Source organism: Plecotus auritus, assembly GCF_963455305.1.
Source record: "Plecotus auritus genome assembly, chromosome: 8".
In the NCBI taxonomy this organism is placed as follows: Eukaryota; Metazoa; Chordata; class Mammalia; order Chiroptera; family Vespertilionidae; genus Plecotus; species Plecotus auritus.
The window spans coordinates 63,474,562-63,617,158 of record NC_137782.1 but is presented as its reverse complement, the minus strand read 5'-3'; the positions used below and the strand labels follow the sequence as shown (position 1 = coordinate 63,617,158).

Genomic DNA, 142,597 nt, shown 5'->3' with positions numbered 1-142,597 from the left:
TGAGAGCAGAGCAGGGGCTTGCCTAAAGCTAGTTAACAGCAGGACCCACCACTTGCCCTGGGAATCAGTCCAACTCCCACCCAGCCATAGGCAGTGAGGATACTTCCTCACAGGACCCAATCTCCCACAGGATAGTCCTGAATTTCTAGGCTTTCCTCCTAGCCTGGCGTGCTTCCTGCAGCACCTACCCTTCCAGTTTGGCCACACACTCCGTTGGGCGGGCCTTGAGCAGAGGATGTAGGGGGTGGGAAGGAACTTCCAATGGAGGTGAAGAACCCTTGCCTGGACTCCCTGAGGTGGAGACACAGTAGTGTGTGTGTAGGGGTGAAGAGTAGCCGACCAGGAGGGCCCCAAACCTGAGGAAGCCAGAGGATACAGAGACAGGGGCCAAGGAAAAGGATAAGTGGCAATCACACTGTGCAGCAGCACCCCCCACCCGCACCCCCCTGAGGAGCAGAGCAGGGCTGCTCGGCCCTGGGATGCCTCTTTCTGGGCCTGGATTCTCAGTCTGGGTTCCCAGTCTAGAAGATCCACAGGCTCCACTCAGCTCAGGTGCGCTGCACTTTTTCCTCCTCTATCCCCAGTACAGTAGCTTTTCATTTAGCTAGTCTTTCAAGGAGGAGAAAAGAATTAAAAAGAATATCCTGGCCCCCAGGGCATTTACAATGACAGTTCATGAAGAACTGGGCTTTGAGCTGACCAAGTGCCATTCCAGAAAGGGTGAGACCTAGAAAGGAAGGAGGGAGAGAAGAAAGAGACTGCGGCGGGCTCAAGTCTGGGCTCCTGCCTCCCTCTCTCCCCACCCCTCAGGAGGTGACAGGAAACCTTTTAACAACACAATCCTGGTCGTGGTATTGTTGCCTCATTAAGATCCTTTTGGCTTCTCACCCTCCAGGAACAGCACTTGGTGTGGTGAGCAAGGCACTTGGGTTTTACCTCCAGTTTGTATTCATCCAAGTGAAGTATTCACTCATTCATTCAACAATCATTTACTCAGTGCCAAGCTCTGGGCTAAAGAGAGAAAGACAATAAAAGGGGTAACACATAAACATACTATTGCACCTGATGTCAAATGTCATAAAGAACAATGAGGAATGGGAGGGGCGGCCTCTTGGAGGAGATGGCACCTGTGCAGAGACTTGGTGAAGGAGTTAGCCTGGGAGGCCACAGGAAGCCAGAGCAGCAGAGGAAATGATGGAGAGGCTGGCAAGACAAGGCAAAAGGAGAAGCCCTGCTTCCCCTCCTCCACCTGCTGAAACTGTCAAAACATCCATCCAACAACAGTGTCTGCGGGGGGTGCACAACCCTAGAATTCTAGGGCTTCACAGCCTAGTTGGGAGACATGCATAAAGAAGCAAGCACAGTTCAGGCGCTCAGATGCAAGTCCCATCAGGGTACTGTTGGCAGACAAAGGAGGTCATCCATCCAAGGACAGTGTCCAAAACAATGCAAGAGGTGGGCCAGGTGAGGAGTGATGCCAACGACAATAACAGCCACCCTGTCACTGAGTAGTAGGCGCCAAGAACACATACTAGCTTCATGTATACCTCCAACAGCCCCAGAGTTGGCATTGCTCCCATTTCAGACAGAGAAACCGAGGCACAGAGGTGAGCAACTTGCCCACGGGCCCTCAGGCAGTAAGGATAGGTCTGGAAAAAGGAAAAGCCACATGCTGGATCCCAGGTAACATTGACAAGGGCTTCCAGGGACCCAGTGTGTGTAAACTTGCCAACTTGTTCCCTCTTATTTCCATCATCACCAGACACCCTTGCTACTTCTGGCCCCTCTCCGCTAGCAGGGTGGGGCCTCTTCCCAGTGGTGAGGCACAAAGACCAGGATGAGGGGGCAGGCCTGACTCTGCCTGCAGACAATCCTGGGAGAAGACCTTGACCCAGATGCTCCTCAGCAACTAGATATTCTAGGCCCCCCAGAGGCTGCCTCCTCCCCTCTGCTCCCACTGCCTGCAGTCGCCTGCAAATTGCTTCCAAGTGTTGATAATTACAGCAGGCCCAATCTAACCAACACCTGAGAGGGAGGGAACTGGGTGTCCCAGGGCGCTTGGCATCCTTATATATCCCCTGAGCCCTTAGGACAGAGGGGAGGCAGGGCATGGGTCATGGATTCCTTTCTCTGAGTCCTGAACAGGCCACTGGCTTTCCCAAGGTCATGCAGACCCTTCCAGGTAAAGCTGGGGTTAGGGCTCAGCTCCCATTTACTAGCAGCATGTCTCCTTTCCTGAGCTGAGCGAGCCTTGGAGGGCAAGTGGAAGACTCACAGGAAGCTGTCCTGGTAGCCACAGCCGGTCAGGACTCTCAGACAAGCTAGCGTCAGCCCCCTTCAAAGTCTGGGCCTTGGTGAGGTGATCTCAGAAGGAAGATGTTACCACTAGCAGGAATCTCAAAAGCACCTAGTTTAAATCTTTTCTGGTATGGATGGGGTAACAGAAGAGCAGAAAAGGGCACAGTTTGCCCAAGGCCACACAGCAGATTAGACTCAGGCTGCCACCCTGCACTTCACATCTGGCACATGATAAGAGGGGCTCTTCCTCCAAATTCACCTTCTTCACAGGCTCTCCCTTCAGCAGGAAGGGAGTGAAGCCTGGGGGCAGGGTCTGAAGTCTCACTCTCCCACTTAGTTGCTGTGTAACTTTGAGCAAATGAATTCCCTTCTCTGAACCTGTTTCTTCATATGTAAAATGAGAGAAATAGTAACCGATTCTTTAAGTTGTGGTAAGAACTTAATAAAATAACCCTACAGAATGTCAAGTTCTTTCTGGGACCCTGGCAGGAGATGACAAGTCTTGCTAATACCTACTGGGTGGTCAGACATCCATCCCACTGATTCTCTTCCCTCTCGGATGGCAAATACACCCAAGCTCAGAGACACACATCTTCTTCCGAGGCTTTGAGACAGGCTTAAAAATCCTCCCACCCTGGCGACAAGCACTGGGCTTCTCTGGAATGGTTTCTCTGACCTGAGGGAGATGACACAGCCAGTGAGGGAATTCTCTGGGGAGAGAGCTCTCAGGGGCTGGTGAATGGATGGAGAAGGCAGAATCCCTTCTCACCCTGCTGTCCTGATTCCTGAGAGCTCATCCAACCTCAGGAAAAGCCTCCTGGGTACAGAGGCTAGCAGGGCAGAGGAGTTTCTGGGGAGCAGCCTTCACCCCCCTCCCACAGACACACGTCTGCTGAAGGCAATGCCATGTGAGGTGCAGCGGAGCTGAAAGCTGCTGACAGCAGGCCTCTGAGGAGCGTGGTGGGGAGAAGCAGGGAGAAGGAAGAGAAAGAGGAGGAGGAGAGAGGCCAGGTGGGTCCTGCTCCCTCCCCCGCAGCCCACCCCAGACAAGCTAAGAAAAGCTCTAGGCGAGAAAAACCGCCAAGGATGCACAGTTGTCCTCCCCACTGAGCTGGAGGCCCTTCCTTCCCTGAGCCAGCTGCCCCAGGCAGATTAGTATTCGGCTCCGGAAAAGCAGGCCCCACACACCAGCCCACGGTAGGCTGCCAGCTGAGTCAGCCTCTTTACCTGTCAGGAAATCATTCATAAAATATGACAAGTTCCCAACTCCCAGCCTTACCCCAACCACGGTCCCGGCCAGCTACACAGCACATTGCCTCCAGCTCCCTCCCTCCCACCTTTCCCCCAGCCACTTGACACTTTTCTCCTGGGATAAAGAAGAATGAGACCACCCTGAAATAAGGCCAACTTAGCCTCAGTAAATCAGTATTTACTGGCCTGCTCTGGGGAGTCAAGAAGAGCAACGACTTCATTCAATTATGAACAAATGTCAGCAACAGGACTTCCAAAAGGTTTTCACGGTCATGGCCACTCCAGAGGTGGCACTTCTTTATCTTCAGTTTATGTACAGATAGCTAGAGGCTTTCAGGACACCTTGCTAGACACAGGTCTCTGAGCCAATGGAAGTCTGAGGCCCACAGAGGAGAAGTGACCTGTCCCAGGCCACATGTGAGTTCACACTTGAAGCCCACGTCCTTGAAATGTAAATGATACTCCATTTTGTTCTTTTCACTGTCCATCACTCCAACCCTGATGCACTTACCGGGGAGATAAACCACAGGTTGCTCTTGCTGAAGAACTGAATGCCTGGACCTTGCTAACCTCCACCCTCATTACACTTCCCCTACTCACCTTCTCCAGCCAGTCTGCCCTCCTTGTTTCTCAAACACGGGAAGCATGCATCAGGGTCATTGCACATGTCACCCCTGTTTCTCTTTTATTCATTACAGATCAGACTCCTCATCATCCTGCAGGACTAGGTTCCTTGTCACCTCCTCAGAGAGACCTTCCTTGACCACCATAAGAAGCCCCCCTCACACAATCCCTATCCTTGGGAGCATGTTAAAAACGCAGCTCCTCGGCTCACTCCTTGAAAACAGTTCCTATCCTAACCCATAGCCAGTGTACTTCTTTGCCTTCCTACTGTCTGTCTCCACATGTAGAGTAAGCCTGAGGTTGGTTTTGCTCATGTGGTACCCCCAAGGCCTAGCACATGCCTAGTGCCAAGCAGACCCTTGGTAAATATTTGTTATATGAAAACCAACTCCTGACTTGTGTGGCTCAGTTGACTAAGCATCATATCATGCACCAGAAGGTCACGGGTTCAATTCCTGGTCGGGGAACATACCTAGGTTGTGGGTTTGATCCCCGGTTAGGGGGCGCAAGAGGCAACCAACCAATCGATATATCTCTCTCACATGGATGTTTCTCTCTATATATATCTCTATCTCTCTCCCTTCCTCCCTCTCTAAAATCAATTTTAAAAAAACAACACCTGCCGAAACCAGTTTGGCTCAGTGGATAGAGCGTCGGCCTGCAGACTGAAAGGTCCTGGGTTCAATTCCGGTCAAGGGCATGTACCTTGGTTGCGGGCACATCATCAGTGGGAGGTGTGCAGGAGGCAGCTGATGGATGTTTCTCTCTCATCGATGTTTCTAGCTCTCTATCCCTCTCCCTTCCTCTCTGTGAAATATCAATAAAATATATATAAAAAACATTTTTTAAAAAAAACACCTGAAAAACTTCTCATTGTATATGATCAGAACCCCTCAAGATGGCAGTCAAGTTCCTCTATCCTCTCACCATACCACCAAGTCAACCAGTTAAATGATCAAACTCATCCTCTTCATTCATCGTTCTTAGTTGATGTTCATGAGAGGCTCAGAAGAGCACTGGAGGGAGCCCAGATACAGCCCCACCCGCCCAGGTAAGCATCGGACAGTGGATGGTGTGTGAGAGCATTCTGTAAGACACGCCACATAGTGTCAGTGTTTCTATTCTCTGCACCACCAATAGTGGCAGAGTCATCAAACACTTGCTGCTTCATGAGAAGGGTTTCAAGTTGCGTCTGGGTCACCCTTCGGATCCATCTCTAATCAGCATTTACCAAGTACCCACCAGGACTACCTTAGAAGCCAAGGCAAATATTCCCAAACTAGTGGCCTGGTGCACAAAATTCATGCACGGGGGATGGGGGTGTCCCTCAGCCCGGCCTGCAACCTCTCCAGTCTGGGACCCCTCGGACATCCCTCTCACAATCCAGGACTGCTGGCTCCTAACCACTCACCTGCCTGCCATTCTGATCAGCCCTAACTACTCTGCCTGATGGCCTGATCGTCCCCAACTGCCCCTCCCTCCCCCCCCCCCCCCCACCAGCTTGCTCGCCTCCAACTGCCTCTGCTTTGGCCCCGCCACCATAGCTTTGTCTGGAAGGACATTCAGAAGGTCTCCCGGAAGGTCTCCTGGTCTAATTAGCATATTACCCTTTTATTAGTATAGATGATAGAACTAAAGGGTTCTCAATTGTGTATGTACACTAAAATCACCTGGGGAGCATGTTAAAAACACAGCTGCCCTGATCCCTCCCATTTCACTCCATGCTGAGTTCATAGGTCTGAGCTGGGGTAAGGCAAATGCCCAGGAAGACTCTGACACACAGCAAAGGTTGTCAGTGATTCTAAACCTTGGCCATGCATGGAACTACCTGAGGAGCTTCTGAAAACATGGATGCCAGGCCCCTCTGCTACCAGAGATCCTGCAAAGGTGTTCTTCAAACATTCCCCAGGTGATTCTATGGCGCAGCCAGGGTTAAGAACCACTGCCAAAAAAAGGAAAAAGAACCACTCCCCAGATCCTTGCTTTCTAGACTATTCTAGTTGCCCCAAGTCAGAGGACCTGGGTCATCTTGTGGGAGGTGGATGTTTAGGGTCAAGGCCATCCGACTGCCACTGCCAGCACTGTTAGTGAACCCTGCCTGAGCTCTTCTTATGGCTGCGCTGGGCACACCCTGCCCTTAATGCCTTCACTCCCACTGCAGCTGGGAGACAGCTAGGAGAAGGCAAGACCAGAGGGCAGGGCACGGGTGTTCTGTCACTCTCCTGCTTAATGCCTGTCCATGGTTCCTTTTAGGGCCAAGTCCTAAGGCTCGCCTGGCACATTCTGGCCCCTGACTGTCGGCCAGGACTCTTCTCTTGGCATTTTCCTCAACACTCACCCTAGGCAGCCTGTGTCATCTTAATCTATGTCTAGTTCTTTCATAAGCGCCATGCCCCTCCCAACCTCCCTACAAGGCAACACTTTCCCCCATAGCAGCACCATCACCCATCTTGCCTGCTTGCCTCACTCATGCTGGTGCCTTGCCCCAGTCAATCAGACACATTCCTTCTGGGCTCCTAGGTTATGTCCCACACACCTCCTCCAGGGAGCATCTGTCACACTGCCTTGGGGTTGATGTCCACCTCCCTGAGGGCAAGGCTGTGTGTTCCCAGCATCTAAACACAGGCGCATACACAGGCACATAGGAATCTGGGGGAGCAGAGGGTAAGCAAGGGTAAGTTGTGCTTTCAGGTGACTTTGGCCAGGTGCAAAATACTTTAGACCCCTGGCTGGGTAGCTCAGTTTGTTAGAGCATTGTCTCAATACGCCAAAGTTTGGGGTTTGATTCCCAGTCAGGGCACATACAAGAAGCAACCAATCACCCTAACCAGTTTGGCTCAGTGGATAGAGCGTCGGCCTGTGGACTGAAATGTCCCAGGTTCGATTCTGGTCAAGGGCATGTACCTTGGTTGCAGGCACATCCCCAGTAGGAGATGTGCTGGAGGCAGCTGATCAATGTTTCTCTCTCATCGATGTTTCTAACTCTCTATCCCTCTCCCTTCCTCTCTGTAAAAAATCAATAAAATATATATTTAAAAAAATAATAAAAATTAAAAAAGCAACCAATCTATATATATAAAACCCTAATGTGCAAATAATCTGAACAGCAAAACAACCAAACAACCGGTCACTATGACATGCGCTGACCACCCAGGGGGTGCATGCAGAATATAGAGGGCGTCGGCAGCAGGTGGCAGAGTGTGGAACAAGCCGGGCATCTGCCGTGGCCACGCTGGGATGGTGGAACAGGTGAGTGGGGGCGCCAGACCAAGGCAGAGCACTGGTCGCTGTCATTGGGGCAAGCCTCTGGTGGTTACTGAATATTCTTTGCTCCCATGCACTGCAGTCCTGCCAGGCACTTGCACCTGCTCCAGTGCCAGAGCCACTGCTTGCACCCGCTACCAGCACCCGGTGCTGGGCCCGATTGCTCGGTGCCATCAGCAGGTGCCCCTGAGGGTTTCTCCACCTTCCCCTGCTCCTGAGGGGTGATCAAGGCACCAGCCACCGCTCGCACCTGCTGATGGCGCCAACCCCAATAGCTCTGCACCTTCAACGGTGCAAGCCAAGCTGGCCCTGTCAGTGTGTGGGAGCAGTGGCAGCAGGAGCGGGGTTGCCGGCAGACAGGGGATGGGGACCGTGGCGGGAGGGGCTGAGACCTGCCCCTGTACCCACCGCAGTCTCGCGGCCCACAGTTCCTTTCAAGGTGCACGAATTTGTGCACTGGGCCCCTAGTGATTACATAAATAAGTGGAACAACAAATCAATGTTTCTCTCTCTCTCTCTTCCTCTCTCTCTAACATCAATTTTAAGAAAAATTTTTTTAGAGAACAAGAGCCTCAAGCAGGGCAGTCAGAGTTTGGTACCAACCCAAGGACTAGAAAGTTGCCACAAGAATGCAAATCCAGGAATTGACAGGCTAGAACAGGGGTGGGCAAACTTTTTGACTCGAGGGCCACAATGGGTTCTTAAACTGGACCGGAGGGCTGGAACAAAAGCATGGATGGAGTGTTTGTGTGAACTAATATAAATTCAAAGTAAAGGAGCGGAGAGGAGAGCAAGAGAACCCTCCGCTCTTTCGGCTCCGCAGGCCGGATAGAGCAGCCGAACGGGCCGGATCCGGCCTGCGGGCTGTAGTTTGCCCACGGCTGGGCTAGAAATTACCAAGGGATGCCTTATCACTTGGTTAAAATCTAGATTCTACTGTACACCAGATGTGGGCCTTTAGGCAAGCGATTTAACTTATCTGCGCCTCAGTTTCCTCATCTGTGTAATAGAGATAAGTATAGTTTTAACTCAGAGTTGCTAAAGGCAGTAAAGCAAGCTAATGTACATAAAGCACTTAAAACAGTGCCTAGCATAGGGAATCACTCAATAAATGTCGGCAATTATTATTACTCATGAAACATCTGTGCTGAAAAGGCCTTAAGAAACCATTAAATTACTCCTGAATTTTATAGCCAGGGAACCAACACAGAACATAGGCAGGTCTCACTGGCACTTCTGTCCAGGCTTGGAAACCCAGAGCAGGGCCATTGAGAGAGCTGGTGAGGGGCTGCCAGGAGTCAGGTGATGGGCTGGCAGGATTCCAGCCTGGAGTTTCTAATGATGTGGAGTCCCAACATCTCAGCTGTTTCAGGCAAAATCACTGAGCATATTTTAGGATCAGCAAAAACCCACAATGCCTTTGGCTGAGCACTTTCCCTCTTCTTGTGGAAGCCCAGGGGTATTTTCTAGGAAATTGAGCCCATCTGTTTCTGATTCATTTGTACTTAACTCATCACCAGGCTGCTTTGTAAGAGTCCTTTGATGTGAAAGCCGCCTTATTCCATAAGCCTCTCTAAGCCTCTATTTAGTCAACAGTGGGTAAACGGGCCTCTCAGAAGAGGCCAGAGACAGCGTCTTGATCTCCCTCAACACATGGGCCACGTGAAAGGGAAGTGTGGCCCTAAGACACCCCTCTTCGAGCCTGTCAGGGCCTGCAGTGAGGTCTCCCCAACCATTCACTCCCTCTCCTCACCAGGCACTGTAACCCGGAGTCCTCCTCGTCAGCCATTTACAGCCTGTCCACAGGGATTTACGATTTCCTGTGTGTTGCTTGAGTTTCTCGAAGTTGACTTCAAGTTCCTCAAGGATGAGACCAAGTCTCCAAATGCACTGGGCCCCCAAAACCCTGGCACCATGCCTTGCACATAGTTACAGGGACCATTATTTCCAAATCAAAAACCCATGAAAAAGATCTAACCAGTATAAGGGTTCTCAAAGGGACAAGGGCGCAAAATATTTGAAATTGGGCTGCCGTACACTAGTTGTGAGTGGCTCATAGAACTACTGGTTGAATTGATTGTACCAGACGTAAAGGGAAGAATCTCCCCTTCCCTCTGCTACCTGGACAAAGCACCCCATGACGTCTCAAATGCGCCGTTTATTCAGCAAGATGATGAAAAAAGTGAAGAACCCCCAATTCAAAAGAAAAAAGAAAACTCTTGACTAAATTCAAGTGTGACTTGAGTCATAACAAGCTCCTAGGGAAAGCCGGGTGTTTTCAGGGATGTCCCCAACTTCGGGTTGATTTCTAGGCAGCACAACCCACAATCCAGGGGCATCGGTTAGATGTAGAATCTTGGCAGGGTTCCCAGTAGGCTGGTCATATTCTGTATTTATTAAAGACCTATTCAGGGGTCTAAGGCAGGAAATGGAGTGTATAGCTGAGGGGTTCTCAAATTGGAGTATGCATCAGAATCATCCTTTAAGGGCTAGTTAAAAACACGGATCACTGGGTGTCATCCAGAGAGTGTCAACTCAGATCTAGAGTGGGGCCCAAGAATTTGCATTTCTAACAAGTTCCCAGGTAATCTGATGTTGTTGGTCTAGAGCAGTGGTCGGCAAACTCATTAGTCAACATAGCCAAATATCAACAGTATAACGATTGAAATTTCTTTTGAGAGCCAAATTTTTTAAACTTAAACTTCTTCTAATGCCACTTCTTCAAAACAGACTCGCCCAGGCCGTGGTATTTTGTGGAAGAGCCATACTCAAGGGGCCAAAGAGCCGCACGTGGCTCACGAACCGCAGTTTGCTGACCACGGGTCTAGAGCAAGCATGTCAAACTCGCTGCCTACAACGAATATGTTTGCGGCCCAACCAATATAACTGTATGTAAGAAACATTTTAATAAAAATTTCATAACTTAATTTTTACAATATCCTGTTATACATAATTATTAATTAGTTCGCTAATGACTGATTATTATAATCATGTTGCATTCATTTCCCTTATGCGCCTTACACGCAGGCGCACCATTTCTCTCCACTAATATTAGCAGCGAATATTTTAGCAGCTGATTGCCACGTCATTAGTCTTGGACTGACTTGTTTGGTGTACGCAACAGGAAATATTTCGCTTTCGGAGAACAAGAAAAATAGCATCGCTTATTAATTTGTGCAGTTATTCAGTGTCTGGTAAGTTAATGTTCAAGAACAATATTAATTTTTATTAAAATGTTCTATTTCTTTGTTAATGATTATGTATTTCAGCCCTTTGTATTCAGCATCTCTATCGAAATAAACCTACATTTTTATGAAAATTGAAGCTTTTGTTTTTTTGCAGCCCACATAAAACTTAAACCTTGCTAGCCTTTGAGTTTGACATGCTTGGTGTAGAGACTACACTTTGAAAACCACTGGTCTAGCCATTCATTTAGTCCTGAGGTGAAAATTTCATTATGTTTCATTTTACTTTTTCTCCAAATACTGTGGTTTAAAAGTACTGACCCAAAGATAGGTGACAGTGGTGATGGTGCACCACTCTGAAGCAGGCACTGGGCTTGGTGCCTTACAGAGAACACATCATTCAATCCTCACAATTATCCTGTGAGGTGGATACTTTCTGCATTTTATAGATGAACCTCAAAGGTGCAGAGAAGTGAAGCAAACCTCAAGGTACACAGAGCTTAGCTCTGGAGCTGGTACACAGCGGGTGGCCAATACTCTCAATGAATGAGTACATTCGTGAACACAGATGGTAAGAGGTAGATTTGAACTAGAGTCTTACTTTAAAGCTCAACTCATTCTACCTTAGCAGGAAGCTAAGTTCTGGGAAGGAACGAATTAAAGCTCCTTCCTTCCTTCCTTCCTTCCTTCCTTCCTTCCTTCCTTCCTTCCTTCCTCCCTCCCTCCCCCCTCCCCCCTTCCTTCTTCCCTCCCTACTTCCTTCCTTCCTTCTTCCTACCCTCCTTCCCTGGGTCACTCTTCCTTCTTCTTACCCTCCCTCCCTTCCTTTCTTCTTTCCTCCTTCTCTCCCTTTCTTTTTTCCTTTCCTTCCCCTCCCCTTCCTTTCCCTTTCTTCCTTTCTTTTCTTCCTTCCTTCCTTCCTTCCTTCCTTCCTTCCTTCCTTCCTTCCTTCCTTCCTTCCTTCCTTCCTTTCTTTCTTTCTTTCTTTCTTTCTTTCTTTCCTTTCTTTCTCCTCTGCCTCTTTTCCTTACTTCTGGATTTTATGAAAGTAGTGATATGACTAAAGCTTTTCTGTACCTAGTGTTGACTGTCAAGATGGGAGAGACAATGAAAAGAAATGGTAATGAGCTGGTTCCAGAGGGACCTAGAGAAGTGGGACATTGAAGACTCCCAGGTATGGGCCCAGATCAGCCCTAGAAACAAGGCATTCAGGTGGTTGGTATGGAGGCAGTTCAGTTGCTTTGTTTGGAAAAAAAAATTTTTTTACAAAAATAACAGATGTTCTTAGTAATTTGGGGGGCAGGGAAGAAAGTTGTTTTAACTTTTTATCTTTTTTTCAGTTCAGTTTGAATGTTTTATTGTGCACCTTTCAGATATTATCTCTATAAATAGAACACACTGATTTTTGCTTATGTTGAACAAGTTGGAAACTACAGATTAGCAAAAGAAAATATTAAAAACCTGTAATTCCATGGCCCAGAAATAGCTACCGATAATGTTTTCCTTTATATCCACTCTATCCATTTAGTTATTTCTATGTAAACATTTTTTTTTTTTTACAAGAGTAGGTTCACCTTGTTCTTACTGGTTTTTTAGCCTCACATTATGATATGATCCTTTTCCTAATACTGTTTTCTTCAATATTAGTTTCAATGGCTACATGCTATTCCATTATATACCTACACCATAAAATATATAACTAAACCTCCATTGCCTGATATTATGTTTTCAATTGTTTGCTAATATAAATTTTAGTTTATTTTGGAGTAGTGCATTTGATTCATTATAGGGTTACCCATGGTTCAAAAGAGCCCCATTTGAATCAAGAGATGATATTTTAAGATTCCTCCTGCTTTAAGACAGGGTGAGAAATAAAATAAAATATTCTTGGGGATGTTTCAGTGGGGGGTTAATTTTGTAATACTTCTGAATTTATGTAAATTCTGTTAAAACCTTTCCAATTGGAATTTTATGGAATGTGGATTACATCTAAGTAAAAAAACAAACAATATTCTTTCCAATTGGGAGTTAGAAGACCAAAATTCCAATTACTGTCATGTGACCTCACATAAGTGTAACGCCCCGTGTGTCCTTTTTCTCAGACACCAACTCTCAGGGGGTCCTGATCTTCAAACAAGATTATGTATATGGTCCTGGCCAGAGTGGCTAAGTTGGTTGAGCATCGTACCATGCACCAAAATGTTGCAGGTTAGATTTCCGGTCAAGGCACATGCCTGGCTTGTTGGCTCAATCCCTAGTAGGGGGCATGCAGGAGGCAGCCAATCAATGTTACTCACATAGAAGTTTCTTTTTTTCTCTCTCCCTCCCTTCTCCCTCTCTAAAATCAATAAAAACATATTTGGAAAAAAATTATGTATATGATGAAACTGGTTGTTTTTTATTCATAATCACCAAAGCAAGAAACAACCCAGTCCACTGGTCACAGGTAAATAAACAAAAAACCAAAACTGGGATGTAGCCATTCTATGAAATACAAGCCAGGCTTAAAAAGGAAAACAAAAACAAAAACTACTGATATGTCAATAACATAGATGGGCCGAAACCGGTTTGGCTCAGTGGATGGAGCGTCGGCCTGCGGACTGAAAGGTCCCAGGTTCGATTCCGGTCAAGGGCACGTACCTTGGTTGCGGGCACATCCCCAGTAGGAGGTGTGCAGGAGGCAGCTGATCGATGTTTCTCTCTCATCGATGTTTCTAACTCTTTATCCCTCTCCCTTTCTCTCTGTAAAATATCAATAAAATATATTTAAAAAAATAAATAAATAACATAGATGGATCTAAAAAACATTATGCTGCCCTGGCCAGTGTGGCTCAGTTGGTTGGAGTGTTGTCTCGTACACTGAAAGGTCATGGTTTGATTCCTGATTGGGGCAATCGATCAATGTTTCTCTCTCACATTGATGTTTCTCTTTCTCTCTTCCCAGCCCCTACCCTCTCTCTAAAAATCAATAAACATGTCCTCAGGTGAGGATTAAAGCAAAAAAAACCCAAAAAACAATATGCTTTGTGGCAGAAGCTAAGCACACAAGACTACATGATGAATTATTCCATTTATACAACATTCTGAAAAGGCCAACTGTGGGACTATAAGGTCAGTGAGAATTTGTAAGGAGGTTGCTACGACTGGGGACTAGTTCAAGCTGTTGTTACAATAAAAGTCTAAGGAGGTATGCGAACGGGGCTGTTTTGGTTGCTATAGCCAAGCAGTCCCTTACCCCTCTTTCACAGAAACATGTGTCAGAGTAATCCATTCATCCATAGCTCAGGATCTGCACGTCAGTCCTGGTACTTTGTGGATGAGATTAACATTTAAATTGGTAGACTTTTCAATCAGAGTAAAGCAAATTCCCCTCCATAGTGTGGGTGGGCCTCCTATAATCAGTTGAAGGTCTTACTAAAACAAATACTAACTCTCCTCTCTTCCCCAGCAAGAAGGAATTTTGCCAGCTGACTGCTTTGGACTGGATCTGTAACTCCTCTCTGGGTCTTCAGTTGGCCAACCTTCCCTGCAGATTTTGGACTTCTGAAGCCTCCAAAAGCATGTGAACCAATACTTTAAAATAAATAAACCTTGCACTGGCCGGTCAGCTCAGTTGGTTGGAGTGTCATCCTGATGCACCAAGGTTGTGGGTTCCATCCCAGGTGAGGGCACATATAAGAATCAACCAATGAGCCATAGCTAGTTTGGCTCAGTGGATAGAGTGTAGAGCAGGGGTGGGCAAACTTTTTGACTCGAGGGCCACAATGGGTTCTTAAACTGGACCGGAGGGCTGGAACAAAAGCATGGATGGAGTGTTTGTGTGAACTAATATAAATTCAAAGTAAAGGAGCGGAGGGGAGAGCAAGAGAACCCTCCGCTCTTTCGGCTCCGTGGGCCGGATAGAACAGCCGAACGGGCCGGATCCGGCCTGCGGGCCGTAGTTTGCCCACGGCTGGTGTAGAGCATTGGCCTGTAAACTGAAGGGTCCTGGGTTTGATTCCGGCCAAGGGCACAAAGCTTGGTTGCAGGCTCCATCCCCAGCCCTGGTAAGGGGGGGTGCAGGAGACAACCAATCGATGTGTCTCTCTCACATCAATGTTTCTCACTCTGTGTCTTTCCCCCTTCCTTCCACTCTCTCTAAAAATCAATGGAAAAATATCCTTGGGTGAGAATTAACAAGACAAACAAAAAGACTCAACGAATGAATGCATAAATAAGTGGAACCATAGATGGATGGCTCTTTCAACAGATCGATGTTTCTCTCTCCCACTCCTCTCTAAAATCAATCAATAAATTAAAAGATAAATCTCTCTCTCTCTCTCTACACACACACACACACACACACACACCTGTTGGTTCTGTTGAGAGCCCTAATACTGCCACTATTTAGCAAAATTGCAAGTGCTAGTTATGACCCATTCACATATAAGAATATGCTGCAACCACAGAAAAGGGTGCAGACTCTATGTACTGAAGGAAAGATCTCCAAGACATATTAAAAATAGTGTGTATAGCCCGGCTTGTATGGCTCAGTGATTGAACATCGACCCACAAATCAAAAGGACACCAGTCTGATTCCCTGTCAGGGCACATGCTCAGGCTGTGGGCTTGATCCCCAATGGGGGGTGTGCAGGAAGCACCTGATCAATGATTCTCTTCCATCATTGATATTTCCTTTTTTTTTTTTACATATTTTTATTGATTTCAGAGAGAGGAAAGGGAGATGGAAAGAGACAGAAACATCAGTGGTAACAGAGAATCATTGATCAGCTGAGACTCCTGCACGCCCCCACTGGGTATTGAGCCCACAACCCAGGCATGTGCCCTGACTGAAAATTGAACCGTAACCTCCTGGTTCATAGGTCGACACTCAACCACTGAGCCACGCCGGCTGGGCCATCACTGATGTTTCTATCTCTCTCTCCCTCTCCCTTTCTCTCTGAAATTAATAAAAACATTTTTTTAAAAAGTATTTTAAAAATTAGTATGTACAGTATACAATCATCTATGTAAACAGTAACAAAAAAGAGTAAAAACTTAAATTCCTACTGCTTATATGTGGGGGAAAACCCTGTAGAAGGGCACTTGAGAAACTAATAGCAGGGTCACCTGTTGGAGGGCAGTAGGGGAGCCCAGTAAATGGGAAACAAGGGAGGGAGACCTTTTTGCTTTACTCCTTTTATTTTTTTTATTTTTATTTTTTTTATATATTTTATTGATATTTTACAGAGAAGAAGGGAGAGGGATAGAGAACTAGAAACATCGATCAGCTGCCTCCCGCACACCTCCCACTGGGGATGTGCCCGCAACCAAGGCACATGCCCCTGACCGGAATCGAACCTGGGACCCTTCAGTCCGCAGGCCGACGCTCTATCCGCTGAGCCAAACCGGTTTCAGCTGCTTTACTCCTTTTAATACTCTTTGATAAACACATATTTAGCTTAGGCCAATGTATCTCAGTTGGTTGGAGTGTTGTCCTGTACATCGAAAGATGGCAGGTTCAATTCCCAGTAAGGGTACATGTCCAGGTTGTGAGTTCAATCCCTGGTCAGGGCGGGTGAAGGAGGCAACTGATAGATGTTTCTCTCTCACACTGATGTCCCCTCGTCATTCCCCACCCCCCCACCCCACCCCGCTTCCCTTCCTCTCTAAAAAAAAAATAAAAAGGCGCATGTATTCTTTGGCTCAGCAATTCCACATTCACATATTTATCTTATAAATGTACTTCCACACATGCAAATTAACACATATACAAAAATATTCAGTTGCAGCATTGCTTATAAGAGAAAAAGAATAGAAATAACTTAAACACCCATCAGTAGGAAACTGGTTAAATAAACCATTCATTTGAAGAAACATGGTACGTTTGTTATAAGGAATGAGGCTGCTCTCTCTGTTCTGATGTGGAATGATTTCCAAGTTAAGTGGAAAAAAGCAAGGTGTGCGTATAGTACACTATCATTTGTGTGGGGGGAAAAGTCAAACTCTATGCATATTATATTTGCAAATGAATGACATCTACAGAAAAACACAGAATAAACTAATAACAGTAGTTGCCGCTGGGAGGGGAACTAGGTAACTGGGAAATGGGGGTAAGAAGGAATTACTTTACACTATATCTCTTGAGTCATGGGTATATATTATCTATTCAAAAAATTTTGGCCTGTCAGGGTAGCTCAGTTGATTAGAGTGTCATTCTGCTATGCCAAGGCTGTGGGTTCGATACCTGGTTAGGGCACATACAAGAATCAATCAATTAATGCATGAATAAGTAGAACAATAAATTGATGTTTCTTCCTCCCTCTCTCTCTCTCCTAAAATCAATCAATCAATAAAATTACAAAAAAATTTTTTTAATTTTTAAGGAGAGAGGTAGGAGGAAGTCACATGCTAGAGTGGTGGGTAAGGTCATCTCAACACAAAGCAGTGATATGCTTTGCTTTTCATGTTTTTAACCTGAGTTTCCCCTGAACTGCTCTTACAAATTCCAACCTCGAACCACAGCTAATTTCACTGAAGACCCAGGGCCTTCACCAAAACCAGGGAAGTAATTTTTGAAGATAAGATCAGTAACTCTCTGCAAGGCAGAGGACTCTTTACTCCACACACAAAGACAACTGGATGCAGACCTTTTCTTTGGAACCTTTTTTATTAATCATCTAACCAACAAAGGTGGTCAGCTTGAACCAAAACAAGCTGTAACAGCCTCAAAAAAGGCCTGCTTCATTACAACACAATAGGGCAAAACCAGAAATGAAGACAGTCTAGCCTCCGTTCTTTTCAGAGTAGGCCAAACATGTATCTGTACATAGTTGCCCTATTAAAAACTGATTAGATGCCAAAACCGGTTTGGCTTGGTGGATAGAGCGTCAGCCTGCGGACTGAAAAGTCGCAGGTTCGATTCCGGTCAAGGGCATGTACCTTGGTTGCGGGCACATCCCTAGTGGGGGGTGTGCAGGAGGCAGCTGATCGATGTTTCTCTCTCATCGATGTTTCTAACTCTCTATTCCTCTCCCTTCCTCTCTGTAAAAAGTCAATAAAATATATTTAAAAAAAACAAAAAACTGATTAACAGTGCACCATCACCAAAACCACAGAGTGTAGAAATGTTGTTAGGGATTCCTAACGTGTCATTCTCAGAGCCAGCCTCTTCCTCAGCTATAAACAAGCCCTTGCTTTTTTAGGGAGAAAGAATAGAAATACAGGATGATCAGCTTGTATCTTCAGTGATGGCACCATTTGTTTACTCTGGAACTTTAATGGGGAGGGAACTCACTTATTTACTCCCTGAATCTGAGATGCTAGCCTGTTTGAATATCAAACAAGTGTCCTGGGTGATAGATGGTGGAGGTTCCCTTAACAAAGAGTTTACAGAGCAATTGTGTAGGGCTCTTTAAGTACTTAATCCTCTTGTTTTTCAGAAGCCTTTGCACCTGGGCTCCCAAGAAGCAAGGAGGACCAAATCAGTGCCCCACCAGCCTGTGAGTGAGGTGCTTCTCAGAGCAGTCACCCACAGAAGCGGAGGCAGCAGGGGAGGGCAAAGGTGGAGATGCAGGGGGACAGAAATCAGCTGAAACACTCCATGCTGGTTCTGACTCGCTCCATCTCATGCAGGAAGTTGTAGAACTGAGGCAAGGATAACTCTGGGGGAAGAAAAGTCAGCTTCAGGTAAATGTTTCCAACTCTACAGAATCATCCAAGAAAATTAATTTCCACCCAGAGAAATTTTTTTTTTTTTTTTGGCTTAGTACAACCAGGTAGCTTTTGATGGGTAATTGATCATAATAAAAAAACTGAGAGCCTTGAATATAGGAAAGTTCTCACCCCCATAAATAAAAGGAAGGTTTAAAATGGCCCAACTCCAGGGCATAGAGATGAAAGGCATTAGTAGGATGTACAATGACTTCTACTGAAAGAACCTCTTGCTCTTCAATCTTTGCCATTCCTTTCCCCCCTTTTTCAGAAAGGTTCTTCAACTCTGGGGTCTCCAACTTGCCGGCAGCTTAATAAGTATCTCTGTACCATCTTTTATGAGAGGAAAGGCAGTGGTTATAATACAACTTAGTAATAACTTTTTCTACATGAGCCCATTGAGTGAAGAGAACAGAGAAAAAGGGGAAAGGTTCAAATGGGAATTTGGACTCACCTATATATAAATTTTCAGTCTGATTTCCTTTCTTAAGCACCAACTTTAACTGATTAAAAAGAATATAAAATTTTAAATTAAAATGACAACTGGGCAAAGAAATTTTTGAAACCTGAACTTTCACTTAAACATCAAAGCATCCAGTTTCTAACTTGAGGGCTTACAAGAGCAGTCTAGAGTGTCCACTAAAACTTCTAAAAAGTCCCATGATTACAGGAGCAATCAAACTTTTAAAAATAATACCTGGATCCTATTAATCTGAAAGTAAACATGTTGATGACCATGTCTTTAGCTGACCACATTGCTCTGAGGCACTTCAGTGGAACATCCATTTAACTGGATATTTAAAGAAATCCAATGTAGGTTTAATAATTTTTAACCAGGTCAAAAATCTACCCATTTTCAACAATCAAGAGAAGACTTACTTGTAAAAAAATACTTCCCACTTTTTCCAGTTCACTGCTCCCAGAAGTCACTATGATACAAAGAAAAAACTAATAAGCGGCTGGTTGAGGACCCACTCTGAAGACCCCCATCTTGCAGGTTGTGCAGCAGAAGCCACATGGGAGTGAGTATGAGGACAGCAAAATGTGCTTTTCAGGAAGTCAACATATCAACAGCCATGGGTAGAAACAGCTGCTGAATATGGACGGCAATACCGAGAGGCAGGTGCTGGCCCCAACGGTGTGTGAGGATGGAGGGCACCTCTTCCCCATAGAAGCTATCTAAAAGCTTCTGCAACCCAACCCTACATCACCCAAAGGACCCCAGACTGGCTCTAACTAGTTACCTCCAAATTTCCACTCCATATCTATAAGCTGGTTAATCATCAGAGTCTGACCTATGGCCCATCGAGCAAGGGTGGGGGCATTCTGCTTCCACTGAAACAAAAACAAAAAGCCAAAGTCATAACAATGGGAAAAATTCTCCCTCTTCATTCCACGCCCCACAGCAAGGTTTAGTTATTTATACTGACAGTGAGAAGAAAGCAGAACCAAAGGCTGGTCTATATGCACAGATCTGGGGGGTGGGGGAGTGTAGAGGGTGCAGAAGATAATACAATTTTTTTCTTTCATTCCCAGATTTAACCCAGGTTGGAACAACAGTATGACATTAATATTTAGTCAGATCAGTGGGGTGCACTGAAAAATGCACAAAAATTACAAATGTGTTAAATAGTGCAATTTAAAAGCTGGATGTATGTCATTTGCATGAAACCAAATAAAAAACATTAAGCTGGGGGAATGACACATAATGATTGATGACTTTTCCTTAATTAGCATTCTCCATTTGTTTCTTTTCGTGAAATAAAAGCAAGTGATCTTAATTAACCTTGATTAAGAGGAATTATGATACCTTTTCAGAAAAGTAAGTGGCTTTCTCTTCACTAAGACCTATGAGAGAACATAGGGAGACATTAATATACGAAAGAGTTGCAAGGCCTGTCACTCTGAGGAACCTTGGTAATGACCTACCCAGAGTTATGAAATCAGCCCGGACCTGCTCAGCTGTGAGACTCTTCTTCAAGGCACCTGGGAAAAAGGGGAGAAATCAGTTACAAAGGACAAATAAATTAATCAGTTAATAGTATTTATTGGGCACAACTTATACAACACAGATGACACAAAGAATAGGCAAAACTCAGTTGCTCCATGCAGATCTCAATTCAGCTGGGGAAAAAAGTCACATTGAGACAAGTGGAGAACAAGACAGACCATTTTGTTTATTGTACAACACAAACGTTTACCTCCCACCTTCCCCAAAAGTATAACAGACATTAGAGACAGAAGAAAGGGTTTTGTGAACTTAGGGGTAGGGGTACCTGATCTGAGGAAAGAAGAAGGCCACAGATTTCTGGAGCAAAGTGGAAGAAGCTCAATGCTGGGCTGGGCATAGGGGCAACAACCTAGAACTGTACTGTGCCATACATAACCACTAAACACGTGTGGTTATTTAAATTTATTAAAATTAAATAAAATTTTAAATTCTGTTCCTCAACCCCACTAGCTATTTCAAATGCTTAATAGCCATATGGCTCCAGTGGCCACAATACATACTGGAAAGTGCAGATTATAGACCATTTCCATCTATATACAAAGTTCTAGCCTGGCCAGCGTGGCTCAGTAGTTGAGCTTTGACCTATGAACCAGGAGGTCACAGTTTGATTCTGGTCAGGACACATGCCGGGGTTGCGGGTTCAATCCCCAATGTGGGGTGCGCAGGAGGCAGCTGATCAATGATTCTCTCTCATCACTGATGTTTCCATCTCTCTCTCCCTCTCCCTTCCTCTCTGAAATCAATAAAAATATTAAAACACACACAAACAAAACAAAGTTCTATTGGACAGTGATGCCCTAGAAAACCAGCTTTCAGGAATTACACCCAGATGGGCTCAATATTTGGCCTTTAGAATTCACAAATCCTGTCCATGGCGGCACCCGGGCGGCGGTGGCTGGTGCGGCTGCTTGTGGCGGTGCGGGACTTCCCCGCGCGCCGAACCCTGCACGAGTGGGCCCCGCCGCGGGATGTGCTGCTCTTCGAGCACGAGCCGGGCCGCTTTTTCACGGTCCTTGGGCCCTTCTGCGCCGGCCAGGGCGTCTTCTGGGCCTCCCTGGCCGTGGCAGCCTTGGCCCGACCCCCGGTCCCGGCGCGGCCTCCGGATGCGGAGATCCCAGACCCCGGCCGTTTGGACGTGCGCTCCGCGCTCTGGCGCTACGGCCTGGCCGTGGGCTGCGGCGCCATCGGTACCCTGGTCCTTGCCGCCGGGCTTCTCTTCTCCCTCCGCTCCGTGCGGTCAGTGATACTGCAGGCTGGAGGGGAGCGGGTGACCCTCACCACCCACGCCCCCTTTGGCTTGGGTGCTCACCTCACGGTCCCCTTGAACCAAGTATCCTGCATGGCCCACCGGGGCGAAGTCCCTGCCATGTTGCCTCTAAAGGTCAAAGGCTGACGCTTCTACTTCCTCTTGGACAAAGCTGGATATTTTCCTAACACAAAACTCTTCGACAACACTGTGGGTGCCTACGGTAGCTTGTGAAAAACCCTCCAAGAGGGGAATAAAAACTGAACCTTTAGGTTCTGCCCAGTGTGGCTCAGTTGAAGCGTTGTCCCAGTACATGGAAAGATCTTGGGCATGGTGGTGGCTCAGTGGTTAATCATCAACCTATGAACCAGGAGGTCACAGTTCAATTCCCCATCAGGGCATATGTCCGGGTTGCAGGCTCGATCCCAGATCGTGCAGGAGGCAGCCAGTCAATGATTCTCATCATTGATGTTTCTCTCTCTCCCGCCCTCTTCCTCTCTGAAATCAAATCAATAAAGACATTTAAAAAAAAAAAAAAAAAGAATTCACAAATCCCTTTCAAGAGGCATATCAAACCTTCCCCTCAGAAATTCTGGAACACTCCCCAGTGGGGGCTGCTTTGTTCTTTCTGCCCACAAGCTCCAATTCCTGAAAACTAAGTATTGCCAGCAATCTGAATGTCTCAATGTTTAACCTGCAGGCTACAGCCTAGAGCAGCCGTGGGCAAACTACGGCCCGCGGGCCGGATCCGGCTGTTCTATCCGGTTCTCTTGCTCTCCCCTCCGCTCCTTTACTTTGAATTTATATTAGTTCACACAAACACTCCATCCATGCTTTTGTTCCAGCCCTCCGGTCCAGTTTAAGAACCCATTGTGGCCCTCGAGTCAAAAAGTTTGCCCACCCCTGGCCTAGAGTCACAATTTGGCAACAGGTGTAAAAATTTCCACTTCTTAGTCTTCCAGAAGATGAATAAAGAATAAGAAGGGCTCTGAAGTAATTCCCTAACACCAAGTCCCCACCCCACCCTCATCTTACTCCAGAAAAACAATCCTAAAGGCTGTTGTCCCTGAAAAATAAACCATGTAAACAAAGGGAGGAAATCTTTTATCTCCAAAATCAGTCGAGCAAGGAAGCCACAGGGAAATAAAAAAAGGCAAGACCTGAGGAAAATGTGGCCATAAAGGCATTCCAAGAAGGGGGCCACTTCCTCGCCAATCCAATGAACTCAAACTATTACATGTACAACTCCTTCATATTTATCCAGTTAAAACCCAACATTCTGCTTGATTATCCCAAATACTCTGAAGTGGGCATTATTGAAACTTTTATCAGGAACATAAATATCAAGCTTTTGGGGGAGAAAATTTATAAAATGTACATAGTCAACAATTGCACTGCCAAGAATTCACCCAACAGATTCACTCCAAAAGTATCCTGGGGCCCTAGCTGGCTTGGCTCAGTAAATAGAGCATTGGCCTGTGTACTGAAGGGTCCTGAGTTTGATTCTGGTCAAGGGCACATGCCCGGGTTGCAGGCTCAATCCCCAGTAGGAGGCGTGCAGGAGGCAGCTGATCAATGATTCTCTCTCTCACCATTAATGTTTCTATCTTGCTCTCCCTCTCCCTTTCTCTCTGAAATCAATAAAAATATATTAAAAAACAAAAACAAAACAAACAAACAAAAAAAACCCACAAAAGTGCACTGAGAACAAGGGAAGCTCATTAGCAATGTTGGTAGAAGAGATAAAAAGTCAGGAACTGAGAGCTGCCTTTGGTGCATCCACACAGCAGCCTAGATGTCAAGGTGATTTTATTAAAAACTTAATTCAGACCATGTCTTTCCTCTGCTGCTCAAAATTCTCTAATGGCTCTGGTTGCACTTACATTGAAATCCAAAGCATTTACAATGCCCTGTATGAAGTGGCCTCTAGAAATCCTAAGCTCTCTCTCTTGCTTACTATGCTTTTTTTTTATAATATCCCAGGCAGGTTTCTACCTCCAGGCATTTGCCCTTATGGTTTCCTCTGCTGGGAACACTCTTCCTCAAATCAGCACATGGCTAGTTCCCTCACTTCGTTCTGGCCTCACTTGAATCTCACCTCTTAAAGCTCCCTGAACACTCTATTTTAAGTGGCGCTGCCCTTCACTTGCACCTTTATACTGTTGCACTTTTCTGTACAGCACATATAACTACTCAATTTTTTATTGATTTTTAAAGAGGAGGAGGAGAAGGAAAAGGAGCAGGAGGAGGAGCCAGAGACAGAGGAGGAAGAGGAAGAGGGAGAGGAGGAAGAGGGGGAGGAGGGGGATCGGGAGAGAAACATCCATATGTTGTTCCACTTATTTATGCATTCATTGCTTGATTCTGGTATGTGCCCTGACTGGAAATCAAAACCACAACCTTGGTATATTGGTGTGACACTCTAATCAACTGAGCTACCCGGCTAGGCTCTAACAACCCAGTTTTGTTATGTATTTATCAATTTTTCTACTAGAATGTCAGTTCAACAAGAACTTGATCCATTTTGTGCAGTGTTATGTCCCAAGCTCCCAGAAAAATGTCTGGCACTGTTTATTGGTTGGCACTAAAGAAAACATTCTGAATGAAAGAATCCATACAATGGAATACTATGTAGCCTTTAAAAAGGAAATAGCTCTCAGGTGCCAATTTGCAAAATATAATTAAAAGGAAAGAACAGTCTGCACAGTGTGATTCCTTTTGTGTAAATAAAGACAATATAATATCCTTATTTATAGCTTTAATTATATCCTCATCCAAGAGTAAGTAGGCAGATGTAAGGCACATTTTTTTCTGAACATATCCACTTAAGAGTGGATATCTTGCCCTGACTGGTTTGGTTCAGTGGATGGAGTGTCAGCCTGCAGACTGAGGGGTCCCAGGTTTGATTCCCAGGTCAAGGGCATGTGCCTTGGTTGCAGGCACATCCCCAGTAGGGGGTGTGCAGGAGGCAGCTGATCGATGTTTCTCTCTCATTGATGTTTCTAACGCTCTATCCCTCTCCCTTCCTCTCTGTAGAGAGTCAATAAAATATATATTTTTTTAAAAAAAGAGTGGATATCTTTGGGGAAAGGGACTGGGTAGGACTTTTCTTCCTTTCTGACATTAAAATTTTTTCTAGTTGTCTCCGGCTGGTGTGGCTCAATTGGCTGAGCATCATCTGTGCACTGAAAGTTCACTGGTTTGATTCTCAGTCAGGGTACATGCCCACGTTGAGGACTCAGTCCCAGGTAGGGATGCGTGTCGGAAGCAACTGATCGATTTTCTCTCTCACATTGATGTTCCTCTCTCCCTTGCCCTTCCTTTTTCTCTAAAAATCAATAAAACCATATTTAAGAAGATATAAATAGCATTTTCTAGTTGCATGTAGGCTTTTTTTAATATTTCAGTGGTCGGCCTCCAGACTGAAGGGTCCCAGGTTCGATTCCAGTCAAGGGCACATGCCTGCCTGGGTTGCAGACTCAACCCCCTGTAGGGAACCTGCAGAAGGCAGCCAATCAATGATTCTCTCTTATCATTGATGTTTCTATCGTGCTTTCCCTCTCCCTTCCTCTCAAAAATAAATAAAAAGGTCCTAAAGCCAAGAAAAATAATTTGCAAAGAATTTTTTGATTGTTTCATCCATGTTGTAATTTTATTTAATCGTATTATATTTTAAATGTGCCCCAAGAATTAAAAGTATATAGCGAAGTCTACCCAGGTATTTTCTAAACCTGCTTTGGAAACAAAGTTTAGTTGTATACAAAGGGCTTCTCTTGAGTAAGACAAAATGGTTACTGGGAAGAGTTAATTTCCAATGATTTTTTAAAAAAATATATTTTATTGATTTTTTACAGAGAGGAAGGGAGAGAGATAGAGAGCTAGAAACATCGATGAGAGAGAAACATCGATCAGCTGCCTCCTGCACACCTCCTACTGGGGATGTGCCCACAACCAAGGTACATGCCCTCGACCGGAATCGAACCCAGGACCCTTCAGTCGGCAGGCCGATGCTCCATCCACTGAGCCAAACCGGTTTCGGCTCCAATGATTTTTAAAGAACAATTTGCCCTGGCCGGTTTGGGTCAGTGGATAGAACGTCGGCCTGCAGACTGAGGGGTCCCGGGTTTGATCATGCCCGGGTTGTGGGCTCCATCCCTAGCGGGGGAGGGGGGGGCATGCAGGAGGCAGCCAATCAATGATTCTCTCTCATCATTGATGTTTCCATCTCTTCTCCCTCTCTCTTCCTCTAGTTAGCGTTGGAATTTCCAACAGGACCCAAGCAAAGAATTCAAGGAATATTATAATTGCAGCATGGTACAGCCAAGCCTTCTTGCCCGCATCCGCCGCCGGCGGGCGCCGCCGCCCGCCACGCCCGCCCGCGCGCACCGGTCAAGGCTCCCGCCTCGGGCTCCCAGCTCAGGCCGCGCCGGCTCCCCCGGCTCCGGCTCCCTGGCGCCATCGCATTACTGCATCACTCACCCGCACCCTCATGGGCTCCGAGCCTGCGCCTGCGGGCCCACGGCCCAGGTGGAGGCAACTGAGGTCAGAAGCCCCAGCGCCTGCGCCTTCTGACCCAACCAAAAAAATTTTTTTAAAAAGGCAATTAAATGAATTGTCCAGGTCCACAACAGCTGGCAAATGGCAGAGACAATTAGGTTTTGGACTCTTTCCACATCGTCATTCTGAGATGCTGTCCCAGTGAAGCAATGCCTTGACAGTGATCAGGAACGCTCCCAACTGCAGGGACCAAAGGGCTAGTTTTCCATCCTGTATTACCTCTGCCAGGCATACTTAAAGTTTCTCAGTGGGTAGAGTGTCCGCCCTTGTACTGAAGGGTCATGGATTTAATTCCCTGTCAAGGGCATTTTTTTAATTGATTGATTGGGTTGCAATTATTTGACCTTGGACAAACCAGCCTCTTGGAGGCTCGGTTTCTTACCTGAAAAATGAAGTGAAAAATGAGTAAGAGCAGTTTATGGCAGTGGCATTAGGAATAAGTGGGTTAATATGTGTAAAGCACATAATACAGTACTTGCTAAATTTTAGTTTTATTTGTTGATAGTTCAGTTAGTTTTAGCCCCATGCCTCAATATCAGGTTATGCAATAAAATTTTCCTTCACCTAATGGAGAGAACCTGAATTCACTTCTTGTCTATTGATGCTCCAAAGCTTTCAAGCTTTTTAAATTTTAGTACTGAAGTCTCAGGTTTGCTGTACGTCTCAGCTCTCAACAGATTTTTTTACTGTTCTTTTTGTTCCCATGCAATCTGACTTTTGTCTTCCTGCAGAGTTTTTCTACTTGAATTATCCGTTTCTTCTAGAGTGACTCCTAATCATTTGCTGTTGTAGCTTGTAAGTCTCTTGGCCTCTTCCTCAAATCTTGGTCTTGTGTGTCATTTTCTTTCCAGAACTTCCAGAGCACAAGACAGGCAAAGGAAAGGGATCTGCACTAAGATACGGGAAGACACCCAAAAGGAACAAACAAATTTAAGCCCCCAACTTTTAGTGCACCATTTGGCTGAATCCTGGGAAGATCAGCTTATTCATGATTTTTAAACTGTTATAACGCAAACAAGGGATGCTGTTTTATTCCTTTCAGTCTTGTCAACATTTATTGATTCTTTCAGACTGGGCTCAAATGTTGCCTCTTTTTAAATAAAGTTAATTTTAAATTACCAATTTAATTCTAGCAAATTTTTAGACAGTACATAGGCAAAAATAAACAAAACAACCTACAGTCCTACCACCTAGATATAGCCACAGTTAACATTCACTTCCTTCCTTTCATCCTTCCTCCCTTCCTTTACAAAAAATACCACTGTGGTAGAAAGTTTTGTAAACTACTGCTTTAAACAGTATATTGTGAAAGGTTTTCCAAATCATTACATTTTCCGCAAGAGCATCTATTTATTTATTTATTTATTTATTATATTTTATTGATTTTTTACAGAGAGGAATGGAGAAGGAGAGGGAGAGGGATAGAGAGTTAGAAACATCTATGAGAGAGAAACATTGATCAGCTGCCTCCTACACACTCCCTACTTGGGATGTGCCCGCAACCAAGGTACATGCCCTTGACGAGCATCTTTTTAAATTACTACATAATTTGAAAAAAAGAGCAACCTTTTACTGAGGTAATGTGCTAAGTATTTTATTTACACAATCTCAATCTTCAAAGCAAGCCTCCCCCCATATACACCAAAAAAAGCCTTAGCTTGGGGTGGGGGGAATGTTGGTAGGGGTTGGGATTCACACTCAGGTCTATCTAACTCAGAACTGTGAATTCTTGACCACCATAATGTCCCCTGGTAAAAATAGACCTCAACTCCTTACACCAATCTCCAGTTGCCAGTCAATTTAATGGTTTCTAATTTCTCTCTATCATATACAGTGCTACAATGGACATCCCTGCAGCCACACCTTTCTCACCTCCTCCCTTCTGGCTAGAAACTTCCTGACTGGCCTAGGCAAACTCTGCTTCTCAAACTACCTGCACCTTTTTTGTTTTCAATCTACCGCAGATCAATATTTTTGTAAAATACAATGAAAATTAATTCCTAGAAATAGGAAATGAGCCCTTGCCAGTTTGGCTAAGTGATTAGAGCATCAGGCCTTGGATAGTAGGGCCTCAGGTTCTGGGCACATACATGGGCTTTGGTTCAATCCCTGGCCCTGGTCAGGCGAGTTGGGGAGGCAACCAATCGATGTGTCTCTCACATTGGTGTTTCTCTCTCTCTCTCTCTCTCCCTTCCCTCACTCCCCCAACCTTTCCCTCCCCTTCCCACTCTAAGAACCAATGGACATAGAAACCCACACCTTAAACCTATATGATCATGTTGACCAATGTACCCCAATAAATTTAACTTAAAAAAAAAAAAGAATCAATGGAAAAAATATCCTCTGGTAAGGATTAAAGAAAGAAAGAAAACATACAAGCCCCATATGATTAAAATAATAAAGTTTGTTACATATATTTTACCACATAAAAAAAAAAACAACAAGCACCATTTTAAAAAACTGTATTAGATTTAAGAGACTTTATCAAATTGCTTTAAAAGTTTCTAAGTGCTTACTCTCAAAAGTTTCTAAATGTTTACTGTGTAGAGGACTAGATAACATTTTGGGGACTGAAGCCGGGATGCAGACTACACTTTGAACTGCAACTCTATTATACTCTACCAGGGTTATCTATTGACCTGGCTTCCCTCCCTTGTCTGTGATTCCCGCCCATGTCTGGTTTACTACTGAATGCTCTGGCTCAGTGCCCAGAGCACGCCTGCCTACTCTGTGGATTGAAGGAATGTTCAAGTAATGTCTCTGACCTCAGCTGCTGACAGAGGCTACTCACCATTTGGAACCAGAAGGAAGCTTTTCACGATGCTTCTGAGGGGGCCAAGACTGATCTGATTGATGGTGGCAAATTCAGAGAGCTGAGCCAGAAACCTTTCCACCTGCAGAAAGGGAGCGGCACAAATGAGGCTCACTTTCCAAGCATCTCAGGACTGTAGACCCACACCCAGAAACTCTCCTTATCACAAAATACTTTACCTCTTTGGGCTCAGTTAGGAAGTGAAAAAGCACTTCTGTCAGGGCTGAGAACTGCTGTGAAGAGAGTAACACAGATCATCAGTAAAATTCTACCCCTGGTCAGTGTTCCCACATTCCATCCAACCATAGACCATTAAGAGAGAAAGAATAACACGCAGGTTTTGATCATCTTAAGAGTTAAAAAATATTTACAATATCCACCACCAGTGTCAATATATGTGTCTCTATATTGTCTGAAAAACTTGTATATTTTATTGGGATACTTGGAAGATATATATTGAGAGAGTGTGAGTGCACACATACATCTCAAGGGTCCAAATATAAGGAAGAACGAACACTCTTCCCTCCCCACAGCCTAAAAGGAAAGTTCACTGGAACATTAATAGCAGTTACTTCTGTTTGTTTATACTTACACATATTTATTATATAACATAAGCCAATCCAAATATACAAATTCTCCCCCCCCCCCAAAAAAATGATAATATCCCTATAAACTTTTTCTGTACCTTTTCAAAAGCAGTTACTTTTGTGCAGTGAGATTTGGAGTAATTTTTATTTTCTTCTGTTTTGTCTATCCATATTTCTGGGGGCTTCCCCCATAGAAACATCGTGTGTGTGTGTGTGTGTGTAATATATATATTATTTGTAATATATATAATAAAACTGCCTTGCAAAGAAGTTGTACAGATTTACACTCCTGGAAGTGTCTATTGTCTCAACATTTTAATATACCCTGGAAACATGTTAACCAATGTTGATCCAGGCATTGTCTTTCTCCAGTATTTATGATATTGGGTATTAGCCTTGCTTAACTGCTGATCCTATAAAGTAAACACAACAGGATGGGCTTGAGAATGTGTCCTCAAACTATTCATGAGTTTTTATTTCTTTATAATTTCTGCTGCAAATCTGTGGAACTATCAGATCTTTGGCCAACTGTACTTCCTGATACCCAGAGCCTTAAAAATAAACAAAAAATAGGGCAGCTGAGAAGCCCTCCAACTGCTTTTCCATTTCCAGGCCTCAGCCTAGCAGTCAGGCTCAACCCCCTTGTGAGGTCTCATCCCCCTCTTCTCAAGAGGGGCCTCAAGCTAATCTGGTCTGTCAGTTGTTACAGACCCCCATCCCTATCTTCATTTGCCCAAACCCTCTTTGTCCTTCAAAACCTAGGACAAGATACCAGGACACTCCCAACAAGAAAGGGACCTATCCAGATTCTTAATCTCTGAGGTTCCCCCTTGGAACTTTACCTGGGGGCACTTAGAATTTTCAATCCAGATAAGGAATAAGAACAAGTCTTCCCAGAGATTCTTTGTATGGCTTTGTATGGTCACAGCACCTTAACCAGTGTAAGGGCACAGTATTTATAGAATAAATCTTTGAATACTTTCCCCCATTCTTTGCCTTTGTACCTGCATAGCTACCTCTCCCTGGAATGCTCACCTGCCTGTGACTATCCACTAAATCAATATCGTAACTATTCTCACTAGTAAACATATGAAAAGATGCTCAAGATCATTCCAGATTAAAGAAATGCAAATTAGTAAAACAAGGAAATATGATTGTTGTTTTCACTTATGAGATCTTCAAAAATAAAAGTTAAAAATAATAAAAGTTTGATGACATCAGTTCTGGTCGAAGTGCAAGGAAATACACATGTTCACACACTGCTGATGAGAGAATAAGATAGAGCAACATTTCTGGAGGGCAACTTGGCAATCTGCATCTAATTTTTAAAGTTTATTTATTTATATATGAGAAATGGGAGGGAAGAAAAGAGATATCAACTTGTTGTTCCACTTATTTAATTGGTTGATTCTTGCATGTGCCCTGACTGGATCAAACCTACAATCTTGGCATATCAGGACAAATTCTTTTTAAAAAAATATATATTTTATTGATTTTGAGAGAGGAAGGGAGAGGGAGAGAGAGACAGAAGCATCAGTGATGCCCTAGCTGGTTTGGCTCAGTGGACAGAGCGTCGGCCTGCGGACTGAAGGGTCCTGGGTTCGATTCCGGTCAAGGGCACATGCCCGGGGTTGCGGGCTCCATCCCCAGTGGGGGACGTGCAAGAAGCAGCCAATCAATGATTCCCTGACATCATTGATGTTTCTATCTCTCTCTCCCTCTCCCTTCCTCTCTGAAATCAATAAAAATATATTTTAAAAAAAGAGAAACATCAGTGATGAGAATCACTGATTGGCTACCTCCTCCATGCCCTCTACTGGGGATCAAGCCCACAACCCAGGCATGTGCCCTTGGCCGGAATCAAACCCGGGACCCTTCAGTCCGCAGGCTGACGCTCTAACCATTGAGCAAAACCAGCTAGGGCCAGGACAAAATTCTTAACCAATTGAGCTACCTAGCTAGGGCTGCATCTAATTTTTAAATGACCATGCCCCTTGACCTAGTAATTTCATTGCAAGTACACCCTTCAAATATGTTCAAAAAGTAATCCCAGACACATTTACACAAAGCAGTTCTTTGACAGCATTGTTCATGAAAACAATGTAAGTGTCAAATAGGGGACGGGCTAAATAAATTATGGTAGATCCATTTAAAGGAATATCACACAAACCCTTTAATGCCAAAAAAAATTTTTTAAGGATACCTACATGTGATGACAGATGCAGACTTTTTTCCTCCATAAATACACAAGAAACTATTAAAATGACTATTTCTGGGGACAAGAGAAATAGGTGTGTGTTTTTTTATTTCATACCTTCAGATACTGTTTGAATTTCCTAATGTGTGTATATTGCTTTTGTACAGGTAGGTGAAAGGCTTGCAGGCCATATATTTTCTTCTTTATATTTTTCTAAATTTCCTCTCTCATAACCACTTTAAAAATGAATATTTTTTTAAAAAATATATTTTATTGATTTCTTACAGAGAGGAAGGGAGAGAGATAGAGAGTTAGAAACATCGATGAGAGAGAAACATTGATCAGCTGCCTCCTGCACACCTCCTACTGGGGATGTGCCCGCAACCAAGGTACATGCCCTTGAACGGAATCGAACCTGGGACCTTTCAGTCTGCAGGCCGACGCTCTATCCACTGAGCCAAACCGGTTACGGCAAAAATGAATATTTTTTTAATCCCACCTACTTTCAAGGCTCCACATTACCTAGAACTGATTATAGGCATTAGAGAGCACATGCAGATACACTTAGTACTATATTGCATCTCCATTTTTTACCTGTTCTCTCAGATCACAACTGCCCCAGCACAATAGGCTGCATCCACTAAGCCTTTGTAAACCTCACTGGGTTTAGTGGCTAGTTGGTATGTAGTAAGCATTCAGATAAATATCCACTGAATGAACAATAAATGGTGATGCCAATATTAATAAAATGACTCCTTTTCTCCTTTAGTCCTAGGCCAGTGGTCGGCAAACTGCAGCTTGTGAGCTGCGGTTTGCTGCTCTGTTAACTAATGCGTTTGCCGACCACTGACCTAGACTCTCGATTCCAATAATTACAGGCTGTTGTTGTTCCTTGTGATTAAGCCCCCATCCCAGTGGTCGGCAAACTCATTAGTCAACAGAGCGCCGCAGTTTGCCAACCACTGTCCTAGGCCATGGACTACAAAATAAATTCAGATAATAGAGTGGGTACTAGAAAATGTCTGATCACTCAACAAAAGAAGAAAAAATGGCCCAAAGTTGGTAAGTTGCTTATCAGGAAAAAGCTTTCTGTATTAAAAGCAAAGGTAAAGGTATGTTTAAAAGTTAGAGAATGTGCCGAAACCGGTTTGGCTCAGTGGATAGAGCATCGGCCTGCGGACTGAAGGGTCCCGGGTTTGATTCCGGTCAGAGGCACGTACCTTGGTTGCGGGCACATCCCCAGTAGGAGGTGTGCAGGAGGCAGCTGATCGATGTTTCTCTCTCATCGATGTTTCTAACTCTCTATCCCTCTCCCTTCCTCTCTGTAAAATATCAATAAAATATATTTTTTTTAAAAAAAAGTTAGAGAATGTGTCAAGCCCTGGTCTTAAAGGAAATGGTTTGTATTTTCCATAACTGCCAAGTTGGAGGTGACCTTAGGGATCATATAATCCAGTAGCTTAAAGTTTTGTGGGGTTTTTTATTATTATTAAAGTACAGTTGGCATACAGTATTATATTAGCTTCAGGTGGATGCTTAAAGTTTTTTGGATGCAGAATCTATTTTATTCTCCAAATGGAAGTCTTCCAGAAAACGCCTACATATAAAAAAGTAACAACTTAAGTTACCTAGTTTGGGAGTTCATCTACAAAGCTCTGTTCCAGTGTGTTTAATTCCCCAGGATCTTAAAACAGATGTCTGGTCCTGAATTACTGATTCCATCACTTCCGAGCTGCCTGACTTTAAACTGGTCATTTTTGCCCTGCCGGATGTGGCTCAGTTGGTTGAGTGTCTTCCAGTGCACCCCAAGGTCAGGGCACATGCCTAGGTTTTGGGCTCCATCCTCTTTAAGGGTGTGTGCATGTGGGAGGCAATTGATGGATGTTTCTTGCTCTCTCTACTTTCCTCTCTCTCTACAAATCAATAAAAAACAAAAAGAAAAAAAAACATATTACAAAACACACAAATAAAAACTGGTCCCTTTATTTCCCTGAACCATTTTTCTTATCTGTAAAATCGGAATAAAGCTAGTAACTAACTTTTAGGGTTGTTGACACATAAAGCACCTGAAACAGTCCTTGGCTCAGTAAATGACAGGTATTTTAACTGTTCTGTGGCTCTGCTTCCTCATCTGTACAGGTATTTTAACTGTTCTGTGGCTCTGCTTCCTCATCTGTAAAATGGGATTTATAATAGTACCTACCTGAGAGGGTGGTTGCAAGGACTCAATGAGTTAATGTACATAAAAGTACTTAGTGCTATGCTGTGCAGTACAGTAACCACAAGCCACATACAGCTATAAAGTACTTAAAAGGGCTAGTCTAATTTGAGACATCCTATAAATGGAAATACATACCAGAATCAGAAAACTTAATACCAAAAAGTAAAATATCTGATGGATATTTTTATGAGGATTACATGTTGAAATAATATTTTGACATAGTGGATTTAAAAAACATTAATTCCCTGTTTCTTTTTAACTTTTAAATGTGGCTGTTAGAAAATGTAAAATTAGACATGTGGCTTGCAATTTATTTCTTTTTATAAAAATATATATTTTTTATTTCAGAGAGAAGGGAGAGGGAGAAATAGACACATGAGTGATGAGAACCACAGGCCAGAAGCCTCCTGCACAACCCCCACTGGGGATGGAGCCTACCACCGGCATGAGCCCTGACCCCAGAATCGAATTGTGACCTCCTGGTTCATAGGTCAACAGCCAACCACTGGGCCACACCGGCCGGGCCTGCCATTTATTTCTATCAGACACCACCGCCTGAGAACATGCCTGGCATTATAATTGGTCAGCATTACTTTATGAGAAAATAGTAAGTTGGGGGGGGGGGGGGCGGTGCGGAGATGAAAGAGAGGCCAGGTGAGGGAAAGAGCTGTACCTCTGCAGTGGTGGTGAGAGGTGTCACTTTAACCTTTTTATTTAGCTGCCTTGGTGGCATCAAAGGGGCATCCCAACCAGCACAGGAACAGGAAGCCTCCAAGGCGGGCTGGCTGGCACCCGAGGCTGGGAAGGGACAGACGGCTTTGCCAGTTCCACCCACCAAGGCCGGGCCCTGCGCTGCGGAGTGACAGTACATGGTTTCTTCCTTTGGGACCACCAGGTGGTTCCTCAGCTGGGGGTGTGGGCGGTGCACGTCATCACCAGCCTCGGCCCCGACCCGCCCGCAGCCCTCAGGCCCACAGCCCGGGCTGGCCCGGCTACTCCTGACGCTACATCCTGACGCCACGTCCCAGCCCAGACTCCCTGCCCCGCCCCGCTCTCCTCAGGAAGCTAGGACCCCTCAGTTCCCCAGGCCCCTCGCCTCCCTCTAAACGTCTCAGTCCCTCCCCGGCCCCAAACCCCTCCGCTCCCCCAGAGCCCCTCAGCCTCCCAGCGCCCTCGGTCTATTACTTAGTTCCCCAAACTCCCTTCAGCTTCGTCAAGACGCCCCTCAGTCCCTCTTCTGAGGGACCCTCAAACTCTGCTCGTCCCGGAAGTGCCCGACCCCACCTCCACCCCCGAACCCCTCAGCTTGCCCTCAGGCCTCCCGACAACCCTCGACCCTCCAAGCTCGCCTCAGACCCCAATTCCGCTCAGCCCCTCCCTGAGTCGCCACAACGCACACCGGACGCGGCTCGGTCTGGTTCCCCCAAACGCTCCTCGACACCAGGCGGCCCTCAACCCTCCCGGCGCCCCCTCGGGCCGCCCCGCCTGCCGGGCCCACCTGCGCGCCCAGCTGGTTCAGCTGCTGCATGTCGCCGCCCACAGCCTCCGGCACCGGGCCCTGCGTGCAGTACAGGCGGCCCATGGCGTCCTCCCGGCCCGCGGACTCGTAGCTCCCGCCGCCTCCCCCCGCTTCCTCCTCGCCGCCGCCTCGCCCGCTGCCTCCTCGCCGCGCTTCCGCAGCCGCACTTTCGCCACGGCCCCCGCCGCCTCGCTCCTCCCCCGGCGGCCGCCCCCGCGGAGCCGCGGACACGCGCGAACTCCGAGGCGTGGGGCGGGGCGGGGCGCCCCCGCGGACACGCGCAGACCCCGGGGGCGGGGCGCCTTGGTGGCCGCTGCGCCCGTGGATGTCCCTGAGGAACCAGTGGTCAGACAAGGGATTCCCTATCGGCTCTCCCGCTGGGGGACCCCCCGGGCGCAGCTTGGCCTTGCTGAACCCCAGTTTCACTGTCCCTAAAATGACCCCTGAGGTGGCTAGTCCTCCTGAGTTGTTTAGAACATAGCCTGACACACAGGAGGTCCTCGCTGCTATCATTATCGTCGTTATTCAGCAGATTCTTATTGCAAGTGCCTCCCAGGGGCCAGGCCCTGTGATAGGCAAGTGAACAACGCGGCCCAGTGTCCCGGGAGCGCTTTCTCGGAGTAGTGAGAGCAGCGTATCTCAAACTGGAACTTGCATAAGCATCTTCTGGGGGGCTTGCTCCAGGGCAGATTACTGGGTGCCATCCCCAGAGTGTCAGATTAGAAAAGCTTGGGGTGGAGTCTGAGAATTTGCATTTCCAACAAGCTCCCTGGGACCACACTTGGAGAACATCCGGAGTGGAGGAACTGACCTAAAGAAGTGCATGGGCTGCCCTGGCCCTGGTCCGGAGGCCTGTGGGAGGCTACCAATCAACACATCCCTGTTTCTCTTTCTCCCTTACACTCTCTCTAAAAAAACACACACACAATGGAAAATATCAGGTGAGAATTAACAAAACACACAGAAGTGCAAGGGCTGTGCTAGTGCCAGGGAGGGCAGTGATCAGGTGGGTGAGAGGAGGTTATTGGGACAGTTGATAATCACTGCAGCCCTGTTAACCCCCAGGCTCTCTTCCCAAGGACCCCTCGAATTCTCCAGCTCCCCATTGGAAAATGGAGGCATGCTCCATGCAATCTAGGACCTGATCTCCAAGCCCAAGAGCTTTTGCACCTTCTGGGAGGGTATGAACAAGTTGTCTTTCACCCAGCCCTAGTCAGTTTGGCTCAGTGGATAGAGTATTGGCCTGCAGACTGAAGGGTCCCGGGTTTGATTCTGGTCAAGGGCATATGCCTGGGTTGCAGGTTCGATTCTGGTCAAGGGCATATGCCAGGAGGGGGCACAGTAAATCAATGATTCTCTTTCATCATTGATGTTTCTTTCTTTTCCTCTCTGAAATCAATAAAAATATATATTTTTTAAAAATGTCTTCTACCCAGAGGCCAAGCTCCTCACATTTAGTCATTATTTCATTCATGCATTCATTCAACAAATAATATTGAGTGTCTACTGTGAGGCAGATGCCAGGACAGGTGCTGGGACACCTTGTGACAAAACCAGATGCAGAGCCTGGCCTGGGAGAAGTGAGTTTAGTTAGGAAGGCATACCCACACATGTGAAATTCATGTGTGTATGAAATCATTAACTGATGCCAAGAAGTACAAAGTGTTTCCAAGTTCAAGGTAGCTGGAAGAGAGTAAACCAGACAGACAGGGAGTGAACTCAGACTTCCTGACTCACCATCCAGGAATTTTTATTTTAAGATATTTTTAATCTTTTAAAAAAAGATCCCTGTCAGAGCATTATATTTACTTATATCTTTAAGTGTTAAATCAACTTTGTTGAGTTATGACTTATATACAGTTAAATGAACCCATTTTAAGTGTGTTTCTTTAAATTATTTTAGCCTTTTTTTTTTTTAACATCCTTGAGGAAACCACTGGATTTCCTTTATTTCTACTCCTACGGTGCTGAGCCACTTAATAAATACTTGTGGAATTTGATTAGCCTATGTGATAGAAAACAGGGAAAGGGAAAGAAATTCATTTGAAACTGTAGGCCAAACACTGCAATGAGTAACTATTATCTTATAGTCTTTTTCCATATGACAGGTCATTGGGGTTTCAGTGATTTGTCTTGTTTTACATATTCAGGGCTCTCCCACACCCTGAATTCAAAATGTTGTCCTTGGCCCAGCAGTAAGGACATTACCTGGGAATCTGTTAGAAATGCAGGCTCTTAGGCCTACCTTAGACCTGCTGATTCAGGATCTGCGTTTTTTAACTAGATCTCCAGGTGATCACTGGGAACATTTAAGTTTGAGGTACAAATAATAAGCATTTTGTAAATGCCTACCATGTATAGGGCTTTATTTTAAGCACCCAAATATACAGCATGTGTAATGTTAATACTTTGCATTGCCTACCTACTGTTGCCCATATTATTTTAATTTTAATGCTTATCACATTGTGTTATTGCTGTTGTTTACACATTTGTCTCCCCCACTTACTAATTATGTTGTCTTGGGCAAATTACTAACCTTTCTGTGCCTCCATTTCTTTTTACAATTGTAAAAAGATATTTAATAGAACCTACTTGAAAAGATGAAATAAGCCGAAACCGGTTTGGCTTAGTGGATAGAGCGTAGGCCTGCGGACTGAAAGGTCCCGGGTTCGATTCCAGTCAAGGGCATGTACCTTGGTTGCGGACACATCCTCAGTGGGAGGTGTGCAGGAGGCAGCTGATCGATGTTTCTCTCTCATCCATGTTTCTAGCTCTCTATCCCTCTCCCTTCCTCTCTGTGAAATATCAATAAATATTTAAAAACAAAACAAAACAAAAAAAACTTACTTGTCTTTAAAAAAAAGATGAAATAAGATAATATTTGTAAAACAGCACAGCAACTGGCCCATGGTAAGTGCTCAATACATGTTTGTTATTATTATTCCAGATTTCCAATCTTATAAACAGAACAAGTCAAAAAGCATCCCTGTACACAATTCTTTTGCCATATCTGTTTCTTTGGGAGAAACTCCTAGAAGGGTCAAGGGATACTATGTTCCCAGTTTCTGGGTTCAAAACAGCACAAGGATGGACAAACTTCCAAGGTAGGGAGAGGCTACCAGGGGTGGGCAAACTTTTTGACTCGAGGGCCACAATGGGTTCTTAAACTGGACTGGAGGGCCGGAACAAAAGCATGGATGGAGTGTTTGTGTGAACTAATATAAATTCAAAGTAAAGGAGCGGAGGGGAGAGCAAGAGAACCGGATAGAACAGCCGGATCCGGCCCGCGGGCCGTAGTTTGCCCAAGGCTGGGCTAGGCCATAATTGATCTCTCTGAGAACACCCAGAAATTAGCATTTCAGCCTGAACAGGCACCAGGCAGCAGGTTGATCCTGTCCACAACCCACATTCCCTGAGCCCCAAGGAGAAGTTCAAGTGCTCTAAAAGAAGGCAAGAAGGCCTCAGAATCTCAGACAACCCCATTCTTGGCTTCAATTGTAAATAGTACAAAAACATCATAAAATGCCACTGCATACCCACATAGAATTCCCATGGTTGCCGATTTAGGTCTTTATGATTTTTCAGTTTTATTAAGAACGTCTCAACTGACAAAGACAATAGATAAAAATGGTGTTTCCAACATTCTCGGTCACAGTCCACTCTTGGATAGAGGAAGGAGCAGTGATTACTGTTGATGTGACATTGTAGCAGGAAATGCAGACATGGGGCCAGGCCACCCTTCTAAAGAACCCTGCCCCCAACAGTTCCCATTTCATCCTTAAAGAGGGACCTTGCTCCCTTCATTCACTTTAAAATGTCCCCAAAGAAAGCAAAAGAACCCCCCTCCCCCAATCCCTGCAAGTGAAAGAAGTTCATTAGGAAATCCTTTCTCAGGCGTGAGGATTCCTGCTGGGAATTTCACCAAGGGGCCAGATTCTCTCCAGGAGAAGGGTTGTCCCTTCACTCTGAAAGGCCAAAGGACAGTTTATAAAATGAAACTTTTTATTTTGAGATAATTGTGACTCATATACAGTTGTAAGAAATCATACAGAGAGGTCTCTGTACCCAGTCTCACAACCAGGAGATTGACATTGAAACAGGTGAGATACAGAAGGATCCTGCGTGTTGCCCAAGCGTACTGTTTATTTAAAAAAATGTTATTTTTAATGTTGACATAATTGAAGGTGTCCCTCTTTTTCCCCCTTTTGCCCACTCCCATTCACCCCCCAACTCTCCCTCCTTTGGCCTTCACCAAACTATTGTCTGTGTTCAAGCAGTATGCATATATGGTCTTTAGCTAATCCCTGCACCTTCTTTATCCAGTTTCACAATACTGATATCAAACTATACCACAAGGCCATTATAGTCAAAGCAGCCTGATACTGGCATAAGAACAGGCACATAGACCAATGGGACACAATAGAGAGCCCAGAAATCAACCTATGCCTCTATGTTTAATTAATATTTGACAAAGGAGTCAAGAGCATATAATGGAATAAAGATAGTCTCTTCAATAAATGGTGCTGGGAAAATTGGACAGGCACATGCAAAAAAAACCACAAAAATGAAAGAAAGAAAAGGAACTAGACCACCATACACAAGAATAAACTCAAAATGGATAAAAGACTTAAATGTAAGTTGCAAAACCATACAAATCCTAGAAGAAAACATAAGCAATAAAATCTCAGCTATCTCTCACAGCAATATTTCTCTGCTCTATCTCCAAGGGTAAGGAAAACTCAGGAAAAGATAAACAAATAGGACTACATCAAGCTAAAAAGCTTCTGCACAACAAAAGAAACCATTAACAAAAGAGAACCCACAGAACCGGAGAACATATTTGACAGACAATAATACATCTGATAAGGGATTAATTTTCAAAATACATAAAGAACTTATACAACTCAACACTAGGAAGCCCAAGGGTATTTTAATAGAAGAGACAAACTCCAGGTCCTCTTTTACCAAAAACAGAAAACAAAACAAAAATTATGGACATTTCTATGATTCCATTTATCTAATCAGACCTTCCATATTAGGTCCTTTATTATAAAAGCACATATCAAACACACAAAATTACAGTTGGCCTAGATCAATGGTCAGCAAACCACGGCTCGCGAGCCACATGCGGCTCTTTGGCCCCTTGAGTGTGGCTCTTCCACAAAATACCACGGCCTGGGCAAGTCTATTTTGAAGAAATGGCGTTAGAAGAAGTTTAAGTTTAAAAAATTTGGCTTTCAAAAGAAATTTCAATCGTTGTACTGTTGATATTTGGCTCTGTTGACTAATGAGTTTGCCGACCACTGGCCTAGACTTTTCAAAACATTGACATCATGAAAGTCATCAACAAAGGAAGTCTGGGGAATTTTTCCAGATTAAAAGAAACTAAAAAGATAAGTTAACTAAATGCAGTGTATGATCCTGGAGGAGGTACAAAATTGCTATGGAATATATCTTGGTACAACAATGTGAATATACTAAACTGTACACTAAGATGGTAAATTTTACGTTATGTAGGATTTTTTATCACAATTTTTTAAAAGGACATTATTGGGACAATTGATGAAATTTGAACACAACTATAGATTAGACAAGAATATTGTATCAATGTTTAATTCCTGAATTTGATAATTGCATTTGGTTATCTAAGAGAATGTTTTTGTTCTTAAGAAGTACATGCTGATGATCAATGATTCTCATCATTGATGTTTCTACCTCTCTCTCCCTCTCCCTTCCTCTCTGAAATCAATATAAACATATTTTTAAAAAAATAAATACATGCTGGAAGTAACCCCAGCTGCAGAACCATGGCGTTGTTCGGGACTCTCGCCTTCGATGAATATGGGCGCCCTTTCTTCATCATCAAGGATCAGGACCGCAAGACTGGTCTTATGGGACTGGAGGCTCTCAAGTCTCATATAATGGCAGCAAAGGCTGTAGCAAATACAATGAGAACATCACTTGGACCAAATGGACTTGATAAAATGATGGTCGATAAAGATGGTGATGTGACTGTAACTAATGATGGTGCCACCATTTTAAGCATGATGGATGTTGATCACCAGATTGCCAAGTTGATGGTTGAACTGGCCATATCACAGGATGATGAAATTGGAGACGGAACCACAGGAGTGGTTGTCCTGGCTGGTGCCTTGTTGGAAGAAGCAGAGCAGTTGCTGGACCGTGGCATTCACCCTATGAGGATCGCTGATGGCTATGAGCAAGCCGCCCGCATTGCTATCGAGTACCTGGACGAGATCAGTGATAGTGTCCTTGTTGACATGAAGTACACTGAACCCCTGATTCAGACTGCAAAAACCACGCTGGGCTCCAAAGTGGTTAACAGCTGTCACCGACAAATGGCTGAGATTGCTGTGAATGCTATCCTCACTGTGGCTGATATGCAGTGCAGAGATGTTGACTTTGAGCTCATCAAAGTAGAAGGCAAAGTGGGTGGGAGGTTGGAGGACACTAAACTTATTAAGGGCGTGATTGTGGACAAGGATTTCAGTCACCCACAGATGCCAAAACAAGTATAAGATGCTAAGATTGCAATTCTCACATGTCCATTTGAACCACCAAAACCAAAGACGAAGCATAAGCTGGATGTGACCTCTGTGGAAGACTATAAAGCCCTTCAGAAATACGAAAAGGAGAAGTTTAAAGAGATGATTCATCAAATTAAAGAAACTGGCGCTAACCTAGCTATTTGTCAGTGGGGCTTTGATGATGAAGCGAATCATTTACTTCTTCAGAACGACTTGCCTGCAGTTCGTTGGGTAGGAGGACCTGAAATCGAGTTGATTGCCATTGCAACAGGGGGGCGGATTGTCCCCTGCTTCTCAGAGCTCACAGCTGAGAAGCTGGGCTTTGCTGGGATTGTAAAAGAGATCTCATTTGGGACAACTAAAGACAAGATGCTGGTCATCGTGCAGTGTAAGAACTCCAGAGCTGTAACCATTTTCATCAGAGGAGGAAATAAGATGATCATTGAGGAAGCAAAGCGATCCCTTCACGATGCCTTGTGTGTCATCCGGAACCTCATCCATGATAATCGTGTGGTGTATGGTGGAGGTGCTTCTGAAATCGCTTGTGCTTTAGCAGTTAGCCAAGCAGCAGATAAGTGCCCAACCTTGGAGCAGTATGCCATGCGAGCATTCGCCGATGCCCTGGAGGTCATCCCCATGGCCCTTGCTGAGAACAGTGGCATGAATCCCATCCAGACGATGTCGGAGGTCCGAGCTAGACAAGTGAAGGATATGAACCCTGCTCTTGGGATCGACTGTATGCACAAGGGTACAAATGATATGAAGCAACAACATGTCATAGAAACCTCGATTGGCAAAAAGCAACAGATCTCTCTTGCAACACAAATGGTTACAATGATTTTGAAGATAGATGATATCCGTAAGCCTGGAGAATCTGAAGAATAAAAAAATTTAAAATAAAACGTAGTAGTAACAACCACTACTGGATTAAATAAAAGGGTGTCTTATGATAATAAATAAATAAATAAATAAATAAATAAATAAATGCTAAAAGTATTTAAAGTAAAGGAAGATAAAATGTTCCAAAAAAAATGAGGGGGTAGTGCAAATATGGCACATGTTAACAATTGGTGACATTGACTTTGTATTATTCTTGTAACTCTTTTGTAAATTTGAATTCATTTACAAAATAAATTTTAAGATGGGGGTTAAAAAAAGTGAAATGATCTTTGTTCCCATCCTGTCATAAGGGAAATCATTTTCTATTTGAACAAATATCTGTTTGTGTACTCACTCAGGGAGAGGTGCTGGCCATTTACATGCATTTTCTCCCTTAATCCTCTCAGTAACACCACCAGGAGGTGTTAACTCTTATCCTTGTTTTTTGTAGGAGGGGAGATGGGGCTTAGAGAGGTGTTACCCAGTCACTTGTTGGTTAGGGGCACATCAGGATCACTCTGGAATGATTAGCTTTTTCTCCATATTACTATTATTTTTTTGAACCTTGGACTTATACGTGCACTGTTTACACCATTTATAGCATCTTGCCTTTTCACTTTGCGGTATATCTTGGAGCTCTCGCCTTATCAGCACTTTCAGATTTGCTAGTTCTTTTCCAGCTGCATAGTGTTTCATTGTATGGAAAAGTCCTATCTGATTTAAACACTTAGGGTTTGACCAGGTTTTCACTATTTCTGCATATACAGGTATCTGATGAATAGAGTTACTCGGTCTTAGAATGGAATTGCTAGGTCAGTACCTTCCATTTGGGTTGGAGTTGCCAAGTTGCCCAAGAAGATTTGAGTTCAGCCTTGTAGATGCTTTAGTCCATTCATGCAGCATGTCTTTGTTGAACACCTACTATGTACCCCCACATCTTGCTGGGTGCTGGGACAAAACAGTGAGCCAGATTAAAACTCCCTTGTTGGGAGGCTGTTAGGCAGAGCAGATGAGACAGGTAAAAAAGGAGTTTGAAAAAATAAAAACAGTAAATTCGGACCAGGTTGGATGCAAACTCACCATCATATGGAGCTGTGGCAAGATTACTGATTAGTTGTCAAACTGACTATAAAGCTTGCTGGAAGCTGAGGAAGAGGAGACAATTCCATGTTTAGTTTTTTATCTTTATACAGGCAAATTAATACAAACGCTATTCTATTGTTGGATTTCTAAGACAACTCCAATTCTGATTTTTTCATAAGCTGGGGTGATGAATTCACTTCTCTGTTTAAAAATATTCTTCCAAATTTCAAGATTTTCCCTTGAGACAAATTTGAGATACGTAATTCCTGGAGTAAAGTTTAAGTCTTTTCAAGATACTTGGCCTAAACTTCAATGGACATTTAAACCATCCCCTCTAGAAATTTGCTCTTTAAAGGGCCTTTTGGTAATTCCTAGTTTGGAGGGTGGGGGTGATAATGACTCCAACCTTTTGGATATCTCACCCTTTATTTCAAATTCAAGGTAGGACTCCTTTGCCTAAGAAAATGAGGGCTCAGATCTCTATTGTCTGCTTTGTTTTTCTCCTCAGGAATGCCTGGTCTGGCCCAGATTAACACTGCAATGCAAATTGCTGCTGGGTGCTGTGAACACAACCTTGGGGTATAACCTTGGAGGATTTACCTGAAGAACTTGCTCTTCTAGACCATTTTTATTATCTTAAAGATTAAGGAGTCCACTCAGTCATTCATTCAGGCAGCACATATTTATTGAGCACCTACAATGTGCCGGGCCCATTGCTAGGTCCTAGGGACACAGCTGTGAACAACACAGACTACTGCTCCTCACCCATGCAGCTCACAATCTAATGGAGGAGACAGACTGTATTTGAAGACATTAAAAAGGGATAAATGCTAGGAAAGAGAATGGGGATTGTGAGCAGGTTCAAACATAACCCTGGTAGGGGGGAAAGGAAGCCAAGTGTAGGTAGACCTGAAAGATGCATAAAAAAAGTTAAGCAGACTGAATTGTCAGGCCCTGAACAAAATAATATAACAATCAAGGGGGAAGCCCTGGGGTCTTGGGCATGCCACCTTGCCTTCTCTCATTACTCCCCAGCTCAACAGAACTGATTACAGTAGTTCCCACTTAGCTGCAGTTTTGCTTTCCACAGTTTCAGTTATCCATGGTCAGTCATTGTCTAAAAATATTAAATGGAAAATTCTAGAAATAAACAATTCATAAGTTTTAAATTGTGCACCATTCTGAGTAGTCTGACAAAATCTCACGCCATCCTACTCAGGGCATGAATCCCTTTGTCCAGCATCCCCAGGCTGAGTATGGTTACCGCCCCTTAGTCACTTAGTAGCCAACCTTGCAATGCTTCTGTTCATTTTACTTAATGTTGGCCCCAAAGCGCAAGAATAGTGATGCTGGCAATTCAGATATGTCAGAGAAGCCATAAAATGCTTCCTTCCTTCCTTCCTTCCTTTATTTATTTATTTATTTAAGAATATATTTTATTGATTTTTTACAGAGAGGAAAGGAGACGGATAGAGAGTTAGAAACATCGATGAGAGAGAAACATCAATTCAGCTGCCTCCTGCACACCCCCCACCGGGGATGTGCCCGCAACCAAGGTACATGCCCCCTTGACCAGAATCGAACCTGGGACCCTTCAGTCCGCAGGCTGACCCTCTATCCACTGAGCCAAACTGGTTAGGGCCATAAAATGCTTCCTTTAAGTGAAAAGGTGAAAGTTCTTGACTTAATAAAGAAAGAAAAAAAAATTATAAGCTGAGGTTGCTAAGATCTATGGTAAGAATAAATCAATCATTGAAATTGTGAAGAAGGAAAGAAAAATTTGTGTTAGTTTTGCTATCATACCTCAAACTATAAAAGTTATGGCCACAACCCTGGCCAGGTTTTCTCAGTGGTTAGAGCATTGGCCTGAGGACTGAAGGGTCCCTGGTTTGATTCTGATCAAGGGCAAGTACCATGTATGTTGGTTGTAGGCTTGATCCCTGGCCCTCCGGTCGGGGCATGCAGGATGCAACCAGTGGATGTCTCTCTGTCTTGGTCTCTCTTCCTCCCTTCCATTCTCTCTAAAAAAATCAATGGAAAAAATATCCTTGGGTAAGGATTAACAACAACAAAAAAGTTATGGCCACAGTACATAATAAATGCTTAGTTATTGATGAATAGCTTCGGACAGCATTGAACCCCACCGACATTAAGAGGAAATGATTTTAATGACTTTCTCAAAGCTTTGGTCATTGAACAGGTGGTTTTAAAGGCTGTATAGAGTATCTACAATAATGATAACCCTGCACCCAAACATTGTTTTTCATTAATAAACTCTGTAATACTTGTTCTTGGTAGGGCTATTTAAAATCCTGGAGGCAAATCAAGAAAATAAAGAGCATGGTAGTTGAAAAAAAAAAAAGAAAGAAAGAAAAAGTGTTGATATTGAGGGCAATGTGTTGCACTAGAAAGAAAGAAAGGAAGGAAGGAAGGAAGGAAGGAAGGAAGGAAGGAAGGAAGGAAGGAAGGAAGGAAGAGTGTTGATATTGAGGGCAATGTATTGCACCAGAAAGAAAGAAAGAAAGAAAGAAAGAAAGAAAGAAAGAAAGAAAGAAAGAAAGAAAGAAAGAAAGGAAGAAAGAAAGGAAGGAAGGAAGGAAGGAAGGAAGGAAGAAAGGAAGGAAGAAAGGAAGGAAGGAAGAGTGTTGATATTGAGGGCAATGTGTTGCACCAGAAAGCACTGAGCCTGTATGAAGACTTCAGCAAGGGTTCCCCTGAAACAAGTGACACCAAGCAATTTACTGCAAGTAAAGGCTGGTTACACAGACTCAGGAATAGGTATGGCATTTTATCATCTCACATCATCGCAAGAAGAAGGGTGAGTATAGAACAAGGTATTTTGAGAGAGAGAAAGAGACCACATTCACATAACTTTTATTACAGTATATTACTATAATTGTTCTATTTTGTTCTTAGTGTTACTAAGAATCTCTTATTGTGCCTAATTTATTAATTAAACTTTATCATGGGTGTGTCTAGGAAAAAACATAGTACAATGGGGTTCAGTAGTATTAGAGGTTTCAGGCATCTACTAGGGTCTTGAAATGTATCCCCTGGGAGTAAAGGGGGAGCACTGCTGTAATCACTTTCCAAAGCCCAGCCTGTAAGCAGGGTTATCAGCATGCTGTGTATATGCACTTCCTGAAGCTTTGAGCAAGAGGACCTGCCCAGAAGAGATAAGGGCAGGTCTGCACTAGGGGGTCCATCCCCTCTATTTTATCCCACAACAAAAGAGGAGGCAGAGTCCGGATCCACAGCAAACCCAGGAAGTGGAATCCTTCCTTTCCAGTCCCTCAACAACAATGACAGTAGTTAATATCACTGTATATCAGGCATTGTGTTCAGTTTCCACATGGCTTCTTATCTAACCCTCAGTAAACTTCTGAAGCAGATACTAGTCGGGCCAGGGAATTTGAGTGACCTTTCCAAGGTCACACAGATGTCAGAAACCAATGTCCTAACGTATCATAACAACACAATGAGGAAAACTTTGGGAGCTCCCTTTTAAGGAAGAAATCCAAGCCTTAGAGAAGGTAAGTGCTATAGGTAAGTCCCAAACCTGTGTTCTCTCACTCACCAACAAATATTTATGAGCACCTACTATGAGCTAGGCCCTATTTTAGGTCCCAATGAATAACAGATAGCAGTGGTCAAACATATAAATAAGCTGTCCCTCAAATACCTATTCTAGTCAGGTAGACAATAATAAGTAAGTAAATATTGGACGAAGATATATGGAAGGAGGATGGACGAAGATATATGGAAGGAGGATGGACGAAGATATATGGAAGGAGGATGGAAAGAGCATAAATAAGTGGAACAACAAATTGATATGTCTTTCTCTCTCTCCCTCTCGCTCTCTGTCTCTCTCTTATCAATAAATAGGCCCTGGCCCATGTGGCTCAGTTGGTTAAGCATCGTCCTGTGCACCCAAAGGTTGCCGGTTCATTTCAGGTCAGGGCACATGCCCAGGTTGCAGGTTGGGTCCCGGTTGGGGTCTGGGGGAGAGGCAACTGATAAATTTTTCTGTCTCTCTCTCCCTTCATCTCTCTCTAAAATCATTTTTTTTAAAAAATTCAAATCAATAAATAAAAGTTTTTAAAAATAATGAAGCAGAAAGGAATTCCTTCTAATGGTTAACAGGATGTTCCTGTTGAAAATGAAAGGTGAGAAAAAAAGGAAAAGAAAATGAAAGGTGAGGAACCTACTTTGCAAATGAACATGACCTCTAATGACACTGCAATTAAGACTGAGTACTTTACAATGAGGTTCTTTCACATACTTGGGCTCTGTGAATCCCTCAGTCATTCTGGGAAGTAGGCATTAGGATTATTATTATTATTCCAATTAGATGAGGAGATGACTGAGGTCCAAACTCCTTAGCATAGTACACTCAGAGCTACTCAGAGTAGGGGGGTGGGGCTGGAGCTCGGCGTCTAGTCCCAGCTTTGCCACCAGCTAGCTGTGGCTTCCAGGCAAACGGCCTTCCCTTGCGGAGCCTGTTTCATCGACTATAAAATGGGGCTCATGACTAGACACTGCTTGTAGACCTAGAGGTGAGCTGGGCTTGCTTTAGCAGCTGGGAGCCCGAGAGATTGCGAAGGCAGGGAGAGTACCATCTCCAAACCTGCCAAAAGCTGGGACAGCCGGGAGAGCAGAGCAGCATGTATTCATTATTATTAACAATAATGTATGTTTGTAATTTAACAAGCTCTTTTTTGGTATTTTGCACGTGCCAGGAACTGTTCAAAATGCCTTACATGTATTAACTCATACAATTGTCACAAAAATCCTATGGAGTAAGTACTGCTATTACCTCTTTTACAGATGAAGAAATTGAGGCACAGAAAAATGAAGTCACTTGCTCATAAAAATACCTACCATATATGAAGTATCTATAATGCATCAGGCATTGTGTTAAGCACTTTGCATGTGTTATTAAAAACCTGTACCTGCCCTAGTGAATTTGGCTCAATGGATAGAGCATCGGCCTGCTGACTGAAGAGTCATGAGTTCAATTTTGGTCAAAACTGATTGCACGTGCCTTGATTGCAGGCTCGATTTTTGAGTCAGGGTGCATGTGGGAGGCAACCAATCGATGTGTCTCTCTCTCTCATGGATGTTTCTCTCTCTCTGTCTCTCCCCCTCCCTTCCACTCTCTCTAAAAAAAACCAATGGAAAAATATCCTTGGGTGAGGATTGACAACAACAACAAAACAAACAAAAACCTGTAGCTGCTCTAAGCATTGCAAAGATGATGGCATAATTCAACACAAATATAATATTTAACCACAACATAGGTGTAAGTTCAATGTCTTGACTTACTAGCATGAGAGCTGGTAAAAGAATTCACCTACCTCAAGCAGGCAACTGAGAACAAGTGCTGGGCACTCTAGGAGTTCAACAAGGCCTACCGCTGAACGTTGGCAGGCCAGGAGGCATAGCTTGCACATTGGCACTGCCTCCTCCTCTTCCTGCTAAAAGGACTGCCCCCCCCCCCCCCCCCCGCTGCTGCCAGGGCCATCTTCACTCAAGGGAGTGTGGGGACACTTGCTTAAAATACTGCAGTCATTGAGGCACCCTCTTGGTTTCCCTTCTTCTTCTTCTTAAAGAAAAAAAAATACACACACACACACACACACACATATGTATATACATATATATGTATATATATGTGTATATATATATATATATATATACTTTTTATTTAGATCAGAGAGGAATGGAAGAGAGAGATGGAAACATCAATGATGAGAGAGAATCATCAATCAGCTGCCTCCTGCACACCCTCCACTGGAGATCAAGCCCACAACCCGGGCATGTGCCCTAACCTGGAATTGGGAATCAAACTGTGACCTCCTAGTTCATAGATTGATGCTCAACCACTGAGCAATGTCGGCCAGGCCTGGTTTCCCTTTTTTGTTTACATGATTGAATCTCTTCTGGAAAAGGTAGCAGATTTATATAATTCTATGTACAGCTATTTTAAAAAACATTTTTAGGTATGTATTGATTTTAGAGAAAAAAACATCAATTTGTTGTTCCACTTATTAATGCATTCATTGGCTGATTTTTGTATGTGCCCTGACCAGGGATCAAACCAACAACCTTGGTATATCAGGAAGATGTTCTAGCCAACTGAACTACCTGGCCAGGGCAACATCAATTTGGAGGTTGAGGGGCGGGGGGGGGGAGAATGGGCACCTTTTTACTCAATATAATCTCTAATTTATGGAAGTGTTGTAATACTAGTACTAGTACAAGGAACTCTTAAAATGTCTTTTTAATCAGATTCACCATTTATTTACATTTTGCCCATTTGCTTTATATCTCCCTCTCCCATATATATATGCATCTTATTGTTTCTGAACCATTTAAGGGCAAATTGGTGACATTGTGTCCTTTACTCCTAAATACTTTAGTGTTTATTTCCTAACAGCAAGGACATTCTCTTATTTGTGTGTTTTTGGGTGATGAAACAAATGACCTTTAATCACAGAATTTTTGTTGTTTCCTTTATAAACATTGATTTCCATCACGATTACAATGATTGTGATGTTACAATAAGATTTTAAGTAGCCGAAACCGGTTTGGCTCAGTGGAAAGAGCGTCGGCCTGCGGACTGAAGGGTCCCGGGTTCGATTCCGGTCAAGGGCATGTACCTTGGTTGCGGGCACATCTCCAGCAGGAGGTGTGCAGGAGGCAGCTGATGGATGTTTCTCTCTCATCGATGTTTCTAGCTCTCTATCCCTCTCCCTTCCTCTCTGTAAAATATCAATAAAATATATTTAAAAAAAAAAAAAAAAAAGATTTTAAGTAAATGCTGTTTTATCAGTATGCAACCAGAGGAATATATGAAATCAGTCTAGAAACAAAAGTTTTTTCTAACCTTCCATGTTCTCTGCTGCCTTTGTGTGTATATAGTAATACCGATATATTTTTTATTTTTATTTATTTATTTTTTAAAATATATTTTTTTGACTTTTTACAGAGAGAAAGGGAGAGGGAAAGAGAGTTAGAAACATGGATGAGAGAGAAACATCAATCAGCTGCCTCCTGCACACCCCCTACTGGGGATGTGCCCGCAACCAAGGTACATGCCCTTGGCCAGAATCGAACCTGGGACCCTTGAGTCCCCAGGCCAATGCTCTATCCACTGAGCCAAACCGGTTAGGGCCCGATATATTTTTTAAACATTAAGAAGCAAAATCTTGCTGGCGGGGGAGGGGGGACGGTGAAAATAAAAGCAAAATCTTTCCTTTAAAATTTTTTTTCCAATTACAGACAAACAAAATCTTTCATAGAAATATTTCTGCCCTAGCTGGGTGGCTCAATTAGTTGGAGTGTTGTCCCCTATACCAAAAGGTTGTGGGTTTGATTCCTGGTCATGGCACATACCTAGGTTGTGGGTTCAATACCTGGTCGAGGTGTGTATGAGATGTAATCAATTGATGTTTCTTTCTTTTTTTTTCTCTCTCTCTCTGTTAAAATCAATAAAAATGTGTCCTTGGATAAGGATTAAAAATACAAGGTGTCCCAAAAAAATGCATACACACTTAACAGCTGATAGCTCAATTGATGTTTCTTTCTTTTCAGATTTAACCCATTGGAATTATTAATTGTTCAAAGTGTATATATATTTTTTTGAACACCGTGTGTGTGTGTGTGTGTGTGTGTGTGTGTGTGTGTGTGTGTTTCTTTGGGGGACAGAGCTTTGTCCGCCCAACTGGGTAATCCAGCATCAATGTTTTCATTTAAGTGCATTCCATTGTCCCAGTAGCAATTCTGTGAAGGATTCGTTTTCTATGGCTGAGGAAACTGAGGCTCAGAGAAACAAGGTGATTTATCAGAGTCATGTGATCTTGGAGGTGGGATTCAAACCATGGTCTGATAAAAAGCCTCCCCCACCACCCTCCAGGACATAGAGTCAGTCCCTCTAGGAATGCATGCTGGAGGCGAGGGTGTGGTGTGGGAGATATATATGGCATGTCCTACCACCCAGACAGTAAGAGGAACAGTAGAAATGAGAGGCAGGGGACCGGGGCGTTAGCCCAGCACACAGTGGGTTTGACTCCACATTCACATTTACAGTCACATGGCCAAAGCAGATCTACTGAACTCCCCTCCAAATGCACATTCTGGGAGCCTTCCTCATTTAGTTAATGAACCTCCCTTCCCATGGCTGCTCAGGATAAATCATCCACTCTTCCCTTTACCCCTGGAACCATCAGCACCACTTGACTCAATCTCCACAACCTATCCCAAATCCAGTCACTTTTCCACTTCCTTTGGTCCCACCATGGTCCAGGCCACCAGATTCTCAGTCTTCCTGATCAGGTACCAGCCTCCTCTTCATCTACCTCCCTACTTGGGTCTGTTTAATATATGAGTTGGATCATGGTTCAAATGGTGACATCCAAAGTCCAAAGTCACCAAAACTTATTAGACCCTGCAAAATCTTCTCCCATCCCTAGTTATTTCTCCCTTCCTCACGCCCTCTGCTCTGGCCACACTGGCCTCTAGGCTGTCCTTCCCACATGCCAAGCTGAATCCTGACCTGACTCGGGCTGCATCACTTCAGTCTCCATTTTATCTTCTTCCCAGATGTGTCTATATCTGCCATTTTCTTATTTCTTTATGTTTATTGTTTGACACTCCCCAACCAGCGTATAAGCGCTGGGCCTCCTTGCCTGAATTCATGGTCAGGTACATGCCACACAGCAGGTGCTCAGCCAAGGTCAGGCTGCCTGACAGACTTACTTTGTACAAGTCCCTCTCTTCTCTAGACCTCAGTCTCCTCATCTGAAAAGGGGCCCTTAATTCTCCATGCCCTGACTCCTCCTGGAGTGGCTGTGAAGCTCAAATGAGATGGTGACTATGACCAATTTTTTTTTTTTCAAATTATAAAGTTTTGTGCCCTGGGGAGACATCATGCCTTTTTTCTTTCATGGTTCTCCTGGTGTTCACGCTCCTTTCCAAATGACAGGACTGAGACAGCTTGTTCATTTGGACCCTCTATTTTTTATTTCTTGGAGTTAGGTTATCTACTATTCCCAGAAATGTGGGCCATGTCCCAGAAAACTCAACACTCTGGCACCTTAACTAGGCCTCCCAGGCATTTCTGGTGGGGCACAGACATACTTTACCACACGACTGGTCTTAGCTTATGATCAGAAAACAGAGGCCCGGCAGCCTGCCCGGAGGCCCACCAGCTCATATATGTATTCTTTCCTTTAAAGACATACCTCTTCTTCCTGTACCAACTGACTGGAACCCAATTTTGGATGTCTGTGCCAGAGGTCAAGGAGTTCCTGCTGCCCATTCACATGAGGCTCCAATGGTTGCTGAGCGCGTTCACTTTTGTATCTCCTTAGCCTCTCTTCAGGTTCCTAGGTTGAACAAAAGCCAGTAAGTTTAGAAGCATTTGCAGCTTCCAGAGAATTTGCCATTTACTTATTTGCAAATACCTGGTAAGAGGTGAAGGGAGAAAGCTGTGGTTTTACTCAGAGCTTAGAGCCCAGGAGGCAGGAAACCTGTGCTCATTCATTCATCAAACTTGTATTGAACTCCTGTAGACACTGGAAATAAAGCTTGAAACAAGACAGACAGGTGTTTTCTGCCCTCATGAAGTAGAGTTGATTGTGTGTGTGTGTGTGTGTGTGTGTGTGTGTGTGTGTGTGTGTGTGTAACAAGAAAACAAAGATGTAAACAAGGAATTATGCAAAATTATTCAAACAGCTGTAAGTGCTACAAAGAAAATGAAATAGGAGTGATGGAGAGGTAGACTGTTCTGGTGGCATGGTCAGGAAAAGCCTCTCCAGAAGGAGAGAGAGCTGAATGGTGAGAAGCTGACCATGCAGAGATCTGGGCAAAGAATGTCCATGAACATGCTTAATGTGTTTGAGGGACAGCAAAGAGGTGAGAAGATTACAGTGATGTGAGGGAGGGTGAGGGTAGGAGGTGCTTAGAAAGGCAGGCAGGAGCCAGCTATAAGGCTTTAAAGGCCATCATGTCATCATTCATTTGTTCTTTCATTCATTCAACACATTTATTGAGCACCTACTGTGTGCTAAGACACACTGAGACCCTGCCTTCACAGTCTAATGTGTAGAGATACACATAAGCAGGTAAAAAAAAATACAAAAACAAATACAGGGTAGGGCAAAAGTAGGTTTACAGTTGTTTGTATGGAAAATAATACCATAATTAATAAATAATACAGGAATAAACTTTCATTTACTTAAAACTATAAATCTACTTTTGCTCCACCTGTAAGAAGTATAAATACCGCCCTGACCGGTTTGACTCAGTGGATGGAGCGTCAGCCTGCGGACTCAAGGGTCCCAGGTTCGATTCCGGTCAAGGCCATGTACCTGGGTTTCGGGCACATCCTCAGTAGGGGGCGTGCAGGAGGCGGCTGATCGATGTCTCTCATCGATGTTTCTAACTTTCTATCCCTCTCTCTTCCTCTCTGTAAAAAGTCAATAAAATATATTAAAAAAAGAAGTATAAATACCAAATATGATAAATATTAGGAAGTGCGGTTTTCCAGTAGTTTAGTGCCCCTTTAAGGGTAGAGGAAGTTGAGACCTGCGTACAGAATGGGGCTTCTCCTGTTCTTCATGCAAGCAGATCCAAGAACCCAGGCAGCCAGGGACCTGACCGCCTTTCCTCCCCTGCTCTCCCTCCCCTCCCCTCTAAGATGGCTGATAAAGGCTGAGCCCGGAGGAAGGACTGACTAGTCTGAGAGTCCAGAACGGGTGGCTGGCTGGCAGGGGCACCGCAGCGCCCAGGTGACCTTGCAGTTGGAGGTGGGGGTAAATGGCTGCTGGGGAACGCTTCCTTCTCTGGGCCCCCGTATCCAGACCCAGAACTGTTTCTGTGTCCGGGATCGGGGTAGGGGGCAGAGAGGAGACTCAGAAGGAGTCTCGTGTATTGGGGGACCTCTGCGAACTCCCTATTAAGTCTTGGTATCCCTGTGGGTGATTTAACTGGCCCGAGTACAAGAGGCGGCGCCTGTGCAGGAGGGGCGGAGGGGAGGCTCCGGAGTGATTTCAAATTTCCCTCGTCTCCACCCCTCGCTCCCCCCGGCGCCGGAGGCCGGGCTCTAACTGGCTGCTGCGGGGGCGCCCCAGGGCGGGGGCGGGGCGAGCGCCGGGCCAGGGCTACAAGGGGACTCGGCACCGCCCCCAGTCCACCCTGACCCGCAGCCCCGCCCGGCCCGCGCGGCTTCCTCGCAGCTGCTGCCCCGGCCGCAGCCCGCGTGGAGCTCCGCGAGTCCCGGACCGACACCACCGGCCCACTGGCACGCCGACGAGCGAGAGGCCGCGCCCGGCCGGCAGCGCGGGGGTTAAGTGGCCCAAGTAAACGCAGCTCCGCGATCAGCTCCGGAGATTCGCTAGCCGAGTGCCCTGCACGGCCGCCCGCCGGCCTCCCGCCCGCCTGTCGGGACCTGTGGCTTGACCTCGGAGCCGCGTCCCAGTCGGGCTCTCGGCAGGTGAGCGCCCCGTGGTGCGGAGGGGGCTTGCCAGTCCCGAGGCGCCGGGGCTGGTGGGGGAGGGGGACACCCCAGCAGTGCCGGGTCTGCGAGGAGGAACCCTGTCCTGGGTATCTACCGGGACAGCGGCTCCCATCCGGCTGGAGACCAGGCATGCAAGGGGAGGAGAGGTCCCCTGGCCCTACTTGGGGGAAGCGCGCGAGAAGGGTAAAATATGGGTGGGTGGTGGAGGGCGGAGTATTTGTCTCCCAAGGATTCGAGTGGAAGGGCTACGCTTGCTGTACTCCAAGTCCCCGAGGAGAGAAGTTAATTCCAAGGGAGGAAGACCGGGCGGCCTTCCTGGGGTCTAGAGTCAAGTGGAGGAGGTGTCCCTATGGAGAAAAGGGTAGCTCAGTGGGAGGGGGTGTCCCTACCTAGCCTCGGCTCGTGAGGGATCCTCCTTGGAGAGGGGAAAGCGGAATCGAAGAGAGTTCTGCCCAAGGAGGTGGGCATCCGGCGTCCGTTCTTCTGAGTTCAGCTGAGAGAACTTGTTTTATTTCTCCTACGAGGGGTAGAAAAGAAGTGTTGTGTGTGGGTGCCGGCGAGCAGGTGGGCCGGGGTGTGCGCGCGCCTTCGTGGCCTTGCGCCAGAGGGGCGGCCTCCCGGGGTCCTCCCTAGGTGAACCATGGGGGGTGAGGCTCAGCGGGGCTGCAGGGATGCCGGGGTGGGGGGTGGGGGGTGGGGGGAAGGCTGCCCTCTCCCAGTGCACACCTGGCCGGGAGGAGCGGCCCGGGGGCGGCGCCTCCCTGCCTGGCCACTGCCTGCCCTGGGGGCTCACTTTCCATTTTTTTTTTTTTTTTTTATCTCTCTTCTGGAATGAGGCTGGTTCCACTTCCCAAACCTATAACCTGAGGCCTCAAGACTGCTATCTAGCACCACCTCCTAGAAGACAGGCTTCTTTACCAGGGTGACTGTTTGGCGAGGGAAGGTGGATGTTGAGTCCCACTTCACAGGTGAGAAAGTGGAAGACAGAGGGCGGACTTACAAGTTAGCAACAAGGAGCAGCTCTGGGGCCCAGCTTTTCCTGCTGGAGTTACTCACCTGTGGCAGGGAAAAGCAGCAGGAGTTTTGGGCCCAGCCCCAGGCCTGGGCTTCCAGCCTGCCTCCTTCCTTTACCCCTAGGCTGAGAGGTAGGCGGGGTCTTTGTGCTTCCACCTCCCCCCACCTGCTTTCCCATTCCCCCAAGCCCAAAGGTTCATGAATTAAACAGAATTAAAGACAGTATAAACCTTGAACTGCCTCCTGATTTCAGAATGCTGTGGTTTTTTGGCCAACTGGTGGCAATTGTTTTTGGGAAGCAAATCCCTGCTGGGGCTCTCACTTATAGTGCCCAGGAGGCTGACCTGCCCCTGCCCTCTAGGAGGCCTGCTTTGCTTCTTGAGTGGAGGCCATTGGACTCCCCAGGTGGAGACTTGATTATTTTCTGGAGTTGAGATGGTGGTACCATTTTGATAGGAATTGCATACAGTAATCCCTCAATAAAAGCTTGCCACTGTTGGCATCATTATCTAGCACATGGCTAAGCAGGCTGCCCTGTTTGGGGGGGGATGCATGAATCTTTGGCCAGTGTTTAAATCTGCCCCAATAAGTACATTGTTTTCTATGTCCATGTTATTACTTCTGTGAAATGGGAACTTGCAAAATAACCCCAGATTGTGTAAATGAAGCCAGTTTGAGTGATTTAACCTCTAACCCCCAAAGCTCCTGAGATATCTGATGGGTGGAGTAGTCCCTATCACATACCATATTAGGCTCGGGTGGAGACTCAATGAGATAGTGCTTGACAAAGCAGGTGGTGAATATTGACATCTGTATTAATTAACCAGTAGCTCCTCTTTTAAGGGTAACCATTAATAAGACTTGGGGATGAGGGGAGGCACCCCTACTGGCCCCTCCTTTCCTGTCTCCCTCCACCAAGGTATTATTCCTGTTAACTTATGAAAGCTTTTCCAAATCATCATCCTTGATTTGGGAGTTGGCAGGAAGGAGTGCCTTTGTTCCTTTTTGAAAGGAGCCATGGGTTTTTTTTTCTTTTAATGGGTTGGGGACATTTTAAACTGCCCATCTTCCTCCTCCCCCAGCTTGGGGCCTTGGATTCTTAATTTCAAGCTAAGGAAGGTCCTTTACCTTGCCCCTTTGGGGTGGAGAGGGCTGAGACAAAGGGGCCAGGTTGGGGCTGGCTGCATCCTGCTCCTTAAAGCCATAGGCATAATCTCCACCCCTTGCAAATGTTTGAAGGTGGGGGGGAAGCATCTGGGAGCTGCAGGAGTCTAAGGGGAGGAGCTAGGGAGAAGATGTTGGGGGAGGCTGCTTCCCTTTCTTCCCTTCCTCCAGCCACGTGGGGGGCCTATGACCCAGAAGTGCCTGTTGCCCCTTCTTATTGCAACCCCAGAGACCTGCTTCTGATGTTGGGTTTGGGCAAGTTCTTCTGGGAAAACTTACCTTGAGATTGAGTCCTTTATCTCAGACCAGCTCTCATGTCAGTTGCCACGCCTCCAGGCTCAGACCCCCTTTCCAATTTCATCTGAGATGGTCCTAGCTAAATCTGAAACTCCGGGTCCTACCCTCAAGTGTCCCCTCCCCAGAGCCCTTGGTAGGTACAGGACCTCAGTTCAGACATGCCCTTGTGTTGAGCAAGTTTTTTAAAAATCATGCACTTGGTTTTCAGTTTCTTGGTGGACCAGGGCTGGAGGAGTCCAGAATACCTCCTTTTCCTTGCAGACCACCATCTTTGTAAAGTGATGGATGGACTTGCCTCTCTTCTTGCGGGGGGGGGGGTGGGTGAAGGGGGGGTTTGATCCCACTGGACCCCGTTTGCAGCTGATGGGACTGAGGGCCTGGGATATCCAGTCACTTTCAAAATTTTGTGGTTCTTTTCAGAACGCTTTTACATCTGCCACTATCTCAGGACAGAGTTTGGGAGGGAAAATGCCTGGAAAATGGCAAAGGAAGCCTGCACACAGGGCTGCTGCATCCTGCTCTTTAAAACCATAGGCAAAAACCCCCTCCCTTTCTCGATTTTTGTTTCCATCTGTGTAATGGGTACAAGCACACACCTACCCAGTAGAGTGCCTAGGAGGACTAAATGGAATCCAGGGGCCTTTTAGCTTAGCAAGTTGTAGTTGCTCATTCACAATAAGTTGTGTGTGTGGAGGGGGAGGGGGGAGGAGGTTCTAAATATTGTAAAGATTCTGTTATTTGTTGGTTCATGTTATTTGTCCCAGACAATAGACTAAGGGGGTTTGGGGCTTTGAAATTAACTTTTGATTTATAGTCCTGTTTGCTTCATTTATAAACCAGTGACCTGAGCCTCAGTTGTTCCATCTGAAAAAATAGGGGAATTGTTGTCCAATCCCAGGGGATATTGAAGTTTAAATAAATTGAGTTTTTTTTTTTGTTTTTTTTTTTTTTTTTTTAAATATATTTTATTGATATTCTACAGAGAGGAAGGGAGAGGGATAGAGAGCTAGAAACATCGATGAGAGAGAAACATCGATCAGCTGCCTCCTGCACACCCCCCACTGGGGATGTGCCCGCAACCAAGGTACATGCCCTTGACCGGAATCGAACCCGGGACCCTCCAGTCCGCAGGCCGACGCTCTATCCACTGAGCCAAACCGGTTTTGGCTAAATAAATTGAGTTTTAATTGAGATTAAAAAACGCACATACTGAGGGTTCAATAAATGTTGCATGTTGTGTAGTAAAAACTCAAATATTGGTAAGTGATTATGATTCACTTCCTGAAAGAAATGCAGTCTCAGCATTCATGAGTTTTCCAGGTAATAAAGAATTTGGGGACTGTTTTGTGTAGAGAATTTGAATACTTCAAAAAATGATATTAACTGTATTTCATATAAATGAAAATCAAATTCACCTTCTGATGCTAAAAAGAACAGATCATCACCTGTGAGCTCAGTCCCAAGGTACCTCGTGCTTTGCTTTTGTTTTGGGGCCTCCGTTTCTCCTAAGCATGGAGAAAAGTGTAGTCAGGGCCAGGAGCCCTACCTAAGCGAAGGGACAAGAGCCCCAGGAAAGGACAGATGGGGAAGAAGGGTGAAGTCTTAGATTTAGAAGGCACTGCTGTCACCTTGGGCCTGATGGAAGGCAGTTTTGGGTAACAGTGGGAAGAGATTCCTTGGAATCTACAAAGCTTTGACCAGCTTGCCGGACCAAAGTACTTAAGTCACATCACCCACAGAGATTTCCATTCATTCAGTGTGGTCTATGGCCTCTGCCCTTGCAAACCCCTGCCTGTTCCCCACACCCCAACCACTCTGCTTTTTAGTTTTGCGACATAAGAATTAAACTTAAAATTTCCAGAAAATTGTCTTTTACAGCCTTTGAAATTTGTGGGAGAGCAGTAGCCATTGAAAAGATTATGAGCAGGAAATTAGAAATTGCATTTCCAAAAATGCCTGAGTGGATGGGTGGGAGATGAACAGTTGTCAGTGGGGAAAGGTTCTTAACCAGTAAATTTCCTTTTTGGGACAGGTTGATGCTGATCAGATGTGTGAAAGGAGGGGGTGAGGAGGGAGGAGGGAGAAAGGCCTAACATGGCCGGGGACCCTATTTTAAGGTTGAGGGAATAAATTTTCTTGGATCATCATCTTCCTTGTTTTTTTTCCTGCTCTCATTCTGTAATTCTTATTCAGATGTTGCGTCTCCTGGCCTGGTGGAATTTTCGGTGATCATTTGTTGATTTCAGAGAGGGAGAGTAAGAGAGAAATGGAAACAATGATGAGAGAGAATCATCTGTTGGCTGCTTTCTGCACTCCCCCTACTGGATGGAGCCCGCCACCCCCCAGGCATGTGCCCTGACCAGGAATGGAACCTTGACCTCCTGGTTCATAGGTCCATGCTCAACCACTGAGCCATACTGGCTGAGTGACCATTTGCCCTTACTGTTTTATTTTCTGGGTGATATCCTCAGCTACCAACCCTCTGTTTGAACTTTTGTTCTATGTTTTGAAGAGTTCTTGTTCTACAAATTCCATTTGTAATGGTATCTTCATCTTGTTTTTATCTCCCTGAGAAGATTAATTCTAGTGTTTAATGATCCCTTTAATATTTATTTCTGAATATAGTTGTGTGTGTGTGTGTGTGTGTGTGTTTTTTGTTTGTTTTGTTTTTTTTACTGTTCAAACTTTATCGTTGTATTTGAGAGCAACCAAAATTGTCTGGGACTTGAGTCCTGAAGGATTTATTTGTGAGACAATGCCTTGAACTTGTCTTTTGGTTTCCAAGATCTGAAGGAACTTCTTGGCCGTTGGGTCTGTCTTATTTCCCAGAGCAGAGGAATCTTCTGGTGCCCTGCCTAGGAGGCACAGGCCTGGCTGTAGGGGGAGGGTACTGCAGGGGGTTGGGGGGAAGGTCTCAGTCTGCCCTCAGAATCTTCCGCTGTTGCATGCTGGGTGGAGGACTGGTTGCCTCTAGAACAGGCTGGAGAAGGGGACATGGGGGGTACCTATTTCTTTTCCATTCTTCCCTGCAGCCCCATGTTAGGTTAATTGGGCCTCTGCCTAAGTGGCATTTGTTTCCAGTTGCATTTGCTTCCTGTTGCAAGTAAACATGCTTGGGCCACCACTGGGGCTGGTTCCCAGGCATTCACTGGACTCCGGCTCCTGGAGTAGGGATAATGCCTCTTGGCCAGTTTTTCAAGCAGCCAGCTCAGTGCTGGGCCCCTGGCACCTGGCTCCTTGGCTATGATCTGTAACTTGGCTAAAGCAGCAAAAGCAGGCATTGCTCTGAGTGCCATGTAGCTGCAGCAATGGAACCCACAGGAGACATTGAGTGTGTGGAAGGAAACCAGCTCACCTGGGATGCGGTGAGAAATGGAGTGTTAACTAGGCTGGATGCCTGAACAGGCTGGTGCTGTTGACAGATTTTCAGAGTTGTTCTGGGTTTTCTTGGGTTACTTGGGAGGCAGTGTGCAACTGGATAGTAGGATTTTGGAAAATTCTGAGCAAATGTGTAGAATCTTCTTTTGAGCTCTTGGCAAAAGGGTGTCTGTAGTGTAAGAATAGTGAAGATTTTGGGGTGAACCAACCTTGTTATTATCATAACTGTCTCCTAGCTTTCTTTTCCCTCCATCCGTGGGCAAACTACGGCCCGCGGGCCGGATCCGGCCTGTTCGGCTGTTCTATCCGGCCCGCGGAGCCGAAAGAGCGGAGGGTTCTCTTGTTCTCCCCTCCGCTCCTTTACTTTGAATTTATATTAGTTCACACAAATACTCCATCCATGCTTTTGTTCCGGCCCTCCGGTCCAGTTTAAGAACCCATTGTGGCCCTCGAGTCAAAAAGTTTGCCCACCCCTGCCCTACACTCTCTCTGAACCCACTGGCAGCTGCATGAAGACTGGCTATCTTGCCTTCATCTGCCTTTGATTCTCAGTGCTGAGCATGGTTCCTGAAGCTTAGCAGGAACCTCCTATCTGATGAATGGGTAAGAGTGGCCTTTCCCAGTGTCTTGAACTGTCCTAGGATGTTATGTGTTGAGCTATAAGCACAGTTATTTTAAATATTAACATATTATTGCTCTAATATTAAATACTCACCATTACATAAGGCCACACAGCTAGCGAGGAGTGGAATCTTGATTGAAATACTGTTAAATTTCTTTGAGACCCTAGTCTCCACTGGGCTTGGAGCCACAGAACTGGTAGGATGCACAGATGTGTTGGGTTAAGATGCTTTGTCTGCAGGCCTGCTACATTGCACCACTGCTGAGATGGGTAGACCTGAAACCTGTTACCCTATCATCAGGTAACTTTTTGGTTTTTAAAAAAATATTTTAAGCCTTAGTCAGTTTGGCTCAGTGGATAGAGCATCAGCCTGTGGACTAAAGGGTCTTCACTATTCTTACACTACAGATACCATTCCGGTCAAGGGCACATGCCCAGGTTGTCGGCTTGATTCCCAGTAGGGGGTTGTGCAGGAGGCAGCCAACCATTGATCTCTCTCATCATTGATGTTTCTATCTCTCTCCCTCTCCCCTTCCTCTCTGAAATAAATAAAAATATATTTTAAATTTTAAAAATTGATTTTTAGAGAGAGGAAGGGAGAGGGAGAGAAACATCCATGCAAGAGCAAAGCATCAATTGGCTACCTCCAGCACACCCTTTACTCAGGATCCAGCCTGCAACCCCAGCACGTGCCCTAACCAGGAATAGAACAGTGACCTGGTTCCTAGGTCGATGTTCAGCCACCAAGCTAAACTGGCAGGGCCAGTTACCTCATTCTTTTGTGTTTTTTAAAAAAATATATTTTTATTGATTTCTGAGAAAAAGGGAGAGGGAGAGAGAGAAACATCAATGATGAGAATCATCGATCAGCTGCCTCCTGCACGCCTCTTACTGATGATCGAGCCTGCAACCCGGGCATTGTGCCCTTGGTCGGAATCGAACCTGGGACCCTTCAGTCCGCAGGCCAGACACTCTATCCACTGAGCCAAACCGGCTAAGGCGGGATCAATTCTTTTGATAATTCTGATAAATATTCCAAGGCCTGGTGTTTACTGTACAAAGACCTAGAGGCACTGAGCAATTCTCAAATGCCTTCTGAGTCATCAGGGATGAAGGGATACTTTGCTTTGTGTGAGGCATAGCTGGGAAGTCTGGCAAGATGGCATAGAGAATTCGTTATTTCCATGTCTCAGGATTTTGTCACCTACGTTGGGATACTTGGCACCAATTACCTAGGGCAGTGGTCGGCAAACTCATTAGTCTACAGAGCCAAATATCAACAGTACAACGATTGAAATTTCTTTTGAGAGCCAAATTTTTTTAAACTTCAACTTCTAACGCCACTTCAAAATAGACTCACCCAGGCCGTGGTATTTTGTGGAAGAGCCACACTCAAGGGGCCAAAGAGCCGCATGTTGCTCGCGAGCCACAGTTTGCCGATCACGGACCTAGGGAATTAATTAGGCAGGGTCACTTCATTTTACAGATGATAACACTGGGGTTTGAGAAAAACATTGGAGGCTTTTGCTGTCCTGCGAATCTGTTCTCTTCTGGAATTTAGGGGTTGTTTCTTTATCAGGCAAAGGCAATGAACTGGGACCTTGTGCTCTGCTTCCTGGACCCCTTGCCTTGGTACTTAGCCTCCCCCTGCCTGGTGCCTCCCTGTTTTCTACGCACCTGGGTGGTGTTCTTCCCTGGGCTTAACTTTATAACTATATTTGCCACATTGTTTTAAAGATGTTTTCAAGTTCTGTCCCTTGGATTAGGCCTAAATCTCCATTTTGTTGCTATGTGAGCCTGGACAGGGAGTCTGCTGATCTGCTTCCTCTGAGATTCAGTTTACTCATCTGTAAAGTGGGACAATCAGAAGTAGCTTGTTTTTTGGTGAGGTACATAATGAGTGGTCAATCTCAGCTCTTCTTTTGGAATCTTGGACAGTGGGAACAGCTAAAAAAAACCTGAGCCCTTCAAGGGGAGATTCAGAAGGCTAGATTCCCCTCCTGGAGGTTTTAAAATAGGGGAGGTGGGAATATCTTCCAACCTCTCCCTTTTTATTTCAGAGTCTCACTTCCTAGAAATACCCTCCAGCCTCCCTTTCTGCATTGTGAGTTTAATTAATGCAATTAACATTTACAAGGTGCTGCTGCCAGCCTGCAGGAAATGAATGACATCACTTCTCAGCTTTATAGAAAGTGTGCGGGGAGTTCCTGGGCCTCCTCCCAGGGTCTAATTGGGGGTGCCACTCATCCTTATGTCTGCCACATCTCATTTGGACACATCTGACCTGGTTCAGTTTGAACACAAGCACCGTTCACTAATGAGGCAGGGCCTTGCAGGAAGAACCTTGAGGGTGAGCCCACCTCGCACGGCTGCACACCCCTCAATCACATGCTGGACCCCAGCCTCTGGGAAAGGGTCAGAGTTCACCCTGCCTCAGGAGGTTAGATCACCACCTCCTGTCAAGCTAAACACTCAGTTGGTCTATCATGCCCCTCAGCCAAAAAAACTATAGCCCCTGGGATGGAGGATGCATTGTTAGAACTTTGTAATATATTCTCCACGGCCTTGTTTTCTGTACAGCACTTACAGGCACGTGCCCTGGGCTGCCTGGGCATGAGTCTTGGTGCTGCCACTTTGTTGAGTGACTTAATTATCTGAGCCTGTTGAGAGCAGATTGATAACAGGACCTGCCTCAGGATGGGGTACAGGATAAGAGATGTTTGTACTGCCTTTAGCTCAAGTAGGAACTGGGGAACTGTTACTACAACAGTGGAATGACGAGGTGCAGTTCGAAAGCTGGTATGCCAGCCATTCTGGAAAAATCTCATAGGAAGGTGCCACCTCTTTCAAGGAGGTAACCCAGCCAATTTTTCCTCTAGCCCTGGAACGATCACACTAGATAAAACAGTTGGCTTGTGTTGGGGGAACACATTATCCGGAAAAATGCCAATCTTGAATCACCAGAAGCCCAAACTGAGATACATGGGATGAGGTGAGGGAGGTGTGTATCTGTCCTTTCCCACCAGTCCCTGGTGCTAATTTATTCCTGTTGCCAAGGGCATGTATTTTCTTATTTAACTTCCCTGTACTATTGCACTTCAAGGCACATTGATCAAATATGTCTTATGTTACTCAACCTATCTGTCTCAGTTTGTTCATCTATACAATAGGGATAACAGTATTTACCACATTTAAGGATTAAATGAATTAATACAGGTGAAGCACAGAAGAATGCCTGGCATCTAGTAAACACTGAAAAAGTTAGTCTATTATCAGGTGAGAGGGTTTGTATATTTACTTGAGGAGCAAAGGCCTGTGGGAGAAACCTTCCTGGCTTTTGAGATGTAGTTTCTTAAATCTGAGTAATAAGGAGGTGATAGGGAGATGGAAGGACTTCAGCAGCAGTACACACCTGGAGGCTGGCTTTATCTGTCCCTGTAGAAAGTGGACAGGGAAAGAGGAAATGGGCTGGGTGCAGGTTGTGGCAGAAAGGCAGCCCAGGGTAGTTAATGTTATCGCAACCCTCTGATGAAAACTACAGAGAGCGAATATTTTAGGAAATCACATTGAATTATGCAACTGGAAAGAGTATTTTTACCTGCCCAGCTCACTCCGGGGCACCCAAGTAGCTGGTTGGTTTTCTTCCCTGAATCTTCCTCCAGGTCCCATGGATCTGGTTCTAGGGGCAGATGTTTCCTGAATGTTGAGATCTGGCTATGGGAAGGTGCTCTGCTCACAAGTCCCTCAGGCAGGCCTGCAGCACAAATTGGCAGTGCTGAGCCCTGGGGGGAAGCCTGAGGTGGTTAATCATTGCTGGCTCTGGGCAGCAGGCTCACCTGGGCCTGTCTAGTTAACTGACCCCGTTAGGAGCTGTCTGAGGGAACTCTGGGTCCCCCAGATGAGAGGGAAGTCATGCACTTTGATTCAGCATATGATCTGCTACCAGCTCCTGATTAGAAACCATGTCTACCCCTCCACAGGGCTCCTGGTGTCTTAAACTCAATGGCCCAGCCTCCCACCTTTTGCCAGGTTACTTAGTTCACTGGTTTGGCCTGGAGTGAAATGCAGGGAATTATTACTTTGAACCACACTCCAGCAGTTTTCCTGGGATTCTGCCTGTTTGATCTCACTGGAACTGGCCATAGGTCAGGTAGCCTGTTCTAATTCCAGGTCAGGGCTTGGTAGTGAGAAGCAGCCTATTGGCTGGGTCAGGCATTCCTTTTCACTGGGGCTGGTGAGATTCCTTAACATGTGTTGAAGAACTGTGAACCTGCACAGCCTAGAACCAACGGGTGTGTGTGTGTAAATATTACATTGTACTCTATCAGTATATATATTTAACCAGAACAGTATCTTTTTTTTAATCCTCACCTGAGGATTTTTTATATAGCTATTTAGAGAGAGTGGAAGGACATTTTTTTTTCCATTGATTTTTTTTTTTTTTTTTAGAAAGTGGAAGGGAGGGGTGGGGAAGAGACAGAAAGAGACATATAGATTGGTTGCCTCCCGCACGTGCCCCAACCAGGGCTGGGGATTGAGCCTGCAACCTAGGTATGTGCCCTTGACTGGAATCGAACCTGGGACCCTTCAGTCCGTGGGCCCACTCTCTATCCACTTAGCCATACCGGCTATGGCCAGAACCTTGCCCCGTAAACTTGCATATTAATCATCCATGGATCTTGTGAAAATGTCTGTCCTGATTTAGTAGGTCTGGGATGGTGCCCGAGATTCTTCAGTTCTAACTAGCTCCAGGTGATGCGAAGGGCACTGGTCCTTGGGCCATGTGGAGAATAGCAGAGGTCTAGTTGCCCTACACCCATGCCTGGGGAATGGACAGTTGCAGAGGATGGAATCTGGGACCCTCCCCTCCCTGTGACATTGGGAATCCGCCTGGGGGCGCTATAGGCCCCTCAGACTGAGCCCCACAGCGCCCCCTGGTGGGCACGACACCAGCGTCACCACTGCAGCCCTATATACTGGATGCTTCTAGAAGGAACCCCGGGATGCTAGTGTGAGTCATCTGGCATTTCGTGTCATCTGGCTTCCTGTGTAATCTGTCACTACATGGTAAGTCCCTGAGACAGGGCTCAGGGGCTGAGACAGGGCTCCGGGTCCGTAGTGTCTGTAGGCAGCCATTTGTTAGGGAAGCTTTCCCAGGCCTGGTTCCACGTCATGAAGGTGTACCACATCATGAAGGTGTGCTACCAAATACTTCTGGAAATGTTTTGGGGAAACTAAGAAATGGGAGTCTACCTCTGGCCAGATAGCTCAGTTGGTTAGAAGTCCGTCCCAATAAGCCAAGGTTGTGGGTTTGAATCCTGGTCAGGGCACATAGAAGATTCAACCAATGAATGCATAAATAACTGGAACAACAAATGGATGTTTCTATTTCTCTCTCAAAAAAATCAATAAAGTAAAATAAATTAAAAATATTTTAAGCAAAAAAAAAAAAAGAAAAACATATCAGTCTGAGGACCTCGCCCTGTACTTAGGTTCTAATTTTGCATTGGCCCCACTTCTTAGATGGGATTTTTGACTTAACAGTAGTAAGGTCTGTGTGTCAGTTTTCCTCTTCTATAAAATGGGCCCACAATGACATTAGGAGGAATAAAGGAAAGGTACAGGTTCTTGCTGCCAACATATGTTACAGGTGGTGGGCCAGGTCGAAGGTCACATAGCCCTTGAACCCTTTTGTGAAGACCTGGCCTGAGCTGGTCTTAGCTGAGGAAGTGATGGTGCATTTACCAGGAGGAGCAGCAGTAGGAAGACAGGCCCAGAGTGGGGTAAGGCTGGAGCAGATTGGGGGCATGCCTCCTGTTAACTGTTCCAGTCCTTTGCCTGTGCTTCCTCTTATCCCTTCCCTTCTTGGGAACTTGGGACTCAGCCTCAGCTGGTGAGGGTGGAGAGGAGAGAGCGACAGGCAAGCAGACCAATGGGTCCCTGAGGTTGGGGTGGGGCGGGGCTTGTGCTGCCATGGAGAAAAGAGAAGCTGTTCTGTGGGGGAGGAGGGGGGCGGTGGGAAGAGGACCTGGAGATTGAGGGAAAGGGAGAGAGCAAACAAAGGGGTCAGGAGGGAAAATAATGCACTGGCTTCCTGAGGCCCCACAGAAGCTGGGCAGGGAGAAGGGGCCAGGGGCAGAGGGGACCAAGGCCAGCGGCAGTCAAGGCTGAGGCAGGCGGTTACTAAATGGCATTGTTTGAAGTGGCCAGCTAATTGCACAGAGCAGCCTGAGCCTCAGACCAAGGCCCAGCCTCCTGGGTGCTGGCGTCTGAACCTTCGGGCAGCCTGGTCACATGGAACCAAGTCCTGAGCCTCCGAGTTTGGTGAGGGGGGCAGGCTATGGGGGCAGTCTGGGTGGGGTCCTTGGGAAAGGAGTATCACCCTGAGCTATGTCCTAGGGTTTCTCTTGGCCTGAGGGCATAGAACCATAGGTGGGAAGTTTGGGGGTATGCTGCCCCCTCGAGCCCTTGCTTCACTGCTACCCTATCCATTCTGACCCTCTCACAGGAAACAATGAAGGGAGACACCAGGCCACTCAGCAGAGAGGAGGATGCCAGCGGGAGGGAAGACTCCATCATCACCAATGGGGACTGCAGCAACCAGTCTTCTGACTCGAAGGATGCGCTGTCACCCCCGATCTTGGAGGCCATCAGCACCCCGGAGATCAGAGGTGGCCGGGCCTGTGGGGAGGTGGGGTGGCACAGACACTGGACTGCAGCTGGGACATGAGCCTCCCTTTGAGCAGGCTGCAGGCAGATTGTGGGGAGAGGGTCTGGTCCCCGACTACCTCCCAGGGAAGGGAAGAGGAGGATATAGGCAGAGCCAAGTCCGTTTGTCATCCCTGCCACAGCCCTTGGCCTCCTTCCTCTCCTCACCTCAGTGGAGACTTTGAGGAGGTGACGATCCCTGTTTTTTTTCCCAGTCACAGTGGGGGTGGTTGCAGCATAGCCTAGGGTCTTTGGCTCTTCTGGGACCCTGTTCCGTGGCATCTGGGACTGACTGGGAAGAAAATCACTCAGGCTGGAGGGGCTGAGGCTTCTTTCCACCTTTCCCTTGCCTCGGCAGTTGCCCAGGTCAGATGACCTGGGATCCACCTCACTGAGCTTTTCTAACCCAGATGGTTAAAAAAATCCTGTATTGCCTCGTCCTATTATTGACAGCTCCTCACATTGTACTGTCTGATAGAACTTTGCAAGGGTGAAAGTATTCTATTTCTGTATTATTCACTACAATAGCCAGTAGCCACATATAAGCACTTACAATGTGGCTGATGTGGGAGGCACTGGACTGTTCATTTAAGTGTAGTTAGTGCCATTGAATTGGGCAGCACAGTTCTGGAAGGAATTTGATGCCTTCTCTCATGAGAACCTCTAGTTTTGTTTTGGATCTTATAATGTGCCTGGCCCTGTACACTGTTGCTTTATGAATACATTGAGGTGACTACAGGTCCTGAGTGGATAGGAGTTAACCCTTGAGGATGCCAGCAGCTTGAGTGAGATCCCATCAGCCCAAAGAGGAAGCTACAGAAGGCTGCCATTAGCAAAGGAAGGCATGGCTACTGACCAGCCCCGTGCTGCCCCTTCCACAAAACAGACTGCGTTTCTCTTTCCTCCACAGGCCGCAGATCAAGCTCACGATTGTCCAAGAGAGAGGTCTCCAGCCTGCTAAGTTATACTCAGGTATGGGCTCTACTCTGCCTCTTTCAGGATTCAGGGAATTCCCTTTAGCTTTCATTAAGTGGGGTACACAAGGCCCACCCAAATGGGTGCTCCACAAATCTTTGTTGAATGATAAGTCTGAGGACTGCTAGGCACACAGTACTTTGAACAACCTCACACTTAGAATGGCATGTGCTGCCGTTGTATGCCAAGTTTTTTAAAAAAATCATAAACATTTATTTTACTAAATTATGAAGTTTTTTACTAGCTGCTTCCTGCATAATTTTTGAAATCACTTTTTTCTCAACCTGAATAATCAGTTACTTAAATCAATAAATTCCTAATGAAGCAAATTGTCCTTTTATTCCTAGAATGAGCTCAACTTCAACTTGGGCACATTATGTTTTGAATTTGATTTATGTTTTAGCACCTATTCATGAGTTAGATGTATGATTTTATTTCTCATAATATATCTGTGTCTGGTTTTGATGCACATTGGAAATAACTTACCTGGCTTGTTCTAGGGAATTTTTTCGCAGTCATTGCAATATCAGAGCTCCTACTTGATCATTTTTTTCCCCAAGTTAGTTTTCCTGACATTATGTATGCCTTCTGTCTTGTTAATTCCCTTAGAGTTTTGTCAACTTGGTTAACTTTTTTCAAAGAACCAGTGTCGGGCATAAGGGATAACGTCATGATAAAAGTGCATAAATGAAAGCTCGCCCTTTATTACAGCTTCTATTCTGGTGGGCACCCAGCTGCTGGGGACAGTGTGCTGGATGAGAGGCTCAGGGCAGTTGTTTTGGTCGATAGTTACCAGTAATAGTAATGAAGTCTCCTGCCTGGGCAATTTCTCAGTGTTGGCCTTGGGTGAAATGTGCTATAACCCTGTTGTTTTATAAGGGAAGTACTGTTGCTCCAATTTTATTTTATCCTCACCTGAAGGTATGTTTTTACTGGTGAGAGAGAGAGAGAGAGAGAAACATCAATGTATGAAAGAAACATTGATCAGTTGCCTCCCCATACACATCCCCACTGAGGATGTACCCTGACTGGGAATTGAACCAACAACCTTTTACTGTAGGGGACAACGCTCCAACCAACTGAGCCACACCACCCAGGGCTGTTGTGCCAATTTTAAAGATGAGAATGGACATTGAAGGCCACACAGTTGAGACTGGGGTCAGGTCTCCCTGCTAGGGATAGCCAAATTAGTCTAAGGCGTAGACAAAGAAGTCTTCATGATGTATATTGCCGTCACACAATTTCTTTGGCTTTCTGATTCCACTGGGGTTTTATCTTTCATGACTTGAATTCATGATCCTATGGTTTAAGCTATTGTAAAATTTGTTTGGAACCAAATTAGGTAGTTGAAAATATTTTTAGGTCTCTTGGACCAACATTAAGATTGCTTGTTTTTAATATGATTGACTATTCATTTTTAAGCTATTTTGGTTTTATAACCTGTTCATGATATCCTGAAGCACATGTTTCATTTATAAAGGATCTGACGGGTGATGGAGATGGCGATGAGGAAGATGGAGATGGCTCTGACACTCCAATAATGCCGAAACTCTTCCGGGAAACCAGGACTCGGTCTGAAAGCCCAGCTGTAAGTCCCCACCCCTGAGCCAAGGCACCATCTCAAACCACTCATAGGCCTGTAGTAAAAAAAACATGTTTTGGATCTCCTAGGACAGTGGTCGGCAAACTCCGGCTCGCGAGCCACATGTGGCTAGCGAGCCATGGTTTGCCGCTCTGTTGACTAATGAGTTTGCCGACCACTGCCTTAGGGAACACTTAAAAAACATTTTAATAATGTACTAATGTCTTTAACCTGAAGTCAAAACTTCTGGGTAAGGGTAATGCCTTACGCAGTGGTCGGCAAACTCATTAGTCAACAGAGCGGCAAACCGTGGCTCGTGAGCCGCAGTTTGCCGACCACTGTCCTAGGGGGATTTGAAGAGAAGTAAACAGTTTTGAAAGTAGAAAAATGATAGCAAGGCTTATGAAATATCATTGTTTTCTTTCACATGGTAGTTTTTAAACTCTTAAAACCCTCTTGGATGTGCCCAAGGGTGATAGAGTTGGCTCAGTGCCAGTTACCTATGAGAGTCACTTCTGTGGGTGGATTCTGTGAATGGAAGATACTTATTGCTCTCGGGCAACCCAGTATGTTAGAGAGCCAGCTAACCCTTGGTGACCATTGCAGGTGCAGTTTATAATCACACTGTGCTCTAGGATATGATGTGAATCATCCCCCTTTGTACGGACGAGAGAAGATTCTGGTAACTTACCAATGGTTCAACATTAACTCTTCTGTAGGATTCCAAGACAGGTCTGCAACCCCCAAGTTCATGCCACTTCGAGAAAGAAGCCCAAGGCTTTCCATCCATCTTGAGGATCCAGTACCTTCCTGAAGAATGCAATTATTATTCTAATGCTTTTTGGGGAAAAACATGTTTCGTTGATAGTAAACTTGGATTTTATTTTTCAATCCAATTTACAGGTGCCAGTTTCAGCTGTGACAGGCAGTGAGGTCTGCTGTGGATTGTCTGTCAGCCCTGCTGGCTATCCTAACCCCTTATCGCATGAGCTGGGGAGTGTCTGGGTGGGAAGTTGGCAGTCTAGAGTCTTCTCTACCCCCACTTACATACCTCATGCACTTCTGTTGACCTGAAACTGCCTCTTAAGCCCAGTCCTCTGGGCCCCCTGCGCGACACCACATGCCTACAGTCACCAAAGGCCTCGTGCTTATCCTCTCTTGCTTCTAGGTCCGTACCCGAAATAACATCAGTGCCTCTGGCCGGGAGAGGCACAGGCTCTCCCTCCGTTCCACCCGAGGCCGGCAGGGCCGCAATCACATGGACGAGTCCCCAGTGGAGTTCTCAACTACCAGGGTTGGTTCCCGGATGCTCAGACCCCTGTCCCCACCTCTGATTGGAAGATCACCATGAAAGTACCCAGTGTATAACCCTAACTGGCTTCTGTTCTTCACACTCCTCTGCTTTTCAGGGTCTTACCTTTCCTTTCTCTCCTGGGTGCTGGGTAAGCTTCTCTTAAGCCTGATGACCTCTCTGGCCTGATCCTGGATGGAACTGTGGTGGGAATGCAAGAATTACCTGATGACTGGGTTCTTGCCCCTCCTTGGAAACGAGCTAAAAGCCACTGACTTCCAAAACTCTTGTCTCCCTTGTATCTTCACTGACTGTCTTGAGAACACCCGCAGGGGTTACAGCAACTCTCCGCTCCTGTTGCAAGTTTGGGCACACAGTGTAAGCACTTAGGAAGTCAGTGGTCCTCTCTGAGCGTGGCTCTGAGCCTCTATGTGAGCATCACTCATTCTATGCCTCTGTCCTCAACTGTCTGTTTTGATGGGAGTGGCTTTGCTTTCTCCCACCACTTAAGGGATACTTGGTCACGGAAAACCATTCTTATTGGTCTCTGTACTCTTTAACTTACATCTTTGTCTTCATTTTCTCTGCTTGCCTGGGAAGCAATCGGGGTGCCGCTTATCTCTGGTCATCCACCTGGTTTGCTGTGGCCCAAGCTGTGTGTCTTTCTGTCCACAGTCCCTGAGGCGGCGCACAGCATCGTTGGCAGGCACACCGTGGCCGTCCCCTGAGAGCCCCTACCCCACCATCGACCTCACAGATGACAGTGTGATGCCCCAGAGCAGTAGTACCCCTTACACCCGCCTGGCTCAGGACAGTCAACAGGAGAACTTGGACTCCCCACAGATGTATACAGAGGGCAGAGATACAGACGGCACTGAGTATCAGGTACCACCAGGAAGGGGTGAATTTAGGAGAGAAAAGCATACTGTTACTGGAGGGGACTATTCCTACAATTTTGGGTCACTTTTGGCATAATATTTGAATTGATTCAAGTACATTTCCCACATGTAACATGATCCTTTACCCTACTTATCTCCCAGATATCTCCAGCACATGATTCCTGATTTTCTGAACATTACATATTTACAGCTAGAAATATATATACTTTGTATACATAGTGCATGATTCTATTCATCATTGTATAGTATACATACAAGTGTTAATTGGCTTTTTTCACATATTAGGAAAATGTTGTCTTTCATGTCTATAATCAACGAACTGAACTTGTTTTCACTCAAGCACTGCAGTATAGTTAGTACATATCTATGTACACATATCGTGTGGAAATCCTTTTTTCACCGTACATTACTTCAGAGTAGATTATACCATATATTTTAATAAGTTGCTTATTTTTATGGGCACCTCACATTTTATGGCAAGCTATGTGTAAATGGCCAATTTTTTATTTATTTTTTGTATTTTATTGGCTTTGTGCTACCCCATCTGATGGCCTGTGGTGGAATATTCAGCTGATTGTCATTAGTTTACTCTGATTTATTTCCTGTTAGTTTTCAGTCAACATTCTTGCATGCCTAAATGCTAGGTTCAATGTTACAGATCTAATATAATAAACCCCACATTCCTGTCAAACAACCAATCCTGCCCATCCATTGCCCCTTATATTTTTAAATTTCTTTATTTTAATCTTATTTTTTAAAGATTATTTTAAATTTTAGATTGAGAGAGAGAAGGAAAGATATTGATTTTTTTTTTTTTTTTTTTTTTTTAATTTTAAGAAACTGGTTTCTTCCACTTGTTTATGTATTCATTGGTTGTTTCTTATATGTGCCCTGGGTGGAAATTTGACCAGGAGAATGCTCTAACCCAGTGGTCGGCAAACTCAAACCACGGCTCGCGAGCCGTGGTTTGCCGACCACTGCTCTAACCAATTGAGCTACCTGGAAAGGGCCCACTGCCTCTTGTTTTAAGCCATTCTCACTCATACTTTTCCTACCATGAAGTGGTGGAGGTGGGTAGATAATGTCCTAAGGCGTTCTGGCAGGCACTCCAAGGAAGCCCTGGGGGCTCCCTCAGGCAGTTGCTTGCCATTGGGGTCAGTGGGGCTGCAGGAGTTTCTCTTGGCCCAGGTAGTCTGTCTCATTAGGATTCCTTCATATGGTTTATCTTGCAGGATGGGAAGGAGTTTGGAATAGGGGACCTTGTGTGGGGAAAGATCAAGGGCTTCTCCTGGTGGCCTGCCATGGTAGTGTCTTGGAAAGTCACCTCCAAGCGCCAAGCCATGTCCGGCATGCGGTGGGTCCAGTGGTTTGGCGATGGCAAGTTCTCTGAGGTGAGTCCAGGGAAGGGCAGACTGTCATGGGCCTGTAGACCCACCGCGTCTCTGTCCTTTCTTTTTGCAATTGCCTTTTGAGATAAGGGCCTCTGCCTTGCTATTTCCAGATGGATGAGACTATGTTTGACTCTGTATCCAGAAGTAATAACAAATCTTCCTTGTAAAATGGCTTAAAGAGACACACACAGGGTCTTTTTTTTTTTTAATTAAGGTATTGTATGTGTACATATCTTACCATTGCCCCCACCCCCACCCCACTCCCATACATGCCCTTACCCCCCAATGTTTTGCGTCCGTTGGTTATTCTTATATGCATGCATATAAGTCCTTCGGTTGATCTCTTATTTCCCCCACCTCTCCCTAACCTTCCCGCTGTAATTTGACAGTCTGTTTGATGCTTTACTGCCTCTGTATCTATCTTTTTGTTCATCAGTTTATAATGTTTTTTATTATCTACAAATGAGTGAGATCATGGACACACACAGGGTCTTGTGGGCCAGAGCTCAGGCGACAAATGGATGGGAAGTCCTCTGGGTCCATGGCCACTTGGTCTCTGTTGTTGTTTTTTCCCCACCTCTGGGGCAGAAACAGGAAGGGTGAACCTAATTTAGCCCTGCAGAGGTGGCAGATAGGCGCCTCTAAGTAGCTTGGAGATGGTCTGGAGTTGCCTGGTGATGGTAATCAACTTTGCAGAGTTGGTTATTTCAGGGTTTTGCAATTATTGGGGTTAGTCATTTTAAGTCCATCTTTCTTGAGAGTCTGGCCCATAAGAGTGGTGTTAGAGACAAATGAATTAGGCTGTTGTGATTCTTATATCTATTTTGAAGGCACATTCTGAAATCTCCAGGTGTTTTTTTGTTTTTGTTAATCCTCACCTGAGGATATTCAGTCCACTGATTTTAGAGAGAGTGGAAGGAAGGAGGAGAGATGGAGAGAAACATCGATGTAAGAGACACATCGATTGGTTGCCTCCCACATGAGCCCTCGGGCTGATGCTCTAACCACTGAGCATCCGGCTAGGGCTGAAGTCTCCAGGATTTGAGTAGAATGTTGCGGACAATAGTTTTCCTGGAGTGGTGTCTTTTTGAAATGTTCCTTTAACCTTCAGTATGCCCAGAGATTAGATGAGGATACAGAACAAATTAGATGGAGGCAGATGTGGGAATGAAGGACCTGTAGTACATCTGTGGGATTTGTCCTCAAGTTGAGGTTTTGGTTTCCTAGGAATTGGGCTTCCTTTGGGCCATTTGCTATAAACACATTGAAGTTCCCACAGGACAAGTCTCCCTGCATGCTGATGCCCCCGTTGGCCAGCAGGGGGAGCAGGAAAAGTGTCCTAGTCGCTGCTCTCCTTAAAGCATCTAAAGGCAGGGATGTGGGCAATGAATTCTGTGAAATGAAGAAGCATGGATTATTTGTGATTGCTTTGGCTTGGTGAGACATAAAATGCTCTTTGCAAGACTGAGTCTGATGCTAATAAGATAAAGTGTGGGGCTGTTAGCATTAAGGAAGGGATTACCATGTGAGGTCTGGTGCTAAGCCCTCGTGCTACATTGGAGCAGCTTGGTGTTGGGAACAGCATTTACATTCAGTGTACAACTATGTTGAGCCCCAGTTTCTTCTAGCCCTAGATATGGATGTAGAGTTGCCTCGTGACAGGAACCCCCACCTCGTGGGACCTTGGGCTAGAGGTGTATGTGAGTGCGAGCATGTTCCGTGGAGAATGAAGCATCATGTGTGTCTTTCAGTCTGATCAGCACCCCAAACACCCAGTTTCATCCCTTCCTGATTGGTTCCTGCATGGCCTTGGATCTTGGGGCATGAGATTTTATGGATCTTCAGCCCCAGTGGAAGGAAGATAGCAACAAATAGCAAAACAAACAAACAAACAAAAAAAAAGTTACACTGTGCTAAGCACTGTTCTCTAAACATATACTAAGTTCAATTAACAAATTAATAAAAGGCTAAGTAGTAATCATAGCTATTTGTCACATTTACAAAGAGAGGGAAGAACATGTGCAAAACCCCAATGTTGGAGCATCCACAGAGAATTTCAAGACTCACCTGCAAGGGGCCCACATCAGGGGCCCCCTTAAAATATGTACCAATACATGGTGCTTCTAATTGTATCCACTTGGAGCAGAAACTTTCTCACACTGGGAGCGTCAACCATGCTTCTGGCTATTGGGTGCATCAGGAGTATATATCATTTCTTTTTTCTCTTTTATTCTTTCCCCTTTTTTTGAATCTGAACTTGATCCCCTGGAATAACCCTGTGAGAGATAGGTCACCCCAGATGCAGGGTAGGTGGATGTTGATGATGTCTTTCTCTTTTAGGTCTCTGCAGATAAGCTGGTGGCCTTGGGGCTATTCAGCCAGCACTTTAATCTGGCGACCTTCAATAAGCTGGTCTCTTATAGGAAGGCCATGTACCACGCTCTGGAGGTAACACTGGTGGTGGGTGGTTAGGACCTGGCCCCCAGAGCAGGATTAAGGCAAGAGACATACAGAAAGCCAGCTCAGGCCACAGTGTAACCAAGGATGGCTTGGAAGGGACAGGGCCACCAGGCAGGAGGTGAATGCAAACTTGTTGGCCTAAGGGCCAGACTGGGAAGGGAAAGAAGGGATTTGAGCCTTCCATATGACTCTTGAGTACTAGCTACTTCAGCTTCTCCCTGGTGGTTCTCAGTATTGCTGACTGAATTAAGGAGGAGGAGCACTGGAAAGTGGGGGACAATGTTTACAACAATGAATAATGCTTTTCCAGAGCTAGCAAAACCTCCTTCCTTTATTTATTTAAAAATTTTTTGTTTATTGATGTCAGAAATGAAGGGGGAGAGGGAGAGAGATAGAAAGAAACATCATGATGAGAGAGAATTATTGATCGGCTGCCTCCTGCATGCCCCCCCCATGGGGATCAAGCCCGCAACCCAGCCTGTGTCCTGACTGGGAATCGAACCCTGACCTCCTGATTGACAGCTCGACACTCAATCACTGAGCCACACCAGCTGGGCAAAACCTTTCTTTAAATGGCGTTGTTCAAGGCCAACACAGGGCAGCCACTAAGGACAGCTGCCTTTTTCCCCTTGTCTGTGGGATCCATCAGGCTCTATCTATCTTTCCCTTTCCTTTGGCTTAGAACTGAAAAGATCAGTGGCCTTTGCCCAGCATTTATGAACCAGCCTCTACTTAGGAATCCTAGTGCTTCTTAAATAAGACCTAAAACTTGACACCTCGCCATCTTCATTAGGAAAATAAACCAAGAAATCTGGAGCTTTCTCAGAGTTGGTGATACTTCTATATCTAAAAGTAGCAGTGCTAATTCTGATCCTCTGCTCTCTGAGAGGGAGCTGACCACTCAAGTTCTCTACAGGCAAGAGGTCATATTTGGTGCCTGCATGGCCTCCCGCCTGTCCCCTGCACAGGCCCCTCCCTGTCACATACCATGCCCAGGACAGCTGCCTGGTTATGAAAAGGCCCAGAGTGAAGGGGAATGCAGGCCCCAGCTGGGGGGAATCCCTGGGTGCCACCTGGCGAGCACCCACCCCTGCTGTTCATCACAGACTCGCCTTTATCTCGCCAGAAAGCCAGGGTGCGGGCTGGCAAGACCTTCCCCAGCAGCCCCGGAGACTCATTGGAGGACCAGCTGAAGCCCATGTTGGAGTGGGCCCATGGGGGCTTCAAGCCCACCGGGATCGAGGGCCTCAAACCCAACAACAAGCAAACAGGTGGGAATGGGTCCCTGTGGCAGCCCTGGCTGCCATTGCTAGTGGGAGCACCCTTGGGAGATGTAGCCACCCATCCTGCCCCTTGCCCCACCCAGCTCTCCAGCAACCAGTCAGGTTGGGAGACCTGCTCTGTCAGCCTGTGAACCCCAGGGCTATGGGAAAACAAGCAGCCCAGCCTTTTCTGGCTTCACTGGTCTGTGATGGAATCTGTTCTGTAAACTTGGGTCAACAGGAGTTCAAGATTTAATCTTCACTAGCACCTTTACTTTTAAAAGGAAAAATTAAGCTCTGCTCATTGGTGAAAACTTGGAAAGTATTTAAAAAAACCTCCAAAACCCCAAAACCATGAGCCACCTCCAAAAGAGGCATAACCTTATTCTAACATTCTGACCAATAGCATAATTCCTACATTATAAGATGTATAGTTTCCTATTGTCACTTTCTGGAAACCCAGGATGCCTGAAATCCATGATTTGTCTACTAATTCATACATTTAACATAGTGTTTTCTGTTTTGTTTTGTCTCCCCCATTAAAAGTGGTTAATAAGTCGAAGGTGCGTCGTGCAGGCAGTATGAAATTAGAATCAAGGAAATACGGTATTCCCTTCCCATCCTTTGACTATGCACTGTTTTCTCTGCACTTTCTTTCAATTTCTTTGCCTATACAGTGGTCACTGGAAAAGAAATCTCAACCTGAACTCTCATCCCCCACTTCACTCTCAACCTTCACAAGTCCTCCATCCAGGTTAATCTTGTTGGGTGTGCACATCCTTCCCACTTTTTCTGTACACTAGTTGGATTCCTGCTTTCCCTTTACTTCTTGATATTAATCATATGAGCACTGTCAGATGTCATTAAAGAGTCCTTATGATTTTTAATGACTGCATAATTTTCTTTCCTAGGAACAGAGTCAAACTTAACCATGCCCCTTTTAGATTATACTGTATATATACATATTGGAACTAGGGTATATATAAGTGGAATTTAGAGAAATGTAAAGAATTGCCACATCATATACTTTAAAAAATGTTCTAATAGCCACATTGAAAAGAGTAAGAGAAACAAAGACAGTTAATATTAATTATGCATTTAATTTAGTCCAATATTTCCAACATTTAAGCATTCCGAAAAGTCAGTATGAAAATTAAGTTATTTTACATTTCCTTTTAGTACTGTTTTCAAAATCTCATATTTTATGTGTTTACAACATCTCGATTTGGATATGAAATTTTTGTTAGAAAAACTTGATCTATATTTTCACAAATATATAAGTTCCAAATTTTCACTTGACCAAGTTCCAAATGAACTTACTTAATTGGAGCAATCTTAAAATTTACATTAAAATTAAATGCAAAATGCAATTCCTACATTTTAAGTGCTCAGTAGCTTTTTTTTTTTTTCACATATTTTTATTGATTTCAGAGAGAAAGGGATATATAAAGAGAAAGGCAGAAACATCAATGATGAGAGAGACACCTCAATTGGTTGTCTCCTGCAGGCACTGCAACCAGGGCCAGGGATCAAGCCCGCAACTGAGGCATGTGCCCTTGACCAGAACCGAACCTGGGACCCTTCAGTCCGCAGTCCAATGCCCTATCCACTGAGCCAAACCAGCTAGGGCTCAATAGCTTTAAGTGACCAACAGCCACTGTGTTGGGTATCAGAGATAAATGTTTCAGGGTTTCAGCTATGGGTTAGCCTTTGCCTAATGTTTGTGCTGTGTCTAAAGCTCTTTAAAACCCTATAAACATGCTAGATATGTGAGGGTTTTTGACTTATGTCCCATAGTGGGAGCATATGGCGGACCCAGTGTGGACCCTGTCATGACCCAAAAGCATCTGTCACCCAGGCCCATGTTCTCCCTGCACCTCCTACCAGCCCCAGCTGCTACGTCCTTCCCTTTCACAGAGAACAAGAAGCGCAGACGCACAGCTGATGACTTGTCCACCGTCATGGACTACTGCCCCCAACCGAAGCGCCTCAAGACAAACTATAACAATGGCAAAGATCGAGGAGAGGAGGACCAGACTCGAGGTGATTTATGGGGCAGTGAACACCCATTACTGGGAGGGAACATTGTGAGGACTGCTCAGCAGGGGTTAATTGATCAGTAAGAGGCTCCCTGACCCCATGTCACACCTTCTTTTCTCAACAGAGCAAATGGCTTTGGATGTTGCCAACAACAAGAGTAGTCTGGAAGGTAATGGTAACACTCTCCCTCAAAGTCCTCACTTCCCGTCCTGGGTAGTTTCAGGCCTTTCCTGCTTGTCTATCCTGTCCTGCCTGCTGATAATGAAGGGAAGTCAGGGTAGCCCAATAGTTAACCACCTGGGGTCTGAAACTCTGATTATGGCTGTGTAGAGTCTGGTCATTGGAAAGTCCTTTCATGATGTGACAGTGAGCAAATTAGTGTCACCACGAATTGTCCCGAAGTCCTAGTCCTAGAGTCTCAGAGATTTGTGTGCCAGGCCTTTGCAGGTTGTCCTGGTCTTGGAGGTGCCCTTGCTCAGTGTGTCCCATGTCAGGAGTGGGTCTGTTAGCGTGGAAGAATTGTTGAAAGGAATAAAGCATGAAGAGACCTTGGTATATTGCTAGCATAGAATAAGTGTTCAAGAACCGTAGACCCGAGGCTTTAGCAGCTGTTATTGGTCCTGAGGTGTCACAAGCTGCATGCATGCTTTCTTACAGACAGCTGTTTGTCCTGTGGTAGGAAAAACCCTGTGTCCTTCCACCCTCTCTTTGAGGGGGGACTCTGTCAGACATGTCGGGTAAGTCCTGTCCCCTCCCTGGACTTGATTGCCCCTTTCCTCCATACAACTTCCCTGTCATTCCCCAGAGAAAAGCATCTGCAGGTAGCCATTGGGGAGGTTTTAATGAAGCCCTCCCTGGCCACCATCACCCCATCCTCCCCTCTGAGGGCAGGTGCTGCCACAGAGGAAGCCATCTTCAGTGGCACGCACACCCCAGCCAGTTGGTTGTTCCTGTAACAGGAACCAAGCCACCAGTGACCTGTCCTTCGAGCAAGCGGTCCCAGTGGTCCCTGCTCTCGGTTTTATGAGTGTTTCTCTCTGGCTGCCAGGACCGGTTCCTCGAGCTGTTCTACATGTATGACGATGATGGCTATCAGTCCTACTGCACCGTGTGCTGTGAGGGGCGCGAGCTGCTCTTGTGCAGCAACACAAGCTGCTGCCGGTGAGCTTCAGACCATCCGTGTGGGTGAGACCCAGCAGGGCCCTGAGGCTCCCACGTCATATCTGTGATTCCTACAGCCCAAAAAAACTCAGGCCCAGGGACTGGGTATCAAGTGGACCTGAGGACCGGGGCCCAGAGTTACTACTGCTCTGCAGGGGTTGTGGTTCTCATCTGTTTAAGACAGAAATGTCTGAGGGTGGTGCCTGAGTTGTGGAAGCCTCCCGGGAGAATAGCCACTTTGGGGGGTAGCACTGAGGGTACTGATATCCTAGGAAAAAGAGGTTAGTGTATCCCACATCACACTGTAGGGCCGTTCTGCCCATGGGGAGAGGCAACCGGTTTTTAGACATTGCATTACTATCTACCTGGGAAGGAGGGCTATGGATGTAGGAGAAAGGCCTGATGTCTTCTCTCCACTCCCGGCCGCAGGTGCTTTTGTGTGGAGTGCCTGGATTTGCTGGTGGGCTCGGGCACAGCAGCTGATGCCAAGCTGCAGGAGCCATGGAGCTGCTACATGTGCCTCCCGCAGCGCTGTCACGGGGTCCTGCAGCGCCGGAAGGACTGGAATGTTCGCCTGCAGTCCTTTTTCACCAGTGACCCTGGTCTCGAATACGTAAGCCACAGGCTCCTTCTAGCATCACCTACCTCAGAGAGTCAGGGGACTGCAATGCTCTCGAAGTCTGTTGGCAAGATTTCATAAAGAGGTCCATTATACAAATGACTGGCTGAGTAGCTCATACTTCAGAGACAGGGCTAGTTGATATGTCCTTTGTACAGTCTTCAGGCTTCCCCAGTGGTCTTTCTCTCCTTCGTGGCCTTTCGTGGTTTTTCTAAGGAAAGAAAAGCCCGTGACTTAGTCTTTAATTGTAGTGGGAGTGGATCTTCCTGGGCTCCATTCTACCACGTCTGTGAGGCAGTCCCAGGTCTTCCTGTTTAGGGTGTCGTGTCCTTTCGTGTGTGAGCATCTGTCTCAAAGTCTTTGTGTTCCATGTCTTAAGGGTAGACTAGCCAGTCTGTGCCAAAGCTCTTAAGGGGATCCCTGCTAAGAAATGGCAGAACACAGGGTTTGAGTTCCTCAGAGGAAGGTCAGCTCGCCCCTCGCCCAGAGGTTGAGCCTTTTCCCCTGCACCTTGACCTCCATGACCTTCTTTAACCTGGCAGGAAGCCCCCAAGTTATACCCTGCGATTCCTGCAGCCCGAAGGCGGCCCATTCGAGTCTTGTCCCTGTTTGATGGAATTGCCACAGGTGAGTTTGGAATTCACCTTGGGATGCTCACCTGGTCCAGGTGTCTGTGCTCAATGCCAAGCAAGACCCCTGGGATTATCTGTCTGTCAACAGTTTTGAGAAAACCAATGGCTTCTTGTTTCTCTCCTCAAATCCTCTCCACCACGTAGTTCACCCGCTTTGGTCCTCTTGTTCCTTTTAAAAGTCATATATACATATTTCATATCTTACATTTTATTTGTATTATATGTAGATATCTTTTTTTTAAAAAAATAACTTGTATTCTTTTTTAGTCAGATTTATTGCATTTATTTATTTTTTTATATATTTTATTGATTTTTCTACAGAGAGGAAGGGAGAGGGATAGAGAGTTAGAAACATCGATGAGAGAGAAACATTGATCAGCTGCCTCCTGCACACGCCCTACTGGATGTGTCTGCAACCAAGGCACATGCCCTTGACCGGAATAGAACCTGGGACCTTTCAGTCTGCAGGCCAACGCTCTATCCACTGAGCCAAACCAGTTTCGGCTATATGTAGATATCTTGGAAAATTTTTTTTACTCCATAAACATGGATATATTGGAGATTAATAGACAACTGCTATTAATATCCATTTTTTCTCTCCCTTTCCTCCAGTTTCCACATGTGTAGAGTATGCATAACCAACAAGCATGTCGCCCTTGGGGAGTTTTTCCTAATTTAACACATTTAATACTCAAAATTGCTCTGGAATATAGGAATATCCATTTTACCAGAGCAGGAAGCAGTGGGGATGAGGTGCTATGCATTTAGCATCATTTGTACTTGTGTCTACCAGTGTCCACCTGCCTAAAGTGGACAGTTTTTAATGACTCAGGGTCATGGCTAGCTGTTTGTTTTCCCCACCCTGCTGCATCCTCCACACCTGTGTATGCTGGCACAGGTAACCCACAATAGAAAATGGAGCCTTGGCCATTGTCCCCTGACTTTGAGGTTATTTTCTAAACACGGTGTTGGTGAAGATCCCTGTCCTTGTGTCTGTGCTTGGCTATGCTGGGGCAATGGTTGTAAACATGTCAGGTTTTTTTTGTGTATGTGTGTGCGTTGTTTTGTTAATCCTCACCTAAGGATATTTTTCCATTGATTTTTTTTTTTTTTTTAAATAGAGTGGAAGGGGTGGGGAGGGTGAAAAGAGGGAGAGAGACATGAGAGAGTCACATCCACTAGGGCCTCCTGCCACCCCAATCTGGGCCAGGGATCGAGCCTGCAAACGAGGTACATGTCCTTGACCAGAATTGAACCCCGGACCCTTTAGTCTGCAGGCCTACAACTATCCTCTGAGCCAAACCAGCCAGTGCTAGACATGTCAGTTTTAATAGGTCCTACCAGTGGGCTGTACCAGTTGATATATACCTATTTTCTTCACAAAATTCTCTACTCTGCAGACCCTGCTGTTTCAGCTAGTTTGTGCCATCTGCAGGGTTTCACGTGAGGGCTACAATGTACTTTTTGGGTCTGGTGTGAGTTCTTGGATATGACGTAGAATCACTGGAGGCAAGATGACCCTGAGTGTATTTTATGTCTCCCCAATCCCACACAGGGTACTTGGTCCTCAAAGAATTGGGGATCAAAGTAGAGAAGTATGTCGCCTCTGAAGTGTGTGAAGAGTCCATCGCCGTTGGAACTGTTAAGCACGAAGGCAATATTAAATATGTGAATGACGTCAGGAACATCACAAAGAAAAATGTGAGGACAGCCTGCACCCCTGGGGGCTTTGTAACACCCTCCTCCTCCAGGCCCTGAGCCCCACACAACCTCACAGCCATGCCCAGGGTTGTGGGAAAAGGTAACCTGTGGTCATAGCAGCAAGCTATCTTGACAGGTTACCTGGAACCCAGGCTGTCTGTCCCTCCATTCTTGCTCCTATCCTCCTGTGAGAATACTGTTTTTCTTTCACAGGTTGAAGAATGGGGTCCCTTTGACTTGGTAATTGGTGGGAGCCCATGCAATGATCTCTCAAATGTGAACCCCGCCAGGAAAGGCCTATATGGTGAGTATCCCTTCGTTTGGTAGCCCCAGAAGACCCTATGTCATTGGTCGGCAAACTCATTAGTCAACAGAGCGGCAAAGCGCGGCTCATGAGCCGCAGTTTGCCGACCACTGCCCTATGTCAACTGAGTGTTGGTTCAAGAGTGCGCTGAGAAGGAGCTCTTAGCTTCTTGCCAGCCTTACCTGTCAGCTCTGTCCATGCCACATTGTGAAGCCTCAGTCCCACAAGATACTTAAAAATATTGCACTGCCGATTAAGGGAATGTAGGGCACCAGCCTCAGTTAGGTGATCTCTGGGAACCCATTGGTTGCAATGTGGAGGGGTGGTTTTGACTCCAGCCAGCCATCTTCTTTTATGGGCTTAGAGGGCACAGGCCGACTTTTCTTCGAGTTCTACCACCTGCTGAATTATGCACGGCCCAAGGAAGGTGACGACCGGCCCTTCTTCTGGATGTTTGAGAATGTGGTAGCCATGAAGGTCGGCGACAAGAGGGACATCTGTCGGTTCCTGGAGGTGAGGGGACCTCGGGTCCTGATTGTCAAGATGGCATGAGCGGGGAAGGCCCTGCTGGCAATGAGGGTGGGGATTTCTATGTTGTGAATTATTTTTGGGATTTTGACTGAAGACCTGGCTAGATCCCAGAATCATGGAGTCAAGTTGGTTGAGTCTCTTTTGTTCAATCTCCTTTGGTTCAAATATTTTTGAGGGGAAAAGAAAATGATCTCTTTTTTTTTTTTAATATATTTTATTGGTTTTTTACAGGGAGGAAGGGAGAGGGAGAGTTAGAAACATGGATGAGAGAGAAACATCGATCAGCTGCCTCCTGCACACCCCCTACTGGGGATGTGCCCGCAACCAAGGTACATGCCCTTGACCGGGATCGAACCCAGGACCCTTAAGTGCCCAGGCTGATGCTCTATCCACTGAGCCAAACCGGCCAGGGCAGAAAATGATCTCTAAGTTAATCCCGAACCTATTGAAGTTGGATGATGAAACAAACCATCACTTTTAGAGATCTCATGAGCTTTGACTCCGATTTTTACTCTAGAGAGTTTTTTAATCCTTATTCTGAGAATTGCTTCTTTAGGGCACAGATAGGTTCATTATCCAATCCTTAATATGCATTAAGCCTTGTAGTAAATACTTTTTATACACTCACAACATCATTTAATTTCCCCCAAAGCTTTACAGCTTAAGTTCTGCGAGAATGATTATAGGACTGGCTAGTTAGTTCTCTCATGCTGTGTGAACCTGACGGATGGGTGTCACGGGGCATATGTTGCCAACACTGCATTCCCATACCACGGCCTTGATTTGCCAGATTTTTGTTTTGAGCTGTTTTTGTCACCTGTGCATTCCATAATAATCTGGTACACCCCAGCGCATACCTTCTCAGAACTTGCAGGTCTGATCTGGTCTCTCTTCCCCCCATTAATATGGGGGCACTAGCTATGCCTCCAGCCAGATTCTTGCTGAGAATTGGTCTGTCCCTTGGCTGTCAGGAATCGTGTGTCCTCGATAGCCAGGGAGCAGCCCTGTCATCTGCCCCACTCTGGTTGCTACCTGGATTCTGCTGTGGGCTCCTAGCAGCTAGTTGTTCTTCTGTGTCCCTACAGTGTAATCCAGTGATGATTGATGCCATCAAAGTGTCTGCTGCTCACAGGGCCCGATACTTCTGGGGCAACCTGCCCGGGATGAACAGGTAACACAGGGCTCTGAGTGGGACAGATAACCGCCAAGTGAAATGCATCTAATGGTGTGAGCTCTGACTGGTTTACTCACGTGAGACAGAGCCACCCTGGGCTTCAGACCAATCTCTGGTGTTATAGATTGACATCTGTTAAGACATACAGCTACCTGGAAATCTCAGGCCAAGATTCCTCAATCTGCTCCAACTCGTTTCCTGCTCTGCCCAGGGGCCTGGTTCTCACAGTGCCATGTGCTGGAGCAGACAGGCATCATCTCCCCGCTGGAGAGGCTCATGCTTTGTACCCCATCTCTTCTCCTAGTTGCCTGTCCCGTTGGGAAATGGAGAGTGTTAGACATGCCCTTCTCCCCGATAATGACCAAACAGGTGGCAGAGCTGAGATGACAATGGGGAGCCCAAAGCCTGTCATCCTTGGATTTTCTTAGCCAAGAACTTTACCCAGTTTTTCATTAGTCTATTCATATTACTGAGGATTAGTTATCTTCTATATGTGGTTTCAGGGCTGCGTGGTGTTCTAATTAAGATACAAAACGTGATGGTAATTTGATTTCCTGGACTGGCAAATAAGTTTTAAGCTTAAAAAGATTCTCCTTTAGAAGGAAGTGTTGGAAGCATAAATAACTCTGGCCATTTAGCAAAATGTAGACAGAGGTGAGAAGGTACTGGTATAGCTTGGAGGATTTCTGCTTGGACATCTTGGCATTTAAAACAAAATTTAAAAATATATTTATTGATTTTAGAGAGAAACATCGATAGGTTACTTCCTGCGTGCTTCCCACTGGGGATGGAGCCCAAAACCCAGGCATGTGCCCAACCTGGTACATGGGCCAAATGTTCAACCACTAAGCCACAATGGCCAGGCATCTTGCAGTTTTATTCGGTAGTCACCCAATCAGATAGTGCAATGCCATCTGAATTTGGAGTGAAGTGGGCTCATTCACTGAACTCTCTCCTTCTGTAGCAGTCACTGTTGTACATGCTATCAGTTTACTGGTGAACACATCAGATGTAAGTCTTCTTTCAGAGTTAACATGCTAGTGGGGCATGGGTAGAGAAGACAGTAAATGATTTCAGGGTCATGGCTGGAGGGGGCAGGGCATTGGAAGAGTTGATGGGAAGGCTTCTCATTCCAGCAAGGACCTAAAGTAGGAATGAGGCCATAGTTATTTGAGAGAACATTCTAGGCAAAAGGAAGAGGGTAAGGGGGTGGGGTTGCAGGGCACTGTGTTCCTCATTTGGTGAGGGGCTGTGAGAGGAGGACAGAGAACTCATTAGTATGGGCCAAATTATGTGGGGCCTATGGGTCCACTTAGATCTACTTTTGGAATTCTAAGAAGTTTTAAGCTGACAAGTTATGTCCTAGATTCATGGTCATTTCTGGTAAAATACATGATAGTGGGATGAGGGCAGAAATGAAGAGAAACTTGAGGTGGTCATGGTCCTTTAGAGAGGAGGAGTTGAATTATTATTGAGGGCCCAGGAAGTGCCATTCACACACACATTGCACCTCGGGGCGTTGTAATTCCCTCCAGTTCTGTGAAACTTAGCAGGAGGGATTAAATTCTAGGTAATGTTGATTGTTGGACCTTTAGGATTTGCTGAGGCACTGGATGTGCTGCAATAAAAGATGATAATCAGTTAGCAAAGATGCCACAAAGTTTTTTGCCTGAGCTGTGATAAGAATCAAGCTGTAGTGCTATAGCTGACGCTACAGGGTTCTAGAATGATGACACGAGCATAAAACAGGAATCACAGACCCAAATCCAGCCTGTAGGTGGAAAACCTTAGATGTGCTCTGTCCTTTTCTCCAAGTCCCTCAGCCCCCTTGGATTATAAGGAAAGCTGGGAATGGGAATAGAGTGGCATTGGAAATGTGGAAGGTAAGGTCGAGGAAGATTGATGAATCTAACGGAATGTTTTATGTGATTAATGGCCTCTCTTGTGGGCACTTGTTTCCATTCTTATGTCTGTTTTGTTTGTGACCTTGAAGTTCCTTACACGGGAGCTGCCGAGGTATTGATCGAGTGTGGACACAGCTCTTGATGGTTTCTGCTCTTGAACTGCTCAACCACTTTGGTTCTAAAGCTCTATCCCCCTCTGGGCACCCATTTGCCTTTCTCTGTATTTGCAGGTTTGTTTGATGGTGAAAGGTACAAGGATAATTAGTGTTTTTTGAACCACCTCCTGTCCTTCCTACCTGCATCCACTTTTAGTCCTTAGACCCTCCTGTGGCTGCATCCCTAGCAGTAAGCCACCAAATCATGGCTTTGCAATGATCTTTGTAGCAGGTAGACCCACAAAGATCTAATCCAAGCTCCTGAGACACTAGGTCCTATGTAACTGCTCAGATCATCACTCGGTTAGTAATTGGGCTGGGATCAGACAGGGTCTCCTGACTCTTACCAGTGCTTCCCCATTCCTGCTCTATTCAATGGGAGCCTAATCTGACTAATATTAACATTTGAGGTAGAGGAACATTTATTCCTCGACATTGATCTTGCCCCTTGAAGGGGCTGGTCTGTCCCTGACGTTGGCACACAGCTTTGTGCTTATGCCAGGATCCTTTTCACCATATAATTTATTTATTTGTAACAGTTCGCTGCCAGAGCACATTTTGCAGGCTTAGGCCCTCACTCCCACCTTGGGAGGTGCCTAGCTAAGGCCCATTGGCAGATGGTAGAAAGTAATGGGTTTTGGCTGTTCCCAGGCCCGTGATAGCATCAAAGAATGATAAACTCGAGCTGCAGGACTGCTTGGAGTTCAATAGGACAGCAAAGGTAAGATGTGCTCACACACAGTCTGCGGAAAATGCACTTGGTGACCTCCAAGCGGGACTTGATCTTGGTACCGTTTGTTCCTGTCCCCCCTCCCTCACATGTAACTCCTTGGTGCTGGGACTCTTTCCCTACATAATTGTTCTGTCCTGCCTGTTAAGTACAGAGTAGGAGAGGTACTTGATAAACAATAATCACTGTATGAGAAAAGGCAACTAGTCTTTCTAATTTTGAATGCACATGCCATAGAGACACACATACAATTTCAGCTGGTCCTCCCAAGAAGTGAGTAATTAATATTTTGCCCAAAGGAAAAATTATCTGCTGGCAAGTCATAGATAATTATATTAAGATGTCCATAAACTTAATTCTTAATGTTTACATCAAGCCAAAATCCTGGTTTGGCTAACTATTCCTATAATCTTGGGTGGATTGTTACATTTTGCTTAATGTTGCTTGATCAGTTGTGTTCTCTTGGCACCCATGTGATCTCATTCATGGGCACATTTTTATCTCTTGTTCTGAGGCTGGTCCTTTCTGTGCATTAACTTCTTGGCACTTGTGGGAAGCACAAAATGCCCTTTTCCTTCCAACTCTCCTTTTCTTATTCTCTCTGCGAGCCCAGCACTTCCACCTTCTCTCCCCAACCTGCCTCCATCCCCTATCTTCCCTCGGTGCTTCTGAGTCTTGACTCATCCCCAGAATCCTTCATTCCGTGCTCACTGCATGATATCATTTTGTTCTCCAGTTAAAGAAAGTACAGACAATAACCACCAAGTCGAACTCGATCAGACAGGGGAAAAACCAACTTTTCCCTGTTGTCATGAATGGCAAAGAAGATGTTTTGTGGTGCACTGAGCTAGAAAGGTGAGCGAGACTGCATGTGGAAAGGGAATGATGCAGACAGAGAGGAAGGGGAAGAAATGTGGTCAAGGCCAGCAACACAAATTAGGCTTGCTTGCCTTCATTCTACATGGACCCACTGACCTTCTATGTTAGTGGGGCTTGGAGGAATACCTTTTCAGAGTTAGTCCTTATTTCCTGCCATAAATGGCGGAAGGGTGGTGGTGAGGAGGAATCTGAAACATGAGGTCATTAGACGGCACAATGTGTGTGTTGGCTGTGCTGCCCTGGTGTCTGCCTGCCTCAACATGCTGGGGAACTAGGATGTAAGGAACCAGCTAAAGAGAACCCCACCAACATGCCATTGCTCTTTCTCAGAAGACTTCCTTCTGCCAAGTTGCTCTTCTATAGCTGATTCCCACTGAGCCACAAATCTCTGTGTTTGGCTAAGTTTGGTAGCTTATCTATTTTGATTCAAAAACCAACTTCTAAGTTTCAGTTCTCCTATTCTGGTTTCAATTTGTTTTTCTCATTCCTTTTGTTTTTCTTTATTATCTTATTTTTGTTAAAAATGTAAGGAGGGCTATAGATATTCCCTCTACATTTTTGGCTTTGTCTTGAAGGATTTGATAGGCAGTATTTTCATTCCTGATATATCAGTTCTACAACCACTTTTATTCTTTATATTAAACAGTAGTTTTCTTAGTGCAAAAGTTCTCATTAGTAGAAACAAACTGGTCCTGTGGATTATTCTGTACAGTTGATCCTTGAACAATGTAAGTTTGAACTACGTGGGTCCATTTATATGCAGATTATTTTCAATAAATATTGGAACATTTTCAGAAATTTGTGACAATTTAAAAAAAATCAGATGAATCATGTAGCCTAATAATATTTTAAAAATTAAGAAAAAGTTAAGTATGCCATAAATGAATAAAATATGTAGGTACTTGTGTTATTTTATCACTTTCTACTATAAAATATATACAAATTGACCATGTTATCAGTAAGGCTTCTGGACAACACTTAACTACCAGTAATTATATTCTGGGAGACTCAAAGTTATACTTGGACTTTCAACTGCACAGAGATGGGGCATCAGCATCCCTAACCTCCCCTGTATAGTTCATGGGTCAATTATATTTTAAGGTCCAAGCCTAACATGTTTGGGCCAGACCTGTGATACGAGAATGGATGCAGATGGCTCTCCATTATGTAGACAAATTAAGACAGAAGCCTCTGGAGCTGCAACGTTACATATTTCTTTTGATACCCATTCAGCATTGGCCCATTGATGAGAATTTTAGTGTTTGTTAAAAAGGTAAACCTGGATAAGAATAGGGTCCTCCTTACTAGGCCTGATAAAATCCCATGTGAGGCTTTGGTATATTTGGTTGTTATCTACCATGGGGAAATGCTGGGATGCACATAGCAGGTACCCTCCTGAAGGGCCATGCCCTCATGACTTAACATTTATGTTCTGAAGAAGCCTGCACTTGACCTCTGGGGGTCAAGAGATGCTCATGTGCAAATGAGTAAAGGGGACATATGTATATTCTTTTCCAAAAATTTTAAATTCCAATAAAAATGAAAAAGTAAAAATAATAAAATAGTGTCTTCCTAAAATAAAAAAAAAAAAGAAGGCTCATAGAGCAGGCCTGGACAAAGGGCAGAAAGAGTGGCGCCTGGTGCCATCTTGGCCATGGTGAGGATCTCCCATGGGCACTAAGTAGCTGCAGGTGGCAGTTGTGACTCCTGTCTTTTTACTCTGGTGCCCCCAGGATCTTCGGCTTTCCTGTACACTACACGGATGTGTCCAACATGGGCCGTGTTGCCCGCCAGAAGCTGCTCGGGAGGTCCTGGAGTGTGCCTGTCATCCGACACCTCTTCGCCCCCCTGAAGGACTACTTTGCCTGTGAATAGTCCCCAGCCACTCTGAGGCACTGGGGTGTGTGGGACAGAGCTGGGACCCAGGAGGTACATCCCAGGCTCTGTCCTTCCTTAGCTCAACTGTGTGGGGCCACAGCATGTCTCTTGGGCCACAGCCACCTGACACCCTCCAGGCAGGGGGTGCCCAGGTGCCACCTCCTTGCGCACAATTCATCTTGGCCCTCTTGGAATGGCCAAACACGGTGCTCATATTATCTTTTGAAACTTGAAGTAGTTAGTAAAGATTGCTTTTTTTTCCTCCTCTTGGGTTTACCGCTCAAAAACAATAGCTAATATACCAAAACCACAGTGCTGACTGCTCTTCCATACTCAGGTTAAGGCTGAAAAGTTAACCGAGACAGTTACTGCAATACTTTATTTTTTAAGCGTCTGCAGCAACTTGTTTCCAGGAGTGTACAGTGGTAGACATGTTGTAGCTGAAGGGACATTTTAAGGGACCAGGATGCTTTTTTTAAAGGCAGATTTGGAAATAATGTCTGCCATTCTTGAATTTTACCCAGCATGTTCCCCTCACCTCAGTATAAAGGGCTGGGATGCACTATTGGGGCCCATTGAGAGTATTGTCCACACTGGTGATAATTTCAGGGCTATTTTCCCCTCTAGACCCAAGGGAAGAAAGGGTCACCCTTAGCTAAATCCCTCCCAGTGACTGCAATAGAACCCTTTAGGCAGTTCAGGAAGGAAGGAGTGGGCTGGGTCATATTATGTAGGTAGGTATGGCCTCTCACTATCTCTTCCCCATGTGAGGAGTGAAAGAGGATGCTTGGGTAAGGACTCCCTCCCCTCCCCGCACACACAAATGCACCCTCTTGACATCACAGATACAGTCCCCCAGATTGGAAGTATGACCCTAGCTCCTCAGTCTTTCTCAAAACACAGAAGCAGTGATAGCCAGGGGCAGAAGCACATTCCTCGCATCTAAGAGATTGCAGGGGGAAACCTAATAAAAGCGTGACCCTCCTTCCAGAGATTTTTAAAGTCCTTTTTTATTCCATGATAATTCTTTTGTAGGGATAACATGAGGTGAACAAGCTGCATTTCAGAAATGCTATCGTAATGGTTTTTAACACCTTTTACTCTTCTTACTGGTGCTATGTTGTAGAATAAGGAATAATATTGACAGGTTTTGTGGGTGTTTTTTTTAATACATTTTTTAAAACTCAGACTTCTATTTTTATTTTACCATTTTCATAGAAATTTTTTGTGTGTGACTGGAGTCACATAACAAGAATGGGGGTAAATTGTGCCTTGTTTCAACAGTTTTTTGTTAATTTTTAGGCTGAAAGATAAAGGATGCCTATTGTTTACCTTATGTTGAATTAAAATCAGTATTTCTCTATAACGGTCTGGTGTCCTTTGTGTTCTTTTGCAGGTCAGATGGGTGGGGATGGTGGGCTGCTGAATTAGGTCAGTCATCCAAAGCACAGTGAATACCTCGGTGACTAAGCAGGCAAGCTCTAGGGCCCTGGTCTCCAAACTCCAGTATAGACCCCGACAGGCTTATTCAAGAGATTTCTGGGCCCCACCTTGTTTTCAATGCATTGAACGTGTATAGTGGAGACTGAGAATTCCATGCCTCTGGGTCAGAGATCACACTGGGCTAGTAACTGGGTTTCTAAATCTTGGCTTCAAAAATAAGTGACTGGAATCTTAAAGGCTTGTTGTCTCGCAGTTCTTTATGCCTCTAGCACCTCTTTCCACTGTTCCCGAGTTGTCAGTTCAGCCACATTCAGGGAGGGGACTTGGCCCAGGGAAAGGACTGTTGGGAGTGGCCCCATGATTCTAACATAGCTGTCCATGGCTTTAGCTTTTGGGGAGGAGCATGTGCCTGTTGCTCTTCTAAGTTTAACATTGCAACTCCCTTCAGTAGTTCTGTCTTCAACCACTTAGCCAGGTGTCCCAAGACCAGAGTATGCCATAATCCCCATGTCTCCCTGAGGTAGGATAGTAAGAAGCTAGGAAAATTCCTTGGCAAGTGGAATAGGAAAACAGTTCAATGATCAGACAGTGCATCCACCTAGTAAATCCTATCTTCCTTAAACCAAGAACACAATGGCTTAAAGCCCTGGCCAGATAGCTTAGTTGGTTAGAGAATTGTACTGATACACTAAGGTTGTGGCTTCAATACCTGGTGAGGACACATGCAAGAATCAACCAATGAATGGGTAAGTAGAGGAAAAAATGGATGTTTCTCCCTCTAAAAATAAGTTTTTTGGAAGCTTTTTTAGAAAATATTTTTATTGATTTCAGAGAGGAAGGGAGAGAGAAACATTGATTGGCTGCCTCCTGCACACCCCCTACTGGGGAAGATTGAGCCCTCAACCTAGGCATGTGCCCTTGGCCGGAATTGAACCTGGGACCCTTTAGTCCGCAGACTTTGACTATCCACTGAGCAAAACTGGCGAGGGCATAAATAAATTTTTTAAAATGTAAATTTAAAAAATGTAAAAGTAAAAGGTTTATACACTTCTCCCCAATCAGTAAATAGCTTTAATCTCAGTACTCGGAGATAACAGAAATAACAATCTGCCATTTGTGCCAACCACAACCAAGGACAGATGAAGTTAAGGGAATAAATCTCATTTTAGCATATCAGCATAAGACATGAATATTCTATTGGGAATATGAAAGAGCTTAGCATAGAAGCTAAGCTCCCCTAAGACCTCCCCAAAACTCCCAGCCTTTAAAAACCCTCAAAATGAAGGTCCCAGGTGAGCCTGTGCCTTCCTTTTATCCCTCTTACCCCTCAGGCATGCATCTTCTAAACTTTAAGGGACCCCAGGAGACTCAACCAGGGGAGTAATGGGCAGCGGCTAACCCCCTAAACCAGTCTCCAGAGCCCCCTTTCCTCTGACTTCCCGGTGAGCTAAAGCAGCCCCGCCTCAGCTCCTTTCTTCCCTATAACTTAGAGAACCAAAGCAGCCCAGCTTAGGCTCTCCTATGCTAAGCCTTCCTTGTTTCACTGCCCCTACCTTTAATAAGTGTATCCTCAAAATCACCAAGACTTCCTCTGCCTGGTTTGGCTCAGTGGATAGAGCATCGGCCTGTGGACTGAAGGGTCCCACCGGGGTTCTATTCCGGTCAAGGGCACGTTCCCAGGTTGCAGGCTCGATCCCCAGTGGGGGATGGCAGCCGATCAATGATTCTCATCATTGATGTTTCTATCTCCCTTTCCCTTACTCTCTGAAATCAATACAAATATATATTTTTTAAAAACCAGACTTTTGTTGTGAAATATTTCCTGCATGAATTCAAGAGCCCATACACCACCGGCCAGCCCTAGGCAGACCCCCTCTAAGGGCCAGGCCCCCTTTAGGTAATATCACTACCTCTAGCCTAGTCAGGGAAAAGGAGTCTACAAAGATTTAAGGGAGAAAGGTGTGTAAATGGGTGATGCCCATGTAGTGTATCAGTTGAGCATTACTTGGACTTGGTATCTCCGAGCCTCTGTTACTTCACATGTAAGATAGATTATAATCCTAGCCACCTCCATGATTGTAGTTGTGTGCCTTCAGATTGAGTTCCTAAATGATATGGCTCAGATTTTTAGTAGAGAATGAGAAACCAAATATGTTTTTAAATGCTGCTGGGCTTGAAACAGCCCAGGTGTGAGTCGCTATGGTGAGACAGCAATTAGTGAGCTGGTTGGCACTCCTCTCTGAGGTACTGAGACCCCAGGGACCTTAGCTGCCCTGTTAAGCCATCTTGTGTACAGTGCTGCACTAAATGCCAGGACAGGATGAAGCAGAATAAACAGCCCCGGCCTCGAAACTCCAAGAAAGGAGATGGACGAGCCTTCCAGGTGAGGGGCCTTGTGGGGCAGACTAGGGGAGGCCTGTTCTATGGGGGCAGTTCTTTTTTTAAAAAAATATTTTATTGATTTTTTTGCAGAGAGGAAGGGAGGGGGATAGAGAGCTAGAAACATCGATGAGAGAGAAACATCAATCAGCTGCCTCCTGCACACACCCTACTGGGGATGTGCCCGTAACTGAGGTACATGCCCTTGACTGGAATCGAACCTGGGACCCTTGAGTCCGCAGGCCGACGCTCTATCCACTGAGCCAAACCGGTTAGGGCAGTGGGGCAGTTCTTTATGAGTTTTCTCAAGATGGCGAGAGTTGGTAACAAGTGATCACAGGCTCAGTGGCAAGGGGATGAATGTTCTGCACTTGAGGGCCTTTTATGAAGCAATCTTCCAGGGTCTGGCATGTTTCCAGGAACACTTTGGGCAGGTGACGCTTGGACTTTTTGTTTGGTTTTCTTTTTATCTCTAAAAGGTGGGGATCATAAATCCTATCTACTTCCTAGGGCTACTGTGAGCGTTCTTGGTCATGATCTGGGTAAAGTGTTTTGCCTGGTGCCTGGCATGAGCAAGCTCTCACATGCATTGGATGGTATTGTGATATGGCAAGCCATTAACAGTGTGAATGGGTGCTGTAAGTGATGGTAACATGCAATATTTACTAACATTAATTATTTATTATGTATTAACTAGAGGCCCGGTGCACGAAATTTGGGCAGGGGGGAGGGCCTCAGCCAAGCCAGGAGCCCTCAGGGGATGTCTGACTACATTTTAAAAAAATCACCCTGTACTTAATTTTCTTACTAACTCCTCCTTTTAAACTCCTCTCACGCTCACATTCTGTTTCTTTTTCTTATTCAACTATTTTCCTGGCCTCACCCCATTTTAGCATCCTTCTCTTTCCTGCTTTCTTTCCCTCCCTCCCTTTGAACCTCCCGTGGCCCCTCCCCCTCCCTCCTCCCTTCTCTCCCTTCATTCTCCGTGTCTTGTCTCCTTCTTACTCCTCCCTCCTCCCCCATTCACCTTTCCCTTGTGAGCCTGAACCCTGCCTCCCTCCCTCCTTCCCTATTATTACCCACTCTGCCCACCGCCATGTTCACTGGTTCCTCTTTTAAACCTTCCCCTTTCCTCTCTGGGACCTGCTTCCAGCCCCGCCTGAGCGCACTTTGATATTAAAGCTTCTGTTCGGGGGGGGGGGCATTAACCCCCAGCCCAGGGCCCAGCCCCGGCCAGGCCTTCACCGTCCCCCCTTCCCTGACCTCCCCACCACCATCCTCCTCCCATTCCCTGCCCGGGATGCCCCAACTTCTAGTCAATGAAGTACACTTAACGTGCCACCAACCTAATCCTGGCCAGTGTCTTTGGGGTCCAGCCCTCAGGGACGAAAGTGGAACCCTCCTTAGTGTCCAACTCCGCCCCAGCTAAGCTGCGAGGGTGGCTGAGGCCCGTGCGGCCCGGGCACTGCTGCCACAGAGCAGGAGCACCTCCGCCTGGAAGGCCTTGGACCATCTGTCACAACGGCCCACGCGGGGGCCACTGCCCTCCTCCCATGTCTGGGCGGGGCTCCGCTCCACACTGCCTGTGCCCTGCTCCTCGCCAGGTGCAGCTGCTCTGACCCCCGCGGTCGCCACCCCCTCCCGTGTGCAGCCCTGCATTTTCTTCCCTTCTTCATTCCTGTGTCTTTTTCTTGTTCTTTTTCTGTATTTGTTTCTCCTCTTGGCCTGTCTGCATGCAGGCCTGCCTTCCTCTCCCTCTCCTTTCTTATCCCCTCCTACTGTATCCTATCCTACCTACCCTGGGCCTCACAGCTGCCTGAGTAGGGAGCGGGGATGCAGCCTGCTGAATGGTCGTTATGTGACGGCGTCCTGGACAATTTGCATATTCATCTATTATTAGTATAGATAATAAATGTTAAAAAAAAAAAAAAGGACAGCCCTAACTTGTTTGGCTCAGTGGGTAGAGCGTCGGCCTGCGAACTGAAGGGTCCCAAGTTCGATTCCAGTCGACGTTTCTAACTATCCCTCTCCCTTCTTCTCTGTAAAAAATTAATAAAATATATTTTTAAAAAAAGAAAAAGGAAAGGGTAATAATCCCCCAGATCAGTGGTCGGCAAACTCATTAGTCAACAGAGCGGCAAACCACGGCTCGAGAGCCGCATGTGGCTCGAGAGCCGAGGTTTGCCGACCACTGCCCCAGAGGTTGCAGAGGAGTCTGGTATTGAAGTTGTGTCCATCACCACACCCCACAGGGTTCCCTTGTTCCTTGTTAGGGAGAATATATGGGGTGGACAGGATCTTTCTTGTAGGGACTGGCCTCTGGACAGCACCAAACAAACAGGGTCTGCCACTGGACCTCAGTTCCTAAGGTTTTCTTGCCAACTGCTACTTCTTGAGAGATCCTCTGTTCCCGGCCTGGGTTGGTCCTTGATCCCTCTCTGCAGCCAGGCTGGGTGCCCATTCTAGCTTTATCCCCTCCTGAGTTGTGACCTTAGGTGTTCTTCATAGCCTCTCTGCCTCAGTTTATCCAACTTAAAACAGTGATAAATGATATCAACCTCTAAAGGCTGATGTGTGAATCAAATGATTCAGCATATGTGAAGCGCATAGAAGAGTGCTGAGCAAATGGCACTGCTTTATTGCTATGCTAGGGAACCCTCCTAGCAACCCCGGAGTAAGGCTGTGATCACCATGATTATAGGTAAGAGAACTGAGACTGAGAACTCCCATAATAAATCCAAGCCACCCAGCTAGTGGAAAAGGAGTTGTGAGGTGGAATCTGTTCTGTGAAGCCAACATCTATTACTATTTCTCCTTGGTCTAAGTCACAGAGGTAGAAAAAGTGATTCCTAGAAGAACTGGGCTTAGGAAACAAGTTATAGAGGTAAAGGAAGGGCCCTTGGAGCTTGGGAAGGTAATGGTATCATCACACCTGGGGGTGGGGTGAGGGAAAGGTGCTGGGTCCTCCTTAAGAGTGATCTTAGGGGCAGTCCCAGGGGAAAATCTTAATAGAATATTCAGCAGCTTTCTAGGGGTGTCTTTTCAGGGCCTAGGTCTCCACTGATTGATTGGTGGGCACCAGGGCAGGGGGGCATTATCCAATGCAGCTGGTCCTGAGGTCAGCTGTGGGGTCACTGGTCTGGTTTTGTCGCTCTTCTGGGCTTGGAGCTAAAATACAATGGAGGCCTAGATGCTGTGTCTAGGGAGCAAAGGTTAGGGGTCCAAACCACATGACCAGTGATATGCTAGGGGAGGAAAGGTCACCGTGGGGGCAAGGTCCCACCTTACATTTGTCATTTGCTGGGCACCCAGGACTTTCCACCCTGATGACCTTCTGTACCTAGCCCATCATCCTTGCTCTGCTCATGTCTGTCTATCTGCCTACCACAATTGCAGAAACAAAGCAGAGGTTGGCATTACTAGAATTAGTAACGGCTTACTATGAGTGTTTGCACATGCTGTTCTCTGGCTGGAACAGCCTTCTTCCCTTTGCCTGACTAGTCCTCTGGTTCTAACCTCTCCCAGGAAGCCTTCTTTGCCCCCATTCCAAAGTAGGATTAGGAGCCATTCCCTAATCTAAGTTCTTCTCTGTGGATAGATGGAAGAATCTATCTCAGCACAAAGCTCTCTGCATTATAATTTATTTTTGTAGTTGTGTCCTTTATGAACTAGAGGTCCTCAAAGCAGCTGAGACCTCCTAACACCATTTTTGAGTTCAATAAACTTGTAATACATTTGGAAAACTCAGGCCTTGAATTTTAGTTTTCTGTTTGTTTTTGGAGAGGAGACTCACAATTTGTTTCTGTGATAATGAGATTACATATTAAAACAGTTGCTTAAAGATGCCTATTACAGTCTCTAAAGCTATTTCTCCTTCTGGATGGAAATTCTTTTTTTTCTTTTTAGTCTTTGGCTCTTTGTAGTCAAGGCTTAATCTGATCCAGATGACCTTGGCTAGCTCCCTCTCAGGGACAAGAATGTACTGTGAGCCTATCACATACCCCTGTCTCACCTCTCTGGGAGCTGTCTCCTGGGAGGGTAGATGAGTTTGATTTCAGAGGCCCTTGCTCGGAAACCTCCTGTGATGCTGTGTGTTTCCAGAACCAGGTCCAAACTCCTGGTCTAGCACTCGATGCTCTCCTTGACTTGGCTTTCTCCACTGATTTCATCCACCACACTAATGTCCTGTCCTCCAGCCAAAATAGCCTTCAGGTAATGCTGATAATAACTGACATTAATTGAATATTGACATTAATCAAAAGGGACTCAGAAATCACTAACATTTATTGAGCACATACTAGTGTGCTAGGAGTGTCAAGAACTTTACATATCTCATTTAATTCTAATTCCTAGCAGAGTCAGAATTTGAATCCGGACCTGCTGGCTTTGTTACTTATGACATTCACTTAGCCTGTTGGAAACTTAATGTCCTCATGTATAAAATGAGGACACTTTTCTTTTTAAACATTTTAAAAAAATTGATTTCAGAGAGGGAGAGGGAAAGAGAGATAGAAATATCAATGATGAGAGAGAATCATTGATTGGCTGCCTCCTGAATGCTCCACTTGGGGATCGAGCCCACAACCTGGGCAAATGTCCTGACTGGGAATTGAACTGTGACTTCCTGATTCATAGGTTGACGCTCAACCACTGAGCCATGTTGGCCAGGCAAGGGTAATACCCTTTTTTTTTTTTTTTAAATATATTTTATTGATTTTTTACAGAGGAAGAGAGAGGAATAGAGAGTTAGAAACATTGATGAGAGAGAAACATCCATCAGCTGCCTCCTGCACACCACCTACTGGGGATGTGCCCGCAACCAAGGTACATGCCCTTGACCAGAATCGAACCTGGGACCTTTCAGTTCGCAGGCCAACGCTCTATCCACTGAGCCAAACCAGTCAGGGCAAGGGTAATACCTTTTGATATGAAGCATGAGTGATTGACTAAAGATACTCCTAAATGCATTTGAATATCTTTACTCGATTATCCATGCTTCCTATCAATTCACTATAATGCTAATGTTACTAATATTGCTGTAATCATTTGGGTACAGGGCTCTTGCTATATCCTCTTGCTTGCTCTTTCCTACCCTAATGTTTTTGCCAGGTTACATCTAATCTTTTAGGGCAAAGATCATCTCTGAGAAAAGCCTTCCTATATACTACTCAGGTGAAGTTAGGTCTTCTTGTGATGTACTCTTGGAGTACTACATACCAGACAACCAACAGTACTCATATTTAAATGCCTCCAGACTGATTGGTAAACAGCTCCTGCCACAGCTCCCCACCTCACATTCTGCCCTGAACATCTTTCCAGGAATCTGCAACTAATTGGGTGAGATCTGGCCCAGAAGGGGTCTCCAGGAGCCTATTCCATGCAGTGATGTGCCATCACCCTTGCCACATACGGCTCCTGCATAACACTAAGTCTGGTTTGTAATTAAACAGTGATTTGTGTCATTAGTTATGATTTGTGCTTCCCCTGCCAGACTAGAAACTTGAAGAGCTCAGAGGTTGTGTAGTTTTTGCTCACCACCAAATCCCTAGGACCCGATTGACTAGGGCAGTGGTCGGCAAACTCATTAGTCAACAGAGCGGCAAACCGCAGCTCGCGAGCCGCATGTGGCTCGCAAGCCGCAGTTTGCCGACCACTGGACTAGGGAATATACACTGAGTGGCCAGATTATTATGACCACCTGATGTTGTAGGCAAATTAGCTATAATTTCGCACTGAAGTTGCTAGAGGGCCAGACCATTATAAACAGGGAAGCAGGTTGTTTACCATGACAGTAGAAGTGATTTTTTTTCTGAAGACAGTGCTATTCATCAGGCATGGTGTCAGATTCCTCACATCACCTTTCAACATCTGGAGTCAATGCCAAGAAGAATCACCGCAGTATTGCAGGCAAAAGGTGGCCCAACGAAGTACTGATGGGGTGGTCATAATAATCTGGCCACTCAGTGTATATGTTTGTTGAATACATAAAGAAATGATATCTAGACCAGAAAACTAGCTCGAAACCTGGATCAGCCTCTGATGCCTAGCCAGTCAAGTGACCCACTGAGCCTCAGTTTCCTCTTCTGTAAAGTGGGTGTAATTCATTCCTTCAACAAGTCTCTAAAAACCTATGTATCAGGCACTGGGACCCAGGTGGAACAGGACTGAGAAGATTTCTGCTTCCATGGAACTTAGGAAAAGGCAGACAAAAAGGCATAAACAAACAAGATGACTTTATATTAACAAGAAAATAAATGCATGTCGATAACAGGGTGACAGAATGTGTCCCTGAGGTGACTTTTTACAATTTTTCCTTAAAGTTCCTATCAAGTATCTTTACTTAATAACCTATTTTTGTATTAATTCATTGTAAAACCTAATTTTTTGGGGGGTTGGGAGGGGAGGGAGGCTTACCGGGGCGGAGAATTTGTAGCTGGATCCCGCCTTCCAGGCGGAGTCACACTTCGCTCGAGGAGAGATATCATTGGATGTGGCAGACCATGTGGCTGCGAAGACTCGGCAGTCTTGCCCCGCCCCTTGGGTGCCTCAGCTGTCGATCAAGGGTACTGGGTTCCGCCCCGGGCGCGCGCTGAGTCTCTATAAAAGGAGCCCGCGGACGATGACGAGCTTTTACGTCGATGCGTAACGGGGGGGTGCGTGTGAGGTCATCGCGCGGGCGGGCGGGGTCGGACGGTTTGAACGAGACGAAGACGGAACCGAAGCCGGGCACGGCAGTGGACGTGGTTCCGCCGCGAGCCGGTGAGCCGGCTAGCGGGCACGGGGCATTGGGCACGGGGCGGCAGCCGCGGGGGGGCGGGGGCAGCTGTGTGGGCCTTGGGCTGGGCAGACGCCGGCGAGTCCTGCGGACGGTGTTCGGGCCGCTCCTCGCGGCGGTACGGTTCGGCCGGGTGGGGGGGAAGGGCGGGGCCGTGACCCGGCGCGCGCGGACTGGGGGGCGCGCGCTTCTCTATGCCCAGGGGGCGGGGTTTCGGACCGGAAACGGGGCTGCCCCACGGCGCGTGGGGGCTTCTGGGTCGTGGCGGAGGTGTGGAATCCGGCCCGAGGTGTGGAATCGGGCCCGAGGTGGCGGGAGGTTCCGGGGTGGCCAACTCGGTTAGGGGGTATGTGTTGTTGAAGTGAGGCCTGCTGGGAGCTCTGGGGACCCCCCACTGTAGTAGGCGGTGTTGCCTGATGATTAAAAGTTCGGGTTTTGATTCAGACCTGGTTTCGATTCCCTGCTGTGTAACCTTGGGCAGGTGCTCTAACCTCTCTGGGCTTCAGTTTCCTCATCTGTGAAATGGGGAAAAGGATAATACAGAAAATTGTAATGCAGTGCATAACAGAAACCAAGCCAGCTCAATGGACTCCTTCCTTTCTTAATTGGGTATTTGATGAATGCCTAAAAGGTACTAGGCACTGTGCTAAGCTCTGGCTATACACCAGGAGCAGAGGGCAGAGACCTGAAAGTCTTCTCCAGGAGTCTACATTGTGGTGGGGAGACAGATAGGAAGTAGAAGATGCATACATGGACAAGATAATTTCTTTTAACTACTAGGAAGACAATATATGAACAGCGCTTTTCCAATTCCTGCTTCACAGTTGCCCTAGGGTGCTCCTGAGGCCCATTGAAGGATACACCATGCCTGGCATCCACCTCTAATGGGGTGTCTCATAGAGTAGTAATAATAATAATTATTTGCTAATTGGGCACTTGCTAAGTGTCAGGCATGGTGTTAAGTGCTTGATGGGGCATTATGTCATTTAATATATCACTCTGTCTCTTAGAGATAGCATCTTCATTTTATAAATGAATGGACTTAGATTCTTAGAGGAGGAGAGATTTGCTTTATGCTGTCCAACAAGTGGCTAAACCCACTTCTGCCACTGGCAGTTCCAGGCTCTTGACCTCTATATTACACTGCTTCTCTGAGGTCCGGACCTAGAGAAAGCATGTTTCATACCATTGTGTCCTTTTTTCTGGTTTCTCAGTGACTAGCACAGTTTCTGGTACATAGGAAAGCCTAGGACATGATGTACTTTTCACTGGAATGTTTTCAATTAGATTCTCATTTAATCCCCATTGCAGTGTTTTGCAGAAGATATTGTTCACCTTTTACAGGTGAGCCATTTTAATCCAAAAGGTGAGGTGTTTATTCAGGGTCACATCATTTTTTTTCTGGTGTTATCTCCTTCTCCCTCTTTATATAGCACTTGGTATGGTGCCTTGAAAGTAAGAGGGTGCTCATAGCTAGCATTGGATCAAAATGAGTTTGGGAGCCTTCTAGGAGAACTGGTGAAGGAGGAGAGCTACCTGGGTGAGGCAAGAGGAAGCTTCTTCATGGCAGTCGAAACTTGGTTGAAGGAGGCATTTAAGGGTGAAGTTTGTGGGGTGGTCATGGGGTCCATCCATTGAGACCAAGCAATGGTATCCTTATGGAGGAAGGGGGAGCTGTAGCTCTAAAAACTGTGCTCTGTTTTGACTGCCTGGAAAAGCCAGTTAATTGGTTAAGTCAGTAGATGTTTATGGCACATCCACAGAGTGCCTAACCTCATGTATTTAGTGGCTGCAGAGTTTGCAGAGCACATAGGACCCGGTATTAATGTACTGCTAATGAAGAGTTTAAAATTATATGATGATGAAAGGCCATTAATGTTTTCTGAGCTGGGGTGTGGTCAGCATTCACACGTGGCTTAACCAGCTGCTTACATTTTATGGTTGCATGACACACACAATACCTGATGTATATATGAATGTCACCAAAATAGATTACAAATGCTCAGTCTGGGACCATGTTTTTTGTTTGGATGTGTCCTTTGGTACCTGATAATAGTGTTTTGCACACAACACAGTATTCATGTCATTTATTTGTTCATTCAAGGATTTTAAACAGGGAGACACTTGATCTAATTTGTGATTCAGAAAATTATCTCTGGCTGCTTTGTAAGAATAGATAGAGACTAATTTGAAAGCTGTGGCAGTTGATCCAGATGAGAGATGGTGGTGACAGGTCTTTGATTTTGGCACTGAAGTTAGGATGAATGAGACAAGATCCCTCCCTGCCCTGGACCTAATGTTCTGTGTCAGATTGCATGCCAAGTATTTTATGTACCTATTTCATTTAAACCTCATCCTTCTCAAGTAGGTGGCATTAACTCATAACTGAGGTGCATTTAAGTTAAGTACTTACCCAAGGTCATACAGCTAATGAATGACATCCTCAGGTTCAAATTCAGGTCCTTCTTGCTTGAAATCCTGTTCTTTGCATAGAGCAAATTGCCTTCTGGCCCAAATCTGGTCCTGGAGTGATTCAGAAATGAAGAGATAATGATAGTGCAGTGCAATAATGCCTATCATAGAGGTTTGAATGAAGTGCTGTGGGAATGTGGGGATTAATTTCCCAGTGGAATCAGGAGCTAAATTATGCTGGTTCTTTATTACAGCTTTATCATTTGAGTTTAAGATTGTAAAAGTGTTGTTGGTTTGCTTCTGAAAAAAGTTTACATAGATACATTTTTTTTTCTCTTTGACACTGTCCTGCCAACCTGAAAAAACAAGTAACATTTAATGAGCACCTACTATATGCAAGGCACTCTGCCAAGAGTTGTGTGGGATGTGAGGGCACAAACTTGGCAAGTCATTTACCTCTCCAGACCTCAGTCACCCTGCTCATAAAAAGAGGTTGAATGGGTAGATCTCTATCTCTTCCAGCCTTCACATTCTGTAGCTGTGTCATGAGGCTTGCAGCAGCCTAGTGCAAAAGACAAGGGTGGATGGGAAGAACAACTCATATACTGGTCACTGGGTGGAGGGATTGAAGTGCCACAAGACAGCATGGGATCTTATGGTGGTTCTAATTTTGCTCTGAGCCCCCTACCCTGCTTCCCATTGGTAATATTGGTGTCTCATGAAATGAGGAAATTAGTAAGTGCCAAAGTCACTATGAAATCCAGTGTTTGACAGTGTGTGCCCTCATGGTAATTGCCCCAGGATTTCACTTAGATCTGGATTAGCTCGTCCTTAGCTCACATTGCTTGAGTCATCCCTTCCCACTGTCTGTTTTCTACCAGCAGTTAGGGTGGTCTTTTTCAAACTTAAATGAGAGTTTGATTTTATCCTACAACCCTTAACAGTAAATCCTTACCATGGCCTGCAGAGTCCTAACATGATCTGACTTCTTCGCTTTTCCCACTTCTGTTCTGCTCTGCCTCTTGCCCACTGGGCTATAGCTACACTTCTTCCAGATCTCTACATGGCTGCTTCCTTCTAATTCTTAAGCTCAAACGTCTACTCAGAGAGGCTTTCCCTGCCAACATTCCCACCACCCCCATTGCCTTAGTGGTTGGTATGAAATGACATTTGAGTACTTGCTCTGTAAGACTTCCACTACTAGAATGTGAACTCTGTGGACAAGCCACTTGTCTCTATTGGTTATTTGTTTCCTGGTGCCTAGAACAGTGCTTGGTAAATGTTTGTAATTGAATGAGGATGATGATGGCACTCGCATTTAATAGCGTTTCAAGTTAATTTGTTTTTGCGTGTTGTTTTGAATTTCAAAGCCTGGCAGAACGGTGAGGGGTGGCACTTTCTAGGCTAGGGGAAAGAGTGCCGACGATGGTGCTGGGCAGGCTTGGCACCATCCGCTTCTGTGTGATCGACGCCTGTGGTTTCTATGCTGAAACTCTCTTTCCTCCTCTGTAAAATGAGGAGAATCAAGTGAACCTTGAAGAGAGTTGTCAGGGTTAAAGGACAAGTGTCTGTGAAGCTCCTGGTACTTAGTAGGCTATCAGATGCCCTCCTGTGACCAGGTGGCTCAGCAGAGAATTAGTACCAAGGACTCTTCACTGTAAGGTCATTTGCCACAACCTTTGTAGTACTTAGGTTATTGAAAAGCTTACTTTTGATTTTAAAATAGTATATAGTCCTTTAAAATTTTTGGAAAATATTGAAAACGATAAAGAGGAATTAATAAGCCATTATGGAAAACAGTATTAAATATGGAACTTAAATTAAACTGCTATTTGACCCAGTGTTCCCACTTCTAGGAATATATTCTAAGAAACCCGAAACACCAATCAGAAAGAATATATGTACCCTATGTGCATAGCAGCACAATTTACAATAACTAAGATCTGGAAACAGCCCAAGTGCCCATCAGTAGATGAGTGGAGAAAAACGCAGTGGTACATTTATACCATGGAATACTATGCAGCAGTAAAAAAGAAGAATCTCTTACCCTTTGAGACTGCATGGAGGGACCTGGAGAGTATCATGCTAAGTGAAATAAGTCAGTGAGAGAAAGACAAGTATCACATGATCTCTCTCTTATGTGGAATCTAGGTAACAAAATAAACTGGTGGATCCAGAGACATGGAAGCATGGAACAGAGTGGAATCTCAGAGGGAAGGAGGGGGGAGGGTGGGAGGTAATCAACCAAGGACCTTGTATGCATGTATGCATGGCCCATGGACACAGACAATGGGGCGGTAAGGGCCTGGGGAGGGGCAGGGGTGGGCTGGAGAGGGTCAATGGGGGAAAAAGGGGGACATATGTAACACTTTAACAGTAAAGAATTATTTAAAAAATTTTTTTTAATAAAAGAGGAGTTAATAAAAAGCCCACCATCTGAAGAATACTTCTGTAAACATCTATCTATAATAATAAAAGCATAATATGCAAATCGACTGGATGAAGCTGGGGCTGCAAGGGCCTACTCTTGCATGAATTTCGTGCATCGGGTCTCTAGTATATATATAAAAGCCTAAGCGACCATTACAACCGGTTGACTGAACGACTGGTTGACTGGTTGCTATGATGCACACTGACACCAGGGGGCAGACGCTCAACACAGGAGCTGCCCCCTGGTCAGTGAGCTCCCACAGCCAACCTCCCGCGGCTGGCCAACCTCCCACGGTCCCTCCCCCTGGCTGGCCAGACAACCTCCCTCAGTCCCTCCCCCCAGCCAGCTGGCCCCAATTGGCCCCGATCGGCCCCAATAGCCAGCCAGGCCGAGGGACCCCACCTATGCACGAATTCGTGCACTGGGCCTCTAATTTTAATATGTTAATGGACAAAATTAAACTGATGTTTTCTAAATAGAACGTTCTTGTTTGTACATCAGCCTCCCTTCATAAAACATTTAACCTTCCCTTTACTTAGTGTTCATTGTAGCTTAAAATTTTATGCCAATCACATTAAAATGGGGCCTAAATTTTAGGCTGGCTGTTGGGCAAGTCATTTCAGGTCATGTTTATTTCAGGCTCATGGCTAGAATGCTGGTGTCTCTGATTTGGCCTTTTGGGAAAGAAGGTGAGGCTTAAAAATTTAGAGTTCCCACAAGTCTTGTGTGATGTGTAGGAAGGAAATGCTTGCTCTCCCTTGCGTGCTTAATAATGCAAACCCTTTTCTTTTCCTTACATGCTATAGAAGATGGCAGTGAACGTATATTCAACGTCAGTCACCAGTGATAACCTAAGTCGACATGACATGCTGGCCTGGATCAATGAGTCCCTGCAGTTGAATCTGACAAAGGTTGAACAGTTGTGCTCAGGTAAGAGAAATCCATCAGATCACTTTTCCAGGAAAGCCTGTAGGCCCTTCAGGAATGTGCAAGTCTGTATTTGACTGCAAAAGCCACTGGTTCAGATTTTATGTTAGGGCTGCCCCATTTCTTCTCAGCCCTGCCCCGGTATCACTTCTGAAAGAAATGCGCTTAAAAAGAGCACGCTTCTGGCTGGCCTGTGAGTCCTCCATCTTTGGCCTTAGAAACTGAATTCTGAGGCCTGCAGCTTAGCCCCAAAGTCTCCTTTGTGCTCTTTCACATTTAGATTTGAAATGTTTTGAGGACAGTAATTATAATTGTTCTAATTAGTTTATCAGTGGCATTTCTTTGTTTTTAATTTTATTGATTGATTTTAGGGAAAGAGACAGGTAAGGAGGGAGGGAGTGAGGGAGGGGAAGAAAAGGAACATTGATTTGTTGTTCCACTTATTTATGCATTCATTGGCTGATTCTTGTATGTGCCCTGACGGGATCACACCTGCAACCTTGGCATATCGGGATGACACTCTAACTAACTTAGCCTCTCGGCCAGGGCCTATCTATGGCATTTCTTATTCCAAGTAGCACAAGACAAAAGTCATACAAATGCCATTTCAGCCACAATTTTATTGAACTTCTATTTAATAAAATTTGGCAGAGAGGTAATGATTTAAAAAAAGAAGAAAAACATGTTTTGTTTCTGTCTATATATGAATAATATAACATTTAGAAAACTAGAAGAAGAAAAAAATGCTGGTAGTTTATTATTCAGAGAAAGCCACTGCTCAGATGTTTTACTTTTCTGTGCACTTTTTCTGCTTAGCTTTGTATTGTGGATATTCTTTAGTGTCACTTACTCTCTTTGTATTAGTTATTTTTAATGACTATATGCTATTTCTGTAGCTATGCTGCAGTTGTTTAATATCTTACCAATTTTTGGACATTTTAGGTTATTTCTAATTTTTCCATTGTGACTATGGCTAGGTTAAGAATCCTTTAGCATAAATCTTATCTCTGTTTATTTCCTCAGTGATTCCTATAAATGGAATTACTAGTTAAGAGGGTATGAACTTTAGGTTCTTGGTAATTATTTTTCATAAAGGTCTAATCAGTTTCTACTGTCTCTAAAGACTTCTGTCTCACACACCCCCCTTTTTTTTGTTTGCTTGAAATAGTAGAAATGTATTATTCTGTCACTGTTCTGGAAGCTCAAATTCAAAATCAGGGTATCGACAGGGTTAGTTCCTTCTGACTGTCTCACCTTTTGAGAGTTCTGCTGTCTAATCCTGATTGTCCTGACATAAGGAATGTGTTAGGGTTATCAAAACTGAATTTACTACAGGATAGGAGGTGAAGTCAAGAATATGCCAGAAGAAAGATGAGACATGTATTCTCTGCTACTTAAATTCTTTGATTGTTTGTGGGATAGAGAATTAGAATCCTTAGATTCTCCTAGAAATGAAAACAATCATTTAATTGAACACTTGTGTTCTAGGGTTATGTAAATGCTTTTTAAGTATATTCATTTATTTCTTACTATACCTCCATGAGATAGGGATGTTTATTAATCTTATTTTACAGATGAGGAAATGGGCTTAGGGAAATTGAGTAATAAGTCCAGAGTTACACAGCCAAGAACAAAATTGAGACTTGAACATTCATTCAGGTGAAGAGCCCAGGCTCTTCAACCCCTGTACCCTACTTACTCTAGACTTTTCCTTTACTGACCGATGCCATTTGGATCAATTTAAAATTATTGCTCTCATTTATACGATTTTAAAAAATTAATTCAGCTTTGTACTTCCTTATTTTATAACTGTGTCCTAGTTTTGGTTTCATTAGCTCGTTTTGTTATTTCCCCTGTGAAGCTTAATCTTAGTTTTACAGATGGTCAGAGGAAGCTCCATGTGAAGTTGTTCAGTGAAACACTGGTGCCCCAGAGTCATGCTGATTAAACATGAGTTACTTTGTTAGTCAGAAGCGCAGGTTGTTAGCCTTAAATCTGGACTGCTTTTCCCCCATTTCCTATTAGTTTCCTCAGTTTTATCACCACATTTCTATTTGAGGCTTTTTTTTTTTTTTTAATATATTTTATTGATTTTTTACAGAGAGGAAGGGAGAAGGATAGAGAGTCAGAAACATCGATGAGAGAGAAACATCGATCAGCTGCCTTCTGCACACTCCACACTGGGTATGTGCCTGCAACCAAGGTACATGCCCTTGGCAGGAATCGAACCTGGGACCCTTGAGTCCGCAGGCCGACGCTCTATCCACTGAGCCAAACCGGTTAGGGCTCTATTTGAGGCTTTTAAAGCACTTGCTTGACCCGTGATTTATGACTAATGTGTGGATGAGGTCATCTTAGTTTTCATTGGAGCTGGCCTTTTCACTAATTTCCCCCTAAAATTTACTGCTTTCTGTAAATATACACCAAAGTATATTTCACTTAGTTAATTAGAAAGTTAGCTCTCTTTTCATGTGTAAATAAGTTGTGCATGTGCTGATCCAGATTTATCTCATTCAGACAGGAAGCTGTCATGATAGGACGAGGCTTAGGTCTGCTCTGAGTCTTTTGACTTTGGAGTCCCTTAATGTTCTAGTTCTTCATTTGTAAACTGCGGTAGTAGGACCTTTTGGGCTGTTGTGAGGCTCACCTGTAAAAAGAGCTGTCAGATACGGGTTCTTTACTAGACCCCGGGGGTAAGTGTAGACTTTGTTTTACAGTATGGGGAATGTCCATGGGGCATGGCTGGTTTTGAACCCAGATTTTTTTGACTACACAGCCCACACTCTTTCTGATGTATACACATTATATCTTTTTTTTAAAAAAAAAAGCATTTGAAAGCGTTAAATGTAGATTACATATAATTGCCCTAACCGGTTTGGCTCAGTGGATAGAGCGTCGGCCTGCAGACTGGAGGGTCCCAGGTTTGATTCTGGTCAAGGGCATGTACCTTGGTTGCGGGCACATCCCCAGTGGGGAGTGTGCAGGAGGCAGCTGAATCGATGTTTCTCTCTCATCGATGTTTCTAACTCTCTATCTCTCTCCCTTCTTCCTCTCTGTAAAAAATCAATAAAATATATTTAAAAAAAAGATTACATATAATTAATTACAGCGATATTATCTCATTAAAAATCTGTGACAAGCCTGCCCTGGTGTGTCTCAGTAATTGAGCATTGACCTATGAACCAGGAGGTCACAGTTTGATTCCCCCGTCAGGGCACATGCTCAGGTTGTGGGCTCGATCTCCAGTAAGCGGGCATACAGCCTATCAATGATTCTCTCTCATCATTGATGTTTTTATCTCTCTCTCTTTCCATCTCCCTCTCCCTTTCTTTCTCTGAAATCAATAAAAATATATTTAAAAAATTATGTGAAGAATTTTAACTTGCCTGTTGGTTGTTACTTTTCTTGCTCTAGATAAAATGCTTTTCCCCAGTACAAAGTGGTAAGTGCAGGACACGTAACTGTGATTTGATTTGTAAGCAAACCTTTATTCATTCATACCATTTCTCCTCTTGTCAGCTTCGTAGGGCTTCTCTCAGAGTATGTAGATGGTTGCATTGTGTTTCATGTTAATGCTTAAAAATCCGGGTCTCAGCTTCCAGTCGGAGACCCAACAGGATAAGCTACAGACACTGTTGTGTCCCTGAAGAAGGCCTGCTGCCAGAGAGTTGGAGTCATAGAAAAAGTGAGGCTCCTCAGATCCTTGTGTGTGCTGAGGCCAAAGCAGAATCCCAAGAGTCTTTAACTCTGGTGCCTAGTACCTCCTGTTCTTAGCTCTGATGAGAAGAGGATCAAGCAGATGTAAATTCCCTGCCAAATACCAGCTTTAGAAGGTAGGAATAGGTTTTCCTCTTGAGGGGGCCTATACTATTAATGTGCTGGCTGCCTGTGAAATGGCTGAGTTTGTCAGTATTGTGGACTCCCCTCACCCTCCCCCAATCAGTGAAATGAGCCTTGGCTTGGCTCTTGTCGTGAGATAATGGTGAGGATAACTTTCAGTGACAGAGTTGGTAGGTTGTTCAAGATTCATTACATTCTGTAGTTCCCTGCTTTGGAAAGCTAGACATTAAGAAAACAAACCTGATCACAGAGAAGGATTTTGATGAGGGATTGCTTGTTTCAAAAAGGGATACTGGTTGCCTTTTGTCACCCATTCTCTTTTTCCTCAGGTCTATTCCCATATTCAGGCTCCTCTGGGGCCCAGCATCGTGCTTTGAACATACCAAGTGTCCCTCGCTGAAAGAGTTCTTGGTTCCCCTCTCTTCTGCCTTCTCCTCTCCAGCCTGGCCTCTCCATTGTTCCTGTGCTGCACAGAATAGGAGAGGTGTTCACATGTTCCTAGGCAAATGCTAGATTTCCTTTCTGCTAGCTATAAAACAGCTTGTCAGTCTTGCTCATGAGGGTGTGTTACCACGTTCTTAACCAGGCCTTACCCCACTTTTTCTCCTCAAGTTGACTCCCTTTTTCAGACACTTTAGTTGGGGCCATGATTTCACCATTCTAGTGTCGCAGGCCTGAGAATCATCTGAGTCTAATTCACAAAGTTCTATATGTCTTCTGAAGGGTGTTTCAGATCCAGCCCCTTCTCAGTTTGCCCACTGCCGCCACAGTGGCCCCTGACTGGGCACTAGGTTCCCTCTGAGTTCCCCCACCCTCACTTCTCTCTTGTTCTACCACATTAGTCTGCAGCCTTTCCAAGAGACCCTTTTTTTTTTTTAATCCTCACTGGAAGATATATATATATATATGTGTGTGTGTGTGTGTGTGTGTGTGTGTATATATATGTATATATATATATATATATATATATGTATACATATATATATATATTTAAAAATTTTTTTAATTGACTTTTAGAGAGAGAGGAAGGGAGAGGGGGAGAGAGAAACATCAGTGTGAGAGAGAAACATTGATCAGTTGCCTCCCAAGAAACTTTTCTTCTGATTATAAGTGATTAAGTCTTTGTTATTGAAACATTAAAGAAAATCATAACCATATTCCACTGTAATGCCACAAGTTAGTGACAGTTACTGTTATCTTTTAGCTGCATTTTTTCTTAGTTATGGCTTTATTTATTGAGTGCTTATAGGCCAGGCACTTTCCAAAGTGCTTTACATCTATCACCTGGGAGGTCAGGAATATCCATACCGTTTTACACATAGGTAAGTGAAGCAAAGAGAGGTTAAACAACTTGCCCAAGGTTACTCATTTTAGCTGTACTTTCAGTATTTTCCTATAATTTTTAAATTTAATTGACATAATGTATATATGACTTTTAGTTTTTTGAATAACTGAAAGTCTTAAAATGGTTTAAAATTCAAAAGGAACAAAAAGATAAAACAGTGATAAGTCTCCCTCTTAACTGTGTCTACCAGCTAACCAATTCCCCTCCCAGAGGAAACCAGTGTTATCAGCTGGGTAGCCAGCCTCGAGAGAGAGTCTACAGTCTGTGTGTGTGTTTGTGTGTGTTGTGCACCTATTCCTCCTTTCCTCACAAATGGTAGCATATATATATTTTTTTTTTAAATATATTTTATTGATTTTTTACAGAGAGGAAGGGAGAGGGATAGAGAGTTAGAAACATCGATGAGAGAGAAACATCGATCAGCTGCCTCTTGCACACCCCCTACTGGGGACATGCCCGCAACCAAGGTACATGCCCTTGACCGGAATCGAACCTGGGACCTTTCAGTCCACAGGCCAACGCTCTATCCACTGAGCCAAACCGGTTTCGGCAATGGTAGCATATTTAATCACAGTGTATATTCTGGAAAGTGTGTCATATCCATATGTCATCAGATGCCATGTTACTTTCTTTTATGGCTGGAGTACTGTAATTTTCCTTGGATCAGTTCATGTTAATGGACATTTATTTGTTTCCAGTCTGATGGTATTACAGCTTGTTGCAGTAACATATACAAACATGTGTCGTACAGTTTTGTTTCCTACTTTTAAAATTAAAATAGGATTATTTTCCCCCGTTAATTTTCTTGATGACTTTTAATGTCTGCATTAATGACTCCTCACAGTCCTTTATTTCTACACTAGAGGCCCGGTGCACAAATTCGTGCACAGGTGGGGGTCCCTCTGGGTGGCCTGCAGGGATCGGGCTGAAATCCGCAGTCCAACGCTGCCTGCAGCTCCTACCTGCCACTCCCGTTCATCCTGGGCCCACTGTGCTTGCCACAGCTCGTGCCCAATCAGTCTGGATCAGGAGAGGCTCACGCTGCCACAGTGGTGCTCGCCAGCCATGAACCCTGCGTCTGGTGCCCTCCCGAGGGGAGTGGTCTGTGGGATCGGGCTGAAACCGGCTCTCCGATATCCCCCAAGGGGTCCCGGATTGCGAGAGGGTGCAGGCCAGGCTGAGGGACCCCACTGGTTCACAATCGGGGCATGTCTGGCCCATCTCGCTCAGTCCTGATCGGCCGGACCCCAGCAGCGGGCTAACCTACTAGTTGGAGCATCTGCCCCCTGGTGGTCAGTGCACATCATAGAGACTGGTTGACCAGTTGACTATCTGTCCCCTGGTGGTCAGTGCATGTCATAGCGAATGGTTGAGCAGCTTTAGCATATCATTTGCATATTACGCTTTGATTGGTTGTTCAGTTCTGCTGTTTGGCCTAATTGCATATTACCCTTTTATTATATAGGATTAAAAATATTTGTTTTTATTGATTTCAGAGAGGGAAGGGAGAGGGAGAGAGAGATAGAAACACCAATGATGAGAAAAGAATCATTGATCAGCTGCTTCCTGCACACCCTGCACTGGGGATGGAACCCACAACCCTGACATGTGCCTGACTGGCAATTGAACCGTGACCTCCTGGTTCACAGGTAGAAGCTCAACCACTGAGCCAGGTCGGCTGGACTATTTCCACACTTTATTCATCCTCTAAGATGACTCAAGCCTTATCTACTCCCTTAAGCCGGAATACTCTTACATTTAGTAGTCATCTATTTCCTGCGTGTTTGAGTTAAAACATTGAGAGTTCTTAACCTGGAGTTTTCTGATAGGGGAGCATCTGTTCTGTGTAGAATGTTGGCTGCAGCTTTCATCTACTTCTCCAAGGGACCCTTGACCCAAAAGGGCTGAGAGCCAGTGCCTTTGATAATATTGCAAGCTTTTGGAGAAGGGGCCACACAGTGCCCTCATTTTGTGTTCTCTGGTTGCAGCACAGATCCTGGTAGGGTGAGGCTGTGGAGGTTAATGAGATTTGATAGTTGATGCCGTGACACAGCTAGTCCTACCTATCCTAAGTCTGTCTGCATCCTTAAGCCACAAATTATGTGGGCCTCTTCTGTGGAGCATAGTTGGGACAGCGGCCATTTAAGAGGAGTCCTCTTCTAGCCCTGCTTAGGTTGCCAGCCTTTGTTATTAAGGCAGAGCCTAGAAGGAAAGCCTTTTCTATTGATGAGCACCTAGATTTCTTCCATATATTGGCTTTTGTAAATAATGCTGTAATGAACATAATTACATTTATTTAGAGATGTAAAAAGCTCAGGAAGACAGACATCTTAGAAAAAAATTCTTTTAAACCCCAGAACATGGATCTTTGAAATACTTGGGAAATCCCTCCTCCCGCTCATGAGGATGAGGTTATGTCCTTGGGAAAAATCAGAAAATGTCAACCTCTGTTTCCCTTTTCTCAATTCTATGCATTCATTAAAAAAAAAAAAAAAATATATATATATATATATATATATTTTTTTTTTTTTTTGCAGCGGTCATTTTATTATGTTTCTAATAAAGAGTAGTTTTAAAATTTCATAGAAACATATAATCCTTTTCCCCTCATTGCCTTCCACGTCCCTTCACTGTCTTCTAAGTTGCAAGTGTGTTGAAGAACCAATCAGGCAAAACCACAGTCTTGTTAAAGATTTTAAAAATGACTTGGAAGTCAAGTGGTATTGAAGCTTTTAGGTATTGTAGGTCCACTTTACAACTTTTAAAATTGTACCTGAGTTAAGGGGTTTTGGGGTAAATTTCCCCCTGCTTCTTTAATAATGTTTAATGACTTATTGCATATTTTGTTCTTCATTCAGGGGCTGCCTATTGTCAGTTTATGGACATGCTGTTCCCTGGCTCCATTGCCTTGAAGAAAGTGAAATTTCAAGCTAAGCTAGAACATGAATACATCCAGAACTTCAAAATACTACAAGCAGGTTTTAAGAGGATGGGTGTTGACAAAGTAGGTAAATTTTATTCTTTCATTTAAGGTTGTTTCTTGACTAGTGATTGTTACTAAGGATACAGCTGCTGGCCCATGACTTTGTCATGTTCTTTTCCCAATTTTTTAAAAAAATATATTTTATTGATTTTTTACAGAGAGGAAGGGAGAGGGAGAGAGAGTTAGAAACATCGATGAGAGAGAAACATCAATCAGCTGCCTCCTGCACATCCCCCACTGGGAATGTGCCCGCAACCAAGGTACATGCCCTTGACCGGAATTGAACCCGGGACCCTTGAGTCCGAAGGCCGACGCTCTGTTCACTGAGCCAAACCGGCTAGGGCTCTTTTCCCAATTTATATATTTTCCTTTTCTCCAGTTAACATAGAATTTACTGGGAGCAAAGTTTTCCTCTATCCTCTCCTACCCCAGTTCCCTTGCTATGTTCTTTCTTCATAGTGAAGTTAGCAACCCATCTATAGGAGTCAACCTGTTTAATCTCTATTACTGAGATCTAACTCTTTAATATCTGAATTTAATTCTGTAAAGCATAGAGAAGATTCTAGAAATACTTGCTTTGTAAAAGCAGGATACAGGGACGATGCCTGTGGGTTGGGAAGTTTCCTCTTGCCACCAAGGTTATTTGAAGATACCCTCAACCAGGCTTCATTAGGACAAATATTATCCCTGTTTTAGCAGATAATAGATTAGAGTCATGTGTGACGTAACAGATTTTCAGTCAATGGAGGACCACCTATTGACATGACAAAGCTAGGTGAGAAATCCCTGTCACCTAGTGACATTGCAGCATGCAGCACAGTGCATTAAGTGTTTGTGGTGCTGGTGTAAATAAACCTACTGCTCTGCCAGTTGGATAAAAGTCTAGTATGTAGTACATATAATTATGAACAGTACATAATCCTTGATAATGATAATAAATGACTATGTTACTGGTTTATGTATTTACTATACTATTTAATTGTTATTTTAGAGTGTACATACTCTTTCTACTAAAAAAGTTTGCTGTAAACAGTATGCTGTGTCATGCCTGCAGCAGCTTCATACATCCTGTGTTTACCACATCTCTTGCATCATTCTCTCTTGTGCTTGATTTGATCTTGTGATGTTTTGTATATTTACGTTCTGTGCCGGCTTATAGCCTAGGAGCAATAGGCTATACCATATAGCCAAGGTGTGTAGTCAGCTATATCATTTAGATTTGTGTAAGTGCACACTGTGCTGTTTGCACAATGATGAAATTGTCGAACGATGCATTTCTTTGAGCGTATTTCCATGGTTAAATAATGTATAACTATTGCAAAATTAAGCAATTTCTCTCCTCACCCATTAGAAGGGATTTTCCTTTTAAGCCATTTCTTGGGGAAAATTCATTTTTAGTAAAGCTTGTAACCACCCCCTAATTATTTTGCTTGTGTATCTGGTTTTTGTTTACTTTGAAATCAGTCTTCATTTTAGTTTTGTCTCTGCACTATATAAAATATTCATGTGTATTGTAAGAATATCATTTAGTTACCAGGCATAGTGTAACTAGATGCAGCTTATTATATACAGTAATTTATCTTCTTTTTGAAGAATTTAAATTTTTTTGAATAAGGTAAATTTCTAAAGTAAAAAAGAGTATGGTGCATTGATCCCCATGTACCTCAACAATTATCTACTCATGTCTAGTTTTGTTTCTGCTATACCTCTACCCCGTACAAAGTAATTTTATATTTATTTGCTCAGAGGGATGGATATAGTACAGATTATTACATATATTATTTATAAAAATACCATTGCAACTGGAATCCTTGAACGTAAACTCTGGCTAGTAGTCCAATGACTTGAAGTAATATCTGATAACACAGTATTCTTGTATAATAACAAAACTTATAGAATCCTTAAAGTGTGCTTTAATAGGATTGGAATTACTTGAAAAATATACCATTTTGTAGAAATCTGTCCTAAGACTGATTTTGTGTCTTGACCTACTTTTAAGACAATTTTTTTTAACACAGTTTATTATTGATACCTATGGTTAGTTTATGCTCTGGATTTTATACTTTATGACAGGCACTGTGGCCATGCAAGTTACACAGGAGACTTACTTTTTATAGTGGAATGACATGTTTTAGGATGTGTTTGGAATTGTGTATGGGACTTGTATATACTTGTTCCATTTGCATTTCTGATTCCTTTTGATGGACTTGGAGGGAGCTTGGTAGGTGGAACTATTCTGTGGAAGGCAAACTGGGTAAAATTTGCTCTATAAACATTCAGGGGCTTATTTTATAGTAAGTTCTTGCCTCTAAACTATATTTTTTTTCCTTGGCAGGCAGAGCTTTATACTGACTGATGCATTGACATATTTGACACTTTCCAAAAGCCTCTTGCTTTGCGCTAAACAGTCTTGGTGTTTCTTTGCAGATAATTCCTGTGGACAGATTAGTAAAAGGAAAGTTTCAGGACAATTTTGAATTTGTTCAGTGGTTCAAGAAGTTTTTTGATGCAAACTATGATGGAAAAGACTATGACCCTGTAGCTGCCAGACAAGGTCAAGAAACTGCAGTGGCTCCCTCCCTTGTTGCTCCAGCTATGAACAAACCGAAGAAACCTCTCAGTTCTAGCACTGCAGGTAAAAAACCATACAGAAATATCAATTCCAAATAATAGTTTTGCAGGTATTTATTCATTCATTCAACATTTAACCAGAATTTTTGAGTAACCATAGGCTTAGGGAGCTTAAGGATAAGCCTAGTCACGGCCATGTGGCAAGACCATGGAATGTGGCATCAGGCTGATCTGTGGTTGTTTTTAGGACTCTGTAACCCTGTGTGAGCTACTTGACCTGCCCTATAGTTTCCTTCTATATAAAACAGGAATTTGAATATGTGCCCCAGAGAGTTGCTTTTGAGGCGTGGACGAGTTACTGTATGCAGTTTTGCCAAGGCTCTTTAGTTGTATGGAGTAGAAACTCTTCAGGTTAACTCACATAAAAGAGCTTCGAACACAAGGACATTATACAGAGCCCAATAACAGTAAGACCTGAGTTCCCAGGAAGTGAAGGAGCTTTCTAGGTCTCTCAGGGACTGTTCTTGGCTCTCTGCATCATTATTTTGTCTGCAGATCATCTTCCTGTACATTACTTACAGCTTCCTTGCCCTCCCAAGAACTTTAGCTGTTAAGTGGCTTTGGCTTGCTGTGATGCCAGCAGAATCTGGGAGGCAGGGGTGGGGGTGGGGGGCTGTTTTTCAGAGACCTTCTCTAAAAAGTCTTGGCCTGGAGGTTTCCCAAAATGTGTTTGTAGTAGCATATTTATAGAATACTAGAGGCCCGGTGCATGAAATTTGTGCACATTCATAAAAATTATCTGTCAGTCACCCTGGTCCCCTCAGCCCAGCCTGCACCCTTTCCAATCCAGGACCCCTTGGGGGATGTCTGACTGCTGGTTTAGGCCCGATCCCCTAAACCGGCAGTCGGGATGTTAAACTGGCAGTCGGACATCCCTCTAACAATCCGGGACCACTGGCTCCTAACTGCTCACCTGTCTGCCTGCCTGATCGCCCCTAACCACCTCTGCTTGCCGTACTGATCGCTCCTAACTGCCTCTCTCCCCGCGCCGGCCTGGTCGCCCCTAACTGTCTCTCCCCCCCCCCCCCCCCCCCGGCCTAGTTGCTCCCAACTGCCCTGCTCTGCCAGCCTGTTCGCCCCTAACTCCCCCTCCCCCTCCTGCCGGTCTGGTCACCCCCAACTGCCCCCGCTGCTGGCCTGGTCATCCCCAACTGCCCCCCCCTGCTGGCCTGGTCACCCCTTACTAGCCCCCTCTGCCGGCCTGCTCGCCCCTCACTGCCCCCACTGCCGGCCTGCTCGCCCCACGCAGCCTGCTGTTCAGTCGTTTGGTCGTCCCTCACTAACCCCGCTGCCGGCCTGGTTGCCCCATGCAGCCTGCTGTTCAGTCATTTGGTCATCCCTCACTAACCCCCCTGCCGGCCTTGTCACCCCATGCAGCCTGCTGTTCAGTCGTTACTGTGAGGGCATCCTGACCAATTTGCATATTGCCTTTTTATTAGTATAGACTAGAGGCCCGGTGCATGAAATTCATGCATGGGGGTGTGTGTCCCTCAGTCCAGCCTGCACCCTCTCCAATCTGGGACCCCTCGAGGGATGTCCAACTGCCCATTTAGGCCCGATCCCAGTAGGATCGGGCCTAAACGGGCAGTTGGACATCCCTCTCACAATCCAGGACTGCTGGCTCCCAACTGCTCACCTGATTGCCCCTAACCGCTTCTGCCTGCCAGACTGATCACCCCCTAACCCAGGGGTGGGCAAACTTTTTGACTCAAGGGCCACAGTGGGTTCTTAAACTGGACCAGAGGGCCGGAACAAAAGCATGGATGGAGTGTTTGTGTGAACTAATATAAATTCAAAGTAAAAGAGCGAGGGGAGAGCAAGAGAACCCTCCGCTCTTTTGGCTCCGTGGGCCAGATAGAACAGCCGAACGGGCCGGATCTGGCCCGCGGGCCGTAGTTTGCCCACGGCTGCCCTAACCACTCCCCTGCTAGCCTGATTGATGCCTAACTGCTCCCTGCCAGCCTGTTTGCCCCTAACTGCCCTCCCCTGCAGGCCTGGTCACCCCTAACTGCCCTCCCCTGCAGGCCTGGTCCCCCCTAACTGCCCTTCCCTGCAGGCCCGGTTGCCCCCAACTTCCCTCCTCTGCCGGCCTGGTCACCCCCAACTGCCCTCCCTTGCAGGCTTGATCGCCCCAACTGCCCTCCCTTTTAGGCCTGGTCCCTCCCAACTGCCCTCCCCTGCTGGCCATCTTGGGTCCACATGGGGGCAGCCATCTTGTGTGTTTGAGTGATGGTCAATCTGCATATTACTCTTTTATTAGATAGGATAGATAGGATACCTATACTTTGGGGGCAGGGTGGATGTTCTACAGATGCTAATGCCTCCTTTTCAAGAATATCAGTTAAGGTCCCATTATACCTTGAGAAAGAGGCTGATCCATCTGTCTGATATAAAAGGGATCATAGAATATGTGTCTTTTGTGTCTGGTTTTTTTCATTTAGCATGTTTTCAACATTTATCCATTTTGTAGCATGTATCAGTTCTTTATCCCTTTTTATGGGTGAATAGTATTCCATTGTATGACTAGACCACATTTTTATTTATTCATCAGTTGATTATTTGTGTTATTTCCACTAGCTATTATGAATAATGCTGCTGTGAACATTCCTATACAAGTTTCTTTGTAGACATGTGTTTTCATTTCTCTTGGGTATAGATCTGGGAGTATATACTCTTAGAGCATAATTATTGGGTCATATGGTAACTCTGTTTAACGTTTTGCAGAAATAACCTGTTTTTCAAAGTGGCTGAGCCATTTTGCATTACCATCAGCAGAGTATATGAAAGTTCTGATTTCTCCAAGTACTTTTATTTCTTAGCTACTTAGAATGGGGAACTGCATAGATAAACCTGCGCATTTCATATTTCAGATGTGGCTAACAGGCAAGTGGAGACTTGCATTAAGCATTTAGTCTTTGGGATAAACTTATTAGTGATAAACATACTTGAGATGATACTAGAGATCATCCAGAGGAAATGCCTATTGAATAATTGGGGGTGTTAGGAAAATCAGATATTTCTAAGTCTGGCATAATGTACAAGCTTTCCAGAATGATTGCTGAATGAATGAATAAAATCATGAACAATACATTTGCCGTAAGGTAGCCCAGTCTTTACTACTTTCTCCTTATCTGCTTTCGGCTACTACCACTGAGAGAAATTTGTAAATCCTGGTCACTGTGCTCCTTTTCTCTCCTAACCACCTTCTAAAAGGTGAGCAAGATATGGGCTTTGAAGTAATTACTTGTAAGAGCAGTCTCTACCACCCCGCTCTTCCAATACAAGGAGTCTGAAGTTCTGAGTTAGGAGGCATCTTACTTTCCAGGTGGGGAACTGTGAGTGCAGAGCAACAGCTGGAACTGTGAGCTCACTACTGGTATGAAGTTTGCTTTTGTGCCATGAAGCTGCCCTGCTGGTGGATTTGGTTGGAATTGGATTAAGGTACATCAACTGTGTGTGCCTCTTTCAGATGATCTATTCACCACAGCAACAAAAAGACCTCATAGGAGGACTTACTCCCAGCACAAAAGATTGTGGCTAAAATTGGTACTTTGCTACAAGGATAAAAAACCACTTTGGGCAAACTTAGGGGTATTGTCATACATGCCGGGCTCTCCACATTGGGTCCCTGCATTACTGTGAAGGGAAGTTGGTCACAGCCTCCTCTTGTCATCTGGTGTTTTTTTTTGTTGTTTTTTTTTTAATCCTTACTCGAGGATATGTTTATTGATTTTAGAGAGAGGGAGAAAGGGAGGGAGAGCCCTGATCGGTTTGGCTCAGTGGGTACAGCGTCGGCCTGCGGACTCAAGGGTCCCGGGTTCGATTCCGGTCAAGGGCATGTACCTTGGTTGTGGGCACATCCCCAGTAGGGAGTGTGCAGGAGGCAGCTGATCGATGTTTCTGGCTCTCTATCCCTCTCCCTTCCTCTATGTAAAAAATTAATAAAAATATATTAAAAAAAAAAAAAAAAAAAAAGAAAGGGAGGGAGAGAGAAACATTGATTGGTTGCCTCCCATATGTGCCTCAACTGGGAATGAAACTGGAAACCTTTTGGTGTACAGCTGATGCTCTGGCCAACTGAACCTCCTGGCCAGGGCTGGCAGGTTCTTTTTGGTTTTGAAATTTCTGCTCTAAAAAAAACCTGATCTTCTCTCAGCTCCACAGAGGCCCATTGCGACACACAGAACTACTGCAACTCCTAAGGCTGGCCCAGGTGTGGTGCGAAAGAATCCTGGTGTGGGCAATGGGGACGATGAAGCAGCTGAACTGATGCAGCAGGTAGGTCCCTCCTGTTATCCCAGACTGGAGTCCTGTCGGTGGAAAGGATACTTGCTGCACTAGCCAGAAAAGGCTTGTTCGTGTTCTTGTAGCAAGACCCACTTGGTCTGCTTGCTGAAACAGTCATCGTGCTGACATGTGTGAGCCTGTCAGGTGCTATGTGGGGAGCAGTGTGAGTGTGGAGGTAGAAGAGGGGTGTCAGGCATTTCTGAGATCTGTTGGTGTGACAGAAACCTATGTCTTAGTTTCGAAACCCACCTATACAGTAGAATCCTGTTGCTGGAATGCTGTTAGGATTCCGTGGGATTCAGAGTATCTTGAGTTTTTTGCTCTGAGAAAGATAAAGGAGATTTTTCTTTCTGAGTAATATTTAAAAAAGGATTTTACAGTTTCTCTGCTGAAATCCAAGTTGAGAGTGGAACTGATAATGAAAAGCCTATTCTTCTGTTCTTAATAGGTCAGTGGTTTGAAATGTCTTCTTTAGGATTAATTAATATCCTGAAGATACATGTCAGGTCTATGGATCAGAACAAATTTTAGATTTTTAAACATTTTCTCACTAATCCTGGTAGTTAGTTTGTTTGCTTTTGAATGATTCTCTTGATTAACCCCAGTTTTAAAATTGTGATGCTTTGTCATCTTAGTGAATTTGAGGTTGGACTCTTTTACTTTCCCAAAAGCCACATCCTAAAACCTGGGGGTCACAACTTCATGTTAATCCTGACCCAGTCCCTGCACCTTGGAAACCAGGATAGAAAAGCCTGCCCAAAGATCATGTTTTTTAATTTATTCCCTAATTTGCATGTGGCTCATGGTCCTAGGTGCCTGAGGAGTGTCAAGGTGACTGGGTCACCAGCCCCATTAGTGTGGCTGCTTTGAGCATCCCCTCTGGGTGCTGTCACTGAAGTGTAGAAGTTCTGGAGACTAAGGAGACTTCCCTGTAACTGTTGGTTTTCAGGCCTGGATGTACACAGGAAGCAGTCTCAGAAAAACAGAGTGAGGGTTATTAGTGGTGAGACTGGGTGACCAGCACAAGGCTGATCTCAAACCCTCAGGAGAAGAGGCAGAGGCGCAGCTGGTGTCCTGTATGAGGGAGCACAGGCTTTGGGATGCATAGATTTGAGGACTATCCTGGCTCTGCCACTTGGAGCAAGGAGGGTAATCTCTCTGAACTTACTGCCTCCTGTGAAGTGGGCTCATCATACTTTGCTCACGATAGTTGAGTGGATTCCATGAGCTGATGTTATGTCAGGTGCCTGGAATGGTGTTGGGATAAATAGAGTAATGGCAGTTGTGGTTATTATGGTTCCTGTTCCTTGTCTTGATACAGTGAGATAGGTCTTGAAGTGTTTTTTAAAAGTTCACAGAAATAAAATATTTTGCGTATGAAATAAGTACACCAGTGTTAATACGCTGTATGGAATACTCGAACGTTAATAGCAAAACCAAAAATAGTTCACACTTTTAGAGTGCACATGCCATTATGTTATTAAGCACTTTAATTTCACTTTTACATTAGCCCTATAAGGTTTTACAGATAAGGATAGTGTGGCTCGGAGAGGTTAAGTAACCTGAGCTGGGATTTGAACCCAGCTCATACTCAGCTGGTTCAGCCCTGTCTCAGAAATATTTTCGTCTGCACAGGATTGGTTTTTTTTTTTTTTAATACATATTTTTTTATTGATTTCAGAGAGGAAAGGAGAGGGAGAGAGAGATAGAAATATCAGTGATGAGAGAGAATCATTGATTGGCCATCTCCTGCACGATCCCCACTGGGGATAGAGCCCATAGCCCAGGCATGTATGTGCCCTTGACTGGAATTGAACCTGGGACCCTTCAGTCCAAGGCCAATGCTTATCCACTGAGCCAAACCAGCTAGGGCTGCACAGGGTTTTATTTTATTTTTTTTTAAATATATTTTATTGATTTTTTTTACAGAGAGGAAGGAAGAAGGATAGATAGTCAGAAACATCGATGAGAGAGAAACATCGATCAGCTGCCTCTTGCACACCTCCCACTGGGGATGTGCCCGCAACCAAGTTACATGCCCCCGACCGGAATCGAACCCGGGACCTTTCAGTCTGCAGGCTGACGCTCTATCCACTGAGCCAAACCGGTTTTGGCGGGCTGCACAGGGTTTTAATTAAAAAAATTTTTTTTTAATATAAAGGATTTTAGCTTCTCTCTAGGTTGCCAAAGGCTTTCCCACACCCTGTTACTCCCTTGGTTCATTACATGAACTTTCTGGCCCCTGAAAATATTTGAATTTGTGGCCCTAACAAAGGTGTGGAGGTCTGGGGTTATGACCAATAGGAGAAATAGAGCCAGATGAGTTTGTTAGGATAAGAGAAGAGTCTATTCTATACAAATTACCTTGTAGTGTTCATATCATTGGGAGATTTGCAGCAATTCCACATTCTTAAGTCATTCTGGAGAAATTTACCTTTATTTGATTTTATTCTAGAGCAACACTGTTCAGTAGAAACAGAATGTGAACCAGAAATGTGAGGCACATACATAATTTGAAATTTTCTGATAGCCACATTAAAAAAGGTAAAAAAGAAACAAGGTTAAATTAACTCTAATAACACATTACCCCATATATCCAAAATATCATTCTGACATAATCAATATAAATAATTATGAATGAGATGTTTTACATTTGGAAGCCCACATTTCAAGGGCTTAGATAGCCACGTGTGGCTCATAGCTGCCAAATTGGCCAGTGCAAGTCCTAAGCATTCTTCTTGGGGCTTCTTAGATTATAGCTATTACTTTACACTTGATCTTAGCCAAAAAGCCAAGAAGTGATTAGCTATTACTTTACTACAAGAGAATGTTCTAAGAGTAACATTGATTAGTAGCCACAGATTTTTAATAACCTCATAAAGAAGCATTTAGAGGAGTGTCAAGTGACATAGTGTGTACTTCTGAGTGTTTCTTGTGGAATCGTAGTTACTGAGTGATAGTGAGGAGGAACGCTGCTTTGGTCTTATAGGTGGGGCCCAGAAGGCTGGGTTCCGGTGCCCTGGATGATGTGTAGGCCAGCGAAGGTTTTTTAAAAAATATATTTTATTGATTTTTTACAAAGAGGAAGGGAGAGGGATAGAGAGTTAGAAACATCAGTGAGAGAGAAACATTGATCAGCTGCCTCCTGCACACCTCCCACTGGGGATGTGCCTGCAACCAAGGTACGTGCCCTTGACCAGAATCGAACCTGGGACCTTTCAGTCCGCAGGCCAACGCTCTATCCACTGAGCCAAACCGGTTTCGGTGGCTAGAGAAGGTTTTAATGATTTGTGAGGGAGGCACTAGTGAAACATGAGCCAGCATACCTTTTTAAAGTCTTTTGGTTTCCCTTTCCTTCTTGGTCAGTAATGTGATTAGAAGGCCTCTTCCCAGGCTTTTGGGTCTTGCAGCTGAAGATCCAAGGCAGCTTCCTATTGCTGGGGTTGGTCAACTCTTGCCCTTCTCTCCCTTTTTGTATTGCACTTTGGGGCTTACTGATAGTTTAAGGAAAGGCAACCGGCAGCAGTTAAAAGCAGGGGTGGGGAGAATTGGGGGAAATGGACAATTTAGTTTTTTTTTTTGTTTTTGTTTATCTTGTTTTTGAACAGTTTAGTGTAATCTGGCTATGGGTAATGGTAGTACTTTATTGAAACTTTCACTTATTTTAAAAAGTGATTTTTGTGGTTGATAAAGGTATTTCTTGATTTTTCTGATGTGGTCTGTTCAGGCCTTTTATGATGAACATTAACATTAAATCTTTGATAGCCCTAGCCAGTTTGACTCAGTGGATAGAGCGTCGGCCTGCAGACTGAAGGGTCCCAGGTTCGATTTCAGTCAAGGGCATATGCCCGGGTTGTGGGCTCGATCCCCAGTGGGGGTGTGCAGGAGGCAGCTAATCAATGATTCTCTCTCATCATTGATGTTTCTATCTATCTCTCTCTCCCTCTCCCTTCCTCTCTGAAATTAAAAAGAAGTCTTTGATAGAATGGTCTTGCTGGTTCTAGTCACCTGCTCCACAACTCTGGATGATTCTTGACTGCAGGTTATGAAGGGGGAACTAGATAGGGGCAGTACTGATCCCTTTGGTTTTGTCATGCTTCTTCATCAGGCTGTAGGGAAGCTAGATCAGCTGTTCACTTCAGTTTTTGCAGCTGTGAGTTCAGACTAGATTTCTGTAGTGCCTTCTGGCTCTCAGATTCCCTGCTACCCAAATTGTTCCCATCTGCTTTACCTTTGATTTCTTGGCTTGGTTTTCCATGTGCCCCTATCCTGTAAGTTCCATGAGGATTTTATGCTGCACGGTAAGCCTTGTAATTTACATTTAGTGAGAGTTAAAGTGAATTCACATGTCATAGATTTAAATATACTGGAATGAAGCTGCACCATGCTTAAAATACATAAAGGACCGGGAGAATTGTTATGACTTTTATTACTCTTGGCTAGTTAAGAGTCTGGCCTAAGCACTGAGATTGATTTCTTTATTGTCCCTTTGTGGAAATGAGAGCCCCTCAGTGGAGCTCCTAGAAGCTCCTGCTGCATGTGTGGTGAGCAGATGAAATGCTCAAAGGAGGGAGCTAGCAGTGGAATGTGGTGGGGTTTGTTCCCTACCTCCGCTATCTTCTCTCCTTTTTCAGACTCTTCAGAGAGAGACAGGTGCCAGGACACTCCACAGATGTTTTTCTTTTGAGTTAAGGATCCCCCTCCCCCAAATAGACAGGAGGGTTGGAAGGGAAAAACCATTGAGTTTTCTGTGCCCAGGCCTCCCTAAGTCCTAGCTGTCTTTGGCTAGTATTAGTCATCTTTAACTAGTCTTCCCCTCCTGGCTTGCCATTTCTACCCTGTCCCCTGGACCAGACCCTCTGTTTCCATTGACCTCCACATGCAAAAATATATGAACTTGATTGACCAATGGAAAGGACTCAATTTATGATTGAGTCCTGGTGGGGTGGATTTTGCTTCTATATTTGTCTCAGGCTCCCATAGTTTCTTCTCCTAGATCTTTTCTCAATCCCTAAGAAGTTCCTGAATGTTCATGGAGGTATCTGCCATTTTGTGAGAATTATTATATTTAAGGTGGCCATGAACAAGCCCATGTTATTTATCTGGGGCTGGAGAAATTGATACTAAACTGAAATGGGCTTTTGTCCATATTAGAGAATTTTATGAAAGACACATCTCCTTTTGGGTTAGATGTTTGCCTGATATGTTACTGGTACATGAATGCCAAGTTTCTCACCCTTCTTAATGTCTTGTGCAGGTCAACGTATTGAAACTTACTGTCGAAGACTTGGAGAAAGAAAGAGATTTCTACTTTGGAAAGCTAAGGAACATTGAATTGATTTGCCAGGAGAACGAGGGGGAAAACAACCCTGTATTGCAGAGGATTGTGGACATTCTCTATGCCACAGATGTACGTTTTGACATGAGGATATTTGCCATTTTGCCACCTATGAGAAAGTGAATTTTATCTGGTTGGTTTTGGCAAACTCAGTGCTGATGCTTGTCAAGTTCCAGCATAGCATTCACAAAGGACTTCATCTTTGACTCTTCAAAGTCAGCCAGAGGGCACTTCTGCCAGCTTCAGCCTTTGCCGTGAGGTCTGTGAGCCCTTGAGGCAGGAATAGGAAGAAATAGGTGGCTGGTTTGCCCTGCTTCTATAGTTTGTGGCTACTGATAGGTGATGAGTGCCACCAAATGATCATGCTGCACCATCCCCTCCACACCCTGCAGCTTAGAACTCTCAGCCTGAGTTGCTGCCTCCATTTTATCAGGGCCCCTTGCATGCTCTGGAGAACCAGGCGCATGGCTCCTTTTTTGTGTGTGCTGCCCACAGCTGTCAGTGTACCTTTGTTCCTCCCTCCCAAGATTGTGTCTGATTCCATTTCCTCAAAGTGCTTTGTGGTCAGGTTTATTGGGAATCTATGTGTTTACACAGCCAAATCTGCTGATACATACATATACATAAACACACACACACACACACACACACGTATATATATATATATATGTATATATACGTGTGTGTGTGTGTATATATATATATTTTTTAATATATTTTTATTGATTTCAGAGGGGAAGGGAGAGGGAAAGAGAGATAGGAACATCAATGATGAGAATCATTGCTCAACTGCCTCCTGTATGGCCCCCACTGGGGATTGAGCCCACAACCCAGGCATGTGCCTGGACTGGGAATCAAACCATGACCTGCAGGTTCATAGGTCTACACTCAACCTCTGAGTCATGTTGGCTGGCTGAATCTGCTGATATTATATTAGCTGACCAGGGAAGACTGATGTTTCTTCGATTTAGTGATGTATCCACTGTTTAGTGGCTATATTATAATTTTTTGCATTCCTAGCAAGTTCTATAGTATATGTCTAAGTACTTTGTAGTATATATGAGGCATACTAGTACAGATATAAGGTACATGCTGTTATCAATACTGTTCTCCAAACATGTCAAGTGAATTTGAGGGATTAAAATGACTGAAAAGTGAATAATTTGTTAAATAAATTCTTATTTCAGGTTTGCTCTGTGCCAGATAATGAAGACAAAGATGAGGATAGGGGTTCTTGTTCTAGTCTGAGTATTAATTTAATTTTATTTTTTGAGTATTATTTTACTTGAGTCATATCTTAAGTAAATTTGGCCATAGAGATTTGTTAAAAAAAAAAATAAGATGATGGTTGAAGGGAAGTCTAATTTTTAAAAAAATATATTTTATTGATTTTAGATAGGAAGGGAGAGAGAGAGAGAGATAGAAACATCAATGATGAGAGAGAATCATTGATTGGCTGCCTCCAGTATGACCCCTACTGGGGATTGAGCCCACAACCCAGGCATGTGCCCTTGGCCAGAATCGAACCTGGGACCCTTCAGTCCGCAGGCTGATGCTCTATCCATTGAGCCAAACCAGCTAGGGTGGGAAGTCTAATTTTTATGTTACTGTAGCCATTAGTATATGCCAGAATGCCCTAGAGCTGGTGTGAAGTGGGAGCCCCAAATCTGATTTCCCATGATACTAGTGTTGGGTCAGTCTTGCAGCTATTTTTGTACAGACATGTTTGTGTGTAAACACTTAAAACACCCACAACACTCCTACATAGCAGGCATGGTTTCTAAATGCAGTCGAAGGAATGTATAAAGGAAAAGCTGCCTATAGACAGTTTATTGAGTGGTGATGGTAGTACTGAAATTTATGATGACCTTAGGGATTATTGAGGGTAACTTTTTTTCATGGTTTTTTTTTTTTTTTTTTTTTTAATTTCAAAAAGAGGAAGGGAGAGGGGGAGAGAGAGGGGTAGAAGCATCAATCATGAGAGAGAATCACGGATTGGCTGCCTCCTGCACACCCCCTACCGGGGATCAAGCCCACAACCCAGGCATGTGCCCTGACCAGGAATCAACCATGACCTGGGTTGACACTCAACCACTGAGCCATACCAGCCAGGCTAACTTTTTTTTAAAAACAGTCTTATTGAAGTAGAATTGACATAATGAACTGTACATATTTAAGTACAACTTGACGTGAAATCATCATCATAATCAAGCCAATGTATACACGTCCATCACCATTTGATTGTGCTCAGTGTTTGTATTTTGTCAGATGTGATTCCTCTGCCTAAGGAGTAAAATAGAGGTCCCCTGGCCTTATGCCATTAAATGCCAAGTGTGGGTAGAGGCAGGACTTTAAATTTGAGGAAAGTGAACCCACATTAGAAGCTGATCATTTACTGTTGAGTAATAGCTTTCCCTCTCATTTTCCTATTTTAGGAAGGCTTTGTGATACCTGATGAAGGGGGCCCACAAGAGGAACAAGAAGAGTATTAACAGCTTGGACCAGCAGAGCAACATCCGAATTCTTCACTCCAAATCATGTGCTTAACTGTAAAATACTCCCTTTTATTATTTTTAGAGGACTCACTGGTTTCTTTTCATAAGCAAAAAGTACCTCTTCTTAAAGTGCACTTTGCAGAAGTTTCACTCTTTTTTCAATAAGTTTGAGTTAGGAGCTTTTACCTTGTAGCAGAGCAGTATTAACATCTAGTTGGTTCACTTAGGGAACAAAGAGGCTGACCATGGGCTCACCATATGGATGCTGGTAACACTGATTGCTGGAGAAGGTGTTTTTATGTTATACACTGAGGTGGATACCTCAGTAGTGAAATGTAAAGACTGATTTTAATTTTAAGCTAATGTGAAATCTTGGCAGAGAACGTTTTAATAAATGAATGCCTTAAGAGTATTTAAATTACGTTTGCATATTTTAAAATATAAATTTTAACCTGACAGGAGAGTTTGTGTGTTGCCCTTGTGTCTGGGAAGGAAGGGCCAGACCTTGGGACCTTTGGAACTTGCTGTTCACAGGCCTTGCAGGGCTGCTTGAATCTTCATAGGCCTAACCTTGGACCAGAAGGAAAATTTAAAATGTTGCTCTCTAAAGCCATTTGGTGTCCTTGACAAATTGCATCTCTGCTAAGAAGCAAGAGGCATTGTTGGCTGAATGAATAGAGGGTATGTTTCAGCCCTGAGATATTTGAGTTGAATAGCTTGATATTCATTGAGCATTTCTCTGATGATTTTTCCAGTTACCCCTGAAATTTGTGTATTGTGTTTTTGGGAAATGAGGTGTGTTCAGTTTTAAAATCTAACAACTACTTTTGGGAACTTGCCCACATTTCTGGGATTTGAATGGGGGTTTGTGTCCCATTTTGCTGTCTTTTAAGTTTACATTTAACATGTTTTTCTGCATCCCTTGCCCACTGGGGACTCCTCTTTGGCTCCTTAAAGTTTGCTGCTTAGAGTGAAAGTTCAGCAGGCAGGTGATCATGCTGCAAGTTCCTTTTGGACTTCTAACAAAGGGAGTGATCAGTGAAGGCCATTGCTACCTTGAGATCTGCAAGGCTGGGTGTTTTTGGTACCTGCTGTCCACAGCCCTCCACTGTTATCAGAATACTTTGCCAGTGCACTAATCTCTTTGGAGATAAAATTTGTTAGCGTGTTACTAAATGTTAAGTTTCTTTTGCAGAAAATACAGTACCATGTCTGAATTAATTATTAATATTTAAACTATTTCATTCCTTAACACCCCTAATTTGCTTTGCTTACAGCCTATTCAGTTCCTTTGTTTGGCAGAATTCTGCAAAATGTGTGTCACCCACTACTGAGCTTGTTCAGCCCCTGATGTAATTGTATTGATTTGTTGGTGGTAGTTTGTCTAAAATGTGTGTAGAAAGCAGGTATTTTATAATAAATTGTTGTGTAGTGCATGCTCTGTGTGAAATTCAGAGAGAAACCCAGATTCAGTGATTAACAATGCCAAAAATGCAAGTAACTAGCCATTGTTCAAATAACAGTGGTGCTATTTCTCTTTTGTGGCCTTTAGACTTTTGTTGCCCTAAAATTCCATTTTATTGGGAACCTATTTTCCACCTGGTCTTTCTTGACAGGGTTTTTTTTTTTTTTTCCTACTTTAAGCAGTTTCTAAATAAAATTCTGTATTTCAAGAGTGTCATGTCTTCTGAAATTTGTCTTGCCCTGGTATGTGTTCTTTTAGGTTCAAATGATAAGGTACTGATACTTCTTTCTTAAATTAGTATTGATCTTTTAAAAATCTTTTACTGTTTTTCAAATGTGCTTATTTCTCAGCCTATTCCTTTCTTCCCCTCTATTCTTCACATTATATTTTTCAGCCTCCTGCTGTTGTAAATTATAATACTGTGAGAGGTCTTTCAGAAGTCAAGGATTGGCCAAGCTCCTGTGAAAATAGTCTTTTTAGTTTATTTCCTCCTGAGATATACAGCAGGACCATGAGGAGATACTTTTTTTTTTTCTTTTTCTTGAAAGTATATTTCAGAGGCCGGGAGCACAATCTTAATCTATAAAATAAACATGAAAAATTTCACCATTTTTTTCTCCTTATTAAAATTCTCTCCTGTAAGAAATGAATTCAAAAGAAGACTTCCTCCCATTTTCAATATGAAATAAGTTAAATGGGTAGAGGGCAATTTTTTGTATGATCCTTAGAGTACCTACCACAATTTGGATGCTATGTAAACCCAACTTGATGATTTTGACTAGGGTTACACCCACATTACTTCCTCTAGAAGCTAATGGTGTTATGTATGCATTTTCAGAAGGAATTTGACACGTTATGTGTTGGTAATCTAGAAGAAGATACCTCCAGGAGTGCATGGAGTTTGTGAAGATACTGTTGGGTAATGTCAACTGAGAAGTTAACTTGGAAAGAGTGAAGCTGAAACTGTGTACCTCTGACCTAAGTCCATTGACCTGAATCTTTAGGCTGAGGCACATAAAGTCTTTTGCTGTGACTAAGGTTAGGTCACTGGTACAATAAATTTGAATAAGCTGCTTGGTTTGCTTGGCAAGTTCTGTGGTGCATGGAGGATAGGTAAACAAATGGTTTTCTGGCTTGGATTTAGGATTCATTCATGCTGGTGGTCCTCAAACTGATGGTCTTCAGGATCACCTGGGGAACTTGATTGACAACATATTTCTGCAGTCCATACCCAGAAATTTCAAGTCAGGACATTAAAAATCTGCCTTTTACTATGTACCTCAGGTGACCTGGGCTTGATGTAGTTCTCAGACCTGTACTTTGCCCTTACATATATACCTGCAAGTTAAAGTCTAATTCTGGCAGGGGTGGGCAGGCAAGTGGATTAGTCCTTCTATGTTGCTCCCTAGCTTTGTGACTTTTGAGCTGATTGACCTCTCTTCTTGTTCTGACCTGCAAACAGGGATGATGATGTTGAAGTGCTTCTCTCACCGGGTGCTTTTTGGTATCAGAATGAGCTGACAGAGCAACTATGACATTAGATGGTCCTGCATGGGTTCTTCAGATCCAATCTGAAATTCTGTTTCTAGATCAGAAAAGCTTAGGGCAGGCTTTTGTATCCTGAAAAATCAGGATTCCTTAAGATAGGCTTTGAGTATTTGTAAAATAAGTAATACGACCTTTCAATGTTTCTTTTTCAGCTTGGTGGTATTGATGAGCCTCGATCCTTTCACTTTTCAGACTATGATTTTCATCATTTTTCCAAGTGAGATCAAGGTCTAAACACACTCATCTGTTTTCTTTTAAATGAAGATTCATGGATTTAAAAATTATATTTTCCTTAAGAATATAATACCATGTTTGAAAGGAAGCATTTTCTTTTGCTACAACCAAAGAGAATAGAGAAGTTTTTCTTTAAGGATTGTTTTTAAGATTTGGAATGAGGAACTCCTTTTGTGATGTTTACCATAGTTTACTGTAGTCCACAAATAAAACCTAGGAATTAAGCCTGGTCAATTTTTATCAAATTAGCTTGCAAGTATGTGGGTGACCTAAATCTGACTACTGTTAACAGAGAGTGGGAGTAATTGCTTTGAAGCAAGCTGAACCAGAGCCTGTGGTCAGTATTTGTGAATGACCAGTCATTTTGCTGGTCTGACTCTGTTGCTATTGATTTCAAGTGAATAGGTCATACTTTTTTTTTTAAACATTTATTTAAAAAAAATATTTGTATTGATTTCAGAGGGGAAGGAAGAGAGAAACATCAATGATGAAAAAGAATCATTGATTGGCTGCCTCCTGCATGCCTCCTACTGGGGATCGAGCCTGCAACCCAGGCATGTGCCCTTGACCGGAATTGAACTGGGTTCCCTTCAGTCTGCAGGCCGACGCTCTATCCACTGAGCAACACTGGCTAGGGCAGTATGTCATACTTTTGAATTCATACTTTCCAGTTATAAAATTTTAAAACCAAATGAGTTCATATTTATTTCTGATGCTTGGTATTTTTTCGCATAGTTTTCACCTGTGAGGATATACCTGAGAACGCAGAGTCCTTGTCTGAAAGAAAGCCCAGGGAGGGTTTCTGTACTTTCACATCGAACTTAACTATAGTTAGAACCATTAACCCAAAGAAGACTTAAGCCAGATTGTTACACAGTTATAACTTGTGAAGGTCTGTTTCCCTTTTGGCTTAATCTGAATTGGAAAGTAATGTTACCTTAGTTCTTGGAGCATAGAAACTTTCTGCTGAGGTTGTAGTCAGATAGCTTTATTATTTTGGTTATCTAGGTAAACAGGTCTAGTGTAGAGTCGGATTTCTAGGCCCCTCAATCCAGGATTTTAAGTGTGTGTGTGTGTGTGTGTGTGTGTGTGTGTGTGTGTGTGTGTATAAAAATTTAAATAATCTGTATTTTCTTTTTTTTTGGAGGCTCTGAGGTTCTGAAATGTAAAATGAAAATAGCCTTCACAGTCATAGCTAGTTTGGCTCAGTGGATAGAACGTTGGCCTGCGGACTGAAGGGAACCCGGTTCAATTCCGGTCAAGGGCATATGCCTGGGTTGCAGGCTCGATCCCCAGTATGAGGCATGCAGAAGGCAGCCGATCGATGATTCTCTCTCATCCCTGATGTTTCTCTCTCCCTCTCCCTTTCTCTCTGAAATCAATAAAAATATATTTTCAAAAAAGAAGATAGCCTCCACAGACATATTTTTGCAGATGAAGAGAGGCAAATCTTTGTCCTGTGACCATTTGAAAGCAAATCAGGTTAGCCACCAAAGTCTAGAGAACGTTGTATCAAGAGAGAGATTTAAAATTGCAAAGTGATCTGTCAGCAGTTTGGAATTCTATGTCTTACCTCAAAAAAAAAAAAAAAAAAATTAACCCCTTAACTCTTTCCTGGTTTACTTTGGTTTTCACAGTCTGCAGGAATTACTACTGGTGGGGATAGGATGGACATGGATATGAGGAAGAGGAGGAAGAGTAATTTATTCTATTTACTGATGTCTTTAACTTTCAGTTTTGGTGGTAGAATGAGATTTGGGAAGCTGGTAGGTGAGATTCAGTCCATCAGGGAAAGTCTTAACAAAGCTGGCTTTATGGCTTTTACTAGTTTCCACTGGGACCAGAGTTGTGTTTCTAAGATTCAGTCTTAAGGAATGATTCACAACTTGTAGTGTAGACAAGTCAAGTCCAAGGTTAAATAAGCATACAAGTGGGTAGACAGAATATATAACGGGAGCGTGTGGCTAGAGCCCTTCTCTGACCTTTACCAAAATGAATGAGGGAGACTTTTATGGTCAGGAGGCCAAGGACCAGGAGTTGAAACAGTGTCCTCTTCCAGGTCCTGTATCCCTGGTCTGCAGAACACAGCTTTTCATTGACTCAGTGAGAAGGTTCCTCTTTCCTCCCTTCTGAGCCAGAAAAAATTACTTCTGTCTATAAAATCCAATAGGATACTGGACCAGTAAAGAGTCGGGGAGTGCCTAGTTCTGGCAATTGTTGCCTCTGGTGACCAGTTTTCATCAGTTGAAGGACAATTAGGTTCAAAGGCCAGTGTTTCTCAGGATCAGCTACATACATTTTACATTAGAAATTTTGAAAAAATTCTCATTGACAATGAAATTGCAAAGTGTATAGCTTTTGTGTTTTAATAAAAGTTTTGACTCTGAAAGAAGAGGCTTTGACAGGAGAAGTAACAAGTGGTTCAACAAATATGTTTGGCTTTCCTTCTGCAGGCTGCAGCAAACTGCAGGGAGAGCTTTGCCAATACATCCATCTCTAATCGTCGTTTAGTGCAAGAATCTAGATGTATTGTACCCAGGTCTGTCATGGTTCATCCTAGTTTAAGCTTGAGTAACCTTCAGATTTCTTTTTTCTCTTGCTTGCTTCACAGTTGTTTTATCATGTTGCTATTTATATTTCTTCTAAAAGGGCCCATTTATATATTTTGATTGTAAGCATACCTCAAGGTCCTCTGGATTTTAGCATTCTAAAGGTTTCTAACCTGATACTGCCATTTTGGGGGGGGGGTATTTTATATGTTTTTCTACAAAATAGTGTGAGAATTAACCATGTGTAATTATATATGACTGTTGTTTTTACTTTGATATTTTAAATGCTGCTTGAAAAAATGGAATAAACTATTTGTGTGTTTTACTACAGGTAGTTTTAGGCTGTCCCAGTTTGTCCCTGTGTGTGCACCTCCCTGCCAATTAATTTTTAATGGATAAGAAATGAAATAATAATTCAATGTCGAATGAAATAATTATTTTTAAAAATTTCCCAAGAATTTTTAACTCTCTGCCCTCTTTACCTCCATCTTTAAGAAGTACTTTTCTTTCTTTTTTGGGGGGAGGAGATAGGTAAGTAGCCACATTGAGAATCTGCCTTTTTTCTTGAATTACAGCATTTTGAAATCTATCTCGTTTGTGTTTGAAAAAGGAAAAAGCCTCTGTTCTTGGCTAACATGTTTGCCTGAGATCGAAGTCTGAACAGGAGAGTATCTCCTACCCATTTCTAGGACAGTTTTACCTGCCTTTGGCCTTAAGTCATCTGCCCCTACAAATTCTTACAAACTATTCAGCAAACCAAGTTGTATATTACAAATTTTGAAAAATTCTATAAAAGTTGAGGATATAAGTTTGTTTTTTAAACTTTATTGAGGAATAATTAACATATAATTGTATATTAGAATACAGGTATTAATGTTTTAAAAACCACAGTGGTAAAGTTGGAGAGGACAATATTGGTATTGCTGCTGAGGGGAGTGGAGGTGCCTTCCCTGGAGCAGGTAACTGTCTCTGCCTCCCTGCAGCCCTCGCACCACACGCTGGGGATGGAAGGAGAATAATTGGTTTGCTGGATAATTACTTTGTAAGAATCTGTAGGGGCAGATGACTTAAGGCAGGTACAGCTGTCCCTCTGGCAGCATCCCATCTCCACTCTTAGGGATCGGAATCTCCTTGGGATTGGCAGTTGATGCCTGAACTAATCTCAAGTGGGACTTGGAACTTTTTTTTCAGGATTACTTTTGTGCAGAGGTTTATCTGGGAGACATTTTTCTTCCAAATGCCCTCCCCTCCTATTTTTTAAATTTTATTTAAATTTACATTCTTTTTAGGTGGGAGTGTTCTGAACTTTTCCTTACCTAAAAGAATGCATCTTAATATTTCTCCTCTTTTTCTCATGTTTCGTGCCAGGGAAGGAAAAGTGTATTTATTATGACAGAATTTAGCATGGTTAGCCTGTATGAAAATATTGATAAATGCAGGAACTGCTGTAAGTAGAAATGATAACATTGAATTGGAAATGAAAGCACTGAGCCAAAACACACACCACACTGGTGAACAGTCAAATGTCGGACCATCAGCCTTGTTTTTAAAAAATAAACACTCCTCGCTTATTAAGACCTCGTTTAGTAAAACTGATTTAAAAGACCTGTATTTTTTATGACATTTCATTGAACCACTCTACTTTTAGTGTTCTACAATGTGACAAAATCTTTTCTTAATTGATGAAATGGAAGCAGAAATTTTTCCTGTATGTTGGTGTTCTTCTTTGTGGTATAGGTCTGGGGAGTGTCTTGTGTGGTGATCAGTTACATGTCAGTAACATGTAGGCCACTATGAAATGCGAGTTAGCTGGATATCTTTAAATCCAGACTCCATGTCTCTGGTTGAAATTCCCTGAAATTCCCCAAGAGATTTACCTTTGGCCAACCTATCCTGCTGTATTGTGCCATGGACCGAGTGAATAATGCTGTACCAAGTCCAGGCCTGCTCTAAAGTCTGCATTTGTAGGACCCCCATCTCACATACAATGCTCTTGTAGCCTTCTTTCCAAAGAATTGGCACTCACGCAGAGGACATGTTAAGTAAGAGAGCTGCTGTGCCTTTCCTGTCCCAACTATGGGGACCAGTTGGCCTTTTGGTTTTGGTGAACCCTGCTATCACAAGGCTCCCTGGCATTTCCACATTTTCCAAGAGAGTGGGCATTCTGTGCTGTATTTATCCTATGGGACATTTTGTACTCATACTTGCCCTGGCTATGTGTGCTGTAGCTCCTGTCACTGTCTGTTGTAAGTTCAACTTCATTAATAAAAAGAATGTCTCAAATTGGATGAAAAACGGCTGCGTTGTTATGGTTTGTGGGATGGATTCTGTTGTTCCATTTTGTGTTCTGCACATGGAATTCTGTCTCCTTTCCTGGTTCTCAGCGTGGCCAGCTGACTCTGCAGTTAGGTGGAAGCCCCCGGAGTTCCACGGCAACTTCAGAGAGGAGCTGCTTTGGATACAGGGACAGCTGCCAAGATGTCTTACTCGAGATGGAAGGGGAAGACCAGTAAACTTCTGTCAGATGTGTCCTTCAACATTAACTGGGGAGATCATATTGGTTTAGGGTGAGTGAGGGTTTGGGGATAAAGTAATTTCTAAAAGATTGGACACCTGGGCCCTAACATACGTTTGCCTGAGATCAGAAGCTGACAGGAGAGCATTTCTTACCCATTTCCAGGACAGCTTTACCTGTCTTTGGCCTTAAGTCAACTGCCTCTACAGATTCTTAAAAACTAATTATTCAGCAACCCAGTTATTCTCCTTCCATCCCTAGTGTGTGGTGCTAGTGGCTGTTCAAGCTCCACTCCTGTGTCCAGGTTTGTACAGTTCCTGGCTCCTGCCCCAGAGCAGGTAAACTTTAGGGAATAGATTTAGGCCAATGGGTTTGGCTTTCCTGATCTTACTCGTTCTCTATTCTAAAGAGAAATTTAATTCTACATCTGAAGTTTCCTTCTCGCCAGTATTGGAGGACTACTTCTCTCTGCTGCTTACTCTTTTCCTTATTATCTCTTGAGTATCTCTGTTGCCCTCCACCAATATGTTTTTCCACTTGTTGCCTCAGTCCATGAACATAGAGTTCTCTTCTGATTAAACACATTTTTCTAAAAAATATTTAGTTTTGAAATAATTAGCATTTTCTAAATAGTGTAAGAATGGTGTAAAGAACTCTTTGCCCATTTTGGCTAATTGTGAACATTTTGCCATGCTTGCTTTGTCATATATGTTTGTTGAACCATTGGGAATAAATTAGACGCTGCCCCTTTACCCTGAAATGCTCAAGTATATTATTTCCTAACAGCAGGGACATTCCCTTATAACCACAGCACAACAGTCAAAAGCAGGGAATGTTAATTCAGTAATATCTGAGAATGTAGAGCTCACTTCCAGCTGTCAACAATGGTCCTAATGGCCCTTAGAGGTTTTTTTGTTGTTGTTTTGTTTTATTGTTGAAACTATTACATATGTCCCCTTTTTATCCCCATTGACCCCTCTAGCCTTTAGAGTCCCCCCTTCCACCTCCTCCCTCAGTCTGGGATCCAATTTGGGTCATTGCCTTTAGTTGTTGGCTCTCTTTAGTCACCTTTAATCTGGAACAGTTCCTTAGCCTTTCTTTGTTTTTCATGACACTGACATTTTTAGAGTAAAACCCAGTTATTTGGTAGAATGGCCTGCAGTTTCAGTTTGTCTCATTTCTCCAGACTTGATTCAGGTTACACGTGTTTGTCAGTAATACCACCTGTCAGTGATGGGTCCTGAGTGCGGCACACCAGGAGGCATGCAGTGGCGTTTTGCTCCCTTGTTGGTGATGTTACTTTAACTGTCAAGACTTTAAAGCAAAACAAAACATGCTTATTTCCTTCAAACTTACCCATGCTTCCCTGCTTTTTTTTTTTTTTTTAAATATATTTTATTGATTTTTTACAGAGAGGAAGAGAGAGGGATAGAAAGTTAGAAACATCGATGAGAGAGAGACATCGATCAGCTGCCTCCTGCACGCCCCCTACTGGGGATGTGCCCGCAACCCAGGTACATGCCCTTGACTGGAATCGAACCTGGGACCCTTCAGTCTGCAGGCCGACGCTCTATCCACTGAGCCAAACCGGTTAGGGCTCCCTGCTTTATATAAATGTGATGATACATGTGCCTTTCGTTAGTGCAGACTTTTTTGTATTCCTTTATTCTTTGCCCACCTTTTGCCACATTAGCCCCCAACTCCCCATAACCCATATCAACACCTAGTGTGTGTCCTTTGGTGCTTTTTTCTTGTACGCATGACTTCGAACATATTGACAGTACAATCCCTCTCTTAGACCCAGACAAGAAGGCTGTGGGTTGCCACATCCCTCTCCACCTGTTAAAGAGCCCAGGGGGCCAAGAGGATATGGCCATCCAGAGGCTCCCCTCCCCCACTGCTCTACGTACTGGTATTTTCTACCCAAATGTCTTTGAACTTGATTCATGGGTCTGTGGGTGCCTGCTTCCTAGTGCATCCGTTTTGAGGCAGCTCGCCTTAGGCTTGAGGTGGCTGTGGAGCAGTGTAGGTGACGGGGAGGTCAGCCTGGGTGTGTGGGTTGGGGTGTCCATGTACATGCCACCATCCATAAGCCCCTTGAGCAGGACAGAGAGGGCATGGGGGGGCAGGGGGCTTAGTGGCTGGCTTTCCCCACACTGCCAAATTCTGGCACTGAGCTGAGGAGTTTCAAGAATTCTAAATTTGAAACTGGTGGTCCAGGTTGTTTTGAAAGTGTATTTATCAAGGTAGGAGAATAGAATATTTTATTCAATAGTATATTAACTTGACATTTAAAGTGTTGAGACTTGCTATGTGGACCTATATTCTCTGGCCTTAGTCCCATAATTATTAAGGGTATTCCTATTTACAAATGTAGTGTGCATAATGTGTGTGTGCACAATGTGTGTGTGCACAATGTCCTTATTTGTATAAACATACCTCTTTTTCTTGTATAAAAATTGGTATCATACGTGCACTCTTTAGCATCTTTTCTTAGTTGTTTGTATCTCATGGAAATCCCTCCTAGTTGTCTGCTGGAGGTTAGGCTCCTCCTCTGAGTGCTTGGGTAAGGATCGGAGTACAGGTGTACTGATTTTTCAGACATCCCTCTTCTGATAGCCATTCACTTTATTTTTTATTTTTATTTTTTAAATATATTTTATTGATATTTTACAGAGAGAGGAAGGGAGAGGGATAGAGAGCTAGAAACATCGATGAGAGAGAAACATCGATCAGCTGCCTCCTGCACACCTC

The 142,597-nt window shown here is 44.5% G+C and overlaps 5 protein-coding genes across 13 annotated transcripts; 4 read left to right on the top strand and 1 right to left on the bottom strand.

Moving 5' to 3' along the window:
• Positions 1-16,304: 16,304 nt before the first annotated feature.
• On the bottom strand, positions 16,305-35,627 carry COMMD7 (COMM domain containing 7). 6 transcript variants are annotated; one of them, XM_080685386.1, is made up of 9 exons: positions 35,444-35,623; positions 29,120-29,173; positions 28,920-29,022; positions 20,244-20,300; positions 20,125-20,162; positions 19,559-19,649; positions 19,194-19,243; positions 18,769-18,817; positions 16,305-18,265 (listed from the first exon to the last, which is right to left on the bottom strand). In XM_080685386.1, the coding sequence occupies exons 1-9, from the start codon at positions 35,525-35,527 to the stop codon at positions 18,189-18,191; spliced, it is 603 nt and encodes a 200-aa protein (XP_080541512.1). In that variant the 5' UTR covers positions 35,528-35,623; the 3' UTR covers positions 16,305-18,188. The 6 variants fall into 6 exon arrangements, with proteins under 6 accessions (XP_080541512.1, XP_080541513.1, XP_080541515.1 ...); XM_080685387.1 differs by having other exon boundaries at positions 17,261-18,265; positions 29,120-29,170; positions 35,444-35,611; XM_080685389.1 differs by lacking the exon at positions 16,305-18,265 and adding an exon at positions 18,364-18,647 and having other exon boundaries at positions 29,120-29,170; positions 35,444-35,627.
• On the top strand, positions 21,197-21,800 carry LOC308256893 (transmembrane protein 223-like; the record flags this gene model as incomplete). Its single annotated transcript, XM_080685392.1, has 1 exon — positions 21,197-21,800. The coding sequence occupies one exon, from the start codon at positions 21,197-21,199 to the stop codon at positions 21,716-21,718; it is 522 nt and encodes a 173-aa protein (XP_080541518.1). The 3' UTR covers positions 21,719-21,800.
• Positions 35,628-41,271: 5,644 nt separating the features above from the next.
• On the top strand, positions 41,272-42,897 carry LOC308256340 (T-complex protein 1 subunit epsilon-like; the record flags this gene model as incomplete). The annotated part of the gene is given in 2 exon segments (XM_080684588.1): positions 41,272-42,000; positions 42,004-42,897. Coding segments are annotated over 2 exon segments (1,623 nt in total).
• A 12,567-nt stretch (positions 42,898-55,464) lies between these two features.
• On the top strand, positions 55,465-93,604 carry DNMT3B (DNA methyltransferase 3 beta). The gene is made up of 22 exons (XM_080684531.1): positions 55,465-55,471; positions 68,479-68,641; positions 69,589-69,650; positions 71,134-71,241; positions 73,202-73,411; positions 74,658-74,816; positions 77,157-77,264; positions 78,403-78,547; positions 79,085-79,144; positions 80,456-80,581; positions 80,703-80,747; positions 81,236-81,315; positions 81,627-81,739; positions 82,169-82,352; positions 82,901-82,985; positions 84,546-84,691; positions 84,905-84,995; positions 85,360-85,508; positions 86,612-86,697; positions 89,411-89,480; positions 90,226-90,344; positions 92,102-93,604. The coding sequence occupies exons 2-22, from the start codon at positions 68,485-68,487 to the stop codon at positions 92,241-92,243; spliced, it is 2,445 nt and encodes an 814-aa protein (XP_080540657.1). The 5' UTR covers positions 55,465-55,471; positions 68,479-68,484; the 3' UTR covers positions 92,244-93,604.
• Positions 93,605-102,645: 9,041 nt separating this feature from the next.
• Positions 102,646-137,278, top strand: MAPRE1 (microtubule associated protein RP/EB family member 1). 4 transcript variants are annotated; one of them, XR_013961490.1, is made up of 9 exons: positions 102,736-102,827; positions 108,493-108,616; positions 116,657-116,802; positions 119,209-119,416; positions 123,569-123,690; positions 128,957-129,109; positions 131,473-131,576; positions 134,698-134,773; positions 137,233-137,278. XR_013961490.1 is itself a non-coding variant. In XM_080685658.1 (8 exons), the coding sequence occupies exons 2-7, from the start codon at positions 108,496-108,498 to the stop codon at positions 131,527-131,529; spliced, it is 807 nt and encodes a 268-aa protein (XP_080541784.1). In that variant the 5' UTR covers positions 102,736-102,827; positions 108,493-108,495; the 3' UTR covers positions 131,530-131,576; positions 134,698-135,007. The 4 variants fall into 4 exon arrangements, 3 of the variants coding, with proteins under 3 accessions (XP_080541782.1, XP_080541784.1, XP_080541783.1); XM_080685658.1 differs by lacking the exon at positions 137,233-137,278 and having other exon boundaries at positions 134,698-135,007; XM_080685656.1 differs by lacking the exons at positions 134,698-134,773; positions 137,233-137,278 and having other exon boundaries at positions 102,646-102,827; positions 131,473-133,208.
• Positions 137,279-142,597: the final 5,319 nt, after the last annotated feature.

What these genes read in the sequence shown, in the direction of transcription:
- COMMD7 (XM_080685384.1), bottom strand. Translation starts at nt 35,527, where the DNA reads ATGGGCCGCCTGTACTGCACGCAGGGCCCGGTGCCGGAGGCTGTGGGC. An exon ending in TCCTAACTGAGCCCAAAGAG is followed by an intron (nt 29,023 to 29,119) that starts GTAAAGTATTTT and finishes CCCTTTCTGCAG; the next exon opens with GTGGAAAGGTTTCTGGCTCA. An exon ending in TGGGAAGTATTTTTTTACAA is followed by an intron (nt 18,818 to 19,193) that starts GTAAGTCTTCTC and finishes CTTTTTAATCAG; the next exon opens with TTAAAGTTGGTGCTTAAGAA.
- DNMT3B (XM_080684531.1), top strand. Translation starts at nt 68,485, where the DNA reads ATGAAGGGAGACACCAGGCCACTCAGCAGAGAGGAGGATGCCAGCGGG. An exon ending in CCATGTACCACGCTCTGGAG is followed by an intron (nt 77,265 to 78,402) that starts GTAACACTGGTG and finishes TTATCTCGCCAG; the next exon opens with AAAGCCAGGGTGCGGGCTGG. An exon ending in GTTTGATGGAATTGCCACAG is followed by an intron (nt 82,986 to 84,545) that starts GTGAGTTTGGAA and finishes AATCCCACACAG; the next exon opens with GGTACTTGGTCCTCAAAGAA.
- MAPRE1 (XM_080685658.1), top strand. Translation starts at nt 108,496, where the DNA reads ATGGCAGTGAACGTATATTCAACGTCAGTCACCAGTGATAACCTAAGT. An exon ending in TCTCAGTTCTAGCACTGCAG is followed by an intron (nt 119,417 to 123,568) that starts GTAAAAAACCAT and finishes ATCTTCTCTCAG; the next exon opens with CTCCACAGAGGCCCATTGCG. An exon ending in CAGCTGAACTGATGCAGCAG is followed by an intron (nt 123,691 to 128,956) that starts GTAGGTCCCTCC and finishes TGTCTTGTGCAG; the next exon opens with GTCAACGTATTGAAACTTAC.